This window comes from Mchenga conophoros, linkage group LG3 (genome assembly GCF_057382185.1).
Source record: "Mchenga conophoros isolate Kocher_MC1m ecotype Shallow Benthic linkage group LG3, M_conophoros_male_GT1.1, whole genome shotgun sequence".
NCBI classification, from domain to species: Eukaryota; Metazoa; Chordata; class Actinopteri; order Cichliformes; family Cichlidae; genus Mchenga; species Mchenga conophoros.
The window spans coordinates 36,002,879-36,130,715 of record NC_140528.1 but is presented as its reverse complement, the minus strand read 5'-3'; the positions used below and the strand labels follow the sequence as shown (position 1 = coordinate 36,130,715).

Genomic DNA, 127,837 nt, shown 5'->3' with positions numbered 1-127,837 from the left:
ATTTAATTAACAACTTTTAAATACATTCTTCTTTCATAGTATAATCTTCACGTGCTTCATCCGAAGCACACTTTCTGTGTACTCACTACCTAATTTATAGCCAAAGTATTCACTCACTGTCTCTGTACTGTCTCGCTAGCGTAGCTTAGCTCGTAGCCGACTCATTAGCACCATGGCTACTTCACCTGTTCCTCCTGCACTTTCTTGCTCATTGTGTCAGATGTTTAGTTACTCCTCTGCCTCCTTTAGCAGTAATGATATCTGTAACAAATGTAGCATATTTGCAGCGCTGGAGGCCAGGATTACTGAATTGGAGACTCGGCTTCGCACCCTTCATTCACCCATAGCTAGCCAGGCCCCTGTAGCTGGTGCAGCCGAAGATAGCGTAGGCCCCGCTAGCTGTTCCCCGGCAGATCCCAAGCAGCTGGGACAAGAGGGCGGCTGGGTCACGGTGAGGAGGAAGCATAGTCCTAAACAGAAGCCCTAGGTACACCACCAACCCGTTCATGTGTCTAACCGTTTTTCCCCACTTGGCGACACACCCGCCGGGGATCAAACTCTGGTAATTGGCGATTCTGTTCTCAGACATGTGAAGCTAGAGACACCGGCAACCACAGTCAATTGTCTTCCAGGGGCCAGAGCAGGCGACATTGAAGGAAATTTAAAACTGCTGGCTAAGGGTAAACGTAAATTCAGTAAAATCATAATTCACGTCGGCAGTAATGACACCCGGTTACGCCAATCGGAGGTCACTAAAATCAATATTGAATCGGTGTGTAACTTTGCTAAAACAATGTCGGACTCTGTAGTTTTCTCTGGTCCCCTCCCCAATCAGACCAGGAGTGACATGTTTAGCCGCATGTTCTCCTTAAATTTCTGGCTGTCTGAGTGGTGTCCCAGAAACGATGTGGGCTTCATAGATAATTGACAAACCTTCTGGAGGAAACCTGGTCTTGTTAGGAGAGACGGCATCCATCCCACTTTGGATGGAGCAGCTCTCATTTCTAGAAATATGGACAAATTTATTAAACCCCCCAAAATATGACTATCCAGAGTTGGGACCAGGAAGCAGAGTTGCAGTCTTACACGCCTATCTGCAGCTTCTCTCCTCCTGCTACCTCCCCAAAAACCCATCTCCATAGAGACTGTGTCAGCTTCCAAAAAGACAAAAAACAAACTAAAAACCAGCAACAAACAACTTAAACATAAACAATCACAAAGAAAGAACAATACAGTATCCACATCTGAACCAAAGAGTAAAACAGTGAAATGTGGATTATTAAATATTAGGTCTCTCTCCTCCAAGTCTCTGTTAGTACATGACTTAATAATTGATCAACAAATCGATTTACTCTGCCTTACAGAAACCTGGTTGCAGCAGGATGATTATGTTAGTTTAAATGAATCAACACCCCCGAGTCATTCTAACTACCAGAAATCTCGAAGCACAGGCCGAGGGGTCGGTGTGGCAGCAATTTTTCACAGCAGCCTATTAATTAATGAAAGACCAGGACAGACTTTTAATTCATTTGAAAGCCTGATGCTTAACATTGTCCACCCCAGCTGTAAAACTCAGAAACCAGTCTTACTTGTTATCATCTATCGTCCACCTGGGCCTTACACAGAGTTTCTGTCTGATTTCTCAGACTTTATATCTAATTTAATTCTGAGCTCAGATAAAATAATTATTGTGGGTGATTTTAACATCCATGTAGATGCTAAAAATGACAGCCTCAACATGGCATTTAATCTGTTATTAGACTCAATTGGTTTCTCTCAAAATGTAAAAGAACCCACCCACCACTTTAATCACACTCTAGATCTTGTTTTAACATATGGCATAGAAACTGAACATTTAACAGTGTTTCCTGAAAACCCTCTCCTGTCTGATCATTTCCTGATAACATTTACATTTACAATAATTGATTACACAGCGGTGAAGAGTAGACTTTATCAAAGTAGATGTCTTTCTGAAAGTGCTGTAACTAAGTTTAAGAATATAATCCACCCACTGTTATCATCTCCAATGCCCTGTACCAACACAGAGCAGAGCAGCTATCTGAACGCTACCCCAACAGAGGTCGATTATCTTGTTAATAATTTCACCTCCTCACTACGTACGACTCTGGATACTGTAGCTCCCGTGAAAACTAAGGCCTCAAATCAGAAGTACCTGACTCCGTGGTATAATTCTGAAACACGTACCCTAAAGCAGATGACTCGTAATCTGGAGAGGAAATGGCGTGTCACAAATCTAGAGGATCATCATTTAGCCTGGAGAAATAGTTTGCTGCTTTATAAGAAAGCCCTCCGCAAAGCCAGAACATCTTACTATTCATCACTGATTGAAGAAAATAAGAACAACCCCAGGTTTCTCTTCAGCACTGTAGCCAGGCTGACAAAAAGTCAGAGCTCTTTTGAGCCAACCATCCCTTTAACGTTAACTAGTAATGACTTCATGAACTTCTTCACAAATAAAATTTTTATCATTAGAGAAAAAATTACCAATAATCATCCCACAGATGTAATATTATCTACAGCTACTCTTAGTACCATTGATGTTAAGTTAGACTCTTTTTCTCCAATTGATCTTTCTGAGTTAACTTCAATAATTACTTCCTCCAAACCATCAACGTGTCTTTTAGACCCCATTCCTACAAAACTGCTCAAAGAAGTCCTGCCATTAATTAATTCTTCGATCTTAAATATGACCAACCTATCTCTAATAATCGGCTATGTACCACAGGCCTTCAAGCTGGCTGTAGTTAAACCTTTACTCAAAAAGCATCTCTAGACCCAGCAGTCTTAGCTAATTATAGGCCAATCTCCAACCTTCCTTTCATATCAAAAATCCTTGAAAGAGTAGTTGTCAAACAGCTAACAGATCATCTGGAGAGGAATGGTTTATTTGAAGAGTTTCAGTCAGGTTTCAGAGCTCATCACAGCACAGAAACAGCTTTAGTGAAGGTTACAAATGATCTTCTTATGGCCTCTGACAGTGGACTCATCTCTGTGCTTGTCCTGCTAGACCTTAGCGCAGCATTCGATACTGTTGACCATAATATCCTATTAGAGCGATTAGAACATGCTGTAGGTATTACAGGTACTGCGCTGCAGTGGTTTGTATCATATCTATCTAATAGACTCCAATTTGTGCATGTAAATGGAGAGTCCTCTTCACACACTGAGGTTAATTATGGAGTTCCACAGGGTTCAGTGCTAGGACCAATTCTGTTTACATTATACATGCTTCCCTTAGGCAGTATCATTAGAAGACATAGCATACATTTTCACTGCTATGCTGATGACACCCAGCTCTATCTGTCCATAAAGCCAGATAACACACACCAATTAGTTAAACTGCAGGAATGTCTTAAAGACATAAAGACCTGGATGGCCGCTAACTTTCTGCTTCTTAATTCAGATGAAACTGAGGTTATTGTACTCGGCCCTGAAAATCTTAGAAATATGGTATCTAACCAGATTCTTATTCTGGATGGCATTACCTTGGCCTCCAGTAACGCTGTGAGGAACCTTGGAGTCATTTTTGACCGGGACATGTCCTTCAACGCTCATATTAAACAAATATGTAAGACTGCTTTCTTCCATTTGCGCAACATCTCTAAAATTAGAAATATCCTGTCTCAGAGTGATGCTGAAAAACTAGTTCATGCATTTATTACTTCCAGGCTGGACTACTGTAATTCATTATTATCAGGATGTCCAAAAAACTCGCTGAAAAGCCTTCAGCTAATCCAAAATGCTCCAGCAAGAATCCTGAGAGGGACGAGAAAGAGAGAGCATATTTCTCCTGTTTTGGCTTCCCTTCATTGGCTTCCTGTTAAATCCAGAATTGAATTCAAAATCCTGCTCCTCACATACAAGGTCTTAAATAATCAGGCCCCATCTTATCTTAATGACCTTGTAGTACCATATCACCCTATTAGAGCACTTCGCTCTCGCTCTGCAGGCCTACTTGTTGTTCCTAGAGTATTTAAAAGTAGAATGGGAGGCAGAGCCTTCAGTTTTCAGGCCCCTCTTCTGTGGAACCAGCTTCCAGTTTGGATTCGGGAGACAGACACTATCTCTACTTTTAAGATTAGGCTTAAAACTTTCCTTTTTGCTAAAGCATATAGTTAGGGCTGGACCAGGTGACCCTGAATCCTCCCTTAGTTATGCTGCAATAGATGTAGGCTGCCGGGGGATTCCCATGATGCATTGAGTTTTTCCTTTCCAGTCACCTTTCTCACTCACTATGTATTAATAGACCTCTCTGCATTGAATCATATCTGTTATTAACCTCTGTCTCTCTTCCACAGCATGTCTTTATCCTGTCTTCCTTCTCTCACCCCAACCGGTCGCAGCAGATGGCCGCCCCTCCCTGAGCCTGGTTCTGCCGGAGGTTTCTTCCTGTTAAAAGGGAGTTTTTCCTTCCCACTGTCGCCAAAGTGCTTGCTCATAGGGGGTCATATGATTGTTGGGTTTTTCTCTGTAACTATGAAGCACCTTGAGGCGACTTTTGTTGTGATTTGGCGCTATATAAATAAAATTGAATTGAATTGAATTGAATTGACATGTTGTCATGCACTTCACAAAAGAAGTTTGTTCTGACGTATTCAGAGTTGTGTATCTAGGTACAGGATTCACTCGCACATCAAAACAGGAAACTCAGTGTTTTAGAGTCTCCACTCAACACACAACAAACTCCAACACACCTCATTCACTCGTGCTAGAATTCAATCACCTTTCATTAATCTAAGAACGATCAATAATTTGTATATCAGTTATTAACCCACTAAGATGACAGGACAACAGAAATGCATGTTCAAAATGTTATCACAAAAATAGAATTTCCCTCATACAGTAAATTACTTGTGCTGCATCAATCAAGCAGCAAGCATCTCCCAATTTACTATATCAACAACTAAATTTATTGTCTGATCACTGGTTGGTCAAACCAGAATCTTTTTTCCCACAAAAGTTAAACTGTTGTCCTGCAACCTAGAGAGTCACTTTTTTGAATTGGATAAATTCAGTATTTGATAACAAGTGTCTGCTAAATTGACACTATTTTATCACTGATGAGAGATAACAAGCTAATTTTCATTGCATATGTGTTTGTGTTATTAGGCAGGTTTAATGCATGTCTGTGGAGCTGCATCTCCAGCAGGGTATGTTCTTAAAGCTGCCTTTCCTACACACTTCTCTGCTATTATTTGATCATTTTGTAACTGATGTGCTATGAGTCCACTGGTCTTTGCATCACACTAAATGATTTGGACAAGATGATAAACAGACTCACATGCTTAAGATGTTGTCTAATCTTCATGAGCTCTCTTGTGTTTGTGTTAGTAGGGTTAATGCATGTTCTGCTTGTGTGTATGATTTTGTATGTTTCTTTTTGCAGTGTTTCAGACTCCTTCTCAATTTTCCAACTTAAGCAGTCAGTTTTGTTTTTCCCAGGTTTGCTAACCCAATTTTTGATTTCTCAGATTAAATAACAGCATTCCTCTGTGTTTTCACTTACTCTCACTCTGTTGTCCTCTCACTCTGTTGTCCTCTCCCACTTCAACAGTCCAACAGCCAGCAGTTCTCCTTCAGCTTCGTCCTGTGTTCCACTGTCTCTTCTTGCCATTTTCTCCAGAGATGGCAAACGTCAAACTCCAACAGTCTCCTCAGTTCTCCTCAAAAGTTTTCTTCACATGTACAGTGAAGTTGCAGCTTGTTGGAAACACAGTGCCATTCATCCAATCAGGCAGGATGATGGGTTTGCTCTTCTTCTCTGATGCTGTTTGTCCACACTGCTGCTGCTTGCTGGGACTCTTTGCTCAGGACTTTGCTGCTGTCTCTTTATCTGCCATGTTATTGTTCTTTGGAGCTGCATTCCTTGTCTTCAGGGAGGAGTGAGAGCTCGCTTGTGAGGTTGAGAGACACATGGTGCTATAAATAAGTCAGCCAGAAACTTGGCCTGCATGTTTCCAATGATGTTAAACTATAACTTTCTTCCGATCGCTGCATGTGGAAAATTGATTCAGGTCTGCTTTGCACCTGAAAGTGACAAACTAAGACATTTTCATTATTATCATCACTGCTTAATCAACACACATCTCTCTCTGTTTTTTGAATTCTCCTTTCTTAAAAGCAGAAAATGAAATTGTAGTTGTTCTTGGCTGATCAACACAAAACCTTTTTCCTATGATTATTTTTCATCTACAATGTGTCACGGCTCAACGGCACGAGGGAACAGGGATGGACACAGGCGCAGAAACCAACCCAGAAGCGAGGTGACAGAAAACAAATGATTTATTTCCGCCCACAGGTAAACAAAGGTGAAACACAAAGCGACGCCACCACACTAGTGGCGCGTAGGATTCGTCGGTGATAATGAGGGCGACCTAGACACCTCTAGGAGACGGCTGAACAGCGGGGACAGCGGGGAGGTAGAAACAGGACTAGGTAGGGGCCGGGGGCACTGGAACAAGAGGAGATCACGATCAGAGGGATCCAGCAGACAACCAATAATCCTCCGCAGTTGAATTGAATTGCCTTACTTGGTTTCAGATGGAGGGGACAGGTGGAGCGGAAAACCCGGAAGCGGTCGAGGCGTGGGGAGGCAGGCAGGTGAGCGGTGGGCCGGCAGGCCACGTTGTGTAAGCAGCTGGCGGCCCAGGTCCAGGAGGACGGGAGCGAGGGGAACAAGATCTCCACTCCGGGTGCTATCGCTGAGGACAAGAAAAGACAGGTCAGTCATCACACGGCGTTAAGACAAGGTTTAGGATGCTCCACTGAACTAACATGGGAATAGCAGATACTCAGGCGATGAGTGGTTGAGAGCGCAGGTCTGATATACCGCTGGCACGATTGCTCACAGGTGGTCAGCCAGGGAGGGGCAACCGGACTCCGCCTAAAGGAGGAGGAGCCGCTGTCTGAGACCTGCAGGTGCCCAACCAGACCATGACACAATGTAAATTTTGTCTCCTTTTCACTCTTTTTTTTTTTTTTTTAAATAGCTGGTGACCTGCAGAATCACCGCTCTCACAATCAGATGCAATTACTTTTACACAGCGCACAAAAACACTGTGACGTCAGACACATTCACACTCACTTTTTCATCTGCATAAATAAATCAAATTCAAATTCAAAATTCAAATTTTATATGTCACGTACACAGTCATACACAGTACGATATGTAGTGAAATGCTTGGACAACTGCTCGTGACCTAAAGAAAACAAAAAAGGAAAAGGCTATGAATAAGATAGGAAATAAATATGAAAAATTAAAAAGGGTAAATTTAACTAGGAAGGAATAAAATATAAATTAAGGTTAAAAATGAAATAACTGTACAACACAAATTAGAATGAAGGGTAAATTTAACTGGGAGAATAAGATAAAATATATAAATCAAAGTAGCATATACACAATAACAGCAGCGTGATTTAAGTGATGAAGTGAAAACAATGTCCAGAATGTCCAGTGTGTGTAAGAACTGTATGTGTGGGTCAGTACTGTGTGGTGGTGTGATTGAGAGACCGTATCGCCTGCGGGAAGAAGCTCCTCCTCAGTCTCTCTGTGTTGGTCTTCAGGGAGCGGAATCGCTTTCCTGACCTCAACAGAGAGAACAGTCTGTTGTTGGGATGGCTGAGGTCCTTCACGATCTTCCTGGCCTTGGTCCAGCACCGCCTGCTGTAGATTGAGTGCAGGTCAGGGAGCTCGGAGCGGATGGTGCGCTCAGCTGACCGCACAACCCTCTGTAGAGCTCGTCTGTCCTGCATGGTGCTGTTCCTGAACCAGGTTAAGATGTTTCCCGTCAGGATGCTCTCTATGGTGCACGAGTAAAAGTTCCTGAGCACCTTGGAGGGCAGTTGGAAGTCTCTCAAGCGTCTGAGGTGGTAGAGATGCTGACGGGCCTTTTTCACCACGGTGTTGATGTGACAGGACCATGACAGGTCCTGCGTGATGTGAACTCTGAGGTATTTGAAGCTGTCCACTCTCTCCACTGGGCACTCGTTGATGACAGGGGTATGGTAGTTCCTCTCCTGCTTAGTGCTGAAGTCCACTATGAGCTCTTTTGTCTTACTGACGTTTAGAAGGAGGTTGTTCCTCTGGCACCAGTTTTCCAGATTCCTAATCTCCTTCAGGTAGGCCGTCTCGTTGTTATCAGAGATCAGGCCCACCACAACGGTGTCGTCAGCAAACTTGATGATGGTGGTGGAGCTGGTAGTGGCCACACAGTCATATGTGTACAAAGAGTACAGCAGGGGGCTCAGAACACACCCCTGGGGGGCTCCGGTGCTGAGAGTGGCGGAGGCTGAGACATGTCCGCCCATCCTTACTGCCTGTGGTCTGCCAGTTAGGAAGTTGGAGATCCACTGACACATAGATGAGCTGAGTCCCAGATGCTCCAGCTTGGTGGTGAGTGTGGAGGGAATTATGGTGTTAAATGCAGAGCTGTAGTCTATGAAGAGCATTTTAACATAATTCCCCCTTCTAGTGTCCAAGTGAGTGAGTGATGTGTGGAGTGGGTGATGTGTGGAGTGATGTCCTCTTAAAGCAGAAAGCTTCCTGCAGAACAGAAATGTCCTTCTATTGCAGACTTGTCCCCAAAATGCAGGAACATCCTAATAAGCAGAAATGTCCTTGTAATGCATAGATGTCCCCACAAAGCAGAAATATCCTCTTAATTCAGAAATGTCCTCACAAACTAGATACGTTCCCACGGAGCATATCTGGTCACACCTTCCCACACACAAAGATGTGATAGTAAAGGGTCTTCTCTTTGCCTCTCAGGTGACCTTATCGCTATGGCGTCCCAGCTGACCAATCAGAGGCTGGTGTGCATTGTAGAGGCGTGTCATCTGGGTGGAGCTACAACTGAACTCGTCCTAAGCAGAGCCTTTCAGCTGACCAACTGATGCCTGATGGGAGCTGTAGTATATGCACTTAAAAATTCTAGTATTTGTAAATATTGAGAGTTGTAGTTTTTTACACTAATTTTAACTATATTGTAACATCTTCAGTGACAAATTTGTACACTTTATTGCTGTTCTCTTTTTTTCATTGTTCTTATTTACAAAATGCTGATGGGACGCTGGGAGTTGTAGTACCACTTCATCAAAGTACTCAAAAAGTGCAGTAATATATCGAGGTATTCATAAAATGTGTATAGCAGGGTTCATAAGCTAAATAGAAGAAGGTAAGTAGTTAAAAGTGTTGTTGTTTAGGGTAAAATTAGGCTTAAAAGTCCCTTTTTAAGCCTAATTTTGCTTTTGTTTTGAATAATACACTAAGATTGTGTTGTTTCATGTTTGTACGGTTCGGTTTGGACCATTTTGTATTTACAGTGTAAAATTATTTCTCACTTCCCTTAAAATTCAGATTTATGACCTTATTTTATCCCCCATTTTCCTCTTGTGGACTGTGACATAATATTTAACATTTTTTAAACTTTAGAAATTAACTTATGTAAGTATAAGGAGAAAAGAGCTGATGTGGCGATTAATGCAATGTGGTTACTTTCTTTGCTTCTCACTGCTGCTGCTGTTTCATTGTTTGTGGTATTTTCTGCCTTTTTACTGTGAAATTTCTGTAAAGTATTCACTGTTACATTCAGTGTGTTTTCTGTGAAGGAGGCTTTGAAATAGAATTAACATTTGTGCTACAGTGTCAGGTCCACAGTGTTTCTGAAATCCTGTCTTTGTTTACCTGTTTTCTGTTCTTGCCACCAAAAAGCATTTAATAACTTTAAATTATATTTTATATTTTATTATATGCCAAACCGCTTTGTTAACATTGATAAACTTTTGTTTTCCTGGATTCACAGCTTGGTACATTGTATCTGTAGTATGAAAACATTGTTCTTCACTGAATGTTCTTTGGATTTCTACACATGTTAAGTTTTTATACTTCAACCAAATATATTTCATTTAACATCCCAATAAAATGTCTCCCATGTGAATGTTTCAGTGGCCGTATTGTCCGACTGATGTTTCTAACTCCCTAAAATGCTGTTTTCTCTCACTGACAGCAGTAATTTATCTCCCAGTGCTTTTTGTGTTTCTTCCACTACCAGTTTCTTGGCTCTTCAAACCCATCATGGATCATCTGAATATCTACTTCTTTAAATCACCTCACAGATGTGTAGTTTTATTTTATGGTTATTTGATTTATCTTTTTTGAGGATTGGGAGGTCTGCATCACTTTGAGTTCATAAAGTGCAGTTTCTATTCTGGTATTCCTCAACATGGCCTTGACCAACACCTTCTGTAAAATAATAATAATGAGATTAATAATTTAACAAAAACCATTAACACTAATAGTGACACAAATAAAAAACTCGTCTGGAAACAGAAATTAAACTGATTGGAAAAGACAAAACGACAATGACTGGTGACTTAAAGAGTTAGTTCAGTTGTGGCTGGTGCTGATGGAGGAGAGCTTGAACCTTGTTCAGAAGAAGAAATATAAGAAAAAGGAGGTAAAAAAGTTTTACCTTCATAAAGTTGTCAGTGTTTCGAAATACTTCAGCAGTATGTACCAACATGTAGTACACGCTTTAAGGAGCCTGATTACTTTCCTAAATAGCTTTGGCATTTGTAGGAACTCATCTTTGTTTAACAAATTCCTGGGCTTTTTTAAGGAACTCTCCAATTTTCCCTATAAGAACTTAGACTTATTTAATTAACTGTTGAACTTTTTAAGGACTTTGAGAACTTTTTAAACCACTAGAGAATTTCTGTAAGAACCTTTTGAATTTTTCTCAGTAACTTAATCTTGAAAACCTAAATTAACTCTGATTAACTTGAGAACTTCTTTAAATGTTGTCACATGTTCACCCCTGGATGTCAGTAGATTGCAGACAGCTGAGTTCCCAATTCAAGTTCATAATCCTAGCTATGATGATGGCTGTAGAACCAACATGTTTTAAGTCAGCCAAGACAGATCTAAGCCATTTAGACTGTAGCCCATAACCCCATACAGTGTACAAAAATGTGAACACTTAGCAAAAAATTAGGAAATGAAAAATAAACAAATTCTAATTTTATGCTTCCTTTCTTCCAATGTTTTTATCTCTTTTGATGATTTTAAATGCAAAGCACTTTGGTCAGCAGTTGTTGTTTTAAATACGCTATAATGAGGACATTTTTAAAAAATGGACACAATCCATGTTCAAATAAATATTTTACAGTATTTTACATTTTGAGTCATCTTAAAAACTGTTATTCCCTATAATGTTAACTGTGTACCTCAGCTGTCAATGCCTACTTTAGACTAAAGTTTTATGGCCTTCTTTGGACTTTGCTACATGTTTATGTTTTCATATGTTACAGCCCTGACTTCATGTCTGGAGAGAAGTCTTGAAGTGAGGATGGCATTTTTTGTTTTATTTCTTTAGTGTAGGAGACTCCTCCAACATTAAAACATAGGTATGGTAAATGGCCTGCATTTGTATAGCGCTTTACTCAGTCCCTAAGGACCCCAAAGCACTTTACACTACATTCAGTCATTCACACACAGGCAAGCTACATTGTAGCCACAGCCACCCTGGGGCGCACTGACAGAGGCGAGGCTGCCAGACACTGGCGCCACCGGGCCCTCTGACCACCACCAGTAGGCAAACAAGGTTAGTATCTTGCCCATGGATATTTGGCATGCAGCTAGGAGGCAGCCTGGGATTGAACCACCGACCTTCTGATTAGTGGCTGACCTGCTCTGCCACCTGAGCTACAGCCACTCGGGAATGGCAGATGCCGAGAGGTCCAGCGTTTACATTACCGACTATTTCGGTAAGTGACAGCCTGAGGTGTTCTTCAGTAAATTGGACTACCAGACAGGAGGACCTGAGGCCCCACCGCATTATTTTTGGTAAGTTAAATGTGTTTGTAAACTAATCCGTAATTTAGGTCCTTAGCTAGCTACCTAAGGACCTAGCTAGCTAAAATGAGCACTCGGCTGTCGGGGAAACTTGTTTTTTTAAAGTTCGTTTAGCTAACCCGTGCAGGTGAATGAATTTACCCTGACTAAAGAAATCAAGAGAAACGCACCGGGCTGCTCAGTGACTAACCACGGTTACTGTACTTTTATTATGAGTATTATACTGTAAGAGCAACAGGCTGGACTCTGCTTCTGCTCCTGTGCAGAGCTGATTATTAAATATGTGCAAACAGCAGCATGTTTTCTGTCGCTTTCCACATGTGGAAGGACATAAACGCCAACTTTTAAATTCCCCTCATTAATCAATAGCTACGGATTAAATAGCAAAGCCCGATACTTATGTACTGAAACCAACTACTCCCGCTTGTCAGCTTAAGTTAAAATGTTACATTTTTCCTCTGATTATTTTTTTAGCTTTTTTTTTTTTTTTTTTTACTGAGTTTGTTACAAATATTCAGGTTAAAAAACTGTCCAAATTATTTTTAATGAATTATGTTCACAAAGTCACATGTGCAGTATTCTGTACAGCTTGCATCCTTTAGGACAAATAATTTGAAACATTAATATTTCTTGTTCAATACTGAGCTGATAACACCTCTGTATGTTGTGACCAGGATGCAGCAGCAGACTGAACCTCGACTGAAACCTGCTCCATCATCTCATCTTTGCAGATGTCCATTTATAAAGCATCAACAACTCAAAGGTAAACATGATATTACAAAATGTGTTAGTAAGGCCTTTAAAACAAATAAAAAAAATAAAAAGCTGTTGGCAGAACTGTAGGACTGAACAACTTCAGATCCCGAGTGTGTGAGGACGGAGAAGGATCAGCTCTATTTCAGATTTGAGAGATAAACTTTATATTTCAGTTTGTGATGATTCTGTTCTGTTTGTGATTACAGGAGCCGTCCTCAGATTCAGACCTCAGCACCACCCAGTGACAGCAGACAGATCATCCTATATCTTCAATCTTTGTAGTAACTCCAAAATTAACTGAAGAAAACAGTACAAAGGTTAAAGTACCACATGTGCTGTCAGTGAAAGCTGCAGCTGTTTTATTGATAAATTTAAAGACAAAAAGTCAAAAGGATTAATCACCCCTGTAACTGTGTCACTATACATCAGCATTAACAGGACCTCAGTTTGGTGTTTCAGAAAACTGCTGATCTCAGACCTGCACAACTTCTGTTTTAAACACTGAATGTACTCAGCTACATGAAGAGCACATGATGTTTTCTCTGACACAATTAAATAAAACCTGATTAAAGTCAAAGGTTGTTACTTGTATTTGAACTAAAAACTTGTGATCTGGAATTCTTTCACTGTTTTTTGACAATAGTGTGTTATTTATCATAAAGTAATTCAGAGTCATTCATACCAGAGTAACCAGTGAGCACAACATATATTTAACTTTCTACAGGACTTAAAGCTATTACTATAGCTTATAGCTACAGCTATTACTTACCTGCACTACTGTATAGTTCTGTGTAAATAATCATTCTGTACATATGATAATTTTTAATCCTACAACTGTTTATAACTTGCATAGTTCACATTTCTGTATAACTGTATATCTCAGATTTCTGTATAGTTTTTCATATTTATATCCTGTTCATAGCCTGTACATAGTTTGTACTCACTACAGCCTGTACATACTTATAGTTATAGAATATTCTTAACATACTTCATACCATGTACATTGTAACATACCATAATAGACCCATTTCTGTAATATACTTAGATATCTATATTATTGCTAATATATATTGTAATATACCTATATCACTAAAGCACTTCTGGATGGATGCAAACTGCATTTCATTGCCCTGTACCTGTGCATGTGCAATGACAACAAAGTTGAATTCTATTCTATTCTATTATGTAAAAGTCCAGACCCTCTGAGGATTATCTGAGTACTTCTAACATTACACAAAGCAAAGGTCTCCATCAGTGTTCATGAAAATGCTGGGTTTATCCTTCTTGTGAGGGAGCTGCTGGTGAAGATCACGAGCCCTGCTTGATCCTGGCGACGAGTTTCAGTCTTCCTGGTGTTTCTGAAATGATGCCTCTCACTGTGGGTCAACAGAACTTCTGGCACAGGACAGCTGTAATGAAAGAAATTGAAGTTTTGAAAAACAAAAATCTTGGAAATGCCCTAAATGTGAGAAGCAGATTTTGTATTTACTTTTCTTTTGCCAATCAAGATAACAAAGTATAATTTTCACCATACAATTACTAACCTTGTCATCTCCTGCACTGTCTGTTTTGGGCTCTGGGCTCGTCCTTTCCAGCGCTCATGAGACTGCTTTGATGCACTGTGGTATGAGGTGCTAACCTGTTGACAGTGTTGGGAAGGTTAATTTTAAAATGTATTCCACCAAAGATTATAGAAGTAATGTATTCTGAATACTTTACAACTACATGAATGCACTATTGCTGTGTGATTTATTACTATTACTGAAGGCTACTCGCCATACCAATACCAACTAGATGTTAAAATCTTAATATAAATGAGTAACAGTAGGTGGACATTAGGTAAGGCTGCACTTTTTGCAGCGATCTCGTGTAGAAAACTATTCAGCGCGTATATAAAACAGGTCAGCGGCTCCGAACCGTAGTAAAGGGACCTCTGGCTGATACGTCCGGTTCGTGTTGGGCTCGTAGCTGAAAACTAGCTTTACTTTGTTGTCTGGGTCAAGTTTGCTAGCGAGAGACAGAGAGAGCCGTTGAAAGGCTGCTTATTGTTTCGGAGGAAAACACGAACACGGTGTACAGTCGAGTCTTAACAGCTTACTTACAGCTGGGCTCGTCAGGCACTCTTTTTGGCTTTAGTGGTTATTATTATATTTACATGCTTCCAGCTCCCGTTTCTGCTCCGTGACAGCTCGTACTTTTCCTTTTTCTCCCTCCCTCGCTCACAGACACATAACGGGTATGGCAGTCCATTCTCCCTGCAGCACGTACTACACTGCCCATGAGGCTACATTGTTTAGGGCGATGCCTGTAACACTCTGCTATTGCCTTCATATTAAATAATTTTTGTATAATAATTTTTAGAGGCTCTTATTGCGTGTTTTGTTTGGGTTTCCACCGGCGTGGAATTACCAAAAATAGAGAGACCATAGCCTAACATACAGTGGGGCAAAAAAGTATTTAGTCAGCCACCGATTGTGCAAGTTCCCCCACTTAAAATGATGACAGAGTTCAGTAATTTGCACCAGAGGTACACTTCAACTGTGAGAGACAGAATGTGAAAAAAAAATCCATGAATTCACATGGTAGGATTTGTAAAGAATTTATTCGTAAATCAGGGTGGAAAATAAGTATTTGGTCACCTCAAACATGGAAAATCTCTGGCTCTCACAGACCTGTAACGTCTTCTGTAAGACGCTTTTCTCTCCCCCACTCGTTACCTGTATGAATGGCACCTGTTTGAACTCATCATCTGTATAAAAGACACCTGTCCACAGCCTCAAACAGTCAGACTCCAAACTCCGCCATGGCCAAGACCAAAGAGCTTTCGAAGGACACCAGGAAAAGTATTGTAGACCTGCACCAGACTGGGAAGAGTGAATCTACAATAGGCAAGCAGCTTGGTGTGAAAAAATCAACTGTGGGAGCAATCATCAGAAAATGGAAGACATACAAGACCACTGATAATCTCCCACGATCTGGGGTTCCACGCAAGATCTCATCCCGTGGGGTCAAAATGATCATGAGAACGGTGAGCAAAGATCCCAGAACCACACGGGGGGACCTGGTGAATGACCTGCAGAGAGCTGGGACCAAAGTAACAAAGGTCACCATCAGTAACACACTACAACGGCAGGGAATCAAATCCCGCAGTGCCAGACGTGTTCCGCTGCTGAAGCCAGTGCATGTCCAGGCCCATCTGAAGTTTGCCATGTCATGTGGTCAGATGAAACCAAAGTAGAACTTTTTGGTATAAACTCAACTCGTCGTGTTTGGAGGACGAAGAATACTGAGTTGCATCCCAAGAACACCATACCTACTGTGAAGCATGGGGGTGGAAACATCATGCTATGGGGCTGTTTTTCTGCCAAGAGGACAGGACGACTGATCCGTGTTAAGGACAGAATGAATGGGGCCATGTATCGTGAGATTTTGAGCCAAAACCTCCTTCCATCAGTGAGAACTTTGAAGATGAAACGCGGCTGGGTCTTCCAACATGACAATGATCCAAAACACACCGCCCGGGCAACAAAGGAGTGGCTCCGTAAGAAGCATTTGAAAGTCCTGGAGTGGCCTAGCCAGTCTCCAGACCTCAACCCCATAGAAAATCTGTGGCGGGAGTTGAAAGTCCGTGTTGCTTGGCACAGCCCCAAAACATCACTGCTCTCGAGAAGATCTGCATGGAGGAATGGGCCAAAATACCAGCTACTGTGTGTGCAAACCTGGTAAAGACCTATAGTAAACGTTTGACCTCTGTTATTGCCAACAAAGGTTATGTTACAAAGTATTGAGTTGTATTTTTGTTATTGACCAAATACTTATTTTCCACCCTGATTTACGAATAAATTCTTTACAAATCCTACCATGTGAATTCATGGATTTTTTTTTCACATTCTGTCTCTCACAGTTGAAGTGTACCTCTGGTGCAAATTACTGACCTCTGTCATCATTTTAGGTGGGGGAACTTGCACAATCGGTGGCTGACTAAATACTTTTTTGCCCCACTGTATGAAACAGGAAAACACCGCCATGTAATCCATTTATTTCAACAAACTAACTGTATTCTCAATATCACCTATTGAACAGTAACTCTAACGGATACATTTACTCATATTTTGTATTTTAAATACGTAACGCCGGTGCATGTATTATGTTACTGCCAGTGTTGGGACTAACGCGTTATTAAGTAACGCGTTACAGTAACTACGTTATTATTGTGGTAACGAGCACGGTAACTAGTTATTATGCCAAAATCAGGAACGCGTTAGTCGTTACTGGGATTTAGATAGGGTCGTTACTCGTTACTTCGTGTGGTGGCTGTCGCGGAGCTTCCACAGATTCAATAACATTAGCAAGTGGTGGAAGCCAGCAGGTGGATGAAGGAAAAGGGAGGCAAGAGGAAAAGAGACCCGAGGCGGCCGCCGGTCCAAGTGTGAACTGAACTTCAGGTAAGAAGTTATAACCTGCAGTCTCTCTGGGTCAGATATGAACCAAGTTTAGTTGGAGTTTATTTTCGTTATGCTGACTTTTTCGTACTGCGTGCTAGCTAGCATGACGGAGTTTCTATACAGCTGGGTGGTGCTATGTTACTGATGTTGAACTTTATTTTGTTCATAAGTTATTAGAGTTGTCAACCGTCCCGTCTGGTATTCAGAGAAAATATTACGCGTTTCTTATTGAGGTGAAAAGGAACAGTTTGTCCCGTAATTCAGCTACAATGAAAAAGACACAAAGCTGGAGTTATTCTGTGTCTTTACGCTGCACAGCTGTCTCTTCTTCTTTCATTCTCCCCCCTCCCTCTCCTGTTTCTACTTCAATCATGAAAACTGATCAGTGATCAGCTGATCGGCTTTTCTCTCTTGTTTGTTTATCGCCCACTTTGCGCCAGAAAGAGGAAACCAGCGGATGTCGCGCTAAACAACAGCAGCACGTTTAAGCTTGATCACCTATTGTTAGAATTTATTTAATATTAATTTCTAGTATCAGCTGATGTTTGCTGGAGCCACAGCTGTAAACCTGCTGGTCATGATATGGTTTGGTTATGTGATGAGAGGGAAACATGAAGATGAAACCAGGAGATGTCCTTACTGAATCATCAGAGCTGAACAGGTGATGGAGAAACAGGTTTACCTTTTAGGTGACAGGAATGAGTTGAAGGGAAGTTATGAACTGTTTCTGAGAGACAAATAACACCAGGATCCTTTTCTAAGTAGCTGACAGCTGGTAACTGTGCAGGGGCGGGTCTAGCAAAGTTTTGCCAGGGGGCCAGGTAGGGCATTAACAGGGAAAGGGGGGCACAAGGAAATACTTTTCTTTCTTATTCTCATTTAAAATGTCTAGCTTGTAAAAAATAATTATCTGAATCTTACAACAAACGATTGATAGATTGATGCACATATACCATCAGAACAGTGTACATCACTGTCACAACAGCGTTTATTTTCATTCAAAGGCTTTATGATTTTTCCTATAATGGTGGGCCGGTCTCTAGTCAAAATGCCCGGGCCAATTTTCTGTCCCAGTCCAGCCATGTATGCAGCTCGTCTGCAGTCTGGTGTTGCCTACATCTTCCTATTCAGAAGGCAGAATTTCCGAGTTCTGAGTACAATCGTAAGCACCACGACTGCAGTTTTTGTGTTGGATGTAAAAGGCGCACATGACACTGTGACGTAGGCTAGAATCATGGCGGTGGTCAACGACGGTCCAGGCGTGGGATTTCTCTTGTGGAAATATGCACATTATCTTTTCCTTTCTATTGGCAGGTGGCACAGTGCACTTGTGGCAAGTAAGCAAGCTAGAAGACTGGCAAAGTTATGGAAGCAACACATTAACAAGAGAATTCTGAGTAAAACCAAAGTTACTTTCCCTAGTAACTAGTTACTTTGAAAGTAACGAGTAACTTGAAGTAACTGAGTTACTTTTGAGAGAAGTAACTAGTAATGTAACTAAGTTACTATTTTAAAGTAACTTACCCAACACTGGTTACTGCCCAACACTGCCTGTTGAGATCCTGAGATCCGCTCCTAGAACACCGGCCTCCAACTCCTGAAGAGACACGGGTGTCCCTAAATTTAGCAAATATTAGCTTCAGGCTAGCTTGCTACGACGAATAGGCTAATGCTAGCATTTTACCACAACTTCACCAGATGTAGCTAAAAAAACTAAACTAATGTCCAGTCCAGTGGGACAGCAAGGAAAGATGACAAAAAATGATTACTTACGTGCGGTTTGGAGGTTCAAGCTGAAATTGAAGCAGCCATTGAAAGACGGGAAGAGAGAAAGATGGCAGCTTGGTCAGCACTAGTGGCCTCTATAATGTATGCAAATACATGCGGGCCGGAAACCCCGCCCCCCCAGCGCGCCCCCGGACGCCAAAACAGTGCCAGCAGATTGAAACTGAAAAATGGTTTGAAACCGAAAAATGGATTGAAACCGAAAAATGGTTTGAAACCGAAAAAATGGTTTGAAACCGAAAAAAATGGATTGAAACTGAAAAATGGATTGAAACCGAAAAATGGTTTGAAACCGAAAAAAAATGGATTGAAACTGAAAAATGGATTGAAACCGAAAAAAAAGAAAGAATTGTAAGCGAAAACAAAAAAATTACAGTTTTAATTTTTTTTTTTCACTATCAATTTTTTTTTCGGTTTCAATACAAGATTTTTCAGTACATTTATTTCAGTTACAATATTTTTTTCGGTTTCAATATTTTTTTTGGTTTCGTTTCAAGGTGGCATCGTTCTGATTCCATAGAATCCTGGGAGCTTTTTTAATGCACTTCAAGTTCAAAACTTTTTTAAGGAACCTGATCATTTAATTAAGGAATTCTCAAAAGTGACTTGGCTTAAGCAACACTTGATCTGGATCATGGAGAGTTTTCCTTTGGGCTACTCTTTCAGGAATTCAAAGAACTATTTAAAGAACTTTTAATCTCTTGGTTTGTTCGGGATAATGAAGGAAGGTTTCAGAGAAATTGATGATGTGTTTTATTAGATTTTTGGACACCAGTGGAGTTCTGGAAAATTAGATACATCAAGATTTTGATACAACATACAAACTGCAAAGCACTAATGACCTTTCCCTCAGCACAGCAGAAAGAGATCATTCTGGTAGCTTGTAATCACACTATTCAATGGTGTCAGCTCACAGCTCACATCTGAGTTTAGTTCTTCATGGTGTGCCTCTGACAGATGAAGCGCATTTTGCTGGAGCAGTGCAGATCGTTAAGACGTCCATCAGAATGAAGATGAGCGCAGTCTTCATCCCCGGGACCAAGACCATGATGGGTCCAGGCGTCAGGCTGCCCAGGTTTCCACCTCCTACAAAAGAATGATACAAAGTGAGTCTTAAGGTGAGCTGCAACCACCATGACAGACAAGAGAAGCCAGCGTCAAAGCACGTGAAGTTGCAGCTCCTCTAATGTCCAATTGAGGCTCGTTCCAGCAGTCACTCAGTTCCCACAAATTTTCAAGGTAAAAAGTCCAACTTCACAGCCGCTATAAACATTTTTGCAGCTCATACAATGAACTATATGGGAAAATGCGCACAGAATTTCTCAAACAAAAACGCAATAATGCCAAATAACTATTTATAGTTATGTCTTGATGCATGCTCAATCATCCAGGTAAGGAAATCTCCAAAACTTGATTCTGTTCAACGTTTCTCCCACTGAAAACGCTACGTCCAGATGAACAGAATCAAGTTTTGGATATTTGTAGTTACAGTTATCCCCAAACACACATAAGCACGACCAGTATGATATAAATATAATAGTGGTGTACCCCTGAGATTATAATAATGTAGATGTGACATGAAGTGCTTGAGGACTGAGACTTCAGTTCAGCAACAAAATGAAGAGGCTGTTTTTTCCTGCCTGGAGGTCTGGACTATGAAGGTCCTGCAAAAAGACTTTCAGATGTCAGCAGCGAGTACAGCTGAGGAGGAAGTGGTAGTCCCGAAGATGCCGCTTAATGTTGATGTCTGATGATTTTCCATGATTATGGCTCTCTGGACACTTTTCCTTTTGTCCTTTGCGTACTATGTGTGACATACTCTTTGTACGTTTCTTTAATTAAAAAGAACATGTGAGGTCATGTGAACTCCTCATAAACATAAAGCAGGACACCCTCGCCACTTCATAACTTTTGATATTGGAAAAAAGGATGTCTTTGTTTTTCCTGAAGCTCATAATGATAGTGATGATGGGACTGAGTATAACGTCTATTAAATCTATTCATTCTACAATTAGTATTCTTTAAAAATCATTGTCCCACAATGACTCTGGGTTAACTGTAAATAGAAAATGTTGCAGATGGTTTCCTGATAATATTGACTCATGATATTTTACTCATGATTAATTACCTAATAGTGTTTAAAAATGAACAAGAATAAAGATTAGAAATATGCCCAATTAGAAAAAAAAACAAAAGAAACATCTTTTTTAACAAAAGGTTCATCATACTTGGACTGTGGTGCCTTTAGCAAAAAAAAAAAACCCCAAACAAATGTAACAGTGTTTATGTGGTATTATTCCACTTGCCACAAATGTCAGTGTAATGGGGAAACAGCGCCCCCCCTCTCGGCGTGGCTGGCTGCAGTAATCGCTGCCAGTCTGCCGTAGCCATACGAGAGGTGAGTTGTATTGTTCCGCACACGATATAGCTAAGTAGTACAGGCACATAAAACATGTTTGATTAGCTGATGGGCACCGAGTGTAATAAGTGCTTGGTGGACACATGTCTAACATCAGTTTTATGTACTCTTCATTTGTTTATTATTGTGTAAAACTGTATGCTAAAGCGGAATGCTAATGGGATGTTCTGCCGTAGTGTGCTGTGCGGAGTGGTGTGTGGCGAGCCTTTGCACTGATACAACACCGTTGTTTCCATTCAGGAAGTAAAGTGGCAACGATCGATCAGAGACTCCACCTGATTGGTAGTCTAAGAGACCGGCATGAGTAATGGGCAGAACAATTACATTCTCTTCCTAATTAGCACTACAAAAAACACAACCCCTCATTTTCTTGCATGTATACCATCAGTTGTTTTTTTTTTTTAAGTGTAACAGCTTACCTCCGGTTCATGATGTAGGGTGTCTGGTTGACCCACTCCCACTGCCCAGTCCTCTCATCAGTCAGACCCACCCAGTGGAAGGAGCCCACGCTACGCTGGGTCACAAAATCCTGGTAAAGGCAGACGGAGAGAAAACTCAAATTTTCAGTTTCAATCAAGGATCAATACAGGCTCCTCCCCTTTTCAGTCACATACATGAGCTATAGTTCGGCTTTTATTGATTAGCTCATCACAAAAGAGCTCCTGTTGAGGTGACAGTGTGTTTAAGATGCATCACAAAGTTGAGCGTCAGTGCAAACAGATGAGAGGGCCAGCCAACTCACCCACTCCTCGTCAGTGAGAAGAATGACCAAGTGAGATTCGTGTCCATTACACCAGTCTCTGGCATCGTGCCACGATAATGGCGTGGTACTGAATAAGTAGCAGTTGGTGCCGAAAGAATCCCAATTCAGAGGACAACAGCCGTGTGCTGTCGTGCCTGACAGACGGACAGACAGAGAGTGTCTGGTTTCCATGTTTTATAAGAGTCATTTCAAAAATACACTTTTAGATATTGGAGACCTTCTTTAACAGGGGACAGTCCTAGGAGATGTTAGACAGTCGCTGTGAGAACTAGTTTTAGAAAAACATATTTTTAGTCAAGAAATATGATGAGATTAACATCATCCTTTTCAAAAGAGATCAGTGGACGAAAGCACACAATCACATGGTTAAGAAAATTCTAAAATAAAATAAGGCCAAACAAATAATAACAAATAAATATAATAAACAAATGGAACAATTGGAGAGCTTAATACAAATCTTAAATTAGGAAATAACACGATTTAGTTAGTAATTTCCTCATAAGACCTCGCTCCCCCCAGAGAGACAAAACCTTTCTGCCTTAGCTTGTTACAGTTTATACAAAGAAACATGAATTTTGGTTTTTAGCTTCAAGAACCTGTTTAAACCTTCCAGTAATGCCTGCAGGTGTTTGAAGTTAGTCTGAGCTCATCAGATGCCTCAGACTCAGAGATAAATGACTTGGGGGCCAATGAACCAAGGCACATTTATACACAGGCTTCTTCTTTAGTAACGGTAAAGCTGTTCTATAAGCTTAAAACTGTGATGGCATCTTTAGTAAATGAAGTAGAGGGAACAGGATTAGACAGGAGCTGTGTACCGTTGTTGACCAAGCGTTCTAAAGAACATTTGAGTTCGGCGACCATCCTGCGGAGAGCGTCCAGGACTGAGAGCTGCCTCAGTGCCTCTGATACTGAGGAATTGCACACACAAAGCACAGGTATGTTAATAAAACTACTTGCTAGTGTCAATGTGGATAAAGTGTTGCTCTGCAGAGTTTCCACCTGATGCCAGCTGGTCCTTGTTGTTCTCCACTGCAAACTTCATTGACAAAACTTCTTTTGCTGTATCTGTGGTAGAAGGACGGGAAACTAAAGTGTGAAAAAGACGAAAAACCCAGCAGTTGGTATCACAGTATGAGTACATCTGAGCTACCTTTGGTGAGCTGCTGTGTGTCCCTCAGTGATTCAGTCAGATTAGAAACACTTTTCTCCGAGGACCACAACCGGTTCCATGTCGACGTGTCTGCAAACACACAGACATAAAAAAAAAAATTATAAAATAATAATTATTTTCTTCAAATCATTACCGAAAATAAATACTTAATCATTTTTTCATAGGATCTTTGTCTATATTCTCACCATTACATAAAAGTACTTACTGTTGTTGTTCACCTTATTTTGTGATCTCATTATTTACATCTGCTTAACTGTTTATGGCGCAGCACACATTATGCACCATTGCTTTCTTTATCTTTTGCCTCCACGGAGCCAGCCTTTTTGTAATCTTTTAAAAAGCTTGAACTATTGTTCTCCAGGCTTTCTGAAGTTTTTTTTAAAGGTCATTGTTTTGTTGATATGGCACGGTAACTGTATCTTCAATAACAAATGTTTTGTGGTCTTCTACACATCATACGGGTCAGCTGTTCCACACAGATTTCATGTTTATATAATGCAGTAGTTTATAATTACACAGCTGGATCTCTATTCTGACCTCAATGGGCTGACTGTAACCCAGTTTGGGAGCTCTCTCAGCAAAAGGCCCAGTAACTTAGCTGAGACCTTGGGATAACCAGCAGTGCTCCATTCACTGTTCTAAGTAAACACATAGGCACATGCATTAATATGAGTCTCCCTTGAGCAAGGTCATTGAATGCTTTAAAATCAGTTAGCAATATTTCAACTTCAGAATTTGGCAGTACGAGAAAAATGTTTTTATATTTGTTGGTGCCAGTTAAAATCTGTGCAGTGGTGTTCTGATCAACTGGACCTCCAGCTGAGTCATAAAGCACTTTACAATCAAGATGAACAACTGAAGTATGCATGACCTTATATAAATCATTATCAATAAAGAATAAATCAAGGAAATGTGAGTGAAACATTAGATTGCTATCTGTCTTCTGGATTAGCATAGCATCTTAGCCTAACAGACTCCTAATTTTGTATGGATTTAAACAGCAGAGGCGACAACAGTCAGAAGGAAACTGTCAAGTATCTGAGAACAAAGTTCCTGAGAGAAAGTTTCCGGTCATTAGGATGGAAAATGACGACTGTGTAGATAAAAACACACCTCTTTTGGTTGATAGAGGAAGACAGTAGACAGAAAAGAGTTTCAAGAAAGAAACAAGAACATGCTGGGTCAGTCACTGCCCACAAATTAATGTTTTACACCTTCAGAGCAACAACCTGAGCATCATTTCACTATATTGTGGCTGAAGTGAAGCCAGACACCTCTAAAGTCAATTTCTCCTAAAGTGGGCAGCTCACACTTGGAAAAATCCAAAAGGATAAACAGCACTGCAGGCCAGACAGGAAAATCTACACACTTGTGTTTTAGGTGTCTATTTTAATGAATAGTGACCCTATTGTGTCCTGAGTGTACTCACTGCTGGCTCCCAGAGCTATGATCAGAATGACGAGGAGAGTAGCCGTCAGAGCAGGAAAGAGCCATCGTCTGTACCTGGAGAACCTGGAGAAATCGACAGTACGAGGCTCTGCGGACACACAAATAGGACATGAGTTTTTCATTTTATAGACGCACAGACAAGTGGACACACAGACAGGTGGACACAGACAGGCACCTTTGTTCCAGAAATTGCTCATTTCTTCGTCCACATTGTCATGGTATTCAGTCGTCATGGCGATTCTGGTCTCTGGGTCTGTCTCTGTGTGAAATGGCGTGCGTCTGACTTCGTCTTCATCCAGTCCCCAATGAACAAACAGGCGAACTGTCCAAACACAGAGGCTCAGGTCATTGGCCACGAGCTGCACTTTGCACTGGAAAACACCACCTGTGTGTGTGTGTGTGTGTGTGTGTGTGTGTGTGTGTGTGTGTGTGTGTGTGTGTGTGTTAGCTGATTACTACACTGAGATGACCTACATCAACAACTACAAAGAACTAAACTTTCATGGAAAAAAGGACAAACATCTGAAAATACCTGAGTCTGGAGCTGCAAACAGACTAATAGGAAAAGTGACGGATGAACAGATAATCATTAAAATGTTTTTGAGTTGCAGTGGCAATAAAGGTAAAGAAGCAGCAGTGACAGACACAGATTTGTTTTCAATTATTTTAATGTGTGTCATAATGTCTGACTTCAACATGTCAGTCAGCGGTTAGAGATCTTACACTTTCCTCCCTGACACTGTTCAATCAACTGCTGCATCTGTTATCCACCATACTGGAAAAATATAAACAAATGAGGTGTGATTTACAAAATAACATGATCGCAAGGTTCAATGAATGTGATTTATGTTTTAGAGAAACAATATAAAAGATCAATAGGAGGATTCATTGGATGCCTGTATGGAACAAAGTACATCTGACATCTCTTCATGTTCACAGTGAAAGTGAATGCACAGCTACATGTCTACTAAAGAACATTTGGGATGTTTCATTATGTACATTATGTGGCTTTTGTCAACATGAGCCAGAGTCTGATCTTCATTTATTTGGGTTTTCAATGTATTAGGATTATTTTGAAGCTTAAAGCAAATAAACTGAATTCTGGCTACAACTCCAATGTTTCCCCTCTGACAATAATGTAGAACTTTATCATAGTCTGGAAATTTGAGGAAATGTTCTAAGACTGGACCTCTTAAATTTTAAAATTGATTTAAAAAAAAAAAAAAGAATAGGCTTTACAATGAGAGATGTAGAGATGGTCTGAAGTGTGTTTGTATAGGATACGTGGACTGTTTCTAAATATGCTATGTTGCATTTATTAATTCTGGAATATTTTGAAAGAACTCTACATGAAAGAGGAAGTCCACAGAGTGGAATTTCCTGATTGTATTAGAAGTTCTCATTGTTTTTCTACCCAGTGCTTTAATTGGAGAGGTTCCTTTTATTCTGCAGTGGGCGGAGTCAGGCCTGCAGGTGTGTTCAGACTCTCAGGTTGTCTTTCTGACAGATGAAGCGTTCTTTGATGGAGCAGTGCCGGTCGTTCAGGCGTCCATCATTGTGAAGGTGAGCACAGTCTTCATTCCCAGGTCCTAGACCATGATGGGCCCAGTTGTCGGGCTGCCCAGGTTTCCACCGCCTTGAAAAACATGCACAAAGATGTTTATGTGTAATTCCTGTGGAGCACTGACTGATAATAATTCCTCTTTATGCTCTACTGGTCTACTGGTTACCGTTTCTGGACAAACGTTTTAGACTTTGATTTAGGATATGAAACCTCTTGGTTATATGTAGGCATTTAAAACTTTATATTAGGTTTAGGCAATAAAAACAAATTTTGAAAAAACCAAAGTCATTTTGTAACTAGTGCACGTTTGCTTTGGGACAAGAGCATACTGAAACAAACCTGGGCTCCGCTCATCCACCCACTCCCAATCCTCAAACACTTGTGCAATCGTGCAGTTAGGTACAGTTATCCCCAAACACACATAAAAGTATGACCAGTATAATGTAAATATAATCGTTAGTGGTGTACCCCTGAGATTATAATAATGTAGATGTGACATGAAGCGCCTGAGGTTTTCTGGGACTTCAGTTCAGTAACGAAATGAAGAGGATGTTTTTTCCTGCCTGGAGGTCTGGACTATGAAGGTCCTAATAATAATCGCTATGTACCACAGGCTGGCTGTAGTTAAACCTTTACTTAAAAAGCCATCCCTAGACCCAGCTGTCTTAGCTAATTATAGGCCAATCTCCAACCTTCCTCTACTCTTCCTTGAAAGAGTAGTTGTCAAACAGCTAACAGATCATCTGCTCATTTGAGGAGTTGCAGTCAGTCCTGCAGAAAGACTTTCAGATGTCCGCAGCGAGAACAGCTGACGAGGAAGGGTTAGTCCTGAAGATGCCGCTTAATGCTGATGTCTGATGATTTTCCATGATTATGGCTCTCTGGTCACTTTTCCTTTTGTCCTTTGCGTACTATTTGTGACATACTCTTTGTAGGTGCCTTTAAAAAGACCATGTGAGGTCCTCATAAACATAAATCAGGACATCCTCTCCACTTCATACTCTTTGATAGTTAGTGGAAAAAAGCACGTCTTTGTTTCCTTAAGCTAATATTGATTTTTTGAGCAGCCTCTGCAAACACTTGGTGATGATGGGAATGAATACTGCCAGTCTGTTCTATTTAGGCAGTGGTGAGTCTACGTAAAATGTCTATTAAATCTATTCATACTACAATTAGTATTCTTTAAAAATCATTGTCCCGCAATGAATATTGTCACAATCAGGGGTACCGGGAGACTACGTCCTCATTCCAGGTGACTGCTGTCAATCAGCTGTTGATGATGTCAGCCTGTAACCTCTGCTTCAGATCGCTCTCCTAAATGCTCGCTCCATAGCCAACAAATCATTTGCACTGAATGACTTTTTTAGCAGTATTAGTATGGACTTCCTGTTTCTCACAGAATCTTGGCAGCAGGAGAATGAATGTATCCACCTGAATGAGTTCTGTCTGGTCGGCTGTCGCTTCATTCGGACTCCGCGTTTGGACGTGGTGGTGGTCTGGTCACTGTTCACCGAGACAATTTCACTTGCAGGGCTATGGACTCTGAGTTTTTCCCTTCCTTTGAGTCACAACTCCTAAGGTTGGTACAACAGATATATTTAATTGTGTTTTAATTTACCGCCCTCCCGGCCCTGCTGGTGTTTTTATTCAAGATTTTACCGACTTTTTATCTTCCATTATTAAACTGGAGATGGTCTTAATGTTTGGGGATTAAACCTCCACGTGGATGATCTTAGCTGTAGCATGGCCTCTCACTTTCTATCCATTACAGACTCTTTTAATTTTATTCAGCATGTCTCTGGACCCACCCATGTTAAAGGCCACACCTTGGACCTTGTGTTTTCTCTTGGCTTAGACACAACTGTGTTAAGGACGTACAAGTGAGTGACCATTCCTGTGTTACTTTTAGTCTTAGCTTCCCTCTGTACACACCACCTTCTAATTTCATGTTCCATAAATCAGGATGTTGCTTTGGAGTTTTCTAAATTGTTGGACCCTCATGTGATCAGTGGCTGCACTGATGCTGATGTTGCTACACAGTGTTTTAAGAATCACTGCTTGGAGAGTTTAAATTCGATGGCACCTATGAAATCTGTCTTTGCTGCCTCAAAAAGAGCTCATCCATGGATAAATGATGATGTAATGAAGGTTGAAAGAATCTGTAGGAAAGTAGAACGCCTTTGGAAATCAACTAAACTCGAAGTTCACAGGCTCCACCTTAGGGAACTTTGGGTTTCCATATATGAAACCATAAAAACAGCCAGATCAGGAAAATTTTCTCATCTAATCAAGCAAGAGAAATTCCAAATACTGTTTGACTCCATAAACTCTATTGTTTCCCCCGTGGTCCACCAAGTACCTGTGACCTCTATATCTGAGAGTGATGACTTTTTGACACAGGGTAAGCCGTTAATGTAAATAGAAAATGTTGTTGATGCCGTCCTGATATTATTGATTCATGACATTTCATGTTTTTAGAAATTTATTTTATTTCTAAAACTGTTTATAAATGAACAAGAATAACTATTAGAACTATGCCCAATTTTTAAAAAACAAACAAAACAACAACAACAACATGAGCACTGATCAGAAGAAAGCAAAAAAGGTATACTGGGGACAAACCGAGCCAATTCCGCGATGCCTGGTCCTCAGGGAAAATGTATCAATATCTTTTTTGTGACATTTGTTTGGTGGTGCGCTGTGAGTTTTATAATGTGAAATCTGTGCCATGGCTCCAAAAGGTTAGAGAACACTGCCTTATGGAGCACTAAAAGTTCTCTTAGAACTTAGAACAAAAAACACAACGCCTCATTTTCTCGCATGTATACCATTAGCGTTTTTTTGGTTTATTTTTTTTAAGTGTAACAGCTTACCTCCGGTTCATGATGTAGGGTGTCTGGTTGACCCACTCCCACTGCCCAGTCCTCTCATCAGTCAGACCCACCCAGTGGAAGGAGCCCGCGCTACGCTGGATCACAAAATCCTGTTAAAGGCAGACGGAGAGAAAACTCAAATTTTCAGTTTCAATAAAAAAGGGGGAAAGGGGAGGAGCCTGTATTGATCCTTTGATCAATACAGGCTCCTCCCCTTTTCAGTCACATACATGAGTTATAGTTCGGCTTTTATTGATTAGCTCATCACAAAAGAGCTCCTGTTGAGGTGACAGTGTGTTTAAGATGCATCACAAAGTTGAGCGTCAGTGCAAACAGATGAGAGGGACAGCCAACTCACCCACTCCTCGTCAGTGAGAAGAATGACCAAGTGAGATTCGTGTCCATTACACCAGTCTCTGGCATCGTGCCACGATAATGGCGTGGTACTGAATAAGTAGCAGTTGGTGCCGAAAGAATCCCAATTCAGAGGACAACAGCCGTGTGCTGTTGTGCCTGACAGACGGACAGACAGACAGAGAGTGTCTGGTTTCCATGTTTTATAAGAGTCATTTCAAAAATACACTTTTAGATATTGGAGACCTTCTTTAACAGGGGACAGTCCTAGGAGATGTTAGACAGTCGCTGTGAGAACTAGTTTTAGAAAAACATATTTTTAGTCAAGAAATATGATGAGATTAACATCATCCTTTTCAAAAGAGATCAGTGGACGAAAGCACACAATCACATGGTTAAGAAAATTCTAAAATAAAATAAGGCCAAACAAATAATAACAAATAAATATAATAAACAAATGGAACAATTGGAGAGCTTAATACAAATCTTAAATTAGGAAATAACACGATTTAGTTACTAATTTCCTCATAAGACCTCGCTCCCCCCAGAGAGACAAAACCTTTCTGCCTTAGCTTGTTACAGTTTATACAAAGAAACATGAATTTTTCTTTTCTTTTTTAGCTTCAAGAACCTGTTTAAACCTTCCAGTAATGCCTGCAGGTGTCTGAAGTTAGTCTGAGCTCATCAGATGCCTCAGACTCAGAGATAAGATGCTTATGGGGGGGACTATTGTGAAGGAAGGAACAACTTTGCAAAACCTAGAAAGCAAAATGTACGTCTATGCCGATGACACTGCCATTCATACACAGGTTTCTTCTCTAGTAAAGGTGTTGCACAAGCTTGAAACTATGAGAACAACCTTGTTAAATGACACAGAGGGAACAGGATTAGACAGGAGCTGTGTACCGTTGTTGACCAAGCGTTCTAAGGAACATTTTAGTTCAGCGACCGTCCTGCGGAGAGCGTCCAGAGCTGAGAGCTGCCTCAGTGCCTCTGATACTGAGGAATTGCACACACAAAGCACAGGTATGCACAGTGTTAATAAAAGTACTTTTTGGTGTTTATGGATATGAAATGTTGCTTTGCAGAGTTTCCACCTGATGCCAGCTGGTCCTTGCTGTTCTCCAGAGCAAACTTCATTGACAAAACTTCTTTTGCTGTATCTATTGCAGAAAAACAGGAAATTACAGAGTGTTAAGTAGAAAGGACAGCAATTGAGTAACGCAGTATGAGTACATCTGAGCTACCTTTGGTGAGCTGCTGTGTGTCCCTCAGTGATTCAGTCAGATTAGAAACACTTTTCTCTGCAGACCACAACCGGTTCCATGTCGATGTGTCTGTAAACACACAGACATAAAATTTTTTTTTATAAATAAATGACTATTTTCCTCAAATCATTACCAACAAGAAGTACTTCATATTTTTTCTCCTGGATACTGGCATTTATATATGTATCTCTCTCTCTCTCTCTCTCTATATATATATATATATATATATATATATATATATATATATATATATATATATATATATATATATAGAGAGAGAGAGAGAGAGAAAACAGTAGGAGCTGTGTGAAACTAAAGGCAGTGGATCCCTCAGCAGCTGGATCACAAAGAGCACAGTCACAATAACTGTGCTCTTTTTTGCATTGAATACCTCTGCAGGTTTTGCATTGCAGAGGTATTCAAGTATAAAAACAATAATAAACACAATGTTCTGGTTCTATAATATTTTTATATCATTACTTTATTATGGATTAGGTGCAAGAGTTTAAATGTTGATAATTAAAAAATAGTTTAACTGAATAGCAGGTTGTGCCTTGTTCTCAGATGGACAGAAAGTGGACAGTGATAGATGAGATGAGGAGATGAAGGAGGAAGAGAGGCAAAGAGTGATTCACAAACAGAGTCTAATTTATTTCTCACAGTTTTGTTGCCTTATGGTTCTGAGCGCTGTCATCAATCTTTGCACTTTGCATTATCTCATAACACTTGTTTAATCAGCTACCATCTCTCCTATGGACTTTCTAATGTCTACAGTCTCAGATCAGGAGCAGCAGCAAACCCTCAACAGCAACACTGTACCCATCAGGTAAACATAGGCTACGCCTTGTCCCCACCTGATGACAGTGACATAGTATGATGTGATTCAATATTAGTTTGTTGATGAATGTGGGTTGTTGTTATTCATGCTGATTTTTTAACTTTGAGCATTCGCCCTTTTAAACATCTCTGCTCATCCCTGCAACAGTCAGGAGGAAAGTGTCAACTAGCTGAGAACAAAGTTCCTGAGAGAGAAAGTTTCCGGTCTTTTGGTTGATTAAGGTAGACAATACACAGAAAAGAGTTTCATGAAAGAAACAAGAAAATGCTGGTTTGGGGTCAGTCACTGCCCACAAACTAATGTATGTTTTACACCTTCAGAGCAACAACCTGAGCATCATTTCACTATATTGTGGCTGAAGTGAAGCCAGACACCTCTAAAGTCAATTTCTCCTAAAGTGGGCAGCTCACACTTGGAAAAATCCAAAAGGATAAACAGCACTGCAGGCCAGACAGGAAAATCTACACACTTGTGTTTTAGGTGTCTATTTTAATAAATAGTGACCTTAAGGCCCTATTGTGTCCTGAGTGTACTCACTGCTGGCTCCCAGAGCTATGATCAGAATCAGGAGGAGTGTAGCCGTCAGAGCAGGAAAGAGCCATCGTCTGTACCTGGAGAACCTGGAGAAATCGACAGTACGAGGCTCTGCGGACAAATAGGACATGAGTTTTTCATTTTACAGAATGCACAGACAGGTGGACGCACAGACAGGTGGACGCACAGACAGGTGGACGCACAGACAGGTGGACACACAGACAGACACCTTTGTTCCAGAAATTGCTCATTCCTTCGTCCACATTGCCATGGTATTCAGTTGTCATGGCGATTCTGGTCTCTGGGTCTGTCTCTGTGTGAAATGGTGTGCGTCTGACTTCGTCTTCATCCAGTCCCCAATGAACAAACAGGCGAACTGTCCAAACACAGAGGCTCAGGTCATTGGCCACGAGCTGCACTTTGCACTGGAAAACACCACCTGTGTGTGTGTGTTTGTGGGTCCTGCAGGAGCCATACAGGACCCAGTGCAGCAGGTAGAGAGAGCAGTGGAGAAGATCGTGGGTACTTCTCTTCCCTCCGTCCAGAACATCTGTAACGGCACAGTGGCCCGTGGAAATGGGATGGACTCAAGTGCAGATGCAAAACCAGAGGCTTGAAGTGCGGTGCACCAAAAGAATTTTTATTCACAACGCTTGTTAGCAACTGAAGACTATTATTTAGAAGAAACATAAACTATACGTCTGAGGAAGAGGAGACTAAGACTGTAGTTAAATTAAGACAAATTCACTGTGACGACTGGGTGCAGAGACTGGTCGGGGGAAACTATGGCTAGCCAGGGCACTGAAACAGAGGAGAGGACAATCAGTGGGACCCAAAAGAGAGTTGCGAGTTAATCCAAGAGTAATTTCCTTGAGCTGCCTTACGTGCTTGCAGGTGGAGATTGCTTGGAGGGGGAAGGCAGAGGTCCAGGTGAGTATGGAGTGCAAAGCCAGAAAGTCCTCTGCATTACAAGTGAAATGCATTACAAGTCTGAATACAAAAGTCCAAGTCCAGACATACAAAATTCTGAACCACCACCATTGCTATTTCACTGACCGTCCCACGCCTACTTTCGCACAAACTTGCCACAATCGCTATGATTGTGTTGGACACTGCTGTTTATATAATTGTTCAGTATTGTATTGTTTTGTATACTTTTATTTTATTTTATTTTATTTTCATCTTTATATTGTTTGAGTGTATACTGAGGGCCATGGGAGCATTGCAATTTTAAATTCCTGTGTATGATCTGTAGATATGGTCTTTGACAATAAAGCTGACTTTGACTTTTTGAAGAAGCGACGGCTCAACAGAAGCAACAAAAAGACAATGAAAAAGATTTCACAGATAATCATTCAAATATTTTCTGAGTGGCGGTGGCAATAAAGATAAAGAAGCAGTGACAGACACAGATTTGTTCTCATTTTTATTGTATGTCATGACTTCTCACTGCAACACATCTTAGAGACCCTGACACGTTTCAATCAATTGCACCTGTTACCCATCATACTAGAAAAATATAAACAAATGAGGTGTGATTTACAAAATATCATGATCGCAAGATTCAATGAATGTCATTTGTGTTTTAGAGAAACAATATAAAAGATCAATAGGAGGATTCATTGGATGCCTGTATGGAACAAAGTACATCTGACATCTCTTCATGTTCACAGTGAAAGTGAATGCACAGCTACATGTCTGCTAAAGAACATTTGGGATGTTTCATTATGTACATTATGTGGCTTCTGTCAACATGAGCAAGAGTCTGATCTTCATTTATTTGGGTTTTCAAGGTATTAGGATTATTTTGAAGCTTAAAGCAAATAAACTGAATTCTGGCTACAACTCCAATGTTTAGCGTTCCCCTCTGACAATAATGTGGAACTTTATCATAGTCTGGAAATTTGAGGAAATGTTCTAAGACTGGACCTCTTAAATTCTAAAAGTTGAATTTTGACAGTTGACAGGTGGTCTGAAGTATGTTTGTACTGGATAAGTGGAGCGTTTCTAAATAGGCTATGTTGTATTTATTAATTGTTTTTCTATCCAGTGCTTTAATTGGAGAGGTTCCTTATAATCTGAAGTGGGCGGAGTCAGGCCTGCAGGTGTGTTCAGACTCTCGGGTTGTCTTTCTGACAGATGAAGCGTTCTTTGATGGAGCAGTGCTGGTCGTTCAGGCGTCCATCATTGTGAAGGTGAGCACAGTCTTCATTCCCAGGCCCATGACCATGATGGGCCCAGTTGTCGGGCTGCCCAGGTTTCCACCGCCTTGAAACACACACACACACACACACACACACACACACACACACACACACACACACACACACAGGTAGGTAATATATATTAGGTAATATAACAAATCTTGATAAAAAGCAAAACATTTTGAAACTAGTGCATGTTTTGCTTTGAGACAAGAGTGGACTGAGACAGACCTGCGCTCCACAGTGTACAGTGTCTGATCCACCCACTCCCAACTCCCAGTTCTCCAGTCAGACAAACCGACCCAGAAATACTGAGGGATTGTTTGATTGATCACAAAGTCCTAAACAAAAAGAAAGAATGCTGTTGAAGAAAATCACTCAGGATGATTTATAGCTTGGTCAGCAGGTCTCATCCTCAGGGCAGCATGAGTGTGTGTAAAGCAAAGGGTGTATAGTAAATAAAGTTTGTAGTTCTTAACTTTTGCTTTGGGGCAACTGTTGAGTAGATTTTTAGTAAAGCAATAAAGAAACGTGTGATAGTATTTTACAAGAAGGTTAAATATGTGAGTCCCCTTCATCTTTTTCTGCTGAATATGCTTCTCTAATCAGAGGTGAACCATCTTCACCAACCTAAACAGAAGTCCGCATTTCTTTAACTCAGGCACTTAAAACTACCACGAACTGTCTTACCCACTGCTTGTCAGTGTGGAGAATGATCAAATGGGCTTGCTGTGTTTCACACCAGTCTCTGGACTCGTTCCAGGACTGAGACTCACTGCTGAAGAAGTAACAGCTGGACTCAAACCCAGTCCAACCCACAGGACAACAGTCTCCTGCATCTGAACCTGATTGATACAGACAGATACACAGATGTGGGCAGTGTGCAGATGTGCATTTTCCTGATATGGCCAAATATGAGTGAACGTACTGTTGTTGAGGATGAGTTTGATGGTACATTTGATGGCAGCAACACTCTTACTGAGAGAGTCGATGACCGACAACTTCTTCAGGGTCTTGGTCACTGAACACAAACACCAGTTAGTGACGTATGAAGTTATCACCAGCAGAAGAAAGTGCAGTAATACAGACAGACCTGAGGTCAGCTGATCCTTGTTGTTGCCAACAGCAAGCTTTAGCTGATGAAGGTCATTAGCCATTTCTGTAAACAAAAGCATTTAGCATGTTAGCACTTTAGCAGCATGGATACTGGAATGAAAATTGAAATTGCGACGTGTAAAACAATGCAAATTAACTGGAGCCACGAAAAAATTGAAGAAACAACTTCTATAACTTCATGTCCAAACACCAATCTACAGCTGACATACACCACTGCCATATTCTTTGTAATATGGTATGTTTTTATGTACCAAAAGGTGGTCCAGTAGAAGTGATTATAAATGTTTTATAACACAGTAAGTCAATATATTCATAATTTAACTAGGTGCGTTATTAAGAGCACATTAATCATATTGATAAATCCTCATTGATAAAAATAAATAAATAAATAAAATTAAAAGCCCCAGAGTGGTGAAAGTTCTTCTTTAAAATAATGACAAAAAGTAGCTTAAACTTATGATGGATGAATTGCACAACTTAGTCTTTTACATAATTTGAGGCGTCTGTCCCCTGAAAACTGTTGTCCAATTACTCACCACTGAATTTTGTTTTTTTCCTTTGTTTTCTTTTCCCTTTTTTCCACAGCAAATGAAGGAATACTAATGTGAAGTTTAACTAATAGGTGTGTTACCTTCAGTATGCCGCAGTGAGTCGCTCAGTAATTGGGTGGCGTCAGTCAGGCTGGAAACTCTCTGCTCCACAGATAATAGACGATTAGATGTGTCTGTGTCTGAACAAGCAGAAAGTAGAAAATACATTTTAAAACCCCCATTAAGTTTAACCTCACAGATCTGGTCTGTGAACCAGTTTGTGTAATTCTGGTTTAAGTTATATTCTTTGGTTTATTGTTTTTCATGTTTTTGGCTCTCCTTTGCTTTTAGGTGCTAGTTTCTAGTTGCCTTCCCCGTGTTCCACATTTAGTTACTTTGTCTCCGTGTTTCATGTTCCCTCTGTTCCGCTGGTCAGTCATGTCTCCATGGCTGTATCCCAATTCAGGGTCTGCAGCCTTAAAGGCCGCATTTCAAGGCCGATTACGTCACAGCGGCGCGCCGAAGGCTGTCCCAATTCGAAGGCTGCTCGAAATGCGACCCTGAAATGCGTCCTTCATTTCCCTGAATTTTAAGGCTGTGGCAGTGTAGACTTCGTGGCCCAACATATCCCAGAATGCATAGCGTGGCGGTGGGTGTGGATAATTTTGCCGAAAAAAAACGATGAGGTGTCATGATCTGCGGAGGCAGACCGCGCGGAAATGTGTGTGGTGGACCCAGGTGCGAACACAAGCGAAGATACAGGAGTGGATTAAACAAAAGCGAGCCTTTTATTATGACTGATGAAAAGGAACAAACCAGAGTGAGGGCAGCATAAGAGTATAACTCAACAGAAACCTAAACTGGATATAAACTATGGAAAGGCTATGGCTGGAGATAGGGGGTGGGAACACAGACGACGCGACACAGACTGTATGAAACACAGAGACTAAATACACATGAGGGATGATCAGGGGAAGTGGCCACACATGGGAACACAGCTGACACACATGAACCTAACGACAGGACAGGAGGAGTGAAACGGAATACACTGACAGTGAATACAGGCTTTCAAAGTAAAACAGGAAACATGCAGATTAGACATGACACATGACCCGGGGAGACGTAGTACAGGGGAGATGACATAACTGACAGCATGACCTTGACAATACAAGACACACAGACATAAACACACGAAGGGCAAGGGAGACTTAATATATACAACTGGCTGGACTACCTAGTGAACCTAAACAAACCATAAACGATAATCATCAAAAGTAGGTTAAACACAAAACACTGGGTCGCACGACCCAGGACCATGACATGAGGGGCGCCTGAAGAGTAAACTTTTAAAAGTACTGAATATTATGTCACTTATTTATGTGCAAATGTTTAATAACGAAGAACATTAAAACATTACTGTTGGCCACATGTCTGCAAAGTTATGTGACATTAGTGACGTTTGTACTAACTTGGTTTTAAAGCCTTTGCTTTAAAATATACACCGTTCAATAGCTGAGCTTAATCTTACAGAGAATGATCAAAGCTCATGTAGAAAGAAACAAACAAATGAACAAAAGATTTTCTCCTTCATTTCTGTCAAACAATGCTATATGAAACGTTTCTAGCTGTTAGTATCATGGTTGCTAGGCAACCTGGGCAGCGCAACGGAGGCTAGACCGTCCCATTTCACAAGCCTCGCACTTCCGGCCTTAGCGGTCTTTAAGTACGCGGCCCTTGAGGATCGTTGAGACTGCGTACTTTAAGGCTGCAGAACCTGAATTGGGATACAGCCCATGTCACAGTGTTAAGTTTGAGTCTTTGTGAAGGTCTCATGTTTCCTGTTTTACTTTGAAAATTTCAGTTCATTCAGTTTTGCTTCCTTCCCATCTCATTATCTCAGATTAGTCCCAGCTGTGTTTCCCTCCTGTTTCGTGTTCCCTCGTTGGTCCCTTGTGTATTTAAGCCCTGTGTTTCCCTCTGTCTGTTGTTGTGTGCTGCAACCACCCAAAGTGCTGCAAGTTTCTCTGGTTTATCTGGTTTCTATCATTCTTAGTTCAGTGCTCCTCATTTCCTAGTGTTACTAGTTTTATGTTTTCATGTGTTGTCAAATTTGCTCTGATCATACATACATACATACATGTTGTTACCTTGAATATGCTTCAGTGAGTCATTCAGTAATTGGATGACATCAATCAGGTTGAAAACTCTCTGCTCCACAAACGATAGACGATTTGACGTGTTTACGTCTGAACAAAAACAAACAAACAAATAAAAAAAAAAACATCGTGTTCAACCCTGCAAAGTCTGAACCGTGAAATAAAAACTGACGGAAAATGATTTTAAAAGTGGAATAGGTCTGTGAAGGTTCTCAGTCATCCAGGTCAGCGTAGTCAAAGGAGCTTGCATAGAAAAGCGTCTGGACTTCTTTAAGTTGCTTGAAGACGTTTCACCTCTCATCCGAGAAGCTTCTTCAGTTCTAAGGTCACCCTTTGGAACACAAACTTGGAGTAATCAGGACCCTACACCACCGGGCAGAACATGTTCCCTCTAAGCCTGAAGGAAAAAAGAAGGAACACACACATGTAAAGGAAGCACTCAAAACGTGCGGCTATCCTAAATGGGCGTTCTTAAAGTCAGCTAAGAGGCACAGAAAAGAAGACCAGACACCAGCGAGGGAGGATAAGAAGGACAGACGCAACAACATTGTCATCCCCTATGTAGCCGGTGTATCAGAGAAACTCAGGAGAGTTTTCTCCAAGCATGACATCCCGGTGCATTTCAGACCCAGCAACACACTCAGACAGAAACTGGTTCACCCGAAAGACAAAACGCCAAAACACAAACTTAACAATGTGGTGTATGCTGTACAGTGCAGCGAGGAATGCCCAGACCTCTACATTGGAGAGACCAAACAGCCACTTCACAAGCGCATGGCACAACACAGAAGAGCCACCTCCACAGGACAAGACTCAGCAGTCCATCTGCATCTTAAGGATAAAGGACACTCTTTCGAGGATGCCAATGTTCACATTTTGGACAGAGAGGACAGATGGTTTGAAAGAGGAGTGAAAGAAGTATCTATGTCCACTGTGAGCGACCATCTTTGAACAGAGGCGGGGGTTTACGACACCAACTCTCTGCCATTTATAATCCAGTTTTGAGATCCCTTCCCAGACGCCTTAACGCCCACTCACATCCTGGGCAATCTGACCTCAGGAAATCACATGATAAGGTGGGGCCAGGTTTCACAATGAACTCACCCGAAACTCTAGCTGATTGGGACCCACGCCCAGTTTCACACCTTGGCTCAGGCGATTAGAGGATCATCAGGGGGTCCTTTTGTCCCTCTGTGGGGGGTCACTCCCACTAGGTTTATATCTGGGACTCTCCACCATTTGACCTTAGAACTGAAGAAGCTTCTCGGATGAGAGGTGAAACGTCTTCAAGCAACTTAAAGAAGTCCAGACGCTTTTCTTTGCAAGCTCCTTTGACTAAAAGTGGAATACTTATTGAACATTCTGAAAAATCCATACCTCTGTATCAACATGATAGAGGGGCATGAAAGGGTTAAGACATTTACTACCATCAAATGATGTCTTTTGTATTTACTGCTATGAAGTGAACCCTGGGCCTCACAGCTCCGCAGAAAACTATTGCCAACATTTAACATAAAACAAATATTTGTGTGGGCTATGTGCTCAGAATCACTAGGGAGCCATCAGAGCAGGAGGGTAACCTACTTTTAATATTTTATCATAGCTAATAGGTGTGTTACCTTGAACCTGAGGCACTGAGGAATGCAGCGACTGGAAGACGTCCTTCTGGTTGGAAAGTCTCTGCTCCAAAGACCACAGGTGTTTTGACACCTTTATGTCTGAACAAGCAGACAACAAAAACACAAAGAAATTTAACAGAGTGCACATAACATAATATGTTAACATAACACATAACACACAACATAACATAACACAACATAACATGTACTCACCCAAAATGCTGGAAAATTTTGTTACTGAAAAACAATTTTAACATTAAGGGAAAAAAATCTCAAAGTACTAAAAAGGTAATGTTTTTTTTTTTAATTTTTGCTCTATCAAGAAAAGTTATAAATATAAATGTCAAGTAAAATCTAAATGCACAACAATAATATACAAAAAATAATAAATAAATAAAATAAAATAAAGTAAATGTGTTCAATATAACACAACACAATAAAGTGGAATGAAAATAAATGACAATATAACTGATAATTGCAGCCCTAAACTGCAAACGTGGAAAACAGTTTTAACCATCATCACTTATTGGCTGTCATGTTGGACCAAATTTTTCTTCAAGTCTTCCACAAGATAAAGTCTGAGAGTTAGCTTTAGCTAAGTATTACTGTGATTACATTTCTGTTAGCTTTATGTGCAGTCACAGTGGTCTGTTTTTTCATTTCTAGCAGCTGTAAACCAAACGTATAGTATATTATTGTGTTATTATTAGATTTGGAAAATAAGTCTGAATCTTGCAGGACTTTTCATGTTGTAACTATTTGCACCAGCATGCTGAAGTGCGCTTCAGAGGTCCGTGTTTTCTGTCATTAGGCATCAAAGCCACAAACCACATGATACATGACTGTTTGTGAAGCTCACAAAAGTTGGGCCTTACTAGTGACCCAAAAGCAGTAGTCCCCACATATGGCATTAACAAGAATACACATGCATACTTACTGCTAGCTCCCAGGATTATGATCACAGTCAACAGGATCACGGCTGTCACAGCAGGAAATAACCAGCGTCTGAACCTAGAGACAGCCAACCGGGGGGTGGGTGGAGTCTCTGACAGACAAATATAATTTCATAAATCAGAAGTCAAAACAAAGACATTACCAACTCAGACACAAGCAGTTACCACTGATCCAGAGCGTACTACCATCCTGGTCCTTCACATAATGGTATTGGTCCATTGTTGTCATCTGCTTGCTGTTTTTACTGGATAATAAAACCATGATAACACTGAGTGAGTAAGTAACCAACAACTTCCACATTCAGCTGCTTTTTATCAGCAACATGCTCAGTTTTAATTATGATAATATGAAAATATAATTTAAAAAAGGAAGAAAAAAAAGGAAAAAGGTGGTTAAAAAAACACGAGTCAGGGTTGAATCCACTTTGAGGGTGTGGAAGATAAAAGTCAGGATGACTTCATTAAATATGGTATGAAGTTATCTGTTGCATCAACTACATTACCATCTGTATTATATACATTTGTTATTAAGACTATGATACTGCTTCCAAGAAGAGTCAGCTATAGAACAAAACAGATTGAGCCTTTAGAACAGGGGTGGCCAACCAGTCAGAGACCAAGAGCCACTTTTTTTTTTACTGTGTTACCGCAAAGAGCCACATCATACGCATGGGCACACATGAACATCACCCATCCTTTCCTGCCTCTCTCTCTCTCTCGCTCTCTCTCTCTCTCTCTCTCTCACACACACACACACACACACACACACACACACACACACACACACACACACACACCAACATGATAATGACAGAAATGGACTCCTACAGTACTAAAACCACAGGCCAGTCATTTTCAACAATGAACATTGTGTGCACTGTCTCACACACACAAACTCTCAGTTCAACCTGTGGCCTTTTCAGTTGTAGATCATGGAACCAGGTCACGAAGCTTTCGTGCAAATTTTCAATATCTGGCTCTTTGCTTACTCAGGGCAGCGCTGGCGACTTGCCCGCTGGCTTTTAGCAGAGTGGGAAAATGCGTTAAATCTCCCTTTTGAATATGTGTCTTGAACAGCTTCGGTTTGTTGACAAACGCAAACACACTTTGCACCAGGTCAGGCAGCATTTTTAACTTATCCTGCAGGGTCAGGTTCAGTCTGTCCAAGTGACACAGCATGTCGACCAAAAAGGCCAGATCCATAATCCACTTGAGGTCCGAGAGCTCGGGATAGTCCTTGTCCTTCTTTTCCATAAACAGTTTCACGGCATCCAAAAGCTCAAAGAAGCGAGAGAGTACCTGGCCTTTTGACAGCCACCTCACAGTGCAGTGCAGCGGCAGGTCACCTGGAAGCCCTTGGTCCAGCTCAGCGATGAGATTCTTGAATTGCCTGTGGTTAAGTGCATATGTGCAGATATAATTGACGATTTCCATCACAGGCTTCATGACAATACAATGATTGAGACACGAGTTGCTCCATGTGGATGATGCAGTGGAAATTCCAAAAGTCAGGAATAGTTTGGTCAGCTTTGCACAGCCCCACAAGCCCGTTCACAGATCCCATCATGGCTGGTGCTCCATCCGTGGCTATTGCAGTTAATTTTGTTATGGGCAGATCTGCTTTTTCAAATGCAGCCATCATGGTTTCTTTCACATCTATGCCACGGGTTCTGTCTTTTAATGGCACAATATCCAGGAGTTCTTCTTTGATCACACAATCGTTTGACACAGACCGTGCAAATATTGCCAACTGAGGCTTGTCTTGTATATCACAACTCTCATCCAATGCGACACTAAAATACTCACATGCTTGAAGGTCAGAGTGCAACTGTGATTCAATAGCCGTGTTAATGTCCGATATTCTGTGTTCAACAGTGTGGCGGGACAGTTGGACGTCTGATACCATGCGTTTTAATTTGTCGTTTTCAGGAGACAAGATTTCAAAAACGTCACTGAGGCATATTTAACGAACTCCCCTTCATTGTGTGGCTTTTTAGCCCGTGCAATGTTCCAAGCCAGCTGATAGGATGCGAGCGTTATGGTCTCTGACCGCTTCGTAAATTTTTGGAAAAACTGTATCTGCTTTTCAAAGTGGCCAACTCGTGCTTGCGAAGTTCAGTCCCTTTTGGAAATTCCTGGTCGATGTTAGCATGGAGTGAGCTGAAGTGGGTTTTAATGTCTTGATGCATGCTCAATCATCCAGTTTAAGTTAATCTCCAAAGGTTGATTCTGTTCATCTGGACGTTTTCAGTGCATAAATGTTTCGTCACTCATCCAAGTGACTTCTGTCTCAGCTGACTGCAGGTTTCCCCAACCTTTCACCCAGTTTCTCTAGAAGATCTATCAGAAATACTGACCCAAATGAAACCCTCAGTGAGTCCAGTTGATGTCCTACCTACTTCATTGGAGATGCTTAGAGATGCTTGTCCATGTCCTCATCTCCTCTCATACTGTAACACAGTCTTTTCTTGTCTGTCTAAGGCAGGGGTGGGCAATCTCAGTCCACGAGGGCCGGTGTCCCTGCAGGTTTTAGATCTCACCTTGGGTCAACACACCTGAATCACATGATTAGTTCGTTACCAGGCCTCTAGAGAACTTCAGGACCTGTTGAGAAGCTGATTTAGCCATTTCAATCAGCTGTGTTGGTTCGAGGACACATCTAAAACCTGCAGGGACACCGGCCCTCGTGGACTGAGATTGCCCACCCCTGGTCTAAGGCTTGCACTGGCTTCCGGTTGAGTATAGATATCAGTTTAAAATCCTTACTCTTACATTCATGTCCCTACTTGGTGAGGCCCCCACTTATGTCACTGAGCTTCTCCAACCCTACTGTCCAAACCAAATCCTTAGATCCACTGATAGGGGTCTTCCAACCATTCCATGGACCCGTTTGAAAACCAAGAGGGATCGCGATTTTAAAACCTTGGCTCCAATATTGTGGAACAGTTTACCTCCCCTTTACCTACGCACCATCAACTCTGTAGCTTCTTTTAAAAAAAAACAGCTAAAAACACATCTGTTTAGACAGGCATTTAGGTAATATTCATGTGTAGTATACTGTTTTATTGGCTATGCTATTATACCCTCTTTATAGTGTTTTATTGTTTCGTTTGATATGCTTTTATTACCATGTGAAGCACTTTGAAATAACTTCCTGTTTTAAAAAGTGCTATGTAAATACATTTTACTTACTTTCTTATAGACGTTTGCATAATGACTAAAACCAGCACCACTGAAGGAACAATGGGCTGGGAGGTCAGTTGCTTAATCATAATTATGCAAATTGTCATGACCATTGATCAACAACCACTGATCAGTCACTTGGATGAGTGACAAAACGTTTCTCCCACTGAAAACGTTACATCCAGATGAACAGAATCAACTTCTGGAGAGAATTTAAATGTGTTTATTGCAGCCTTGCAAATTTTACAAATTTTATCTCATAATTATGTAGTTACGAAGAAACAAAATTGCATGGGAAAAGACAAAAAACTAAAAAGAATCAAATTCTAACACAATGTGTGTTAAAAATATTAATATTTTCTGTCCTTTACTTTAAGGATAGAAAATAGTCATACTGTGAGGGTAAAATTTGGACATTATAAGAAATAGAAGGGGTTTCTCACCTCTTTTTTCTGTAGATTGACCAGAGAAGAAGAATATGCCGTCTGTTTCCCCTGATGGTAAAATATATATGGTCTCCTCTGTCCCACCCATGAAATACAGAACTGAGTTTGAATGCCCAGTTATCTTTTTTTTAAGTGAATCTGGCTCCGTGCCACCAATAACATCAGCTCTCTGCTGCACATGCTATTTTTTCCTGTGAATCAACTTGTAAGACATTTTTGGGGGTTTTCCAGAAAGGGAATCTATTGTCAGTTTTACTTCCCTAAATCAACCAGAACACTAAAGTTCACACACACTGCTCTACCTTTCACACAAAAAAATTGCTCTCGTCAGTCACATCAAACACAGAGCTAATGCTGGCTTTCAGGAGCATCATTGAGCACAAAGTGTGAAGGGGTCGGCTACTTTTATCAGACATTTTTGACCAAATAAATCTGTATGGAGTCACAAAATCATATAGTGAGCTTTAAACTGAAGGTAACACGGCCCACAGTGTGAAATATAAGTAAACGAAAAAACAAGAGCTTGTTAACATCACTGTGAGATTTGTATCTCACAAACCAGCATCTGTATAGCTGTACACAATTACAGTTTTTTAGTATATTTATGATCATTTTAAGTGAATCTGGCTCCATGCTGTCATGAATATCAGCTCTCTGTTGCACATGCTGTTCATTCTGAATCAGCTCTGAATCAGCTATAAAATGAAGCAAAACCTGGGCAGGTTTTGCTTCCCTAAAAAAAACAGAACACTAAAGTTCACAAACACCCCTAAATCTTTCACACACAAAAAAATAACTAAAATAATTAAAATCTTTTACTGTATTTATGATCATTATGATGATTATAAACACTCTAACTTTGCATGTTCAATACAGTGATACCAGGTTTTGTTGCATTCATGAAATCATAAGACTAAAACTGACAATTGTAGAGCAGATTGTCTTTTTTTTTTTGCACTAATTCACATCGAAGGGTTATGAAAGTTTGTGTTTGGAGGCAGCCGTATCTGCTCATACACAGATTAATTTATAGTGTTGGTAGTCTTGATTAATGACGCTAACATGCTTGAGTAACTTTTTCTTTTGCAATGTAAGTTTAATCTGCAGAGAAAGGTTCGGTTTTTAAACTTAAAAAGTCACAAAAACCTTTAAGCTTTCCTTCAGATTTGGTTGCTTTTTTAAATACGCAGTTCTTATGTCCCTGCGACCATTAACGATGAAGCAGTCCATTGAAGCAGTTTCTTATTCAATGTCTACATATATAAAACAAAAATGTATTTTTTTCAAAAGTCAAACAAAAGTGTTGCTCATAGATAATCCATCTATGCTGGTAGGAAACTGTCAGCTGACTCAGCAGCCTGACAAATGCCTTCATCTCAGAGTGAACTCTGATTGTGCACTTTTTAAAAATCACCCTTTACAGGGAAAATCCTGTTCTATCAGGGCTAATAACTAATGTACAAAACATTGATAGTCACACTGATATGCACATTTCCCTTTCCCCGCTTTTTGGAGTTACAGTTGTGATAAACAAGAGGTAATTAAACATCTGGCATGACAGATGTGGTGAATTTGCAAACCTTTTCCCACCAAATAGCCTTGGAAAAGGTTGGGATCAAAAACGAAAGATTTAATAACAGGTTTTAATATTTTTGCTTCCCTGGGACATGCCCATGTTGAAGTACTGTTTGCTTTAAAATTTCAAAGACACGTTTTTATAAGGTGTTGTAGATAAATAAATGCTGAAACTGATCCATTTTAGCTTGTTGCTAGGTGTTTGCCAGGCAGTGTAATGGGGTCATTTTGTATCATATTTAACCCTTTCACACATAGTGGTCACTACAGTGGGCAGTTATTCAAAGGCTGTTTTCTTGTATTTGTGTCAGTGTTGATGGTCTACTTGCACATAAACTACTATATTGGACACTGACGTGTCACTGAATGTATAGTGTGTTTCATTGTAATTTTTGTTATTTAACCCTCACCCATGATTTTTTCTGAAGTATTTTTATTCATCTTTTCATCCCTAAAGATGAATAAAATGCCTAAGAAAAAAAGATCCTGATTGAGGTTTTCATAATTCATGCATGAAAGTGTTAATTCAACATTTTGTGGCTGTAACTTGTGGGTAGAACTATGAGATGATGCTTTTATGAAGTTTTATAAGTGCATGACTGCAAAACAGCAGTACAAAATTTCAGCCATTACTATGCTGTTGCTATGCAAAATGATGACACCAAAATATCTGATATAGATAGGAACTTCCATTTGCTGAGCTTGGTGTGCCTATTTTAAATTACTGGAAAAATAAACAACAACCTCAAAGCACTTTATATCATAAGGACACTACAATAATATAGAGAAAACCCCCAAAATCAGACGACCTCATTTGAGCAAGCACTTGGTGACAGTGGGAAGGAAAAACTCCCTTTTAGACACCTGCAGCTGTTAGGATTGGTTGTGTCATTGCATGGACTACATCAGATTTATCATATGCTCACTGTAAGTAGATATGTTTTGCCTTGTGAAACCAATAAATGAATAAAATATTATTGGGACAAGTGAACTAAAAGCTTCACTGTATCGGAGTCACTGAAAGTTTCAGTATAATTCAGGAGAGATGACCCAAACAGAGGAAGTACTCTGGGTGTAAAAGCAACTTTATTTCAATTGAAAATGTAAACTAAAAGTTGTCAGGAGACTCGGGTCATCCAACATAAAAAGCATGCAAGCTGAAAAAAATATTGACAAACAATTTTACAAAAACAAAGAAGGCAAGTTTTTTTTTCTTTAAGTAAACTAAAGTTTACGTGAGGAATCAGATGGTGGAGGGGACAGAGCACATGCAAGAGCAATCAAAGGTTGAGACAATGAGAGCAGGGCATATAATTGCAAAGAGCGAAACAAAAAGCAAAGTGCATCTAGAACAAGACGCATCAGAGAATAACGTTGAAAAAGGAAGTGACCAGAGACAAGAGGTCAAAGGCAATGGACAAAAAAAAGACTGAGTTAACCTAAGAACATCAGAAACCCAACAAAAGAAATCAACAAAATGAAATTAGAAGCCAAAACTCGAGAAATCCTAAAGAAAAAACATAGAATTTCTTGATGCAAGTCTGAATCATCCTCGCAAGGAAGATCTAGTAAATTGATTGTGTTCATCGTGATGTGTTTCTTCCACCGAAAACGCCGGGACATCACAGAGTGTTCTCTCACAGGTTGTGGAGTTCCACAGAGCTCAATTATTGATCACCCCTCCAGGTACTCCTGCTTCCACCCACAGTCCAAAGACATGCAGTTAGTGGGGTTATGTTAATCAGTGATCCTAAATTTCCCTTAAGTGTGAATATGAGTGTGAATTGTTGTCTGTCTCTTTGTATTAGGCCTGCGATGGACTGGTGACCTGTCCAGGGTGTACCCGGCCTCTCGCCCTGTGCTAGGCTCCAGCCACCCCACGACCCCGACAAGAACAAGTGGAAGAAAATGGATGGATGGAAGGATACTTTTTATTTAGGTTTACATTGTAGCATTGTTTGTACAACTGTAGTACAATTTTTATGTTTCAGTTGTCTGAGATGCACACAACTGATAACTTAACACTTCACCCAATCTGTTTATTGTTTCTGGCACCGAAAACCCAACATAGTGAGTCTATAATCAATGTGTGACATCACAGTGACTCTTGTGTACTATCTAAAACATGCACACAGTAAGCCTGTTCAGTTTGAATGGTGGTAGGTGAAGCTAAAGAGCACAAAGTGTTAGGCTTCGTGATCTGGGATAAACTGGACCTGGTGGTGTGATGTCCCTAATACTCACAGAAAGGTATTTTACTACAACAAAAACACAACCTGTAAATCATGGACTCCTTAGAGTCCCATTCATTCTGGCCAAGCTCAACAGCGCCCCACTATGAAATTTTCTTTGTAATCAACAGTAGTTGGAGAGCAGTTTGTGGGCGGAGCCAGGCAAACGAATGTGTTCAAATGTTCAGGCTGTGTTTCTGACAGATGAAGCGGAACCTGGCGGAGCAGTGGTGGTCATTCAGGCGTCCATCACTGTGAAGGTGAGCACAGTCTTCATCCCCTCCAAGACCGTGCCCAGTCCAGCTGTCAGGCTGCCCAGGTCCCCATCGCCTGAAAATGCACATTCATCAAGGGGAACACAGGTAAACAGGAGAAAATGTAACAGAAAGTTTTCAGATTTTTAATTGGACCTTGAGTTTTAAATTGCAGGTTAGAGAATATTTTATAAATGCAAGAAATAGTCATTTTCATCCTTGTGTCTCGAGTTAATTGATATTAAGTGGCCGTACACAGTTAATGCAGCATGACAGGAGAAAATAACAGAGAAGTTATATTTTTTGTTACTGAAACAGACCTGCGCTCAATCCTGTATGGTGTCTGGTTCACCCACTCCCACCTCCCAGTTCTGGAGTCAGACAAACCAATCCAGTACAATTGAGGGATTGTATTACGGGTCACAAAGTCCTGGATAAAGAAACAATGACGGCATTTGGAAAAAAACAAACAAACAAAAAATTATTGTTTGTGTGTGTGTGTCTCAATTTGTTGTGAGATGTGTTCCTGCTCTTTTGAATATTTGTCTCTGCTAAGACAGAGATAAATATTCAACAGGAGGCCTTTTCCCAGAATATGTTTGCAAATAAGAATTTGTATTTAATGACTAAGCTGTTTAAATAAAAATTACATTGACTCACTACTCCATCTTGTGGTACAATACAATATTGCACAATATTACAAAAAGTGTTTCATAGTAGATTATGTGACGGGTGTGGGCAGGTCTTACCCACTCCTTGTCGTTACGCAGAATGACCAGGTGGGCTTGTTGTGATTCACACCAGTCTCTGGACCCAGTCCAGGACTGAGAATCACTGCTGAAGAAGTAACAGTTGGACTCAAACACAGTCCAACCCACAGGACAACAACTACCTGTAGTTGAACCTGACAGAGAGAAACAGTTACCACGGATGTGAAATTCAGTCTGCAGATGTGTAAAATGGTAAAATATGGTAAACGCACTGTTGTTGATGATGTGTTCAAGGGAACATTTGATGGCTGCAATATTCTTGGTGAGTGTGTCGATGAGTGCCAGCTGCTTCATGGCCTCCGACACTGATCACACAGCACAAACAGAAGTTAAACATGATGTTTAGAGTTATCACCAGCAGTAAAATCTACAGCGGGGCAAACAGACCTGAGGTAAGCCGGTCCTTGTTGTTCTCAACAGTAAACTGTAGCTGCTGAACTTGTTTAGCTGTTTCTAGAAAGAAAAAGATTTAGCATGTTAGCATATTTGACACTGTGGCTAGTTCACTGATTAATTTAGAATATCTCAAAAATGCTTCAGATAAGATGTTGTTAAGGAACAGAAGGGCTATGGGAAAACCAAAGTGTCTTAATATGAAATGGAATAGGTGAAAGGCAGCTATTTAAAAGCACCTAGTACTGAGACAGCACTGGCTAACCGGGGCCTCAAGGGAACTGGTTGCTTTGGGGCGTTAGGCCTCGATGGGGTTTGCCTTAGCGAAGACCAATTGGCCTGCTGACCCTCAGAATTATAGACTTTTTTGTATCTGGAACATCACTACAGTCATAAGGAAGAAACCTGACCTTGTTAAGAAGGTGGAGTGACATTGGTAGTGATGTGGCCTGTGTGCCGAAGCTTCGAAGCATGTGTCGGGTAATCTCGGGGGAGTTTTGATTATTAATCTGATTTCTGTCTTTTAGTTTATTAAAAAGTGAAGCGCCACATCACATCATTATAATCACAGAGCCTGTTTCACTTGAATCGTCCACTTGATGGTGCAGTAGAGCAAATGAATCATCACAATACTTGGAACCATATTGGACCATCGACCTGTTGGATGGAAAGCTTCAGTTCATCACGAGGCTTCATCTCACCATCACTAGACCTTGGCCTCACTTCTTTCTAAAGGAAGGATTGTGGAATCACAATCCCAGAAAGTGAAAGTCACCTCTATGAACATTTAGCTCACAGAGGGTAATCCTTTTGAATGTGCGCACTTGTGCAGCAGTTGAGAACACCAAACCTTCTTGGTTAATTTTTGATCGAATCCTACAGTCCTTGTTGGGGACTACATAAATCGCCGTGGTGCCTTTAAAAGCTCATGTGGGTGACATAGTAGACACCTGTAGATTGCAAGCACTACCCAGTCTGATTTGAACCAGACTGGTATTTTGTTATTTCACTTCTGTACCAGGCATGGGTACAAACATCATGTTCAAGGTGGCTCATAAGTGCATATGGTGGTTGAGCGCCGTAGGCTAAGGGTCAGTAATTAACTTTGTTGTCATATATTCTGATCTTATGTCTTAGACTCTCAGAGAGAAAAGCAGCACTGTCAAGTGATCACTACGTTCTGGTGACTTGGATTAGATGAATGCTGCTGGTCAGACCGAGTTATCCCAAATGACTGGAAAGACCTGGAGTAGGTCTTGTCTTTAGGGAGCCATAAAATTCTGGATGTTGTGGGTTACACTGCAAATCCGCAAATCTGTTAACTTAGAAAGTCTGACTTATAAAGTCTTTACATATGAACTAACCACATTTAGTTTTCTAATACTATGTGTGACAAAGACATTGACTAACAGGCATTTTACCTTGAGCTTGATGCAGTGAGGTGTTAAATGACTGGATGATGTCACTCATGTTGGAAACTCTCTGATCCACAGACCACAGATATTTTGATGTCTTTGTATCTGAACACACAAAACGACAGCAAATAAAAATAATATTTAGCTAAGCTTGTGTTATAGTAACTAAAACAGTGAGCATAGCCTGTAATGGAATAAAAGTGACAGCCTTACAAAGCAGATCAGCATAATCACAAAAAGGTCAGTGGAGTAAAATTAGTCATAAAGAAATCTCTGTTTATGTGTCTGTTTTATACTCACTGGTAACTCCAAGCACTATGATCAGAATCAACAGGATCACAGCAGTCAGACCAGGAAATAACCAGCGTTTGAACCTGGACATCGGTGAGACGAAGTGCGGTGGAGAATCTGACAGACAGAGACAGACATAGTTACTGCTTCACAAGTAGATCTTAAAATCCTAAAATCAAATAAGTTGCTTACTCAAGCTCAAACAGATACCTTTGGTCCAGAGGGCAGTGTTGTCCCAATTATTCTCATAAGGTACGTCAGACATCGCGGCCACCTAGTCTGGTTAAATAAGAAATTTAAAGTCTTGCTGCTTGGAAGCAAAGTATAAAGAATCAGTTCTGCATTTTAATTTAACCTGTTATAGATTTGAATCTTTATGTTGAAAAGAATCAAACCACAGCAGTTTAAATGTAAACTCTAACTGCATTTATGTATATTTTCAATAAATATACAAAGCTGTGTTTAAAATTACTAAACTGATTCAAAAATCAAACCCAATTCACACTGTTACAAACAAATTAATAATGAAAGAGTTTCTCACCTTTGTTCTGCCTCTGAAGTAGCAGGGATTCTCAGACATAAAGATTGATATTTCCTCCTCTTCCTGCCCTTCATGCAACTAGCTGTGTGAAAACACTCACTCATCATTTTTACGGGTATGTCACAACATTTTGGGGGTCTTAGCTTCGTGTTTATCATCCTATTCGCTAGATTTTAAAGTGAATCAGCCCAAGTTTTACAGAAGTTGCTTTCAAAACTTCCTTTTTAATGAGAAACAGGCAGCCATTCCCTGCCAAAGCGCCACTTTTCAGTTGATACTTCCCCAAAATCAACCAAAACCTACAAAAACTGTATGCAATCTGTGTGACGATAATACCATCATAATATCTGACACTGACACGGCTTTATTCAGATGCTTTAAAAAAGTTTTGTTGCTATAAAGCAGGGGTGTAGATATAGAGACCAAAACTATTTTTTGTAATCAGGCTGTAACATTTTTTATTTCTGCTTTGAACTTGGACATTTGAATGTGAGAGTCTGTGGATAAGGATGTCCTCCTTTAATGTCCACTAGGTTCGTCCCCTAGGTTGGAGTGGACAGCATTTCTACTTCAGGACCACAGACTTAGATAAGTTTACAAAATTACCACATCATGGTTAACTGACTCGAAGCATGGTTAAAGGTTACAGTGAAAATACTGTTAAAATATTATTAGATCTTGATAATTATTTGGCACTGATGAAACACCTTACTGAGATGTTACATGGCCTAGTCCAGCCCTTGATGTGTGTTTTACCCACATGTGCACAATACAGCATGATGACCAAAAGGATTAAAGCAAACTAACAAGAAAAGCAAATGTGCAGCCACAGATGATTAGAAATAGCAAAAAAAAAATAAAAAAATGTCATGTTCTAGCATATGCTTGGTCACAAGGACCCCATTTAGAGTTAGGGGTAGGGTTTGGCTAACATTAACCTCTTTATACATAATTGTATTCATTCAAATCGTAGGTTTTTTGAATAAAAAGTTCCTCATTAGTATGTAGCTAAAACAAAACCCAACTCCATGACCAAGTGAAAGTCCAACATTCAAGAAGTCAGAGGTCAGCCCTCAGTGAGGTTGTCATTTAAGAGGGAGGCAGACAGCGGGGCTGAGCAGATCTCACTGGAGCGCAGTTCTCATTCAGCATCTTCATGTCCCGACAGTGCTGTTGTTGTTGTATTTCCAGATGTAGCGTTGGGCGTCAGAGTTGTAGTGCAGGTAATGTTGGAAGATCTCCTCAGATTCTCCTCTGAGCACACTGAGGGCATCAGGACGCTCATTAAAGAGCTCATGTGTTGCAATTACAGGTCTCTCTCACTATTGTTTTTCCACAGTCTCAGTTTTAGTCCATGTTCTATTCAGTCTTTAAAGTAAACACCTTGGGAAATTTTCTACAATTTTCTTCTACAGCTCCATATAGCCTCATTAACTCTGGACCTGCTGGAGAGCGCCCCCTGTAGAGCAGTAAGTCCAGAAAGTGGGATATCTTCATTATATTATAAGTTTTTGCGGTGTAATCTGAGAGCAGATGTGGGCAAAGCCAGGGAAGCAGGTGTGTTCAGGCATTCACGGTAGGTTTCTGACAGATGAACTGCATCTTGATGGAGCAGTGCACGTCGTTCAGGAGTCCATCATCATAAAGGTGAGCGCAGTCTTCATCTCCGTGCCCGGTCAGGTTGTCCGGCTGCCCGGGTTTCCACCGCCTGGAAAAACACACATACATTACTTGTGTTTGTGAGCAAATTCTATGCAGAAGTGAGCATAATTGTCCTATTCTCATCTCCAGGGTTACAGCAGCTTTTGTCAAAGCTGGCATGGCTCATTTCTGCACTAAAAGCTGTGCTAACACTGAGTAAAGCCACAGGGAAAATGCTGCTTCTGCTAACATGCTAATTTTGTTTCTACAGTGTCTGACAGGAGGGATTTGCAGCTGGAAACCGGATATAAAATTCCCGCCAACTCTGGATCACTTTCTTTTTCAGTCGAGTCAGTCTCTTTAAGGGCAATCTGTGGACATGTGTGCATGTTTTTGTAATTTCCGAAAAACCTATTTGAAAAAAAAAAATACTAATAAAAGGCATGATGTGTCTTTGAGTATGGCCCAAACATTTGGGGAATTAAAGTCAATAAAAAGCAGGATGAAACATGAAAAAAGGAAAAAAGGAAAGTAAGTAAATAAGTAAGGAAGACTTGCAGACTCACAGACTTGCAGTCACAAAGCACAGTACAGAAAAATAGTAAATGGAAAAAAATAAGTTAAAGAAAAATGGAAAATAATTTTTAAAAAGTTTGGAATGGCTGGTTTGGCTAGTATGATGCCAGTATGGCTTTATGATTTTCATCCTCTTTCATCTGGAATTGTTTGATTTTGATTCTTTCCATATCATTAATGCAAGACAGAAGAGAGGTCACATCTGTTTGTTTTGTTTTTTTTTAAGACCAGGGGCCCGTTCTTCGTACCTCGCTAAGTAGGTTAGCCGGATTAGATTGTTGACGATTTCGCGTGATCCTGGATCAGTCGGTTCCCCGAAGCTCATCCGGGACTTGCTGTCATAGCAACAGAGCCGTAAGCGTAAACCTGCTCGGGAGCAGGTTTACTTTATGTAAACAGGATTAGATCGCGGCCACGCAGGTATGTCCGCTTCATTTATACGAAAGCAACAGCGATATTTTTCCACTGTTTCACCATAAATAAATATTATCAATGTAACTAAAGATAATGCAGCACTTGATCCTTTTATTGATGTCACACAGATACATACAGGTCATTTCCTAAAAAAGGGAAATGTACTATTAACATTCTATTACATGTATGTGATTATTACAGATGTAATTCATATTTCAGAGTAGTAATTGTAAATTACTTCGTGTAATCAAGATGAGAGACCACGGCTATAAAAGCGAAGGTGGATTTGGGAAGCCTGTCGCAGCCATGTCCTGTCCGTATACGCGACCAACCCATTGCGGAAGGTGCAAGATTGATAAGGAGAGTCCTCAGAATTCAGCGTATATTGCGGAACAGACAGGATCCTTTAGCTCAGCGCGACAGTGTGCTCATAGAGAGATATCGATATTCCCGTGAGGGTATTATTTACTTAACCAACTTGTTGACGAGGGGGTGCAGGACCACCACCTGTCTTTTTTTCCTCTGCCCTTTTCTTGGTTGCTGTTATGAACAAACTAACAGAGTATTACAGGCCAGTATTACCTTGCCAAGAGACGCAAAGCAATCTAAGAGATAAATATTACCATTCTGTAGAATACTCCTGTATTCCACTTTTACTTGTTCCCATGTTCTTGTGGGTCCTGTTGTGGCTCTAATGTGAAAGGGGATATAATATAACATATTATAATATAATATAATGCCATATGATATTGGACAATATAGTGTCATATGATAGATCTACCCTACCGCCTACTGGTGTTGGCCAGAGGGGCCGATGGCGCGATATGGCAGCCTGGCTACAACCTTAGCTGCCTCCACCAGTGTGTGAATGTGGGAGTGAATGAATAGTGGTATCGTACAGCGCTTTGGGTGCCTTGGAAAGCGCTATATAAACCCAATCCATTATTATTATTATTATTAAATTACCTACGAGTTTGATTTGTCAGCAACTTTCTGCCAGCCCTCTCTCCTTGCTTTTGCAGCCTTTGCAGTGTTCTCTTGCGTTTTAATTAAACTCTGAAACTCCTGAAATCCCTCACTCATGAGTTCTTGCTCTGCTGCCGGAAAATACCGAGCACGCCCCTTGGACATTTTCGCCGACCAATCAGCGGGTTGCCGATCAATGTTTCTACTATCGATGCGTAGCCCCTTTTACGACACCCAGTGATGTCACATTACTGCGTCCAGCTGTAGTAATCGTCAACAGCAGGTGTGTTCGGGGAACCGGATTAGCGAGCTCACGGTTAGCGCGATGATTTGATCTTGGATGTGTCATTTGATCTTGGATGTAGTAAGCGACGTACGAAGAACGGGCCCCTGGGCTCCACTGTGTACGGCGTCTGGTTCACCCACTCCCAGCGCCCAGTCCTCCAGTCAGACAAACCAATCCAGTAAAAGTGAGGCATGCTCCTGCGGGTCACAAAGTCCTGGACAGAGAGAAGTATAAAGTAATTTTTTCTTATTTTCTTGTCTGCAAACTACTAAAAAAATAAAATAAAATGCAGGATATTCATAACTTGAAGGTCCTTTGTGTAAATTCCACTTTTACCTCTAGAGGGCAGCATTTAAGCAGTGGATTTGTTAACATTAGCCTTGGTACAACGTCCTCATGTGACTTTGACTTTTCTCAGCCTTCCATTTTAAATAAAAACTTACTTGCTTAGTTAAAGATGCTTTTGACTGTGTGCACATAAAGTTTTCAAATCTTTTCTTAAATCCAGAAAATGTCAGACAGTACATCTTAAACCTCAACTCTTTATCTATGAGTCATTTTGAAGCTCTTTTCTAAGTGTTTCTGTCCTACTTCAGGCCTGCTCACAAAAAAGATAAATAAAATGTTGTCTTTATGGGTGAAAGAGTTAAATTATGTTTTAAAAAGTGTGCCATGCCCATGACATTGTCCACTGACACCTCTGAGGCTCTGAAGTCTCTGCTGTCTGAATTGTTGAGATGCTGTTAACCAGACACATTTTTACAAACTAGGAAACGTTACCATTCAAATAAAGACTGGTACATGTTGAATTATGTGACAAGTGTGGCAGGTCTTACCCACTCCTTGTCGTTGCGCAGAATGACCAGGTGGGCTTGTTGTGTTTCACACCAGTCTCTGGACTCGTTCCAGGACCGAGAATCACCGCTGAAGAAGTAACAGCTGGACTCAAACACAGTCCAACCCACAGGACAACAACCACCTGACAGAGAGAAACAGGTACACAGGTGTGAGCGTCAGTCTGCAGATGTGTATTTTCCTAATATAAATATGGTATACGCACTGTTGTTGATGACGTGTTCGTGGGAACATTTGATGGCAGCGATGCTCTTGCTCAGAGAGTCGATGACCGACAGCTGTTTCGGCGCCTCTGACACTGAACACACAGCACAAACACAGGTTAAACATGATGTTTGGAGTCATCACCAGCAGTATAATCTACAGGGGGGCAGACAAACCCGAGTTAAGCTGGTCCTTGTTGTTCTCAACAGCATACTGGAGCTGCTGAACTTGTTTAGCCGTTTCTAGAAACAAGGAGACTTAGCATGTTAGCATGTTTGGCAACTGGAACACTTAAAACGATGAGGTTTGGTTTAGACTTTCACATTGTTAGTGTAAGTCTGCATAAACCCCTTATGAGATAAATATTTTAGTGTCAGGGACCTGGGTCTGATGACCCAGGTGTCCTCTGCAGTTTTGGACTTATATTACTTGTTATAAGTATATTTGATGTATGGTATGGCTGTCACTGGTTTCCCTGATTGCAGGTATGTGTGTGTGGGTGTGTATATGGGTGTGGGTGCATCTGGTAGGCTGGTTTACGGGCACCATTAGGCCTGGTGGGTGTGCCCTGCCAGGTGGCTGGCCACACCTGAGGAAGATGTTCACACAAACCTGCAGATGATCGAGCCTCTTCGAGGGAGCTACTTAGCAGTGTGGTGGAGCTCTCTCTGATGCTGGATCGTTTTGTGAGACTTCCTGTTAGTTTCCCAGCTGGAAGTCAGTGAGTGTGAATTTGTCGCAGTGTAGTGTATTTACGGCTCCTTCTGTTATTTTCTCAGGAGAATTGCGGGACGAGAGGGCAGCAAGCACAGGTTACACGAACACTAAGGAGCACATGCACAGAGCACTGACACTGGATGAAGACACGGCACGGGAGTCTGGGACACACGGGGATTTATTGGTGAATTGTGTTTTAATATAAATGTGTCATTTTTAATTTAAATATGTTTCAATATCTAGTGTTATCTAGTGTTACATTGTCCACCTGTACCAGATAGCTGTAACTGTCATGATAGGCTGTGTGGCAGGCAGGCCGGAGAAGTGGACCCAAGAGCAGGACTCAGAACCGGCAGGTTAAACCTAAAGCACAGCTTTGTTGCTCAGAAAAAACTCCACATGGATAAAACGTCCAAAAAACCAAAACAAAACTCTGAACATAGGAACTGAAACACTGGAACTGAGCAACTAAACAGAAGTAGAAGACAAACACACAGCATACTGAGGGTAGCAAACATTAACGACACGACAGAGGGCAAAGGCAAACACAGGGCTTAAATACACAGTGGAGTAATCAGGGAATAGGAAACAGGAGGGAGACACAGCTGGGAGAAATTAGGGCTAACGCGACAGGGGGAAGTAAAATGGACACTGACATAAGACATGGACCTTCAAAGTATAACAGAAAACAAATCACATCGAGACACAGACTTGACACAAAACCTAAAAATTAAACTCATAACCAGGACCAAACTGAAACCTAGAATAATAATAATAATCAAAACAGCACAACTAAAGAATCAGAACATAAATCATAACACAGAAGAAGAAGAATACCAAAACACAAGAAACTGAAAATGCTGGGTCAAAATGACCCAGAACTGGGACAATAACTAGTTATGCTGTGGATCTAAACACCTTTAAGTTTGACGTATAAAATCTATGTAAGCTAACCACATTCAGATTTTTAAGTGTAGCAGAGTAATGTGCTGAAACTGTGTCCTGTTTTTGTTTTGTTTTTTTGTTTTTTGAGTGTTCTCCAAAAAGACGTTAACTAACAGGTGTGCTACCTTGAGTGTGATGCAGTGAGGCGTTCAGTGATTGGACGATCTTACTGAGGTTGGAAACTCTCTGCTCCAAAGTCCCCAGACGATTTGACATCTTCCTGTCTGAAAAAAGAGATGGCCAAGGTCAACTGCACACATCCCCCAAAAAGAGGAAATTCTTCTAGTATAGCAAACTAAACACTCTATAATACAATAAAATAGTGTAATAAAGAAATTTGCTCAACAAAATAAGACAAAACAAAAAATTTTCAGTAAAGAAAAATCATTAAAAGAACAAAATGAAACAAAACTAGAGATGATAAAATAAAAAGCTGATTTTAAAAACTGGCTCTATTACATAATGAAGATTCAATATAACAAAAACTGTAAATCAAATGACTTTTATCTTTCTATTCATTTAATAATTTAATTTCAAGATGATGTCATGTAAATATCTACTGTGTGATTAGAGTTTAGTTATCATTTGTTTTTCTCTTTGTCATGTTGAAGGATCAAAAATTATTTTCAATTACAAGAAAATTCTGTAAACCATCTTTGCAGTCACAGTGATTTTGCTACTAACGTACTCTGCTCGTGCTGATTCTAATAATCATTTTGCACATACAAGAAAAAGTTTGTACGTTTTTATTTCACTAGAGACTATAAAGAATACATATGAAGTGGAAAGCTGAGATGGTTGAGAGTGTGCAGTGGAGGGATCATTGATATATTGGACATATAGGAAAAGAGAAAGACCTCGAAGGATGTTTATGGATGTAGAGGTGGGATTTAGCATGTGGATTTGGACCCCAAATGCAGACCTAGACATGAACGGCTCAAGATGGTGGCATGTATGCACATATGCAGTGGCACAGTGCTTCCAACTACTGTGCACCTTTTTGTGTTTTTCTACTATTAATATTTTATTCCTTTTTTTTTTTTTTTTTTTTTTGCCTGTCCCGTTTGGCTCTTTTGCCATCAGAATTATTGTCTAAAGGCAAAGAAAGATGCCCAATGGATTTACTTTACCAAACTGACCATCCCAGCCTTGCCATATTATATTTTATTCCAACACAGTTGATGTGGGACACCCAGAATTTAGTTGTACAATAAAAAGGACAAAAGACTACTCTATTCTATTTCTATTTTAAAAGGCAGACTGAAAACGCAGAGCTTACTTATAATATTGGTAGTGTGCAGTGATGGGTGTTACGGCCCGGCTCTGCTAGGCGGCAGCGGACGTAACATAAACGAGCCCAGAGACCAAGGAGTTAGATAGGAAGACAAACATAAGGTTTATTAACACAACTGAAATCCGTTAGTGAAACAACTCACTAGGCAGCAGAGAAACTTTAAACAAACACCACGATTAATAACACCAGTAGAGCACTGCTCTACTAAACGTCTCGCAGGAGGCAACACAAAACACAGGCAGAAGGCAAAAGGCAAAAGGGAGGGACTCTCTGTACAGTCTGTTCAAATCAACAAGTCCCTCGACGAATGAAGACTCCTCAGCCTTTTATACTATCCGTTAACTGCAGTCAGCTGTGTCACTTGTCATAACTGCAGACAGCTGTGTCACTTGTCATAACTGCAGACAGCTGTGTCACTTGTCATAACTGCAGACAGCTGTGTCACTTGTCATAACTGCAGACAGCTGTGTCACTTGTCCGTCGTACTCCAGGCTCCTGCGGCAGCCAATGGTGTGCGTAGTCTGACAGGCTCGGGTCCGCATGAAGTTGGGGCGGGCATATGTCCGGGCCAGCCAATCCCCCGTGAGTCCTGGAGCACTGTAGCTTCCATGGAGGAAGGCGGGGCCACCTGAGGCCAGCGGCCGTAACACCCCTCCCCTTAAAATACCAACTATGTTGGGCTGAAGCCAACGTTACAGAGCAAAAACAACAACAAAAGACAAAAGCAGTAAAACATGTTTACAAACGGGACAGACCGTCGGCTAAAACATTTTCAGTCCCCTTTTTGTGGTGGATACTTAAGTTGTATTCCTGCAACAACAGAGCCCAGCGCATAAGGCGCTGGTTGTGATTAAACATACGCACCAGGAACACAAGTGGGTTGTGGTCTGTGTACACGACAAGAGGCAACATGCTGGACCCCAGGTACACGTGAAAGTGCTGAAGAGCCAACAACAAAGCCAGGGTCTCCTTTTCAATGGTGGAGTAGTTTAACTGATTTTTATTGAACTTGCGGGAAAAGTAACAAACGGGGTGGTTCAAACCCAGCAAGTCTTCTTGCAACAGCACTGCCCCAGCCCCGACAGCACTGGCATCAACCTCGAGTTTGAATGGTCGCGTCAAATCAGGTGCAGCTAACACAGGAGAATGGCAGAGGAGGGCTTTTGCACTCTCAAAAGCATCCTGACACTCACTCGACCAGCTAAACTCAACCTTTGGGCTGAGCAGGTCAGTCAATGGCTTTACTACAGAGGAGAAATTCTTACAAAAGTTCCTGTAGTAGCCCACCATCCCTAGAAACCGACGTAACTCACGCCTGGTGGTAGGCGTGGGAAACTGTTTAATCACTTCCACTTTGGCATCTATGGGCCGGACCTGTCCACGTCCCACCTCCCTGCCTAAGTACGTCACAGTAGCTTTGGCAAACTCACACTTAGCTAAGTTGAGAGTTAGGGTAGCTTGTGCCAAACGGTGAAATACCTGTTGTAACGTTTCCAAATGATCTTGCCATGTTTCAGTGTAAACTACTAGATCATCTAGGTAGGCACTGCAGTTGGACAGACCACGGAGGACTTTATTTACTAGCCTCTGGAAGGTGGCAGGAGCGTTACACATGCCGAAAGCCATGACTGTGTACTGTAAAAAATCATCGGGTGTAACAAAGGCAGCGATGTTAGAGGCACGTTCAGTTAAAGGGACCTGCCAGTAACCCTTAAGAAGATCTAACTTGGAGACATACTGAGCAGTCCCAATACTGTCTACACAATCCTCAACCCTTGGGAGAGGATGTGAGTCAGCCACAGTCACAGAGTTCACCTTCCGGAAGTCTGTAATAAAACGGGGCGAGCCATCTGGCTTAGACTCCACTATACAAGGCGAGCTCCAGGGGCTTTGACTGGGCTTCGCTAAACCATGTTGCAGCAGATAGTCAGCCTCCTGTTTCATGAGCACGCGCTTATGGGGGCTGGCTCGATAAGGATGCTGCTTAATAGGTTTAGCGCCCTGGACATCAATGTCATGCTCCAGCACCGTAGTGGAAGTTGGCACATCCCCGAATAAACAGGTGTATTCCCTAATTAAGGCAATTATGTCCTCTTGCTGCTCTGAAATCAGATGCTCAAGCAAACCCGGCAATGCTTTTAGCATTTCAGAATTAGACAAACGGGGTCTAGAACAGGTGGGGTAACATAGTTTTAACCCATCACCCCCATCCGCCCCTCCTTCCTCCAGGTGGCTTGAGGCTACAATAGGAGCACAGAGCCCAGCAGGCTTTGGTGTTGACCGCGGATGGTACAGTTTCAACATGTTTACGTGACAGACACGTGTTTTGCGTCTGCGGTCGGGAGTGCAAATTACATAATCTGTCTCCCCTCTCTTTTCACAAACTTTAAATGGGCCACTATACCTAGTAGACAAGGCTGAGCCAGGGACAGGCAAGAGCACGAGAACCTGGTCACCCACCTGAAAGGTTCTTTTAACAGAAGCCTTATCATAATGGCGTTTCATCTTTCCCTGTGACGCGGCAAGGTGTTGCTTAGCCAGAGCGTTGGCTTGATTCAAACGCTCACGGAAGTGTTTTACATAACTGCTGACGTTTGTTTTGAAAACCCCTTGTGGGCTCAAAAACGCCTCTTTCAGAGCTTTGAGGGGTCCCCGTGGCCTATGGCCAAATACTAGCTCAGAGGGACTAAACCCAAGTGACTCCTGAACGGCGTCACGGGCAGCAAATAACACAAATGGAACACCCTCGTCCCAGCTTTTATCACTCTCCAGGCAGTATTTGCGTAGCATCGTCTTCAAGGTCTGGTGCCACCGCTCTAATGCACCTTGCGATTCAGGATGGTAAGCAGAGGACACAATATGCTTAACACCCAGAGTGCTAACTGCTTGTTTGAATACCTTAGACTGAAAGTTCGAGCCCTGGTCGGTTTGTACGACCTTAGGCAAGCCAAACACTGAAAAGAAGGTTGTCAACGCCTTAACGACAGATCTCGCTGTAATTTTATGTAACGGGACAGCCTCGGGGAAGCGGGTAGCGGCACACATTATCGTGAGTAGGTATTGCTTTCCTGATTTTGTTCTAGGTAGTGGACCCACACAGTCTACTATGACATGGTCAAACGGCTGATCCACTACAGGAATGGGACACAACGGAGCCGGGGGTATGACCTGATTGGGTTTACCTGCAATCTGACATACATGGCAACTGTTGCAAAATTTAGAAACATCACGCTTCATACCAGGCCAAAAGAAATGTTTTAATAGTAGCTGGTATGTTTTTGTGATGCCCAAGTGTCCTGACCACTGGCTTTCATGGGCAAGGGCCAGGATCTTCTGCCGGTACGCAGAGGGCACTACAATCTGCTTGACCTTACTCCAATCTGCACCTTCTGCACCTGGTGGAGACCACTGACGCATTAGAACATCATGTTCTATGAAATAGGCTTGTTGCTCCTTTTTGGCTTGCTCAGCACTTACCATACGTTTGAAACAGCTCTTTATTGTTTCATCAGCTAATTGAGCTGCTGACAGCTGATCTCTAGTCAAAGGCAGTACAGAGTCCTTAGGAAATGGATCAGGCTCCTCGGGCGTCACAGAGTCTGGAGGTGACAGAACATTGTTTCTGTTAGTGGGTACATCATTCTCCCCGGAAAACGAGGACATCAACACAGAATCAGAGAGGGCAATATCAGTATCTTTCCGAGCTTGTGCTCGAGTAATTGCACAGGCTGGATACAGCCCAGGGTGCATAGACACATCAGAAGTTTTCTGATTCAGGGGGTTGTCTAAAACCTCCAGACGAGGGAGCACTACCCCTCCTGCGATGTCGTTGCCCAACAGCATGGCCACACCCTCTATTGGCAAGGCCGGGCAAACAGCAACAGGGAAAAATCCTGTGGCAAGGCTAGATTTAATAAAAATTCTGTGAACTGGTCTAGGAGCGTAACCCATCTCTATCCCCCGCAGAACAGAATTAAAACCACATTCACTTTTAGCAGAAAATGGTAATACACTTGAGAGGATGACAGTTTGAGAACCTCCAGTGTCCCTTAAAATACGCACAGGTTTTAACTCGGATGGGTTGTCTGTTAGCGATACTAAGCCATCAAAAATGAATGGTTCGAAACAGGGGTCAGGCACCCTACCACCACACTCATGGTCCTCGTGACGGGCCTCAGCTTTTACAAAACCCACCCCTTTGGGTGGCTGAGCATGTGATGTTTTGCGTTTTAATGCTAAACAGTCAGCAATCACATGTCCGGTTTTATGACAGTAAAAACATTCACGGTGTTCCCTGGACCCAGACTCTTTAGCTGTGTGGCGCTGCTGCACAGGGCTAACCCGTGGCTTCTCACTGTCAGTAAATGAGGCTTTGTGAGTGAGTACAAACTCATCAGCAAGAACAGCAGCAGATGTTAGTGACGTCACTTTCTGTTCATTCAAATACAGCACAATACGCTCAGGAATGCATTTCTTAAAGTCCTCTAACAAAACTAGTTCGCGCAGAGCGTCATAGTCAGTCGCTTTTGACGCAACACACCACTTATCAAAGAGAACCCCCTTTTCTCTTGCAAACTCCACATAAGTCTGCGACAGCAATCTCTTTTGCTGGCGAAACCTCTGCCTATAGGCCTCTGGAACTAGCTCATAGGCCTTCAAGACAGCTGCTTTAACACAGGAGTAATCTAAACTGTCCTTTAAAGAAAGAGCAGCCACCACCTCTTGAGCTTTGCCGGACAGTTTGCACTGTAGCAAAAGAGGCCAAATCTCACTAGGCCACTGCAGCGCGCCAGCGATTCGTTCAAATGCTGCAAAGTATGTATCCACCTCAGTTTCTCTAAAAGTGGGCACTAAAGAAATGCACTTATCAATTTTAAAAGCAGGAGTGGACGTGGAGGTGGGACCGGAATGAACAGCAGAGACAGATGAGGCTTGAGACTGTGACTCCAGCTCAAGCTGTCGGAGCCTAACGGCCTTGTCCGCCTCTATTTCCAGCCTCCTTATTTCAAGCTGAACCCGCCGGTTCTGAGCCTTCTCCTCAGCCTCCATCTGGAGACGTGCCAGCCGCACCTTCAGCCGAGCTCCTTCTCTCCCTTCGGAACTCCCAGAAGAGAGTGGATCATAGCGAGGAAGCGTGCGCGGCGTTTTTCCCCGCTCATCCCCCTCACCATCCCCACTGGAACCATTTTGGCCCTCTTCAACTACGGCAGCTTGGCTTGGCACACCAGAGACCACAGGCAAAACAGGCGCTTGAAGCACACCAGCTCCCACCAACTTGTCCACCACTAAGGCTTTAATTTCACTCTTACGGAGAGTTTTTGAAACCTGCAGCTGAAAGTGATCCACAATTTGCAGCAAATCATTTTTGCGACAGCTACTAATAATCCCTAGAGACGGGGCAGCTATAAAGTGCTGCAAACAAAACGCAGCTGACATAGTGCTTAATCTTTAGCCAACTCAATCTCTCTTTTTTCTTTTTTTTTTTTTGTAACCCCCACTCCCAGGAACAAAGACCCCCTATGAGAGATCCCGGACGAGCCCCCACTTATGTTACGGCCCGGCTCTGCTAGGCGGCAGCGGACGTAACATAAACGAGCCCAGAGACCAAGGAGTTAGATAGGAAGACAAACATAAGGTTTATTAACACAACTGAAATCCGTTAGTGAAACAACTCACTAGGCAGCAGAGAAACTTTAAACAAACACCACGATTAATAACACCAGTAGAGCACTGCTCTACTAAACGTCTCGCAGGAGGCAACACAAAACACAGGCAGAAGGCAAAAGGCAAAAGGGAGGGACTCTCTGTACAGTCTGTTCAAATCAACAAGTCCCTCGACGAATGAAGACTCCTCAGCCTTTTATACTATCCGTTAACTGCAGTCAGCTGTGTCACTTGTCATAACTGCAGACAGCTGTGTCACTTGTCATAACTGCAGACAGCTGTGTCACTTGTCCGTCGTACTCCAGGCTCCTGCGGCAGCCAATGGTGTGCGTAGTCTGACAGGCTCGGGTCCGCATGAAGTTGGGGCGGGCATATGTCCGGGCCAGCCAATCCCCCGTGAGTCCTGGAGCACTGTAGCTTCCATGGAGGAAGGCGGGGCCACCTGAGGCCAGCGGCCGTAACATGGGAATAACGGCGTTACAAGTAACAGCGTTACTAATGGTGTTTTTTTTTCAGTAACGAGCAATCTAACTAATTACTATTTCTATCGTTACAACGGCATTAGAGTTACTAACAAGGAAACGCCGTTCGTTACTATTTTTCAACAAACAGACGGTTGAAGCTGTGCTCAGCTTACCGCATCTTATATCAGTCACACGGAAGTAGCTGTAAGTAATCTGGACGCTACAGCTTTAAGCAGCTGCGCGCTCCCGCGGACGGTAATCACGATCACTGTCTAGCACAACACCTAGAGCTAAGGGGGCAAAACAATCGCATGAGTGCTGCTGTTTGACTGAGGAAGAATAAAGTAGTCGTGGTAAGACAATCACATGACCACTTAAAGACAAAGCAACAAGGTGATAGATACCAGTTTGTAAATTGTGTTGATAGGCCTCGTAAAACCAGAGTCATTGTAGCACTCTCGTGTGATGCAACAAGTCAATAATCACACGTTTACTGTCTAAGGAAAGTGCTAGCAAGCACTCTCTGCTTATGAGCAAAAAATAAAATAAAAACAACAAAAAAACAGGAAGTTTTAGGAGTGACGGCGAGAGAGAGAGAGACAGCAGAAAGAGAGAGAGAGAGTTTTGAGATGTGAGAGATTTGTGATGTTTAGCGTGTTTGGAGTCTGTAGTTAATGTGTTGTCTTGTGTAGTTAGTGTGTGGTGTTGTGGATAGTTTTGTGTTTGTGTCAGAACAATGAGGCGACTGCTGTCTCCAGGTAGAAACAGGAGTGATACACCTGCTGCTGTCAGACCTGCAGGTATCAGGCTGTGATGTTCTCCTTTATAGTGGACAGAAATTGTGTTTTTGGAGTGGCACAAATAATTTGTGGCATCTTATTGAAGAACAGCTGATCTGTAAATAGTTTGAAATGGTTATTTTAAAAAATCAAGGTAAAAGGTAAATGGATGTAAATAACTTTGTTTGCAAACTTGTGCATAGGATTTTAAAATTGACAATTTATATTTGCATTTAAAGTTGTGAAATATGATCATTAAACATGTTTGTGGTTGTTACAGAAAAAAATATAACCTTTTCTACTCTGATATTATGTTTTTGTCTGATTTTAGACCAATTGTGTTAATACAGTATGTCAAAATGAAAACATAACTGTAAATTCAGACACGTGAGTTTGTGCTGAAAAGAATGACACCAAACAAGGCAAAGTAAATAGTTTTTAAAGGTAAAATGTGGAGGGAACATCAAAAGTAGTTAAAAATGGCCAATTATACCCTGGACCCCAGAGGGTTAAACGTTTTTTTAAAGTAACGCAATAGTTACTTTTCAAGTAATTAATTACTTTTAGAATCTTGTAACTCAGTTACTAACTTGAAGAAGTAACAGTGGTCACCACATTTAACCTAAACTAGAATGTGTGTGTGTGTGTGTGTGTGTGTGTGTGTGTGTGTGTGTGTACACGCACTTACTGGTACTTCCCATCACTATGATCAGAATCAGCAGGACCACGACGATCAGACCAGGAAACAGCCACCGTCTGAACCTGGATGCAGATGAGGGTGCTGGACTGTCTGCTTGACAGACGCTCAGTTATTACAGGTGCACGCTACAACCAAGACATTCCCAACTTAAATGAAACGGATACCTGTGAGAGAGAGCGTCGTCTGGTCCCAGTAATTCTCATAATATGATTCCTCCATTCTGCTCACCTCTTACTGTGGTTAAAATAGAGTCAGTCAAGTTACAGTACCTTTGGAGAGACGAACAAAAGTCTCAAAAACTACCCGGTGATGCCTCCCTTTATTACTTTCAAGTTAAACCGTAAAGTTATTTTAAACGTATTAAATATAAATTGGATCAAAGTCGTTTAAAGGAATACACCTGTAGCTGGATTTATGTAGATATTCAGTATATAAATACACCTATGCTAATCTCAACAAAATCAAGTTGTTCTTTCTACCAAACTCACTTAAATATCAACACTAATTCAAACTAATAATGGAGAAAGAATAAAGTGCTCCTCACCTCTGCTCTGCCTGTGAAGAATCAGCTGGAAAGCATCAGATAAAAGTTTACATCACCTCCTCCCTCCCACCCACCAAGTAAGAAACTATGTGCAAGTACCCGTTTTATTAAGCGCATCATAATTATTTTTGAGGATTTAGCTCCTGGTCTCACATCCTATTTTAGTATTTTCTGTAAAATGAGCCTCAGAATTTCCCTTTTGTTCAGAAACATTTTCTCCCAGGGAGGGAAGCATTCCTCAGTCTGAACTTCCCTAAAATCAACCACAGTGTTCACAAATTCAAACTATGTGTAAATGCAAGATCACAAACAAACACAGACATGTGGTCTTAAACTTTAACACAAGATAACCATAAACACAAAGCTCGATATAAAACAAGAGCTGCTCGGGACACAGTGTTCATCTAAACCTTAAATGGTTTAATTGAAACACCTTAAACTGTGGAAAACCATCTGGATCCGTTTTTCTATGACATTAATTCATAATCACATTAACATTCACCAGGTTTTAGGGGATGGTCTCAAGTACAATTTTAGTCACATGTTTGCATTAAACATAATGTTCCAACAGCAGCAAAAAGGCCACACTACCATTAATGGAAACTTTAAGTGTTAATACAATTTAAACAGGTGAATTTAGATTATAATTTAAATCTGAACAAAAGTAAAGGACCTATAACAGAGCCCTGTGGAACTCCATGACCTGTAAGAAAACACTCTGTGACACCCCATTCTGGGTTTTGTTACTCACAGTGTTCTCAGATGGTTATGCCATCCAGAGATACGCCAACTAGAGGCTAAAAAGCTTCAGGTCTGACTTTTACAGGCTTGTTGTACATCTATACATGTGTTTTACTGACGTTAACTTCCACTTTTTTAAGCCTTTAGTTGTAGTACGTTATATGTTATTAATATATATCTCATTCTACCTGAAATCTATTATTTGTAAAGGTTGTAAACATGTTAATTTCACCTGAAGACTTGAATATTTTAACACGGGAGTCTATGGGGCCTGACTCACTGGAGTGGACACTGAAGGAATTGCAAATGAATTAGGTTTAAACCAGGGGTGGCCAACATTTTCTCTTCATATTCATCTCGTTATATTTAAAGATGTTTAAAGATGTGAGGGGCTGAACTGATAGATGTAAAAGAAGATGTAAAATTAAGTTAAATGCAAGGAAACAACATATAGACAGATAGACCAAACAGAGTTTGGCTCTGGATCAGCCTCTTGATGCACAAAATTTGCCAACTGCTTAGCTCAGTTAGCCATCAGGGGCCTCAGCTAACCCTAACTGAGTCTCCAGTGACTTTGTGGGAGTCCATCTGTGCTAATGTGCAGCTCAGATTGGCCTTTAAAGAGAATTTAAGGTCTCTCTTTGGTGAAAACTTTCATCAAACGACAGTTAGAAAAGGCACCTGTTAGCACAGCTTTAATAAAATAACTGTTATGTTCTAGTCCACAGTTCAGGGTCAGAGGTCAGCCCTCGGTGAGGTCATCGTTGTAGTGGAGGAGGATGGCGGGGGTGAATGCGTCTCGGTCCAGACGCAGCTGTTCGAGCTCGAGGTCATTGTCTGGGACATTGTTCTCACTCAGCGTCTTGTTCATGTCCAGGACGGCGCCGTTGTATTTCCAGGTGTAGCTGCGGGCATGCGAGTTGTATCGCAGGTAGCGCTGCAGGATCTCGTTCAGAGTCTCCTCTGAGCACACCTGAGGGCATCAGGACACACACTGTGTTTGTAGCTAAACGTCTTTGTGACCGTTAACCACATCATGAAGGCGCAGTTACCCAAAGTGCATCTGGCTGAGGTGATGTGCTCACCTCCATCCGCTGCTCCTGTGACGTCAGCGTGTTGATGATTCGCATCCACCTGGTTTTAGCGGACAGCAGCCCCACCTCGTATCGGCTATCTCTCCACCACGGCTGTCCGATGTCGCTGTCCCAGTCGGAGCGCGGACCGTTGGGGGGGATGTGCAGGAAACGCCCCCTGGGGGTGTAGTACGCCACACAGCAGGTCAGAGGGTCCACGTACTTCAGGATCTGAGGACAGGTGGGAAATTAATTTACTATCTTTTTACATTGACAGCACAGGAGCATAAAACCACCAGATGCTGTTTCAGGTTTCAGGTCTGAGGCGGGCCACTGCCCACAGACTCCAGATCAGAGAACTGAAATATCCTCATGAAGTAAAAGCAAAACCTGCTGGAGAAAACAGTGAAGTGTGTTTACTTTAACTGTTCAAGTACAAAGCAACAGAAAATGTTGTCTGATTATCTTTAGCTGAACTGTGATAAGAATTTTTATTTCTCTATATTTTCTATACGAGAAAATTATGTGACCTGGAAACTGATTCTGACCACTCACACAAGCCTAGAGAGCAGTCTGCACTCCCATGGAAACCACAGGTCTCTAGGAAAAAGTGTTTTTTTTCCTGAAAGTTGCTCGAGGTTGGAAGGATTTGGGCTGACTGAGGCTCGAGGCCTGTGTGACTTGGGCTTAAACCTCAAGTGAAGCTTCCTGTAGAGAAGATTAAACAACAGTATCTCAATTTTCTCCAAATCAGAACTCAGTAACAGGCGAGTACATTCAGGTGAAAACACTCTTCAGCAGGATTAGGAATGCACGACTATTACTCAAGCTGCCCTTAATGACAGGTGTAGGAGATGACTGAGTGTGACTGTGGCTCAGGAGGATGTTTGATTCCAGCATGCTGTAATGCCCTTCAGCAAGACACTGATCCCCTGAACGGTCCCAGAAGCATCCATACAAGCAGTGCGAAAGTGCCTAAAGTTGAAAGATGAAGTAAAATCTAAGACATAAATGTAGCTTAAGTAGTAAAAATGAACTCTTGGGTCTGTGCTACAGTAGAAAAGCTCTGCACAGTCTAACACCAGTCCACGTAAGTTTGATCGGCACTCACGTCTTCAGTTTTGGGGTCAAACCAGCTGCTGATGTCCTTCCCTGCAAACTCCATGATGGGCAACAGCAGAACATCACCTGCAGACAGAAACACATGTTACCCTCATAAACACCATCTTTCTTAATACTCTCCACCTGAGAACTCCCACAGTGGTGTCTGATTTTAACCCACTTACATTTTAAGAAAGCTGTAGGAGGAAATACTACACAGATGTTTACTTATACTCTTTCAAATTAACATTACAAAGGCTTTCAAACAGCAACAAAACAAGCTGATCATAGAGTCTAAAGCATGAAGCCAGTGTTGATGGAACAAAAACTGCAGTTCCTCTAATGTCCACTTGAGGCTCCAGCAGCGAGTCAACTTTAAGGAAAGATTATTTTAAAGTGTCTTTGTTTTCAAAATAAAAGTGTCCAATTAGTAATTGGAAGGTAATGTTAGGTGAGGTAAGGTAATGAATGTTATGAAATCTCACATTTTCAAAATAAAACCTAGAGTTAGTTAAAAGAATTCATCATTTTCAAAATAAAAGTGTATTAGATAGGAGATGGTAACAGGATGCTATGAAATCTCTGATTTTCAAACTAAAATTCCACCTTTAGTTATAGGAATGCATCAAAATGCTTAAAAGTGTAATTTTTTCAGAGTAAAACTGTCCGATCAGTTATTAGAGGAAACAGGATGCCTTGAAATATTAAGATTAACTTCCACACAAAGTTAATTCATCCAAGCGGTTTAAATATTCTCTTTCAAACTATTTGGGTCATTTACCCACCTTCGGCTTTTTCATCTAATCTAATTTATGTATTTATACACATAATTTAAACAGTAGCTGATCTAGTTCATCTTTAGATGTTACAGTCAATCATTAGTTGTGTCTTTAAAATATTACAAGCAAAAACACTTTTTTTTTTAAATCGGTCTTTGACGCTTCAGTGCAGAAATGCCTGAAATGACCACCAGAGGGCAGCCTCTTGCAGTAAATGACTTGAGGTCCTCGTGTCATTTCATCCACGAGCTCCATCATAACAATAATAATAATAATAATAATAATAATAATAATAATAATAAGAAGAAGAAGAAGAAGAAGAAGAAAAAAAAACCCCAATATGCAGCAAGCACCATCTTTTGCATACAGTCTATGGATTAAATCAATGAACTGAGTGGGAAAACTGTGATCCACGTTTTCAGGGATTATTTTTTATTTATTTTTTCCCTTTGTTGTCATTTTGTGTCTTTGTACTCTGCGAGTCTTCATGTCGGACACACAAGTCTCACACACACAGTGCAACTCCTTCTGGTTGCTCGCTGTGTGGATTAGCAGCAGGAACAGACACTTCCGGAAACTCGTTTTCCTGTTGTGTAACTAAAGAGTCAAAAACAGGAATCACTCTCACTGACTCTGACTTCTCACAGAGGCACTTTGTGCTTTTCAGCCTGCCCTGTCTTCAACTGGTGACGCAGTAATCTACCTGCTGCGGCTCACCTTTGTACTGGCTCATCAGCGGGCTCAGGTCGTACACTTTGCCCAGAAACGACACCCACAGGTCCTCCGCCGTGTTGTGAGCCGCCACCTCCGAGGGAGTGAAGTACCTGGGCCGTCCCATCATCTGCAGGCGGGTAGCTGTGTCCAAGTCACGGAGAAACGCGGAAAAACAGCCCCGGTTCAGGTTTCGCCGTCTCCATGGAGCGCTGTTGACACGCTGCCATGGCAAGAGACGCCGAGGGCGGGGCTTCTGTTCATTGAAATACACGTGTTTATCTCGAGATCTAAAAATGACCTGAATCGATTTAATCAATAAAGATAGGGATGGTTTTATTTCCTAAACATTAATAAACTAATTAAAATTAATAAATTAACTGTATGTATTTGTTAGAATCATTACTCTCCGGACAGTAAAAATTTCAACTCTACCCACCTGTAAATATCACCATGTTGTCTCATCCCGCAGCAAATTAAAATAATGACCCAGGAAACATCAATTTGAAAATAATCAAATGTATCTGACTGATCAAATGATTATCAGAATGATTTGATCAATAATACTGTTTTTTTCCTTAAAGTGTCCTTAATACTCAGTAGTTGTTCATCCAGCATCTGCACCAGCCTCTATGCTTCTTTAACGTTTTTATTTTGAAGGATTCAGAATGGCTCTGTTTCCTCTTATTGTTTAGTGCAGTGTAGAGACCAAGCAGATCCATAAGAGTATTTACTCCTTTAATTAGACATTATAATCATTTGGTCCTTTACTTCAAGAAATTTTCTCTAACTGGACCTTTTTAAATGCTAGCTGAATACCACTCATGCCATTTTATTACAAATGAAGGACTAGTTCTGTGCTTTGTTGTTCTGTTTTTGCACATTTCTGTCCAGTTTGAATGTGTTTGATCAGGCGCTTCTTTCTTGGTCAGCACCCTTGGTGGTGTAAAACTCACTTGACTGTGGCCTAGCTTTTTTCCTCTCAACTAAGGCTCAAAGTTTGGGTTTTTTTCCAGGCCTTGGCAAACATGATTACACATCCAAATAACGTGTCAGAGCAGGTGAGCTTGGAATGTGGCTCCATTTCTCTCTCTCCAAGAGATTTTCCTAACTTCTTTAAATTTAAAATTTTCCTTCTGAGATCTTTACTGTCATCACTGAGTCCTTGGACTGTACGTAGTATTGGTCAGTCCAATGAGTGCTGACAATTTTTCACCATTCATTTTCAAGTCATTAAACATGTATTTTGTTCAATCATTCCACTCTGTAAAATGAATAAGTCAAAGAAATTATTAAAAGCTCAAAATTACCCATGAAGAGTGCATATGAACTTCTGTTTACAACTCTAGGTATGTTAAGATTAAGGCTACGTCCACGGGTATTTTTGAAAACGGACGTTTTAAAAAATAATCCCATCCACACGTGAATGCAGAAATGAAGGAAAATGCTGCTATGAACATGCCAAAGCAACAGGTGGCGATATATTCCTCGCCGTGTAGAAATGTTGGCCAATCAGAAGTCTAGAAGCCTCGGTGGGAAATAGTAAACAAAGCTGGGGAATAGAAGCAGAACCCAGTCGTATGTGTGGAGGGACAGTAACTGTGTGTATGTAAGCATTTAAACACTGCAGAGAGTAGAATTAACAGTATTGTAGAAATTCATTTCACCGAAACAATAACGTGATGTCAAAAAAGGCGCACACCTTTAACGCTGCATTTTCTCCGTTTTTCTCGTCCACACTTTATAGCAAAAACAGAGTTTTCGAAAATATCCACCCTGGCCGGAGTTTTTAGAAATCTCAGTTTTCAGTGACCAAAAACGCCGTTTACGTGTGGACGAAAGGTGCAAACGCATAGAAAAAGCTGCGTTTTCAAAAATACCCAGGTACGTGTGGACGTAGCCTAAGACTCAGTCTATGCTGCTCATTTTGTCGGGTCTTTACATAAGTACTTCAAGATGAATAGTGTTTTGAAGTGATAAATCCTTGAACCTTTCCAGTTACTATTTTATGTTTTTAACTTAAATTACATTATTTTCTGGGTTAGAATCTTTTTTTTTCCTATTTCATAATTTATTTGAACACCTGGCTTAAACACAGATTTGTACACAGGCTTTGTTTTTGAATGAGCCTCAAAATCTTAGATAAAATTTACAATCAGTGCTCTTTGATGACATCCTCTTCATCCAATCCGTCGACCTCAAGAGCTCGGATGATCACTGGTGGGTGGATTGTTCCCTGCAGTCAGCAAATCAGAAAAGAAACACAGATGCAGTCTATAAAATGTTAACAGTTGTAGTTATAGACAGATATCTGTCATCAGTTCATTGATTATTGATTGTTTAATAATTGATCAGTGAATGAGTCAGTGTTACCTGTGGCTCTCTGTCGATGTAAAGATGCAACAAGAAGAGTGGAGATTAAATATGGACAGAACACCAGCAGGTAGCGAAGCAGTGTGAAGTCAAAATGCAGGGGGCGTGAGGTAGAAGGTGAAGGTGCTGATGTGGGCGGGGCTGTAGTCGCAGGTCTACCTGCAGATAGAATCCCATCTATTCAGGTAAACTTGTGGCTGAAATAAGACATGAAATGAGTGTGAAGCTCCTCACCTGTGACAGTGATCCAGCTGGATGGAGACTCTCCATGACTGCTGATGTCACACTTGTAGAGGCCTTCATCAGACCTGGAAACATGCTGGATGGTCATGTGACCTGTAGGCTGCTTCCTGATGAGGGAGCCATCTTTATAGAAAGCAGCTGGGAGGTTGGAGGGAGTGGTCTTTGTTTTACAGAGCAGAGTGACGTCATCTCCCTCCATCACAGGGAGGACAGGACTCTGCAGGATCACTGATCCACCTCAACACAGAGACAAACTACAGCATTTCATCCATTTACACACAGCTTCATCAACACTAACTCCACACACTCAGCTTACCAGTGACTGTCAGGTTAACCATGTTACTGATGGGACCCTCTCTGGACTCACACCAGTAAACTCCACTGTCCCATGTGTACATGTAGCTTATCGTACAGGTAGATCCAGACCATCTTCCAAAGTTCTTTCCACATTGAATCATCACTTTATTGCTTATGTTTCTCCTCAGAGTCCATCCAGCAGAGCTGTCATCGTCCTGACAACTCAGAGATACAAAGTCTAATTCAAACAGCTGAGAGCTGCTGGGACTCACAGTCAGACGAGCTGTGAAAATAGGAGAGGCTAGACTCATTTTCATGGCTGCTTGTGCAGTCGGTCCACACATTGGCTCACATGATTACAGAGATTATCATGATCTTGAAATATAAAAATAAAATTATTTTTTAAATTATTTTTCATCATAATATTACAATTTAATCAAAATAACTCGCGGAAGTCACACTCGCGGAAGCCGGTATATATATATGTATATACCCGCCAAAATGCAATGCATTTATTGAGACTTTCAACCCCAAGTAGGTAAACTATGGAGAAATGTAAGATAAGAAAAATATCTGAAGAAGATTTAATGTTGTCTGGGCAGATTTGTTTGCATTTACTTCTGACGAGAGCGGCCTACCAGTATGCCTAATTTGTGGATTGTCGATCTTCGGATCCGCATACATAATTGAGCAGCTATTCCCAACCATGAACTATGATAAAAACAAAAACCACTCACGCCTCACAGACGACAGCTCACAGTCCTGCGTAAAGATGAAAGTGACTTCGTACAGCCCCAGTCTGCAGACGCTGGGCGCAGAGGTTCAGGAGCAGAAGTCCCATTGTAAACAAACCACGGCAGACCCGACGATGTTTGCTGTACACATGCAGCTGGCTTCAGCTTTCCGGCACACAGCCCGACACATAACACAACATCAGAGAGAGCACAGACTATAAGGCGGTGTGGCTCAGGCGCAACCACCTCTCCTGCAGCAGCACTGCAGGCCACGCCCGCCATACAGGTACCAGGTAACCAGGTAAAATAAATATTCATGCAGAGATTTTGCGAATATTTATTATTCATTTTTTTAGGAGCGTAGTGTTTTTTCCAATTATTTTTAAAATTCAGGTTAAGGCTCTACATGCTCCGAAAGCCCAAATGTGATATAAGGATCAGTTTTTGTTTGCTACATGGATAATTTAAGTTCAGCTTTTTAATTGATTTAAATTGATTTTTTTGTTATAAATTTTTTAAGAGTTTAAAATGTGTTCATTACATAAATAAAATTTCATTTACTTTGTAGCATTTCGTGGACTTCATAAACAACACACTATAGTGGTTTATACAAAGCATAAAGGTAAAAAACAATGTATGCAGTGTTCTCTTCATTTTAGATGTCAAAAAGTATTTGCGGCTCCCAGTGTTTTCTTTTCAGTGAAAACAGGGTCCAAATGGCTCTTTGGGTCTTAAAGGTTGCTGACCCCTATTTTAGCCCAACACAGAGGCATATCAGTGGCCTGCAGCTATTACCGCTGCTGTTGGGAGAGGCGCAGTCCGAGGTTCTGAGCCTGCCGGCAGCCCCACAGCAGAGCTTCGATGACATCGGCAGGGCCATTTTGGATAGATTGGGCCTCTCTGTCCAAAATCATCGGCAGAAGTTCTGGATCATCACATGCAGCCAAATGACGGCAGCAGAACAGCTGTTTGGGACGCTGACTCTGGGGAGGAGACACTTCTCTACCCTGACGGTTTGTACCAATTTGGCTCATTTCAGTTACCTTCCAGAGCCTCATGGACCGGGTGCTGTGGCTGCATGCTGCATATGCTGAGACCTACCTCGATGATGTGATCCTGCACAGTAACACCTCGGCAGACCATGTGCAGCGGGTGGCTGTGGTTCTGGAGTCCCTAAAGCAGGCAGGCAGACCTCAAGGCCAAACTAAAGAAGTGTGCAGTTGGATAGAGGGAGGTACGGTATCTGGGATTCCACTTGGAGGGAGGGCAGGTGTGTCTACAGATGGAGAAGTAAGCCGCCATTGCATCCCGCACACACCCCAAGACAAAAAAGGAAGTGAGGCAGTCCATGGAGCTGCCTGGGTACTATGATCAGTTCATGCCTGGGTTCGTGGGCCTGACCTAGATCTGGTCTCATGGATGGATCAGTGCCAGGCGGCATTTGTGCAGGTGAAAAATGCTCTCTATGGGGAGCCGCTGCTCCACACACTACGAGGTTGAGGTGAGTCTTACCTCCTCGACCACCTCTTGAAACTGAAGTGAAACACATCAAAACTTTGTTAAGTCATGGTCATGTGACCTGGGTGTGTTGAACCATGCTTCCGTGCAGTGTTTTGAAACATATGAGCTTAAGAAGCTCAACACAGTCTTGAAACAACTGTTTCAAGATTCCCATCCCTAAAGATTATGAGACACAAAGTGATGAGCAAAATCTGGTGTGGATTCTGGGGGAAAATTGACATTTTCTGGATTTAAGCCTGGAAGAGATTGGACCTTTAAACTTTCACTGTAAATAAAGTGTGGTCACTTGGATCCCTGCCTGTATGTCCTCCCTCTTTCTCAAATGTGTACCTTAAAGCAGATAACATAGGCTGGAGGAAAGCATGTATAATGTAAGCAGAATTGGTCTTAGCACAGAACCCTGTGGAACTCTATAATTAGCATGATGTGGAAGCATGGTGTGTGTGACTAGTGCATTTATACACTATTCTGAATTTAATCATCTCTGGATCTCTTCCATAGCATGCCTTTGTCATGTTTTGTTAAAACATCCTGCTATGTGTTCCAGCATAATTGGTCACTTCCCACTAGTTAATCCAGGGATTACTGTGATATGACTGAAATCTGTTTAATAAAAGAAAAAATACAATAACTAAATGTCTGATTGTTGTAATTGCTAACAAAGTGTGGCTACTGTCTCTTTCTCCAGATCTTTACTTTCATATCTTGAGTAAAGAGTTAAAGAGTTTAAGAGTACAAAGAGTTAAATACTGTCTTTAAAACAAATGAAAATTAAAACCAGGTCAGTTTGAAAGAAAATGGTTTTTAAAAGGTATTATAAAACCTCTGCCTCCTTTTTATACATCTATACTTGTGTTTTACTGACATGACCCCCCTATTGAATAGAATAGATTTAATTGTCAATGTTACAAGAACAACGAAACACAGCACAAATTTTGCCTCCGTGGGGTCAATAAAGTCTTATCTTATCTTATCTCATCTTATTCTTGGTCCCAGTTGATTAACACTGCAGTGTTAATCAACTGGGACCAGGAATAAGATGTTGGGCCCCTTGTTGTGACACTGTGGTGTAGATTGTAGTTTTATTAAATCCTGAGACACACAGAAAGAAACCAGTGATCTAGAGTTTAGAGCATCCCATACATCCACCCTCTAATAACGTATGCTTTTAGCTTACTAGATGGTAAATGTAGAATAAATGCTGGATTGCTGTATTTACAGAACAGCTATGTTTGCAGTCTCTTCACCCAGTTCTTTACTTTTATATTTTGAGTCAATTATTTGGGAGAAAGTGATTTTTTACAAAAGAGCTAAAGAAAAACGATTTTGAGAGTTTATTCATGCATGCTATGTATGTCAGGAAAAGAACTCGCAGTGTTAATATTTCATTAGGAAAATGTTAATTGTTTCTTAAATAAATTATGCAAATAAATACTAAATTATGAATACATTTTGGGTGTAATTATAATGATTAAACATCATTATAGATTTTATTGCAGACATGCGACTTTAAAGCTATATAAAACCTCTGCCGACGCACGCTCTCTCTCCGTTTTTCCATGTCCTCGCTATGTCTCTCCCTCTCCCTCCCTCTCCTGAAAGCCTCAGACGTGGCAAAGATTCACGTACTCCATTTTTCACGAACTTTCTGTGGTTTAGCCCACCGAAAAACGAAGAGAAAAAAAGTTCCCATATGTCTGCCTCTTATTGGCTGGTGGATTTCCGACTATCTGTGCTGATTGGATACCAGCTCTGTCCGTCAAAGCTGTATCGCGTCATTTCTGTTCTCATTGGCTGGATAGCTTTTTGCGGTTTCTGTTGACTTTCTTTTAAAAGTCGGAAAAGGTGACGAGTATCGCGAGAGTCGAGTGCCGACTGAGCGGTGAACGTGAAGAGAGAGGGCCGGGAAGAGAGGAGAAAGAGTGGACTAAAGCTACGGCCTACAGTCTAAACGGAGCCGTGTCCAAACATCCAATATGTCCTCCAGTTTTCTTCTCCGCCTGCTGTCTCTCGCCTTTTTCCAGGGCGCCGTGTGGGCCGAACAGCGGAAGCTTTCTCCAGGTAAGACCGCTGTGCGGGGTCCCCTGATCGGCCGGGCGGACCACCGTGACCCGCTGGAGCTGTGGAGCTCGGGGTGGGTTACGGAAAGGCTGCTCATCACGTCACAAACCTTTTCACTATTTTCAGAGTTTATTCCGTTATTCAGCCGCTGGGTGAGTTTAGGAAGGATGTTTATTAATTATTAAAACCGTTAGCGCCACAGGACCGTTAGCAAACTTTAACAGGGGGTTGTGTTCATGTCAGAGCAAAATGTAAATATCACAAAAAGTCTCAATAATGACCCCAAATACTCACCCGAGGGGCTCACGGTGGACCTGTTCCCTTTATAACCTCATTGACTGTTATTGTAATCCCTACAGGTTATTAATGATTCCCTAAACTCTGGAAAATCTTAATGCGCAACTTTGTTTCCTGGATCTTTATTTCCATTTTTCCACGTATAATCTACCACACAGCGTGGTTAACATGTATCAGTTTTAATCACAGAAACACAAAGGTACAAAGTGCTTCGCATATCGGATAAAATTCAAATATTAAAGAAAGTTAGACATCCCCACAAACAGACACATTCACGCAGGGATGCTTACATCCAGCAGTAAAGATTACAAATCACTGATCAACCCACTCAAACGAGGTTTTACAGCCTCAAATGAGAGCTGGGACTTTTAAAATAGTGTGATCATTTTGATTGCATATTTTATAATCGTATTAGAATAAAGAATTTTAGTTAACTGCATTTAAATGAGTAAAACATTTATTGTAAGTGGATTAAATTAGGTTTAAAAAGCCACTGTGGGAGCCCACAGCACGTTTTATGTAGCAGGATTAATGATTTCCATCATGAACCTCTCACTGGCAGGTCTGTGAAGCAGAATAAACGTTTTTCAAAAGAATAGCCGGTTTAAATCTGATCTGTGTTTGCCATCCTGTCTTTGGTGCGTCCCTGTGAGGTTTGTTTGCTCAGCTGTGGTTTGTATTCATGTTTATATTACTTATGTGAGGCGTTTTTAAAGGGAGCAGAGTGAGACTGACGCCGAGATGTCCTTCTTGTTGTAAACCTTTTTTTAAAAAGTTCACAGACACTCAGATAATAACAGAAAAAATAACTGAAAAAAATAGATTTTTAAATATTTGACTGAAATCTGAGGCCATTTTCACTCATTCATGGGATCCAGTTTAAAGACTTCTTTTGCTTTATCTCGAGATTAATTCATTGATCAAATCAATAATCAGTTTACAGGTTCTTCCTCCTTCAGGATCTTTGAGTTTTGGTCTTTTGATACATAAAAGTGAATTCTTTGCTTGCACTTTTATCCCAGTCCTGATGCTTATTCTTCAGAGGAACGCCAGGATTGTTATATTTTAGTAAAACACCTTTTTTGTGTATATAAAGAAGCTGTTAAATTGTTAATAATAGATAATCAGCTGGTTGGTGTTTTAGCTCATCTGAAGGCTTCAGATATCTGAGCTCACAAGAAGTGTCTCAGTTTTTCTCAGGTTCTGTGGCACATTTTAAACACAGCTCAGCTGAAGACGTATTTCCCTAAAACATCTCAGACAATCACAGACACAGTGAAGTTAACCCCGAGAGGCTGTACCTCTGTCACAAAGTGAGTTTGTGAACCAGTGAGAACATCTTACTTAAACTCGCCTTCTTCCTCTGGGAGGTTGTTGTATATCTGAGCACTTCCTCCATGTTGTGCTCAGCAGCTCTGAATCTTGTGACACTGAGCATGGCGAGTTTCTATTGGCTGAACGTAACAGAGTTTGTGTTTCATCAGTTTTTATTTATTTTTTACATTTCTGTGACAGACTTTTATAGGAGTCATTTACAGTGTTGACTCTTCAAATTTTATTTGTCACGTACACAGTCACACACAGTACGATATGCAGTGAAATGCTTAGACAACTGCTCGTGACCTAAAGGGTAAATTTAACTGGGAAAGAATAAGATCAAATATATAAATTAAAGTTAAAAAATAACTGTACAACAAAATACACAGTATAGAACTATATAAGAATGTATGAATAAATATAAATAAATATATACACAATAACAACAGCTGTACAAGTATTAGCTGGAAATGAGGAGTATAATGTCCAGTGTTGTGCAATCCACATTATGTCTTGTGCAGTGCAAATATGCTTAAAGTGATTTAAGTGATGAAGTGAAAACAATGTCCAGAATGTCCAGTGTGTGTGTAAGAACTATATGTGTGGGTCAGTACTGTGTGGTGGTGTGATTGAGAGACCGTATCGCCTGCGGGAAGAAGCTCCTCCTCAGTCTCTCTGTGTTGGTCTTCAGGGAGCAGAATCGCTTTCCTGACCTCAGCAGAGAGAACAGTCCGTTCTTCTTCATAACTCCTGCAGATCTCTGTGGCTCTTAGTTAACCACAGTTTGTGGGCTCCTGTTTGTCCACCTGCTTTTTAAGCACTGATCATAGATTGTGGATCAGATTAAGATGTGTCCATGGGCCCAAGATGTTAATTTGGGGATCTTTTCGAGGCTCTGTGTTGTCATGTCTTCTGACACGGTGCTCCCATCAGGCTGGAAAATGCTCCTGGCAGGTTGGAAGAAGGTGGTTTTTAGTGTGGTCGGTCCTTAAAAAGCAGAACAGGGATCAGCTCAGACATGGTCAGTAGTAGGGCTGCCACAAATGATTATTTTGATCGTCGACTAGTCACCGATTATTTTTTCTATTAGTCGACTAATCAGATCATCATCCATTGGAAGTAAAACGTACAGCTCATTGCACCAGCAGCATCTGCTCTTATATAACTATCATTAGCTTACAGCTTTAAGTGTTTAAGGTGCTAACTAAAAATAAAGACAAGATGATAGTTTATTCAATTTTAATGAAATTTGCAGATTGTTTGGGTGAAGTTTAATAAACTCCTTGCTATCTAAAATATAACAGGACACCGGAGTAAATTCTCAGCATCTCACACTTCTGATAATCAGCTGTCTGCTTGATGTTTATTCAGCTGTGTAAAAACTATAACTTTGATCTCAGCCAAACCGATTTACTCAGGAACAAATAAAATACTGAAAAAAGCCAAACAATAACATTTTTAAGTTATCTAAGTGACTTATATATATGTTTAACCCGAGTAGAGAATAAAAATGTCCAGATAGGTTTAACTTCAAACACCTGAACCCGGCAGGTAGTTCTGAACTAGGCCTGCATGCTTGCATGTGTGAGGCTCTGAACGGTTCTGCTTGTTAACACTAACACAGTGACATTATGCTAACATTATTTGGACAAACATTAAACGTTTATGCTGATATAAACTTCATGTATTTCCTTCATATGGGCTGTTCCTGTGAAACGTTCCCTCCTGACCCCTCACAATCAGCTGTAGTACCTTCATAGTATGAACTGCTTGTGTTTAAACTGTGCTGACAATGTGGAACTTATATAGCTAAGAGGGCTATGAAACGAGTAAAAAGTGCCACATTTGGGCCAATATTTCTTTGTACTTTGAGAGCCTGTAACCCTAAAAACACTCAGGTGGAAAAATTTTTGGGCTTCATTAGAAGAAGAAAATCCCCAGTACTCGATGTTTAAGTGTTCTACTTGTCTTAAAAAATATTTGACCAAAGCTGAGAAAGAATTCAAAATGTGTTTATGATGTGCGCGCTGTGCAAACTGATGTGAAAACGAAAGAAATGAGCCCACTCAGATCTGCTGCTTGGATCTGTAACATTCTCCAAGGCTCCACACCTCCGGCCTGGTCCCACAGATTCAAATCAAGGAACGGGAAAAGGAAGTCTTTACATTTTTTACATTTTTATCATGCATGTCAGGAACATATTTCCATGAGAGTCGGCAAACACACAAACATCTTTGTAAGAAGGAGCGAAATATGAATTCGGCTCATATTTGGTTATGGAAATGATTCAGTATAAACATGGAGGGAAGACCTGGGCAGAGGTCACTTTATGGATCGTTTGTCAGGATGTGTTTATAGTTTCAGAGCTGATGTATTCCGTAATCCTTCCTTTTAGTTTGAGACCCAGAGTCTGCCCTGCAGGCAGCTGCAGAGACTTTCATGGGTTGTTGACAATGCCTTTTGACACACCCCTAGGAATCTATTCAATTCAATTCAGATTTATTTATATAGCACAAAGGCATAACCACTTTACATTTTAGGGCAAAGACCCTGCAATAATACAGTGAAAACCTCAACAGTCAGACTGAGTGAGCACTTGGCAACAGTGGGAAGGAAAAACTCCCTTTTCAAAAATCTAGAAGTTCTGAAGAATAAAAACGATGGTTAAAAACAGGAGAATTTCCTTCCATATGCACTCGCTCAGCTCAGCTGAACTCAAACACAACTACTCATGAGTGCTGCTGGTGGGAAGGGGACGTCGTTATTTAATGACGTGTTGAAAAACCGTGACACCTGGCTGGAAACTTCACAGTAAACTTTCGAGACACTTTCAATCAAACGCTGCCAAAAAAGGAGCGGAGGAGGAGGAGGTGGTTTTCCCATGTTTGGTTTGATGGTATCTGAACCAGCTGTTTGCACAGAGAGTGGATGGGAGCGATTTCTCGGGATATTTAAGGAGCTTTGTTGCACAGCCGAGAGCTGTTTTCTCGGCCCTGCGCTGCAGTGAAAGTGTTATTGCTCTCGCACGTTAAAACACGTCAGACCCTCAGGAGCACAGCAGGGGCTTTGGTCACAGACCCTCTTCTCCTCCCCCATGCTACCCCTCCCCTCTTTGACTTTCCTCGGAATTTCAGAGGAATTCTGCTCCCAATTCCTAATAAAAAGCCTGCAGGGAAACTCTGGCAGCTGCTCGTGTCTGCAAACAGGACTGAGTGTTACCAGCATACAGCAGCACATCCTCCAAATATTTCAATATTTGCCAAAATGGATCGTTATATATTTACGAGTTGTAAAAAAAACAAAAAACAAGAGTTCTCTGTTGATTTGACAACGTCATGCTGATCACCTGATGTGTTTGCAGAAAATTTGCTGGTCATCACCGTGGCAACAGAGGAGACGGACGGCTTCCTGCGCTTCATGAGGACAGCCCAAGAGTTCAACTACACTGTGAAGGTAACACACAAGTTACATGCTGGGTAACTTTGTGTTAAAGAGTAACCTGTTACCTGGTGAGGTTAGTGTCATTAAAGAGTAATCCATTACATCCCTGGCTGAGGTGCTGCTGATGTCTGATGCACGGCTGCACAGCCGTCGCTTGCTGAAGTTTGACTCAGGTCTGAGATTAAATGTCGGATCGAAGCGGTGGGTCTGTACAAGGCTCCACACAGCTTCCCTCCATGATACTTGGAGTCAGCTGCTCCAAAGTTTGCACATTTCCAGCCTTATTTAGAGGTTTAGTGAGTTAGTTTGTCAGTGGAGGTGTTTTCATACCTGTGGTGTTTAAATCAAACCCTAGACTCGTTTCCTCTTTTGTCTGGTTCATTTCTGAACACCGTAATTACACCACATCATCCACACTGAAACCTTTTGAAGGAGGTGGTCTCAGGCCGGTTCCTAGCAAACTCCAGTGCATGCTTTACATTCTGGGTGCCATAGATTTGAGAATATCATTGAAATTAAAGTAAATTCTTGGTGTTCGGTTCCTTGTGTTCAGTCTAGATCTCATCACCTCCTTCTGGTGTTTACCTTTGTTGCTCCACTCTGATGAGTTTGCTTGGATTTGTTTCTGTGTGTTCAAACTGCATGTGTGGAAACGGCCTTAAAGCTAAAGTGCTTCAGTCACATCTTGACTGTTGGTAATATGCAGAGACTAAAGACTAATGTGTTGTTGTCCAAGTGGTCGGTACCTGAAACAGAATGAATGAGTGAATGAGCCGATTGTTCCTGTACAAAGTTCCTGAATGCAGGGAGGACCTGTCGGGCCACACAGTGCAGCTCTGACTGCAGTAAAACGTCTTTGTTTAAGGTGCAGGAACAACTCCAGCAGAGAAAAATAAAACTGTTTCTGTTTTTTTGTGCTGCAGATCCTTTAGAAACACTCTCAGTGATCACATGAGCAGATCAGCTGTCAGAGGATTTATTGGATACAAATGAGCAAATGAGTTTAATGATGTGATGGTGGTGTACAGGTCCTGGGTCTGGGTGAGGAGTGGAAGGGAGGCGACGTCGCTCGAACGGTGGGTGGAGGTCAGAAGGTGAGATGGTTGAAGAAGGAGGTGCAGAAGCACTCGGAGAAGACAGAGCTCGTCATCATGTTTGTGGACAGGTAGTGTGTGTGTGTGTGTGTGTGTGTGTGTGTGTGTGTGTGTCATATACTTATCGTTCCCATCAGCTCAGTCCTGATTTCTGTCTTTTCACAGCTCTACTCTTCCTGTTCTTTATCTTGTCAGTCTCAGTTTTCGCTGCTTTTGTTGTGTCTTTACTTTTTCTTTCTGACCTACTTTGACACACACGAGGACAAAGCTTTTCTCGCAAAAATGAAGGATATGAATTTTCGTATTGTTCGATTAGCAGATAAACAGTGAAATCAGAGCTCAGGCACCACCTGTGACCTGTGCAGGGATTTCACTGGTTCTGAGCTCCAGTGTTGTTACTGTTAACTAAAGCTAAAGTTCAGACAAGTCCAGAAATACAAACCCAGTCACGGAGGCCTGGGGAAGGATGGGTGACCACTGGTTGTTTGGGGAAAAATGTTTCGTGACAAGTTAGCAAATGATAAACCATGAAGATGGAAGAAGCACACGGTGCTGCACTAAAGCTTCCTTTTTTGGATCGCTTTAGTCTTTAATAGATTGCCACGGTCTTGAAGCTAAGGTTCGGTCGACCTTTTTCAAGTTTCACTGTCACATGGTGGTAAATTAGCGAGCGTTTGCAGACAGGTCATCATCTTTCATGGCAATCCTCTTGCAACCAAAGCAGTCACAGGTTTGTAGTCCAGCAACCTCCAGTGGCCACTCACTAACAGTTCAGGTCGTACAAATACATTTTTTCCTAGCAGCTGGTGGTTCCCAAACAGTCTGTGTAGGTAGGGTCCAAATTGTGGACCCAAAAATAACAAATAAATTAAAATACTATTTTGGTATTGGTCAGTCTGACAGGTGCTGTCAGCCAATCGAAAGAAAAGCGTCTGGACTTCTTTAAGTTGCTTGAAGACGTTTCACCTCTCATCCGAGAAGCTTCTTCAGTTCAAAGGTCAAATGGTGGAGAGTCCCAGATATAAACCTAGTGGGAGTTTCCCCCCCAAAGAGGGACAAAGGACCCCCTGATGATCCTCCACCTAATCACATGAGCCGACACGTGAAAACTTGTGTAGGCCCCAATCAGCCAGGGTTTTGGGTGAGCTCATTGTGAAACCTGGCCCACCCTATCATGTGATGTCCTGAGGTCAGATGGCCCAGAGTGAGTGGGCGTTAAGGCGTCTGGGCAGGGATCTCAAAACTGGATTATAGATGGCAGAGAGTTGGTGTCGTAAACCCCCGCCTCTGTTCAAAGATGGTCGCTCACAGTGGACATAAATGGCCTCTTTGGCTCCCACTGGGTTTAAATCTGGGACTCTACACCATTGAAACGTCTTCAAGCAACTTAAAGAAGTCCAGACGCTTTTCTTTCCAAGCTCCTTAGACTACGATGACCTGGATGACTGAGAACCTTCACAGACATACTGTCTCCCTCTTATTCTGCCAAGAGAAGCCAAGTGTAATCAATCATGATCTCTAACAGGAAGTATGTATGCTTTGGCCTTGCCCAGCTAAAATACACTATAGAACCTTCAGCACCACAAAAAATTTAACTGAGTGAATGCATATATTTGACCCTTACAGAGAAAAGGTTAGAGAAAATCCAAAGCACAGTAAATTCAAACTCAATTGAGTTTGTTTTGGTGATGTCTGATGTTTGCTGCGCAATTCTTCCACCCTGAAAAAGCCTGGGACAGTTAAATAAATCATGGAAAGTCCAGAATCGCCATGAATTCATGCCCTTGAAGACTGTATTTAAACCTCTGACCACAACTGTAAAACCCCCATTTCCTCCAGTATAACCCAGTTGTGGAACATCACAGAGACGAGGTGATCATCTGGTAGAGGGGAGACCACAGCAGGAGCAGGAGACCCCTCTGTGTCCTGTTTTAGGTTTTAATGAACACCTTAAACTCTGTACTGGAGCTGCTGTAGGCGGTCATTACTTCAGACTTTCTGGAAAGAGACGGATAAAGTTGGGAATGAGCCACACTCGACTGTGGAGGTCTGCAGCTCACGCTGAACTCTTACTGTAATTTCTTCCATTTATCGTCCTTTAAATGTTTTTCTTTCCTGTTTACATGTAAGCTGACGTGGCTCTCACTCTTTCTAGCCACTGCTCAGTGTTCAGTCCTCTGATTGTTTCTGTCATAAACATGCTCTCTGTCTGCTTATCCCACACATTCAAACTGTTGCAAACAGTAACAGGCCCCCCTCTTTCTCTTTCTCTCTCCATGCAGTTACGATGTGATCTTTGCATCGGGTCCTGAGGAGCTGCTGTCCAAGTTTTCCCGTATGGGTCACAAAGTTATTTTCTCAGCTGAGGGTTTCTGCTGGCCTGACCAGCGCCTGGCCTCCAAATACCCCGAGGTGCGTACTGGGAAACGCTACCTGAACTCAGGAGGTAAGGAGCTCACTGATATTCCTTTAAAATACTATAAAAAGTTTAAAGCAGTAAGTAACACACGACTTCTTGCTCTTCAGGGTTCATCGGCTATGCTCCAGAGATCAGTGCAATTGTCCAGCAGTGGAAGTACAAAGACAGCGATGACGACCAACTTTTCTACACCAGGATCTACCTGGACAAGACGCACAGGGTAAAAACAACTTCACAAACATTAAAAAAACAAAAGTAACCCACAGTTTTAAAGCCACTGTTAGAGCCACTAGAACAAGTCGCAGTCGCAACAGGAACATTTTCATGTAAATACTTTTTCTGTACCAATTGTAATGTAAGTTAAAGAACAAGACCATCTCACACTCTGTTCCCTCCAATGACAGGATAATGGCTGCAGTTCACTTTGCATTTCTTGTTACCATTAGTAACAAGTAACAGTCTGAGGTTGGCTCCTTTAATGTTACCTCAGGTCGAAAGTCTTTGACGTTGCAGACAAAACAAGTTAATCTGTACTGCTGGGTAAAAAACTAAATTGTTTCCAATGTTTTGAACATATTCTTAGAAAACTAGGCCAGCAGTGATTTCAGAGAAGAAGAGTTTTTGAATCTCAGATATTCGCCCAGCTTGTCATGTCTGAATTTATCTGTAAAAGTCTAAATCTTGACAAAGCTGCTCTGTTTATTATTGTCACATCAGACCAAGTTTAACATGACCCTGGATCATCGATCCCGGATCTTCCAAAACCTGAACGGAGCTGTTGGTAAGAAACACAGATATGTGAGAGCTCAGTTTACACGCGAACCAGCTGTTTCACATGTAGCAGTCTGTCTCCATCCAGCTGTTAGTCAAAGAGGCTACACTCCTATTAATGCAACTCTAAGCCTGTTGTAATGAGGGGGGAGATTAGCTACAGAGACCAAAACAACTTTTTGTATCAGGCTGTAAACATGTTTATTTCAGTCTGTGGGGAATGACTCGCTTTTACAAGCACACAGTTTAAATCTGAGTAAAAAGTAGAGGATCGATAATAGAGCCCTGTGAAGCTCCACGATTTGTAAGGAAACATTCATTCTGGTTTTTGTTACTCACTCTACTGGTTACTTCATCCTGAAAACCTCTGATTTGAATGTGAAATACTTCAATTCAGATATTAAAAGGTTTATTATACATGTGTATTCATGCCTTTCTGACATAAATCTGTCCCTCCAACTTTTTCAACGTGCTATTACTGTACTCAGGCTCTTATGAGGATATATCTTTGGTCTGACTGAATCAAGGTGTGTCGTGTTTGTTTCTACGGGAGCTTATGAGGACTGACTTCCCACTGGAGCCTCAAGTGGACATTTGAGGAACTGCTGTTTCTTATTGAGCAGAAACACTTACACTAAATCTCCTCTCTAGATGAGGTCGTCTTGAAATTCGAGAGGGCAAAGGTCAGAGCAAGGAATGTCGCCTACGACACGCTTCCTGTTGTTATCCATGGCAACGGACCCACCAAGGTAACACGACAATGTGATGGTAAAACCAGAGCACAGACAGATTTTGTGATCAGGAGTCAGGTGTGACGTGTTAAGCTGGGCTCACACTGCGATTTCTTTCAGTCGTGTTATTCAGCTTCTGCTCAAACTGCACGATTGACTCGCAGGGGTTAGAAGTTCGTAGGTCACGATGCAGGGTCTCACACTATACGGCCCGATGCTCTGATGCGACCTGAGTGCTCACACTGTGCGTCCATAAAATGAAGCTTATAACAGAAATTCTGTCGCTCGCCCTCTCTGTCTTTCACTCACACAGACACACCACCACCATCAACTTTGCTAAATTGCTAATGAAAAACATGATCAGGCAGCTGTGATTGAGCAGCAGTGTAGATCCAACTATTTTCACGGTTGTTGTGGTCGTGATAATTTTGTGAGGCCACATCGAAAAGGCTCGGATGAGCTTTCCAAAGTTCCACAAGTTGTGCCTCCATCGCTTGTGTCCAGATCACACGCTGCACTGCTGCTCCGTCATTTTCACCAAGCATTTCAAACAGGTTTGAAATCCTCCCGACCAAGCGATTGATGATCGGGAGCTGGTCGTGAGGTGTTAATCGCTTCTCGTTACCCCACGAATACACGATGCACGACACACGATGAAGGCCGATCCCCAAAACGGTCGCACGACTGAAATATTGGCTCAAAATTTGCCAAACATGGCACAGTGTAAGCCCAGCATTAGAGTAAACCACTGTGCTGCTGTTTAAAACTAATGAAGACTCTTTGATCTTTAAAGCCTCACACTTGAAACTGTTCCTGCCTGTCATTAAAAATCTGATTATCAAACACAACAAATATATTTAATAATTCTGCACATCTGCTTGTCTCTGCAGCTGCAGCTGAACTACCTCGGTAACTACGTCCCCACGGTGTGGACCTATGAAACCGGCTGCGGGATTTGCGACGACGACCTGCTCTTCTTCAATGAGGTGCCTGCACCACTCTCAGTGGAGGACATAATGAGGAGAAAAAGTTTTCCTGTCAGTGTTTGAACTCTACGTGTGTTTGTGTGTTCAGGACGAACAGATGCCTCTGGTCTACGTCGCTGTTTTCATCGAACATGCAACTCCCTTCATGGAGGAGTTCCTGGAGCGCCTGTCCACTCTGAACTACCCAAAAACGAGGATTCGCCTCTTCATCCACAACAACGTACGATGCACACTCGCACAGAGTTCCAGTTTCACTGCCTTCACTGGAACATCAGAGGGACGAAAAAGATTCACAATTAAAGAGTCAGAATTGTCTCACCGAGAGATTTTAGGCAACTTTGACACAAGGAAAAGGTTCCTGACTGTGGCTCAAGCAGAGAGTAGTTTGAGTAGCCTTCAACTGTGAAAAATGTTTTGCCTGTTCACTAAATTTAGAGCCAAAGTTCATTTTTGCAGCATACAGAACTTCCTTCCTGTGTCATGTGCTTTCTGACCTGTTGTGTCCCCGTACTGCAGGTCGTGTACCACGAGCGTCACATCCAGAAGTTCTGGGAGCGACACAGGTCTCTGTTCCCAGACGCCCGGGTAGTCGGACCAGAGGAGAACCTGAAGGAGGACGAAGCCAGAACCATGGCTGTGTGAGTGCACAACCTCTAAGGACATTATAAAAACTTTAAAACAGTAAAATATAAGAAGTCCTGGAAACAGGAGATATGACACCAAAACGAAATGTAGGTTTCAAAGATGTTATCAACACTGTCAGCAAAATTGGTCTCAAATATGTACAAATATTTAACTATTTGCATTTTTAGTACCAACCTTTAAAACCTTTATTTTATTTTTTTTACAATAAGGCAGAAATCAACAGTAGTTTTCCTTCTGTGGTTTTATTTGGATTTATGTACAGCTCATATAGTCTTCATCAACTGCATGTTACAGAACTTTGCCAACATATAAATGAAATAAAAGTGAGCAATTAATTCATCTGAAACAAAAGTTTAAATTTAGGAAAATCCAAAAGATACGATAAAACCTAAATCCCCAAATAAGCACCTGCAAGAGGCAGAGAATAAATTCTGAGGACAAATATACAGGTGGAAACAATCAGGGAATCGGGAGGAAGACAAAGACAGGAAATAAAAGGACAAAACACACGCAAAGATCAGGAAAATAAAGGTAGACATATTGACGAGACGGAGAAACATAAAAAACATGGAAAAACAACCAGGGATTGAGCACTGCTGTATAAAACCTTGAATCTCTTTCTTTCCTTAAAACCCAGCATTCGCAACCAGGACTTGGCAGGAACTTTAAAGCAGGACATTTAAAGACGGAAATGAGGCAGAACAAAACACTTAAATTGCTCTGTGAAGCATATTTATAAACCAGGAAGTTAAATCTGTTTAATGAGAGGAGCGTATTTAGAACAATTACATTAAAAAAAGGTCAGATTCCGTCTGTAGTAAGATAAAAAATACGTCTGACCATCACCTTTATGGAAACTCTCTAAATACGAAGGTAATGAACCTTCCTGGCTGTTTGTTTGTTTGACTGCAGCGAGGTGTGTAAGAAGGATCCAGAGTGCGACTACTACTTCAGCATCGACTCCGATGTGGCTTTGACGAACCCCGACATCTTGAGGATCCTGATGGAGGAGAACAAGTACGTAGAAGCTGTGTTTACACCGTCAGTAAAACCCTGAGCATATCCTGCACTGGATGAGACTCTCAAAAACTAAAAAGACTACAAAAAAATGTCACATATTTGTTGATAAGTTTTTAAAAACTGACAGCCAAATATTTAAATGCTTCAGGCCAACGAGGGTTTCGTTGTGGAGATTCAGCTTATGATCAGGACTTCTTCATGGTGACTGATCCAGGATTGATCATTTCAGATTTTCTTTTTCGTGACGTTTGGTTCATTTTTGCTGTTTTCCTCCTGGCCTATGATGGTATTTGTGTCCAGACTATCACTCCAAGGTCAAATTCAGCTTTCCTAAACAGCTCTGACACGAACCGAGAGCTCAGGCCACATTTTGCCTCAACGTTCATTGCAGGCTCTACCCCAAATCAAGATACTATCCCAAGCTCTAATACAGATCTCTTCCAGCTTAGACATTAACCCCCAAAGCTCAGTCCAGACTCTGCGCCAAGGTACCATCTAGACCCTAATAGCATAGAGGGTGTACGAGACGATGACCATTAGTGTAAACCCAAGGTTCAGTTCAAGCTGTCTGGAGTTTAATGGATGCCTGAATGTTAACAGCAACACTGATTATTCTACTGGAGCCACATAACTTTGACTATTTTGAGCTCACTGTTTGATTTTAAAAACGGCTAATGGCTTCAGACTAAAGGAACCTGCGTCACTCTTCTATTTTAATTCTCTCAGACTACTTTCTGTTACTTCTTTCCAGATATTAGGCGCTATGTGTAAACACCTCAGTACTCAGGCTTTATGTTAGATTCTGTTGGTTTTTATTTTAATGCAGTTCTCTGAAATCCTTTGCTGTTCTTGCAGGTCTGTCATAGCACCCATGCTGTCCAAACACGGAAAGCTGTGGAGTAACTTCTGGGGCGCTCTAAGCCCTGAAGGATACTACTCCAGATCTGAGGATTACATTGAGATCGTCCAGGGCAAGAGGGTGTAAGTAACACACACAAAAACTGGTTAATGCTGCCTATTGTGGCCCAGTACACTGTCACAAAAGAGATAATTTCAAGTTTAAATAAAGGTTAAATGAATGAAACAGAAGCACAAAACCCACCTATAGCTGTTTATCCATTTCTAAATTTTAAGGTAATAAAAAAATGGGTCAAACTGATTCAGTGATTTTATTTTAGATTGTGCTATCGCTTTGTCTTAAATTTTCCATTATTTAGTGAATAGATATGTCATAATGAAAATAATAATAATGATGTATGTGTTGCAGTTGGTGTGTTCAGATTTTAATTCTAAAAAATATGAGAGACTCTACATATGCTTTTAGTTTTTTCATTGAACGGATGAGCCCTCATTTGAAAGCGAGTGATTTCTAGTAGTGAAGAGGTGACTGTTTAACATCTGGTTAAACCCAAACCAACCCCAACCTTAGATGGGTTTCCCATTAAAGAAAAAAAGTGATTCTTCTCCTACTTTCAGCTGATCTCTTGCTCTTAAGTGCCACGGTTGTGTTTCCAGTTGTTGAGATTTTGCTTTGGCTATTATTTTGGGGTAACTGGTGTTTCAGTTTCTTTGATCCCTGTGCCAGATTCTATAGCATAGAAAACCAAATGTGGGATTCAAACAGGCAAAAATGGCAAAAAAAGCATTTGGCAGATTAGAAAAAGTCCAGAAAGTCAGCAAGTCCAACTACAGATGAGTCCATAAGACTTAAGAACCAGCACCAAACTCTGAGACGCGACATCCTGTCTGTAAAACAACCTTCTGCCTGTGTTTGTGCAGAGGTCTGTGGAATGTGCCGTACATCACTCAGGTCTACCTGATCAAAGGCAGCGTGCTGCGGACTAAACTGTCCCAGGTGAGCCTGTATATGGATGAAGGGGGCATGGACGCTGACATGGTGTTCTGCAGGAGCATCCGAGACCAGGTAACACAAACGTTCTCTGCTTTTAACTGTAAGCACAGTCAGAGTGAATTACAAAAAAGCTCTTTTGTAAGCAGCAATGCTGTTGTTTCATTGAACTTTATACAAACAAAACTTAATATGTCCACAGGGAGTCTTCATGTATGTGTCCAACCGTGACGAATTTGGCCGTTTGGTGGCCTCGTCCAATTACAACACGTCCAGGCTCCACCCAGACATGTGGCAGATCTTCGACAACCCTGTGGTCAGGAAAATGTACATGAACACTCAAATTAGATGATGTGGGTAAAGCTAAAACAACTCGGACTGTCTGTCTGTATTTGCAGGACTGGAAGGAGAAGTATGTCCACGAAAACTACTCCAAGATCTTTGAAGATGAGAAGACTTATGTAGAGCAGGTAATAAAGTCAGGAAGGGGAATCAGGAACCAGAGGCAAAAAAACCCCACCTCCCATGTAGAGTGTTTTCAGATTATTATTAATGATTGTTACAGAATCATCGTGGGTTTAACAATCTCTCTGTATTTCAGCCCTGTCCAGATGTTTACTGGTTTCCAGCTTTCTCAGACAAAATGTGTGACCATATGGTAGAAACCATGGAAGACTGTGGCGAGTGGTCTGGTGGAACGCACAAGGTAAACACTTATTCTAACTGTCACACAAGGGCAGAAGTAAGTACTAAGCTTTAACAGTTTTGTGTTTTCTGTGTTTCTAGGATGAGCGTCTGGCTGGCGGTTATGAAAATGTCCCAACTGTGGATATCCACATGAACCAGATCAGCTTTGAGAAGGAGTGGCTCAAGTTCCTCAAAGATTATATTTCCCCCGTCACTGAGAAACTCTATCCTGGCTACTACCCCAGGGTACGGTAAAAGCCTAACCCCAGTCTCACGTTCAGACTCCCTACCCCACCAAGGAGTTCAATCCACAACCTCCCTCACGGGAGAGCCCAGAGCTTACTCCAAAGTATAGTTTACACTCTAACCTAAGGGTTCAATTCAAGACTTTGTGCCAAGGTATTGCTCAGGAGATCCTAATCCCACAGTACAGTTTAGACCCTCTGAGTCCACACTTTAGCCTAAAGTGTAGTTTAGATCCAAATCTTGGTTTTCAGTGTAGAGTCTTTGCCAAAGTACCATCAATACCCTAACTCCCACCTAAATATACAGACCAAACCCTAGGTTTAGACTCGATACCAAGGTACTGTCAAGACCCTTACGCTAAGATACAGACCAGACGTTAACCAGAGGGTCGGGTCCAGACTCAACATTAAGGTTAGAGTCACCCCATGGGTTGAGGTACAGTCCACACAATAACCATAGTGTTCAAGTTCCAGATACGTTTATCATTCAGAGCCTTCCTCTAAGGTAGGGTGCACACCCTGAACACAAGGTGCAGTCCATCAGAATAACTCCTTACCGTCCTCAGAGGTTCTCTCAAGACCTTACCCAAAGTTCAGCCCAGAAATATCTCATGATCTCAGACCGATGCTTACCTCGAAATTAATCCCAGATATTGAGCCACTACAAAGGTTTTGACAGTGCAGGCATTACAGAAAAAAAACTCAGTATCTGCCCCAGGGTACAGTCAGGGTACACTGTGCTCTACTGCACTCTCTAGTGCACTCTAAGATAATACAAATTCACAATGCTAAGGAGCTATACATTAATCATGTTTTTCTTTAGAAAGTTTCCGAGTCAGATTTTTATCTGATGTTGGGAACATTGTTGTGTTTGTGCCGTCTTTTGTTAATCCTCTTAAAAATGATCTGGTACTGTCTACATGCAGGCTCAAGCCATTATGAACTTTGTGGTGCGTTACCGTCCAGATGAGCAACCGTTATTGCGGCCACATCATGACTCCTCCACCTTCACTATCAACATCGCCCTGAACAGGAAGGACATTGACTACGAGGTAACGCAGCCTGCTGATCTAAAGAAGCCAAAGAACATGCTATCCTGAATAATTTCCCTAAAGCTCTGCCTTTCTTAACACAACATGTTTACTTGTGTCAGGGTGGAGGTTGCAGGTTCCTGCGGTACGACTGTAAGGTGGAGTCTCCTAGGAAGGGCTGGTCCTTCATGCACCCAGGTCGACTGACACACTACCACGAAGGCCTGCGCGTCACCAAAGGGACCAGATACATCATGGTGTCCTTTGTCGACCCCTAAACGTACAGAGCGTGTGCATAAAAGGCTGCTGGTGTGTCTGTGTGAGCATGAGAAGATTAGCCAACCTCATCATCATATTCGTAATGGAGGAAAAGACGTGATGACCTTGAATGCATCATGTTATTATTTCACTGTGTCCTTATTTCAGGTGTACATAAGATTTGACTTATCATCGTTGACATTTCAGAGTTTTCTGTTTTTTACCTTGTTTTTATTCCTGACACTAGTGAAGCAAATAAAAACGGGAGATTTGTGGTCTTGAAGGCATCGCTGTCGGACATTTCAAAATAAGAGTCTCATGCTTAAAATCAGTTGTCACCGTGCTGCCTTACGTTTAAACGTTAACTAAATCTATGCAAGCAAAACACTCCAAGTTGTGTTTCAACAATCAGCTGTTACACTCCAAACTCTGAAAGATTAATGCCACCTGTTGTGCCAAGTAGAGGGTGTTACCCGTATTAGTGATGTGCTCGAGGGTAAATCCACCTCAAAGACAAGTCGGCTGGATTTGAGCATCAATATTCTAGACGTGCAAATCCTCAATATCAGTTAATATGATACAGAGAAGAAAGATGGGTATAAAGATGCTTTAAAGAAAACCGTGTGAATGATGTGCCAAGAAGTCTATATGTTTGGTAAAAGTCTGTAAAAACAAGATTTAAGCAAGTGGAGCTCCACTTTGAGGAGTTTTTAGACTCTTACTTTGTAAACTCTAAAGGCCTTTTATGTATTTGTTTTATTCTTTGTTGTTTATTCTTGTTTTTAAAATTTACATGTCCTCCTTAGGTTTCCATGGGGCAGTCATCATTAGGGTGTGAAGCGCTGCCTCCTCTTGCAGGATTATGTCTTTATTTAAAAAATGCTGTGATGGTTTTTAGTCTGAGGTGCAGTGTTTCCACCCAGCCTCTGGTTTTCTTCTATACGTGCCTGTTTATCAAAAGTCTCTGGCTTTGTAAAAACTGCATTAAATTATTTGTTGATGACTGACTGAATAAAGTTTTGAGATTTTAATAAAAAAAAAAGACCTGTCACATCAGTTTAAGTAGTCCTTTTTTGGGGCTATCAAACTGTCAAGAAAACGACTATGATTTTTACTCAAGAATATTCTTAAAGTAAAAAGATAAATACTAATTTACTTTTGCGAGTTTGTGCTGGTGGCACTAACTGGCAGTACTTGTCTTATTGTAGTACCAGTATTTCCCCCACTCAGTGCACTGTTACTGCACCATCCTATGTTACAAATTGGTATTACAGAAAAGTATGACCTGGCCTGTCTCTGGAGTCAAAATAAAAAATTTAAATACAGGTGTAGCCAAGGTGATGTTACCTACAGCTTTGAAGCCTTGATTTTAGTGCTTTTGCCACCACTATATTAATTATTTTCTAATTGCATCACACAGAGACATTCTGTTGAGTAGCATCCAAAAAAAAGAAAAACTATTTCACTCACAAACTTGGAGAATAAATTTCTTGGACACTGTCAATTGATTGCATAGGAGCCGTATTATTGGTTAGAAAATTGCACTAAAAGTGGATGCAGTGAAGTCTAACAGACAGCTAACCTTAAAATCCTAACCCCTGAAAGCGTACCTTCACTCAGTGCTGATTGGTGGATCTCTGGTCCACGGAAGCAGCAAAAGAAATCGTTGAAATGGACATTTTAATTGAAGACAGCATTTTGATTCAAAGGATTGCACACAGTACATTTACCCCAGTATTTTAAACCCTGACGTCTAATATGAATAATACAACTTTTAAAGATCACATACAGGGAGTGCAGAATTATTAGGCAAAAGAGTATTTTGTCCACATCATCCTCTTCATGCATGTTGTCTTACTCCAAGCTGTATAGGCTCGAAAGCCTACTACCAATTAAGCATATTAGGTGATGTGCATCTCTGTAATGAGAAGGGGTGTGGTCTAATGACATCAACACCCTATATCAGGTGTGCATAATTATTAGGCAACTTCCTTTCCTTTGGCAAAATGGGTCAAAAGAAGGACTTGACAGGCTCAGAAAAGTCAAAAATAGTGAGATATCTTGCAGAGGGATGCAGCAGTCTCAAAATTGCAAAGCTTCTGAAGCGTGATCATCGAACAATCAAGCGTTTCATTCAAAATAGTCAACAGGGTCGCAAGAAGCGTGTGGAAAAACCAAGGCGCAAAATAACTGCCCATGAACTGAGAAAAGTCAAGCGTGCAGCTGCCAAGATGCCACTTGCCACCAGTTTGGCCATATTTCAGAGCTGCAACATCACTGGAGTGCCCAAAAGCACAAGGTGTGCAATACTCAGAGACATGGCCAAGGTAAGAAAGGCTGAAAGACGACCACCACTGAACAAGACACACAAGCTGAAACGTCAAGACTGGGCCAAGAAATATCTCAAGACTGGTTTTTCTAAGGTTTTATGGACTGATGAAATGAGAGTGAGTCTTGATGGGCCAGATGGATGGGCCCGTGGCTGGATTGGTAAAGGGCAGAGAGCTCCAGTCCGACTCAGACGCCAGCAAGGTGGAGGTGGAGTACTGGTTTGGGCTGGTATCATCAAAGATGAGCTTGTGGGGCCTTTTCGGGTTGAGGATGGAGTCAAGCTCAACTCCCAGTCCTACTGCCAGTTTCTGGAAGACACCTTCTTCAAGCAGTGGTACAGGAAGAAGTCTGCATCCTTCAAGAAAAACATGATTTTCATGCAGGACAATGCTCCATCACACGCGTCCAAGTACTCCACATGGCTGGCAAGAAAGGGCATAAAAGAAGAAAAACTAATGACATGGCCTCCTTGTTCACCTGATCTGAACCCCATTGAGAACCTGTGGTCCATCATCAAATGTGAGATTTACAAGGAGGGAAAACAGTACACCTCTCTGAACAGTGTCTGGGAGGCTGTGGTTGCTGCTGCACGCAATGTTGATGGTGAACAGATCAGAACACTGACAGAATCCATGGATGGCAGGCTTTTGAGTGTCCTTGCAAAGAAAGGTGGCTATATTGGTCGCTGATTTGTTTTTGTTTTGTTTTTGAATGTCAGAAATGTATATTTGTGAATGTGGAGATGTTATATTGGTTTCACTGGTAAAAATAAATAATTGAAATGGGTATATATTTGTTTTTTGTTAAGTTGCCTAATAATTATGCACAGTAATAGTCACCTGCACACACAGATATCCCCCTAAAATAGCTAAAACTAAAAACAAACTAAAAACTACTTCCACAAACATTCAGCTTTGATATTAATGAGTTTTTTGGGTTCATTTAGAACATGGTTGTTGTTCAATAATAAAATTATTCCTCAAAAATACAACTTGCCTAATAATTCTGCACTCCCTGTATATGTGACAGCAAGTGGAATCCTAATCTACCAATCAGTATTGGGAAAAAACTGTGGTCAAGAGAGAAAAAGTTCAAGAACTGCTCTTTAGACGCTCCCGGCTGAGCTATATCCACAGCAATAGCTACGCAAGTACCCTAATTATTCAATTCAACATTTACCTCTTGGATATCAGCTTTCACTCCTTATACCTTTGAGCTTTAGTATTCAGAACTCTGAAGTGGTGAGACAAGATACCCTAGCAACAACAAAGTCATGGCTTGAAGTCCACACTCCAGCCTGCATGACCAGACATTTGGTTAAATTAATTATTTTTTTCTTTCTCTAAAAATGAACTGAACATTTTTAATTGATGAACAAATATAAATCTGCAGAGCCTTGTTCTGTACTTTATTTCAGGGTCTTCTACATGGTTCAGGAGCTGGTGATGAGTTTTTACACTTTCAGCATTCATAACATTTAGCTTGTGACACTGTATTTACATAATTAATACGGAGAATTAGAGTTCATAGTCTGGTTGACACGTTGCTCATAAAGTCAGCGAGAAACCCTCGGATTGGCCGGTTTGGTGGGTGTAGTGGAGTCAGACGCCTGAAAAGAAAAATTAAAGAATTTAATTCAGATCATTTAATTCCTTTAAATGTATCCTTTCCTAACTTTGTCTCAGAAAACCGACACATCCCTGGTTGCTTTAGGAAGTCACTCTTTGGATGGCCCCAGTGCTGAACCATATCTGCAGGTTTACAAGTAGCACATGCCGCCATCCAGACGACACCTTTCTTACTCCAGCAAGACGATGCTAAATCAAATTCTAGTAATGAGTAAAGCTGTTAAACTGGCCTGTCTGTAGTCCAGAACCGTCAGCCACTAGAAGCATCTCAAACTCTATGAAATCAAAGTAGGACTATATGGAGCAACTGAAATACATCAGTGGAAAGATTTGCCTTTCAAAGGATTACAGGTGATCAGACATTTTTTAAACATAAACAAAATTTCTCAGTGTCATCGTTTCACACATTGTTTATGAATGTTATAAAATAAATGGATAAAATAAATAAAGGCTTTAAAATGTTTCTGAATCTTTACATCATGGCTGCTGTGTTGTAAGGTTTTAATAAAGTTAGTTTGTAGTCTTAATGAAAAGAAGGAAAGCTGGAGTTTCTGCTCACCTGTCTTGATGCTCTTCCTCGCCCTGAGAAAACGGTGGTCATTCCCTTTTGCGCGGGGACGTGTCGGAGGGAGCGGTTTTTGGATTCCTTCAGTTCAGAAAGGAGCTCGGGGCTGGACAGTGACAGACGAGCTGAACAAAGACAATAATTTTAGTTTTCATATGGGTCCAACCAAATCTCTAAAACACAAAATGCCACACCCAAGAGTGGAGCCTGTTTGTTTTACATCAGCACAATAAACCAGTAACAGCTCGTCAAAGTCTCTCAGAGATATGTTTTCTATTAATGGGTCCTCTCCACCAGGGCGAGCTAGTCACTTCACATAGGTTAGGACAGTACTTCCAGCCGGCTCACCTTGTCTGTCCTTGAAGCCAGGGGACGGCGAGGTGGATGAAGAACTGGAGGGGGAGGAGGAAGGAGTGAGGCTGAAGGGGGAGGCCACAGGGGAGGTGGTGGAGGAAACCCCGCTGGATTCACTGTCGTCGCTGTGAGGCTTAAATTTGTTCCGACACTCTGGAAAGACAAAGATAAGAAGACATTTGTGGCTGTTTGTGCTTGAGATTTGGGGGTTTTCAATTCTTCTGTGGTAACCCAGGACCACCCGGGCCCCTCAGGGCCCTGTTTCAGGTTCTGTTAAGTTATCCATCAACACAAAATTGAGCCTTAGAAAAAGGTTACCTCTTAGAAACTCTGCTTGCAGCTCAGGACTTCTGAGAGACAGAGTAAAAGGAGGAGGAGGGGGAGAGGATGAAGAGGAGTTCAGCTGGGTTTGTTTCCCAGCTCTGATCGAGGTAGATGTTGATGCCGGTGATGATGATGATGATGATGATGATGGAGGAGGTGGTGCTGAAGAATTCATGATGAACACCTGCAGTGAGACAAGCTTTAGTGAAGTTTTAATATATACATTTACTTATAAACAACATTTCACAGTTTTTCAATTTAACTAAATTTTGTTTATATAACATCACCTCAAGGTGCTTTATATTTTAGGGTAAAGACCCCAACAATAGCACAGTGGCACACTGAGAAAAAAACTCCCTTTTAACAGGAAGAAACCTCTGATAGAACCTGGCTTTTCTCAAATCTTTGACAAGAAACGACGGCCTGGATACCAATCCACAATGTTCAGGTGAGGATGAGTCCAGGTGAGATTGTTTCTTGGGTTTTGAATTAAAAACATTTAGCACAGTGATGTGGGAAGCACACCTGCAGGGCTCGATGAAAGTTTCATTTTGCCTGTCAGATCAGTGATACTCAACAGGGTTTTGAAAACAATCCAGATTTAAAGAACAAGAAAAATCAGTAACAGAGTGAGCAGATGAAGGCACAGCATTTTTGCCAACATTTTATTTTACTTTATTTACCAAATAAATACAATTTATTTTTTAATAATAAAAGTAAGAAATGTTAGAGAATACCTGTTAAAGAACACGTGTAAGTATGAAAAAGCAGGAGATACCTGTCTGCTTATTTTTATTAAAAGGACATTAAGATTTCTTTTACTGAACAATATAATACTGATAAAATATGCAGACTCCCTTTTCTCATTCCTTCACATGATGCACTTTTCATTCGGTGGTTTGGACCTTCTAACTGCAGACGAGCTTCATTTATCCAAAAGAAATGACTCTTTGAATGCCTGTCTTTTCATTAAAATCTCTAACAAACATTTCTGCATCCAATACTGACTCTAACTTAACATTAAACAAATCCGATAAAGTTCAGTGGCATGCTGGATGATAATATGCTGACTGAATAACTGTTTAGGAAGGGTAAGCTCTGTATTAAAAGACAGACACAGACAAAAGTTGTGAAAACTCCATGACTTGGTTAATTACAATATAGCACAGATAATGTTTAGAGCTAGAAATAATCTATTACCAATCAATATTCAAGAGAGATGGAGGCTACAATCTGAATGGGAATAAGGTTTTTAAAAGATTTTTAAATAAGATTTGTGTGTCTGTGTGTAGGGCTCAATTGTGGAATGGGTTAGGGGCTAATAGGGGGATAATGTTGACGCGCCCGCTGTTCAAAACATAAGTCAAAGTTCCAGATTAAAAACTTCTTTATTTGTTATCAAATCCTTAAAATCTGTAGAAAAACAGTGATCAAAATAAACATTCTAAGCTTGCAAAAGCAAAAGTCAACTTCCCCCATCACCCACTCATTCACAAAAATTCCCTCGGGCTGTGAACAGGTGATATAGCAATCACTATTACTATTACCGACACCACATGACCCAAAGCTACGCCTATCCACAACAAGTTGTTTTCGATATAGATATGTCCAAAAAACACAGACTAACAAATAACGCAGTTCTTAAAGATGACGGCGAGTCCACCACCAACAAAGGAGCACTATTTTGGACAGAGCTCAGTCAGATGATTAAATTCCAAATTGTGCTGCCAAGTCTTTGTTACGAAGTCCAAATTCTCTTGACTGAAGACATCACTGAGAAGAATGAAATTAATAGAGCGAGCACTGGGGAGGGCTATCCTGATGGCAAACGTGTGTCAGCAATCTCACAAACCGAATCGACAGGTGCCCGTGCAGATGTCATACCATCATAATCCACAGATTACACAGGTTAAGGGTTGATGACCTGACAGAGCCTCCCACAGACCACCAGGACACAGAAAAACCACACAGATTTCTGAGTCTGACTACACCTTGCCTCCAAAGTTGTCTCAACTACTGTATGTTTCTTTGGACTGGGATTATCTCAGTCCCCAACCAGCAACAGATACAGGGGTTCAGCTTGGAGCATTCACCATGCACTTAGATCAGGTCAGTGGGCTGCAGCACTCCACAAAAACTCTTGAAGAATGGCTTGATGTGCAAAGACTTCTATGTGAGAGTCAAAGCTGCCTGATTTTAGTGCCACAGACTTTTTAGAAACCAATGAGAGACACTCTTCTTCTTCTTCTTCTTCTGGTTGCTCCCTTTAGGGATCATCATGGCGGATCTGCCTACCTCACTAACAGCCTTCCTTTACTACATCCATAAACCTCCTCTGAGGTCTTCCTCTTTTCCTTCTGCCGCTTTTGTCCAATATATCCACTCTCTATTCTGTCTTGTTTCTAATGACTTTTATTTCTCTCATCTCCAGGGCATACCTCCACCTACTACCTACCACTCCTGACTTCCTCATCTGTAGTGCTCCTTCTCAGCATGAAGCTATACTGCTGCTCAATAGTCACCTCTCTTCTTAAAATAACGGCTCTTTCCTACACTGCATGCTCCTATCCATGCTCTAAATCCTTCCCTACTCAGCTCAATCCTCCAATGGGTCCATAAGTTACAAACTGAACACCATGTTGTATTTGATAAGACCTGGAAGTGGAGACTGAGACCATAAACTCATTAGGAAAGTATTAACTGAGGTGAGAGATAAGTTGTGTAATAGGCTCATTTTCTCATAGACTTCCATACAATCGGACCCCAGATGTCGCCCCCATAGGGCATCAAGAAGATTGCAGGTTGAATGCACTTCAACAGTGGCTACATCAAAGACCTGCTGTTGGAGAATGTCGTTTTTAATTGATTACCTGAACAACAATATTTCTGCTGTGCAGTTAATTGTACTAGCAGACCATTCAAGAAGTCTGTGAATGAAATTCTTGGATTCTACTTGGACTCAGAACTAATGACCAGGTGTCTGTCTGTGTCTGTGTAATGCTCCTCACGCTATGGATGCAGTCCAGAAATCAGTCTTCTATATACAATCAATTATTTTCGTTCTAAAACAAAGTAAATCAAATACTTTAAAATACTGCAGTGGGAAATGTAAGATCAAACGAGCGGCTCTGGATACTTCCTGGAGCGACTGCCATTAAGTCATCAGGAGGTTCAAACAGCTGAGTAACCACAGGTAGAAGCGATCACACTGACCATGAAAACTTTCCCCCCAACTTTGATAAACCATAATATTCTCATACAGAAGTGTGTTAGTGTTTTCACCTCATATATAAACACTGGCCCTGCTATGATGTCACAGGTGAGGCCTTCAGTCACATGACTGACCTCTGAGCTGGACCTGCAAGCTCAGATTGAACATAGGATCAGTGACACAGGCATTAAATGTGGTCCCCCTCACCCCCAGCTGTGAATCTGTTCTTCCAGTTCTCCCAGTTTGTACTCACTGGCTGGTGTGAAGTTCCTCGGCTGGTCGCAGCGTTGTTGGTGGTGTGGCGACTGAGCGACAGTTTCCTGCATGCAGGGCAAAGTCTGCTCTGCTCCCTCCCTCCCTACACACACGTGCGCACACACACTGACACCTACACACACACGCAAGCCCGTTCAGCTATCTTAGTGAGGACATTGACATAATGCTTTTCCTAGCCCCTTACCCTAACCCTAACCATTAAAAATGAAATCCTAACCCTAACCCTTACCATCAAGTGATCTTTTGCTTTTAGCTGTACCAAGGTCGAGGCTGGTTCATAGAGGTGATCGAGCATTTGCAGTCGTAGCACCTAAGCTGTGGAATAATTTACCCCTACACATCAGACAGGCTCATACTGTCAATCTTTTTAAATCTCATCTTAAAACGCATTTTTATTTACTGGCTTTTAATACGGCATGAGAGTTGTTTGTTAATTCATATTTGGTGTTTGCTTTTAATACTCTAAGTTGTTTTATTATGTATGTTGTATTCTTGTACAGCACTTTGGTCAACGCTCCTGTTGTAATTATTGTGCTATATAAATAATTAAACTATTAAACTACCATAAAGCTAACCATAACCTAATTGTAATCCTGACACTAAAACCACATTTTGAGCCTCAAACAGGCCTTCAAATTTGTGAGGACCGGTGTGTGTGACTGTTGGCTCTCACAAGACAGCTAGACAGGAACAGACACACACACACACACACACACACACACACACACACACACAGACTGTAATAACAGAGAGAGAGAGAGTGTGTGTGTGAGGAAAACTTTGAAAGCACGCACACGCAAAAGTCCATATTAATTATTGACGTGCTTTTATGACAACGTTACCATGGAGTCCAGGTAGGAAAATAAGCCAGCTGGACTTTTACCCTCCTAACACACACCGAAGACAGAGTGACTAATGTTCAGACTTTACATTTAAATACTCTCTCTCTTTTTGTGTTACAGCAAATGTGTGTGTGTGTGTGTGTGTGTGTGTGTGTGTGTGTGACAGAGAGAGAAGGTGATTAGGTCTTAATGTGGTCCTGATTCCACCTGTTACGGTGGCCCTGAGAGGCCAAACGGACTGCAACTTCAGAAAACACTTGCAAAAAGAAAAATGCTGCAAAAACAAAAACACCTGCAAAAGAAAAACACCTGCAAAAAGAAAAACACCTGCAAAAGAAAAACACCTGCAAAAAGAAAAACACCTGCAAAAGAAAAACACCTGCAAAAAGAAAAACCCCTGCAAAAGAAAAATGCTGCAAAAACAAAAACACCTGCAAAAGAAAAACACCTGCAAAAACAAAAATGCTGCAAAAACAAAAACACCTGCAAAAGAAAAACACCTGCAAAAAGAAAAATGCTGCAAAAACAAAAACACCTGCAAAAGAAAAACACCTGCAAAAACAAAAACCCCTGCAAAAGAAAAACACCTGCAAAAACAAAAACACCTGCAAAAGAAAAACACCTGCAAAAAGAAAAACACCTGCAAAAAGAAAATTGCTGCAAAAACAAAAACACTTGCAAAAGAAAAACACCTGCAAAAACAAAAACACCTGCAAAAGAAAAACACCTGTAAAAAGAAAAACACTTGCAAAAAGAAAAATGCTGCAAAAACAAAAACACCTGCAAAAGAAAAACACCTGCAAAAAGAAAAATGCTGCAAAAACAAAAACATCTGCAAAAGAAAAACACCTGCAAAAACAAAAACCCCTGCAAAAGAAAAACCCCTGCAAAAACAAAAACCCCTGCAAAAGAAAAACACCTGCAAAAAGAAAAACACTTGCAAAAACAAAAACACCTGCAAAAAGAAAAATGCTGCAAAAACAAAAACACCTGCAAAAGAAAAACACCTGCAAAAAGAAAATTGCTGCAAAAACAAAAACACCTGCCAAAGAAAAACACCTGCAAAAACAAAAACACTTGCAAAAACAAAAAAGTGTCCAGAGTGAGGACAGACTGAGGGACACACTGCCACTGGCATGCACAGATAGAGACAAGGTGGTGCTGAAGCACTTGCCCTTTTGCCCTCAGTCCAAAAAAGTGCCCTTTTGAAAGACGTGATTATTATTATTTTTTTAAAGCTGCACGATTTAAAAAGGTGTGAAAATAATGGCTTGATTTGTGCCCCTTCTTCAAAGACACCCGAACCCTGTCGCTTTTTCACTGTCACCGTGTCACGTGAACACGCTTGCAGTTCATTTGTTGTGAGGCGTGTAGCAGCGGCATGACATAGGACTACTTGGAGTAGGCATAGTAGGCTAACTATAGCGACTGGGAACCACGGCGGACAACACGGCAGCTCTTTCCCTTCCCAACCAGTCAGGTAACCCATGAATCGAGTGAAATTATTCTGTTTGCCCTCTAAGACCAACCTGCAATTGTTTTGTTGTGAAGTAGCCTGTCAGAAACTGCACATGACAAACTTTGCCAGCTTGCCCCCTCCATCCATCCATATGTATAAACAAAAAAACGACACATTTAAAATGTAACCTAAACCATTTAGGCAACCCCACTCTCCATCAATTCCGACCTTTTTGCATACACTACTGAAAATATCACGTTATGCTATAGGCTACATGCCGTTAGGCAGAGGGCTCTTTTGAGCCCATTTTTCGTTACAAATTTTAGGATGATCTCACGGAAATCTGTGAATAAATACAAAGTTTTCAAACTGAAATCAGTGACGGGAAGACATGTTACACCCCGGCCTAGGCAACCGGGGTGCAACGTAGAAAAATAAAGATAAGGAAGATAAAACCGCGAAGGCTCTCCACCTAAATCCCAAAACGAAAATATCCCATGACGAAAGTATTAACAAACCCATTCACAACTATTTACAACAGACTATTTATTTACAACAAAACACCAAACTATTTACACCACGGGGGAGATCGCGACGATGACACACTGAAACACAAGGTTTAAATACATAGAGGGAGCAATCAGGAAATGGACCACAGGAGGGAAACACAGCTGGGGCAAATTAGAACTGACGAGACAGGGAAAATGTAAACTGAACACACTAAGATAACAGACTTTCAAAGTAAAGCAGGAAATACATAAGTCATGCAAAAACAAAACACCGAAACGTAACATTTCCCCCTACCCAAAAATCAAACATGTAACCCCAAGTGAAAAGTTTGATTCAAACAAACGAAGGCTGAAGACGAAGGCAGACGAAGCTGATGGAGGCTGGAGCGGTCCCACTGACCCTCCAGCAGACGACGAAGGCTGGAGCGGTCCCTCGGACCCTCCAGCGAAGGCGGATGAAGGCTGGAGCGGTCCCACGGACCCTCCAGCGACGACAAAGGCTGGGGCGGTCCCACGGACCCTCCCCCCAGCGAAGGCGGATGAAGGCAGACGAAGCTGATGGAGGCTGGAGCGGTCCCACGGACCCTCCAGCAGACGACGAAGGCTGGTGCGGTCCCCCGGACCCTCCAGCAGAGGCGGATGAAGGCTGGAGCGGTCCCTCGGACGCTCCAGCGAAGGCGGATGAGCAGCTCACTAGCTGCACACATGGACACGCAGCCCACCAGCTGCACACACGGACACGCAGCCCACCAGCTGCACACACGGACACGCAGCCCACCAGCTGCACACACGGACACGCAGCCCACCAGCTGCAGAAGACTGGAGCGGTCCCTCGGATCCTCCAGCGAAGGCGGATGAAGGCTGGAGCGGTCCCTCGGATCCTCCAGCGAAGACAGAAGGCCGAAGCTGTCCCTCCTTCGGACCCTCCAGCGATCCTGGACGAGCCCCCATATGTTACACCCCGGCCTAGGCAACCGGGGTGCAACGTAGAAAAATAAAGATAAGGAAGATAAAACCGCGAAGGCTCTCCACCTAAATCCCAAAACGAAAATATCCCATGACGAAAGTATTAACAAACCCATTCACAACTATTTACAACAGACTATTTATTTACAACAAAACACCAAACTATTTACAACACAGGGGAGATCGCGACGATGACACACTGAAACACAAGGTTTAAATACATAGAGGGAGCAATCAGGAAATGGACCACAGGAGGGAAACACAGCTGGGGCAAATTAGAACTGACGAGACAGGGAAAATGTAAACTGAACACACTAAGATAACAGACTTTCAAAGTAAAGCAGGAAATACATAAGTCATGCAAAAACAAAACACCGAAACGTAACAGACATCACACTTTTTAGAGATGGAACTGCAGAAAAACCTAAAACCTTGACATGATTATGAATAATGGAATTATGGACGTTTCTCCGTTTTTGTGGATTAGACTTTCCATAACTAACGTCAACTACTGTCCTACTTTGGTAAGATTGAAATTAATGTCTTTGACTGTCTTTAGTAGGTGTCTCCTGTGAGAAAGTTAGAACACCGTCCAACTGTCTAAAGATGCAGTCTTTAGCCTAACTGGTTGTTACTGACTCAGCGATGCTCGCAGACATTTACGCACTGTGTTGTGACCTGATTGTGATAGAACAGTGACGTTGTTATTGGTAGTTTGAAGGGTACGGTGTTGGGGGTGGTGCATGTTAAAAGTTTTGAGAAGCACTGGTTAGACATGTTAATTTTTTTTGGTGTAACATATTGGCAACATTAACACATTAATTTGCTAAAGGAAAAATAGGCAGTTCCCGATTGCCTGTGAAAACGACCATTCTGCCCTGTTCTTGTAATGACCACAGTCAGTCTTATTCGTTCTCATACATTTTGGTCTATTTATTTACTAATTTCAGCAAGCATAATGCCTAGGAAAGAGATGCTGAGAAAGGAGAAAGAAAGGGATCTACAACAGGCAGCCCAGGGAAGCAGTTCTCTGCTCTCCTGGATGAAAGCAAAGGAAAATGAAGATGAAAGGTAAGAGTCAAGGGCAGAGTCAGGTTCTATTTTAATGTTTTAATGTAACCTGCTCCTTGCAGTTAATTCTATTGAAAAATCTTAAAAGCTGTTCACACTTAGTTTTTAATGAACTTAATCAGCAGGCATTGAGCTAACTATTATTTTGTACCTACGAAAGTTATTTCTATGTTACAAGACTTGCAGTATGGGTTATTATTAAAACTATCTGTTTAAGCTTATTATTATGATAAATAATAATACTATTATTATTATTATTGTTCCATTGTAGTCAGTCACAGCAGGGAAGCAGCTCTATGCCATCTACCAGCATAGCAGAAGAGGGAGATATAGAAACAGATGAAGCCGCGACCAATGCAGCAACAGGTTCAGTTAGGCCTACAGACACTGATGTAGTGCTCTCTGAAGACCACAATGAGGAAGAACAGATCGATCACATAATGTCAAAGTTAGCAGCTTTACAATACCCAACAGATCCAACACACATCCATACATTTAAAATAAAGCGCAATGATAGATACGTTTCAATGTGCTGCCATTTTGATGCTCCTTGATGACATCAGTGACAGTGACCCACCTAACCTGGCCCAAGGTGATGCTCAGATGTACAGAAATGCCATTAATTTTATGTTCATTCTCTGCATGGAAATCACCACACCAGTATTCGAAGTCACTGCTTTGGCATCAGATTCTCTGCAGGAAGAAGGGTTGGACCATTCCACTGCCTACAAGGTAATTGATGGTGTGCTTCACACATTGCAAACCATGAGGTCTGAGGAGAAATTTGGAGAGATATTTAGATGTGCATCAAAGAAGGCAGAGAGTTTCAACATTCCAGTACCTACCGTGGTGCCTGGTCAGGAGAGAAAGCGGAAAGTTCCAGTGCGTTTCCAACACAGCACCACAGTGTCTCAAGTAGGTGCTCAGGTTGAGTCAGTGGAGGCATATTTCAGGAGTGGTGTATATTTCACCTTTCTGGACATCATGACTGGGGAACTGAACAGGAGGTTCAAAGGGGACAATACTGGAAGCCCAACGGCCAGAATCATTCAGTCCTTCCAGCCCTTAACTGTGCATGCTAACTGGGTAGGCCCACCAAACCCAGAAGCCATTGAAGCTGTCCACATCCTCTGTGAATTCTATGGAGAAGATGAGGACCAGCTCAAAACAGAATTAAAGGTCTTCCACTCCAGCTTTAGTTCAAAAGACCTCAGAGAAATATTTCTGATACTGAGGGAAAACAATGGCCAGCTGATCTTTCCTGCCTTTGTCAAAATGATTCAGATCTACGCAACACTACCAGTGACAACTGCGACAGTTGAAAGATCCTTTTCAAAGCTAAAAATAATCAAAAATAAACTAAGAAGTTTGTGTGGAGAAGAAAGGTTGTCTGATCTCCTCTTGTTGGCCATTGAGAAAGATGTGGAGATCAATTACAACGAGGTCATCAACATCTACAAAGACATGGCACCAAGAAGGATGCTTCTTTAGAGCAGTACACTCCATTTAATGGACACTTGAGAATATGTATGTATATAGTTTAGAGTTGGATACAGATTTTATCTTTTTGTGGTGTGATTTTTGATTTTTAGAGAATGTTTTGAAATAAAAGTCAAATTGCATTTAACCTGTGCGATTTTTTTATTATAAAAAGAAAAGGTTTTCCACATATGCAAAAAGTGCCCTTTTTCCCCTCTGGAGCACTTGCCCCCCAAAATGTCTGTGCACGCCACTGCACACTGCTGCACATCATCTGTGAGGCTTTGCACCCCTGATGATCCACCAGGATAAACTCAACAGTGTGTGAGGAAGAGGAGGAGGAAGAGCCATCAGCAGCTGACAGATGGAGAGAATAGACAGACTGTTCCCTGTTTGTGAAGGACTGCTAGGAAAGTTTATTAACATAACTGTCTGTCCTGAATCAGTCTTATTAGGTAATGTTCAAATAATGTGATCATCCCAGTGTTTTCAGTGTGGGAGAAAGTACTCAGGGCCTTCAAGTTACACACTATGAAAGGCAGCAACAAGTTTAATCTTCAGAAACCTAAAGTATGTATCAGCAGCAGAATGGAGCTAAAAATAAATGTTTGTTTCAGTTCTATGAAGCTTTGAGTATTTTGGATCAGTAGCACTGCTGTGTTTGTTGCATCATATTGCTGTAATTGTTTATATGCTTTATATATTCTGAGGTAAGTTGATCTATAGTGTTACATCATATTCTATAATGATGTTATGTGTTTGTAGACTTTCTGCCCAGTTTGACCCATTTAGCAGAAGTCAGCCTGTTTAAGGCTCTGATTTCTATTCTGTATGACTTAAAGCAGTTATGACATGGTGTGATTTTCTCACCCAATAAAGGAATATTTTATATATCAGTCTACTCCTCATTCTATCAGACACAGTTATCACAGCTCGTACATTTGCTTTTTACACATATATGTAAGCATTGAGACAAATTTAGTAATACCAACATACTGAAGGAACAACATTTGTCTCTTATATATAATACATCTATATATGCACTGTCAAAGATACTTGTCTTTGAGTGAAGATTAAGGTGATAGGAAATATAAATAACTGCAACTTGAATCTTTGACCCAGAGTTCAAGCTCACTGCTGTAATATATCCTGTAATATCTATCTATCTATCTATCTATCTATCTATCTATCTATCTATCTATCTATCTATCTATCTATCTATCTATCTATCTATCTATCTATCTATCCATCCATCCATCCATCCATCCATCCATCGGTCCCTCATCCTATTCGTGTAGTCCCTTCCGCCAGGGTTAGTCAAAGTCAAAGTCAAAGTCAACTTTATTTGTCGATTCTTCCACATGTACAGGACATACGGAGAATAGAAATTGCGTTACTCTTCAATCCCTAGATAAATAGCAAATGAACATTTAAATATATTTAAATATAAAAGTGATTTAAAAAATGCAAGTAAAATAATTAAAAAGTAAAAATTTAAATAAATACAATTTTACATATAACAAGAAAGCTATACAATATACAATATAATGGGTAAGTGACATTGAGTGTAAACCAGGCAGAGTAGTGCAAATAGGCAAATAGTGCAAATGGAGATTTAGTAGTGTACGGTAAGAGAAAGTGTAACAACAAAGTCTTATGAGGTAATGGCAGTCCAATGCTCCACAAAGTGACTGGTAACTGGTGCAGGCCAGTGAGTGAGTCAGAGAGTGTGTGTGTTTGTGTGTGTGTGACAGAGTTCAGTGAGACCGTGGAGGAGAGAGGGGAGAGGGGGCAGAATCGGGAGGGAGTTAAGCTTCCTGACAGCCTGATGGATGAAGCTGTCCTTCAGCCTGCTGGTCCTGGCCTGGAGACTCCGCAGTCTCCTCCCCGACGGCAGCAGCTTGAAGAAGCTTTGCATTGGGTGTGTGGGATCAGCCGCTATGCAAAGGGCTTTTTTAGTGAGACGGGTGCTGTAAATGTCCTGGAGGGAGGGGAGAGAGACACCAATGATCCTCTCTGCAGCTCTCACTATGCGTTGGAGGGTTCTATGACAGGACGCATTGCAGGCTCCAAACCACACAGTGATGCAGCTCGACAGGATGCTCTCGATGGTGCCTCTGTAGAAAGTGTACATGATTAGAGGATCATCAGGGGGTCCTTTTGTCCCTCTGTGGGGGGTTACTCCCACTAGGTTTATATCTGGGACTCTCCACCATTTGACCTTAGAACTGAAGAAGCTTCTCAGATGAGAGGTGAAACGTCTTCAAGTAACTTAAAGAGCGGGGTGGCTGTAGCTCAGGTGGCAGAGCAGGTCAGCCACTAATCAGAAGGTCGGTGGTTCGATCCCAGGCTGCCTCCTGGCTGCCAAATATCCTTGGGCAAGATACTAACCCCATGTTTGCCTACTGGTGGTGGTCAGAGGGCCCGGTGGCGCCTGTGTCCGGCAGCCTCACCTCTGTCAGTGCGCCCCAGGGCAGCTGTGGCTACAATGTAGCTTGCTATCGCCAGTGTGTGAATGTGTGTGTGAATGACTGAATGTAGTGTAAAGCGCTTTGGGGTCCTATGGACTAGAAAAGCGCTATACAAATGCAGGCCATTTACCATTTACCATTCTTTGCAAGCTCCTTTGACTACGATGACCTGGATGACTGAGAACCTTCACAGACATTTTCTCTCAAAGTTTAAAAGTATGTTCGCAAGGGGCACCGGAGGGCCACCGTTTGCTGAACTTAAAACAAGGAAGACGGTGTATGGCGGACTTCTCTGTGGAGTTTTGGACACTGGCTAAGGAGACTGGATGGGGGCAGCCTGCGCTGATAAGTACCTTACTAAACAATGTTTGTGATGAACTCAAGGGCGAACTATTAATGAGGGAGCTGCCCAAGACTCTGTCGGAAGTAATCACCTTATGTGTTAAGGTAGATGAACATTTGAGGGCGTGTCACCGCGCCAGCAACTACGGTTCCCAGAGGACCGTGGGGCGAGCGGAGACGGCTTCCAGAGGAAGTAGCGATCGGGAAGTGGACCGCGGCGACGAGCATGAGCAACCTATGCAGATCGGACGCTCCCAAATTTCCCCAGAGGAGAGAGCACGCAGATGGAGGTCTGGTGAGTGATTTTACTGCAGCCACAAGGGCCATCTCGCCAAGGTCATTCCTGCACGGCCAAAAGACCTCCCCCGCCGGTAGAAAGGAGGATACGGGTGGGCGAGGTCTCCTTTTCACATTCTCCTCCACGCTTCATGCTAGCCGCTAAAGTGACTGTCCACTCTGCCTCTCACTCCCTTCAGGCGCTGATTGACTCTGGGGTGGAGCAGAGCTTCATGGATGCTTCCCTGGCTCTTAAACTTAAGATTTACACACAAGCATTGCCCCACTCGTTGCAGGTCACCGCTTTAAATGGTCAGCGTCTCCCCAACATAACCCACGTTACAGAACCCGTGTCCCTAACTCTGTCTGGGAATCACACTGACCTGTTGCAGTTTTATGTCTTTGAAGCTCCTCTCACGCCCGTAGTGCTAGGATTTCCATGGTTACGCCAGCATAACCCTGTACTCGACTGGAAGATGGAGAGGGTTCTGGGGTGGGGGGAGGAGTGTCACATGACCTGTTTAAAAGCAGCTACTCCAGTAAAAGCATCTAACCCACTACCACACAAGCCCCCTGAACTTTCAGCCATCCCGTCAGAGTATCATGATCTCAAGCAAGTATTTTGTAAGGACCGAGCCCGTTCTCTTCCTCCTCACTGCCCGTACGACTGCAGTATTGATTTGCTCCCAGGTGCACCTCTTCCCACTAGTAGCTTATACAGTCTCTCTCAACCTGAACGTGAATGCATGGAGAAGTATATTAATGAATCCTTGGCTGATGGACTGATTCGCCCCTCTTCATCCCCTGTGGCTGCCGGGTTCTTTTTCGTCACTAAGAAGGATAAAAGCCTTCGGCCATGTATTGATTTCCAGGGCCTCAATAACATTACCATTAAGAATAAATAACCTCTGCCACTCTTATCCTCCGCCTTTGAACTCCTGCAGGGGGGGACCATTTTCACTAAGCTCGATCTGCGGAATGCCTACCACTTAGTCAGGATGAGAGAGGGAGACGAGTGGAAAACGGCCTTCAATACGCACTTGGGCCATTTTGAATACTTGGTCATGCCGTTTGGACTGACTAATGCTCCAGCTGTGTTTCAGGGTCTAGTCAACGATGTTCTCCGAGATTTCATCAATCGTTTTGTGTTTGTGTACCTTGATGACATCCTCATCTTCTCCCACTCTCTCTCTCTGATCATGTACAAGTCCTGCAACGTCTCCTGGAGAATCACCTCTTTGTTAAAGGGGAGAAGTGCGAGTTTCATGTGAGTACTGTGTCATTTTTGGGCTACATCATCGAACAGGGCGATTTAAGAACCGATCCAGCTAAGGTACAAGCAGTCTTGGACTGGCCCACTCCACCTAACCGTAAGCAGCTTCAACGGTTCCTCGGTTTTGCAAACTTTTATCGGAGGTTCATTCGTGATTACAGCAAGATTGCCTTACCACTAACCCGTTTAACTTAACCTAAGGTACCTTTCTGCTGGGATGATCATGTTCAGGAGGCTTTCTCCCGGCTAAAGAAACGCTTCGCGTCAGCGCCCATCCTCCGGCAACCGAATCTCAAGCGGCAGTTTATCGTGGAAGTGGACGCCTCGGATGTAGGGGTCGGAGCCGTTCTCTCCCAGCAACTAGAGGGTAAGCTCCACCCTTGTGCTTACTTCTCCCGTCGTCTCTCTCCTGCAGAGCAGAACTACGACATCGGGGACAGGGAGCTGTTGGCAATCAAACTCGCCCTGGAGGAGTGGCGCCACTGGCTAGAGGGCGCAACAGAACCCTTTGTGGTATGGACTGACCACAAGAACCTCGAATACATCCGGTCGGCTAAACGACTAAATGCCCGACAAGCCAGGTGGGCTCTGTTCTTTACCAGATTCTGCTTCACCATCACCTACAGGCCCGGCTCTCGGAACGTGAAACCAGATGCCCTTTCCCGCCTATTCACTACTGCAGAGGACCCCAACCGTGAGGCTCCCATTCTCCCTCCCACATGCATTATCGGAGCCCTGTTGTGGGAGATCGAGTCCGCCATACAGGAGGCCCAGCGGGCAGAACCGGATCCGGGGACTGGTCCCCCAGGATTGCTCTTTGTTCCCACGTCCGTTCGCTCACGAGTGCTATAATGGGCCCACGGCGGAAAACTCACCTGTCATCCGGGCATTCATTGCACTGTCACCTTCATCAAGCGGTTCGCCTGGTGGCCTACACTAGCCAAAGACGTCCAAGAATTCATCGCCGCCTGTCCAACCTGTGCCCAGAATAAACCTGTCAACCAGCCCGCTGCTGGCCTACTTCATCCCTTACCTACGCCAAGCCGCCCCTGGTCCCACATTGCGGTTGACTTTGTCACTGGTCTTCCGCCGTCATCAGGTAACACAGTCATTCTCACCATTGTCGACCGTTTTTCTAAAGCTGCCCACTTTGTTGCTCTCCCCAAGCTCCCCACCGCCCTGGAGACCCCCCTCTTCTGTCAACTCATGTGTTTCGCCTCCACGGGATCCCCGCTGAAGTGGTCTCGGACCGAGGCCCACAGTTCACGTCACGTGTTTGGAGGGAGTTCTGCACCTCCTTAGGGGCCCAGGTCAGTCTCTCGTCAGGTTTTCATCCACAGACCAACGGTCAAGCGGAACGGGCCAACCAAGAATTCAAAGCAGCTCTCCGTTGCTTGACGTCCACTAATCAGACCACCTGGAGCGAGCAACTGACGTGGGTGGAGTACGCTCACAATAGCCTTACCTCGTCGGCCACAGGCGTCGCATGATAAAGTGGGGCCAGGTTTCACAATGGGCTCACCCCAAACCCTGGCTGATTGGGACACACACCCGCTTTCACACCTTGGCTCAGGCGATTAGAGGATCATCAGGGGGTCCTTTGTCCCTCTTTGGGGGGAAACTCCCACTAGGATCTGGGACTAAATCTGGGACTCTCCACCATTTGACCTTAGAACTGAAGAAACTTCTCAAGCAACTTAAAGAAGTCCAGACGCCTTTCTTTGCAAGCTCCTTTGACTACGATGACCTGGATGACTGAGAACATTCGCAGACATAATTTTGAAGCTATCTACATATTTAATTAATTTGAACAATAAACATTAATGCCTGAGTGTAGGGTAGACACTCTGCAACGTTAACATCAGCTAACTTTCAAATCAACAAAACACACTTTCCATAAAGAGGCCATTGTGATTTCTGTGTACTTACAAGCAGACAGTGTTGAATTTTTAACCTTTTGATAGAGAAGGAAAAGGCGTTAATCAAATAGCCAGCAATAAGAAAAATCTGGGGGATAAAAATGGACCATTTCTAGTTTGAATCAGGTGAACAAATGGACCTTACAAGGACAAGAACAATGAGTGTTTACTTTTTGAAGTTGGAAAAAGGACCATTCATAATCAACAGCAGGCACAGCAGTGGTGCACATTGCCACACACCTTTAGAAACGTTACCATTAATATTAAACAAAAGTTTAATGTGACCAGTCATATTGCATCTGGTTAACAGAGGAGTCACCTAAATATTACACTATTAACCCAGTGCTTTTCTCTCATGATGTTGAGAGTGGGCAGTAGTGAGTGAACACAGTAGTGTTCAGTACACATGCTTCTTTGGATTTAAAGAAGAAATCTATTCAAGTGTCCATGGAGCACTGTGAAAGTGACATTCCAACAAAAGCATTTTAAGGATGTTCATTGTCATAGATGTGGTGTCTCAGTGAAAACGCTAAAAAGTTACTGACACATAAAGAAGGCCTACACAACAATGAAGCACAATCGGAGTGCCCATGTCGTGAAGTAGGTTGCAAGTCTCACTTGAGAAATTACAGTGCTTTTAAGTGTCTTGTTTATCATCATCATGAGCCACAACAATCACAAATGTTTGAAGTTACTCTTTATAGTCACATAAAAAGGACAAGAACACTGTTGTCCCTATTATTAACTTTAAGGTGATCCCTCAGTGTTCTCTCTCTATTATCCTTTGGTGTAATTTGTTCTGTAAACTTGTTAGTCAATTGTCTGCTCTGTTATGCATTTAGCCTTTATTATTTTGTTTCATTGTCTTGAATAGTTTCAGCTGTGCCCTTTTCTGCAGTTGTGTCCACTTCCACTAACTATCTAGCATTTATAATCTATTTCCTTTGTTCTTTCTCAGATACTTTGGTTAAGTTCCCTCATGTGCTCCTTGTTCTCTGAAGAATTTTGGATTTGCTTTTTACTTTTCCGTCAATGGATTTCCAGATACTATCTAACTGAAAGTTAGATTACAGTTTAACCTGCTGGTAACCTGGATAATATACAATTTTATTAAATTAAATACAAGTAAATATATCACAGTTTAAAAACCGAGTAATAACAGAACTTTTTGACAATTTTAGACCCCATTGAATTGTATCACAATGGTGTTTGACCATATTATCAAGGAATTCCATTGTTCTTACATGTGAATAGATTTTATTTAATATAAAAACTTAAATTTTAACTACAACATTTTTTGTAAAAACACAACAGATGGCAAATTTACATTATTTTTCCAGTCCTTTTTAAACAGTGATGGAAAAAATGGTATTTGTCTAGCAATAAGTTTTAAGAAGTTCAGACACAGGAAATAAGCACTACTTATCATGTAGACATTAATGTGTGACAGACAGTTATACCAGGCTGGTTGTGTTGATTAAGAAAGACTAAAAACACTTTTTAAAATATCTGTTATGTGAATATGCCAACATTTCCTGTTTAAACTTGTTTTATCTAAAGTTTTATAACTACAGCAACAAATCATCTCCATTTACACATCAAATAGAAACATGAATCACTTGTAATGATTAGAAACTTGATAGAATTTCAAATCTAGTTTGGGGAGTCATTCAGTGAGAAACAGTGAAATGATTTTCCATGTGAAAAGGTGGACAGCAGAAACAGAAAGAAACAGTGAGAACTAAAAGAGAAACAAAGAGCTTTGGAACAACGAGGCAGCAGGAGGACAGCTGCAGTTTAACAGCTTCAACTCACTGACAGGAAACAACATTAGAAACATCATCATCCTCAACTCATCTGCTGCACTGACACTGACACCTTCAACGGACACACCTTCAGTTTATCATAAGTGTTAATGAATGGAAACATCCTGTGAGTGAAAGTGTGTGTGAAGGTGTGTATGTGTGTGTTAGTATCAGGATCAGAGAACGACAGCTTTCCTCTGTTCCAGTCCAGATTCACTCTGATCCTGTGGAGCTTCTTCTGAACTGGGAGAACACTAGATCCAGCTGATGGTGAACATAATGAGTATTGACTTTCATGAAACCCTATTCCCCATAATCCAGACTGTATGTGTCCCTTTCTCTGGACAGACTCTGGTGACACACCCACTACCCATAATGTACTGTATCCAACCTCGACATCCCAGCTGTGAGTCCCTGAGTTAAAGCCCTCAGAGCTCAGGACAGAGTTGTATAAATCAAACCTCTCTGGATTATCAGGAAGCTGCTGCCTCTCTCCTCCTCCTCTCATACTGGTCAGATCTTCAGACAGGATGAGGTTTGGATGAGCAGTGTTTGGGTCCAGAATGAGAGAAGTGTAGGAGACCATGTCCTTCATGTTGTTCCAGATGTTGAAGGTCAGGTTGCCCAGGTGTTTGGCCTGGTCTATCAGAGCTCCTGAGGGCAGCTGTGGATCATCCAGCAGGGGGCAGCGCTGGACTCTTTCCACTGCAGCCTTGTAGTTGTGCAGGAATGAGACGTCTTCAGCTCTCAGCTCCTCCTCTGTGGCTCTGACTGTGTCTGAAAGAGCTGCTATCTCTCTGCTCAGAGCCTCCATCTTCTCCTTCATCATCCCACTCTTCTGCTCCTCTTCCTCCCTCAGTGCAGCCAGCCTGGCCTCCTCTTCCTCTGCTAGAAACTGCTGAAGCTTCTTAAACTGCTCCTTAATCTGCCTCTCTGTGTGTCGGGCCTGGACCTTAATGTGTTCTGCTGTTTGATCAAACTTCACTTGAACTTCTTCACAAACCTTTAACTTCTCCTTTAAGGGCTCCAGAGTTTCCTGAAGTTCCTTCTTGTGTTGTTGTGCAGCTTCATCGATGGGTCTGAATCTGTGATTGGTGTGATTTTGTGAGATGCAACAGACGACACACGCTGGCTGCTGATGGTCCAGACAGAAGAGTTTGAGTTTCTCAGAGTGCAGACTGCAGAGAGCCTCTGAAGCTCTCTGATCTCTCTCCTGTAAGAACGACTCACACAGATTCTTTAAAGCCAGGTTTGAAGGTGGATCATACTCTGATATTTCCTTACAAACTGGACACTCGTGTATTATTCTCTCTCTCCACCATCTCTTCAGACAGTCTTTACAGAAGCTGTGGCTACATGACAGAATAACAGGATCTCTGAAGACCTCCTGACAGACCGGACAGCAGAGATCCTTCTGTGATCTGGAAGCCATTGAGTCTGTGAGTGAAGCTGAAAACAGCAGACAGGAAGTACAGTCAGTCCTGGCTCCCCTCCCTCCTCTACCACCTTCACTGAAACATCCTTTGAGTCGTGTTTTTGCTCAAACTCACATTCAGTGTGTGGAGCGTCAGCAGCTTGAAGCAGCAGTGTTGGAGTTTTCCACTTTTCTCTCCTGTAGCTGGACTCACTCAGAGGAAGCTGCTAGTTTGGTCTGAGCTCAGTCTGATCGTCTGTGCGTCTCTCTTTACCGATGAAAAAGAACAGCTTGTTTCCTGGTTAGTTTCAAATGAGTCAGGATGAGGAGGGGAGGTTAATTCACTTTCCTTTCTCAAATACTCTCGCTTTACAGAGAAACGAAGGTGTGTTTCATTCCAAAGTTCAGCCGTTTACCTGCCGGCAGCTGTAAAACAGGTCACAGCATGAAGCTCAGAAAAGAAAGTGTGATTCAGTCGTGGAGGTGTTTGTGAGGTTTCATTTTGAAAGTGCTTGAGGGTCTTCAAGTTTAAAAAACAATCGAGTTTGTTCTTTCTTTTCCACATACCTCAGGAGTGTAATGCAGGAACATATACACAGGGAATTTTGTGTGTTTATTGGTAAAAACAACAGTTTTCAGCTCATTAGTAATAAATCTTGTGAACTTGTTTCTCAGTAAGGTTGCACTGTTTATAGTGTCTATACTAGGGTGCTGGAAAACAAAGTATGTCCATATTGAAATAATTCCACCCTTTGTCAATACTTTCAAGGAAAGAAGACTAATTATACCAAAAAAATTTTCAGTTTATTACTGTATTTTAAAGTCAAGATGAGTGATATTTCTCTTTACATATTAATCACACATTACTGATTCAGGTTGTGCTACATTATAGCACATTAACAGAGTCTGTTTGTTTCAGAGAGAGGATGAATTCAGTGAGTAAACTCTGACCTGGATAGAAAAAGATTTACAAATGATTCATGTAAAGGTACTGTTTTGAATTTTCAGAACAAAGCTCAAGAGAAGAAAGACATTAAAGACAAAAGAAGATGCTTTAGATGTTCAGATGTCATTATGAATCCTGAAGTATGAGAATGTTCAAGCATCTACAAAGGGGAAGAGATTCAATGCGTTCAGTCAACTTAATAAAAATTGAAACTTTTTATTTAATGAACAGAAAGAATACCTTTTCAGTAAGTATATAAGATCAAAATAATCAGAGCATTGGAAAGTGAAGTGTCTTTTTTTGCATGTAATGAACACTTTAATTAAATCATTGCGAAACTGATAAATTATTAAATAAATGTAAAGATTCTCACAAAGCGAACAGTTCCTGCTGGCTCCTTCTGTCTGTTTTCTGTTTATGATGATAATTCCTCTTGAAAAGGAAGAGGAACTAGTATAGTCTGAATTTTCATTAAGCCTTAAAAAGTGCTTTAACATATGTGAAAAACTGAGAGAATTGTTAGGAATAGCTTTTTGACTTTACTATAATCCCTCCACCACTGATCCCACTGATAGTTTGGTCATGTTGTCTGACATGATCAAAGGAGCAAAATTTAAATTTCATGTTAAAAACTTTTAACACCCTGGACTCGCTTGTTGCGGAGTCGTGGTTGATATTAGCCTGAAGTACCTAATAAGAAACAGTACCACCCCACACAAGGTTACAGCATTGTTACATTTCCCGTTGACCTTGAGGTTGACATCACTGGCATTAAACCTTGTCCAAGGTTTTTAGTAGAACGATCTATGGTATCGCATTGCCTTATCTGAAGTTATCGCATTCACTAACTTATGTGTCCAAATTGCACACCCATCCCCCTCTGCTTTGAAGCAAGACCTGGCATGACAGTGTATTTATGTCCCAATTGTTTAGCTGAGCATAAAATACAAGTATGCACACTACAGCCTGTGCATACTTATAGTTGTAGCATATTCATAACATACCTTCATATTGTGTACATTATAACATATCCATAATAGACCCATATTTTGTACCCTTATACCTTTAATAGACCAATTTTTGTAATATATCTATATTATTGCCCAAGCACTTTCTAATTTCCTCTCAAACTCGTGAGTGAGGGAGGGGGCTGAGTAGGCTAGGCCGGATGGCTCCTGGCCTAAGTCGGGCAATGGGAGTATGTGGTGGGAGTGTGTTTGTGGCTATCTTCACTTTTTTATTATTACTATTGTAAATATATAAATTCCTGCACTCTCTGTAAGGCATTACCCATGACCTTTAGTGCTTTTTTGTTTTAACTGTGTCGTTTATTTGTTATGTATTGTAGACTGCTATTCTTAGTCTTGATCGTTCTGCTGTAACACAAAAATTTCCCTTGTGGGATCGAATTACCATGGAAAAAATAACTATGTACTTCATTTTTCAAACTGCATTTTACCTTATTTTTTGTTGAATAAATAATGACACAGTATAATATGTTGTGTTCTTTTGTTTTGTTTTTTATTATGTCCTGATATATAAAACTTTAAAACTGAAAGAGTATCTTTTTAGACATCATGTTTAGGCACTGGGTAAATCTAACTTTTGGGGGGTTTTTTTGTTTTTGTTTTCTAGCTGCAGAGAGGTTCATCATCATCGTCATCATCATCATCATCATCATTCTAATCCACAGTAAAAAATCTGATGGCTAACACGGGGGGTTCTCAAGCAGAACTGATGACAATGCAGGGTTTAAGATCTAGTTTCTTGAACATAATGTCCATGTGAGACTGGTCCCTTTCAGAGACTCATTACTGTTGATCAGCCACTCAAGTGGTCACTTTATTTTTCATGTTTGTTCATGTCACCATGGATTATTCTTCAGATTTATATGGTGTTTGACACAAAAAACAGAAGATTTCAACACAGTTTTATATGCAATTTGGAGATGTAATTGGACAAGTTAAATGTGTTTTTCACAATGTTTAAATGAGCACTAAAATCTTCTAGTCAGATGTTCTTAGTTCATCCAAGGTCTCGGCTGAAGTTCAGAGGTGATCATGCCTTTGCAACTGCAGCACCTAGACTCTGGAATAACCTTCCTGTTGATATTCGTACTTCCGAGTCTATTCAGTTTTTTAAATCATGTCTTAAAACTCCCCTTTCTACTTTGGCTTTTGAATCAAATAAATTTATATTCGTCACCTGTGCTGTTTGTTGGTCTGTTTGTTTACTAATGTTTTGAATGTAACTTTTTATTCTCTGTTTAGCTGATTGTGAAGCACTTTGATCAACACTGTTGTTTTCAAAATGTGCTATAGAAATAAATTTTGATTTGAAATGCGAAAAGTTTTTTCCCCTCAGCCATAAAAGGCTAATGGGGTATTGGGAAATGGGGAAACCTAAGTTTGTGAATGTGCTGACCTGATAATTTTCTATTAATTATGAAGATTAAAGTATTTTTAAAGGGCTACCAGACTATAAGGCACACTGTGGATGAATGGGTCTGTATTTATACATAAGGCGCACTGGATTATAAGGCGCATTAAGCGAAACAAAAGAGTCAGATACAATAAGTCAAACTTTACTCATTCTTCTTGCTTCTTCTACCATTGCTTCATTAATGACTAACTTCCTATTGTTCTCCTGACTGAAGTTTGGTCCGTTTACAGCATCCTGCCATGCGATTGCATTTGTCCCTAACCATCGGAAAACCTCCCATTAACTTTTATCAAGTGGAAAAAAGTTAGCATTCATCCTCCAGCTTCACTGTGTTATGGCTGTGTAGCTAGCAATCACGTAGCACATCATTATATATCAGCTAGCCCAACTTCAGTAACCCTACAAACATCAATGCTATTTAGTTTTCTGTATTTATTTATGTTGGAAGTGATAGCAAAGCCGTACGTTTTAATTTTTTTCAGAAATCTCTCAGTCAAAACATGGTATATCATGTGTAGGTGTAAGCTATGGCCGGGAAATGATTTTTCAGGCAACTCATTCAAAGCCCATGGGCAGACACATGGTGATGCGAAAAAACTCTGGAGCGGATAATGGCCCGATTCTATTGGCCTGGCATCTGGACGTGCGCCGCCGATGCTCGTTGCGTCTGGAGTGTCAGCTGGTTAGCCAGCCGGCCATCCTGAAGGCGCCTTTGCACCTGTTACCCCTCATTGAGGTCCTGTTTGACCGTATCGGTATGGACCTCATTGGGCCATTTCACTGGAGTGCACGCGGGTATCGCTTCGTATTAGTCCTGGTGGATTATGCAACACGATACCCGGAAGCAATGCCACTGAGCATCATTTCCGCGAGAAGTGTGGCACAGGCACTGTTTCAGGTTGTCTCCCGGGTTGGTATTCCGAAAGAAATACTGATCGACCAGGGCACATCGTTCATGTCTCGCACACTGAGGGAACTGTACGGGTATTAAAGCTGTTCGGACCAGCATCTACCACTCTCAGACCGACGGGTTGGTGGAGCGGCTGAATAAAACCCTGAAGTCCATGATCTGTAAGTTCATTCACGAGGATGAACGCAATTGGGATCGCTGGTTAGACCCTCTGTTGTTCGCAGTGCGGGAGGTGCCCCAGGCCTCCACGGGATTTTCTCCCTTTGAACTGTTGTACGGCAGAAAGCTGCGGGGGGTGCTCGACCTGATTAAGGAAAACTGGGAGGAGGGTCCAAGCCCTGCGAAAAGTGAAGTTCAGTACGTGCTGGACCTGAGAGCAAAGCTACACACACTCTCACAGGAGAATTTGCTCCAGGCCCAGTAGCGGCAGCAACACCTGTACAACAGAACTCAGGCAATTTTCACCGGGAGATAAAGTGCTTGCGTTACTTCCTTATTCCAGCTCTAAATTACTCCCCAAGTGGCAAGAGCCCTTTGTGGTCACACAACGAGTGGGGGACGTTGATTATGAGGTAGTACGATGGGACAGGGACGGAGCCACGCAGATTTACCACCTCAACCTCTTCAAAGCCTGGAGGGAGGCGGAGACTGCTTCTCTGGAGAGCCTGGTAAGGGAGAGAGCTGAGTTGAGGCCGGAAGTGCCAAAATCTAACATCCCCACTTCCCTCCATTGTAGTGACCATCTTTCACAGGCCCAGAGGGCGGATGTTGCTGCATTGCAACAGCGCTTTGACGACGTGTTCTCCCCCTTACTCAGCCGTACTTCTCTCATAGAGCACCATTTTGAGATGCAGCCTGGCGTGACGGTGCGTTCACGGCCCTACAGGCTGCCGGAACATAAAAGACAAATTGTGCTCCGGGAACTGAAGGAAATGCTGAGGTTGGGAGTAACAGAAGAGTCACACAGTGCTTGGTGTAGCCCCATTGTTCTTGTGGTGAAGAAAGATGGGTCTATACGGTTCTGTGTTGATTATCACAGGGTGAATTAGGTGTCACATTTCGATGCTTATCCCATGCCCCAGGTCAACAAGCTCCTGGACCGGTTGGGTACCGCTCGCTTTTTCACAACACTGGATTAACCAAGGGCTACTGGCAGATTCCCTTGTCAGCAGAGTCCAAGGAAAAGACAGCCTTCTCCACCCCGTACGGTTTATACCAATTCGTTACGCTTCCATTCGGCTTGTTCGGGGCCCCTGCCACCTTTCAGCGCCTCATGGACCGGGTGGTGCGGCCCCACGCTGCCTATGCTGCTGCCTATCTAGATGATGTCATCATCTACAGTGACACGTGGGCGGAGCATGTGTGGCGTGGGGCTGCGGTATTGGAGTCTCTGAGGCAGGCTCACGGCCAACCTGAAGAAGTGTGCGGTTGGGCGGAGGGAGGTACAGTATTTGGGGTACCACTTCGGGGGCAGGCAGGTGCAGCCTCAAGTGGAGAAGACGGCGGTGATTGCATCATGCCCGCGCCCCAAGACAAAAAAGGAGGTGAGTCAGTTTCTGGGGCTGGCCGGCGGTTCGTACCAGGGTTCGCGGACCTGACCAGCCATTTAACTGATCTCACCCACAAGGGTGCCCTGGATCTGGTCCAGTTGTGCCAGGCGGCGTTTGTGCAGGTGAAATGGGCTCTCTGTGGAGAGCTGCTGCTGTTCACGCCTAACTTCTCCCTCCCTTTTTGTCTGCAGACTGACGCATCAAACAGAGGGCTGGGGGCCGTTTTGTCCCAGCAGGTAGGGGGAGCTGACCGGCCGGTCGTCTACATCAGCCGGAAGCTAGCGCAAGTCAAGGTATATTACCATGGAGAAGGAGTGCCTGGCGATCCGGTGGGCGGTCGACTCCCTTCGCTACTACCTCCTGGGATGCCCACTCACCCCCTGCTCAGACCATGTCCCGCTGCAGTGGCTCCACCATATAAAGGATGTCAATGCCCGGATCACTTGGTGGTATCTGACTCTGCAGCCCTTTAAGTACAACGTGATCCATAGGCCGGGCACGCAGATGGTCGTGGTCAATTTCCTCTCCCGCTCGAGCGGGGGGGGGCAATAAGGTTTGGCCAGATGGCCGCGGCCCCAGTCGGGCGGTGGGGATGTGTGGCGTTGGTGTGGTCTCTGGCCGGCTGCAGATGAGGGGTGATGCAATGAGCTCCCAAGGCGGCGCAGGGGTGGGGTTGAACAGGTGTGCTGGGATGTGAGTGTGATGATGTCTCTTTATATGTTCACAGTGACAGTCGGAGGGAGAGAGCAGACGTGACAGCAGAGCGGGAGTGTCTGTGTCCCAGTATAACGAAAACCACATTATAATCACAGTTGAAAATAAAGTAGTGCTGTCAGTACGTTCGTGTCCTGCCTATGATTAACGGGTCCAATGTTACAGACACATTTATTTCATTTTTCAAATCTCCGTTTTCAAAAATACCCATGTACGTGTGGACGTAGCCTTGGTGTTGTTGAATGTTTCCCCGGTCATGTCTCTGTTTGTCTCTCTCACCCCTTGCCCTCCCTCCTCCCTTGCTCTCTCACCCTCTCTCATCATGCTCTTTCGTCCTGCTCTCTTGCCCTCTCTGACATCCCTCGCTCTCTATGTTCCCCGGGTTATGTCAGATCCTTTCTCAGTTTGTGTGTTCCTGTATTTCCTTTATCCCTTTAATAGTCTCTTGCCTGGTGTGCATCATATTCAGTTTTTATGTCCCCTGTCTTGTTTGTGAGATTGTGTCCAGCTGTGCT

General features: G+C 41.9%; 10 protein-coding genes and 2 long non-coding RNA genes across 17 annotated transcripts; 2 read left to right on the top strand and 10 right to left on the bottom strand.

Moving 5' to 3' along the window:
• Positions 1-6,363: 6,363 nt before the first annotated feature.
• LOC146578417 (uncharacterized) lies at positions 6,364-8,027 on the bottom strand. The gene is made up of 3 exons (XR_014890148.1): positions 6,796-8,027; positions 6,552-6,722; positions 6,364-6,472 (listed from the first exon to the last, which is right to left on the bottom strand). It is a non-coding gene; the product is annotated as an uncharacterized LOC146578417 (long non-coding RNA).
• A 4,317-nt stretch (positions 8,028-12,344) lies between these two features.
• LOC146578416 (uncharacterized) lies at positions 12,345-13,205 on the top strand. Its single transcript, XR_014890149.1, has 2 exons — positions 12,345-12,635; positions 12,835-13,205. It is a non-coding gene; the product is annotated as an uncharacterized LOC146578416 (long non-coding RNA).
• A 6,392-nt stretch (positions 13,206-19,597) lies between these two features.
• LOC146578415 (C-type lectin domain family 10 member A-like) lies at positions 19,598-24,997 on the bottom strand. Its single transcript, XM_085259314.1, has 8 exons — positions 24,839-24,997; positions 24,644-24,751; positions 23,194-23,283; positions 23,043-23,108; positions 22,859-22,951; positions 22,020-22,174; positions 21,697-21,806; positions 19,598-19,944 (listed from the first exon to the last, which is right to left on the bottom strand). The coding sequence occupies exons 1-8, from the start codon at positions 24,894-24,896 to the stop codon at positions 19,788-19,790; spliced, it is 837 nt and encodes a 278-aa protein (XP_085115440.1). The 5' UTR covers positions 24,897-24,997; the 3' UTR covers positions 19,598-19,787.
• A 316-nt stretch (positions 24,998-25,313) lies between these two features.
• LOC146578414 (asialoglycoprotein receptor 1-like) lies at positions 25,314-32,446 on the bottom strand. Its single transcript, XM_085259326.1, has 8 exons — positions 32,324-32,446; positions 32,098-32,205; positions 30,702-30,791; positions 30,552-30,617; positions 30,361-30,453; positions 29,459-29,613; positions 29,101-29,210; positions 25,314-26,299 (listed from the first exon to the last, which is right to left on the bottom strand). Exons 1-8 carry the CDS (start codon positions 32,379-32,381, stop codon positions 26,143-26,145), a joined length of 837 nt encoding a protein of 278 aa, XP_085115452.1. The 5' UTR covers positions 32,382-32,446; the 3' UTR covers positions 25,314-26,142.
• Positions 32,447-33,531: 1,085 nt separating this feature from the next.
• Positions 33,532-44,438, bottom strand: LOC146578413 (C-type lectin domain family 10 member A-like). 2 transcript variants are annotated; one of them, XM_085259239.1, is made up of 11 exons: positions 44,299-44,438; positions 40,838-40,917; positions 40,657-40,764; positions 39,720-39,818; positions 38,092-38,190; positions 36,046-36,144; positions 35,392-35,457; positions 35,227-35,319; positions 34,989-35,143; positions 34,530-34,639; positions 33,532-34,362 (listed from the first exon to the last, which is right to left on the bottom strand). In XM_085259239.1, exons 2-11 carry the CDS (start codon positions 40,899-40,901, stop codon positions 34,206-34,208), a joined length of 1,050 nt encoding a protein of 349 aa, XP_085115365.1. In that variant the 5' UTR covers positions 40,902-40,917; positions 44,299-44,438; the 3' UTR covers positions 33,532-34,205. The 2 variants fall into 2 exon arrangements, with proteins under 2 accessions (XP_085115365.1, XP_085115356.1); XM_085259230.1 differs by having other exon boundaries at positions 35,227-35,457.
• A 2,512-nt stretch (positions 44,439-46,950) lies between these two features.
• Positions 46,951-51,883, bottom strand: LOC146578412 (C-type lectin domain family 10 member A-like). Of its 2 annotated transcripts, none has more exons than XM_085259303.1 (9): positions 51,772-51,883; positions 51,441-51,509; positions 51,240-51,347; positions 50,946-51,044; positions 49,519-49,584; positions 49,344-49,436; positions 49,111-49,265; positions 48,682-48,791; positions 46,951-48,437 (listed from the first exon to the last, which is right to left on the bottom strand). In XM_085259303.1, exons 2-9 carry the CDS (start codon positions 51,493-51,495, stop codon positions 48,284-48,286), a joined length of 840 nt encoding a protein of 279 aa, XP_085115429.1. In that variant the 5' UTR covers positions 51,496-51,509; positions 51,772-51,883; the 3' UTR covers positions 46,951-48,283. The 2 variants fall into 2 exon arrangements, with proteins under 2 accessions (XP_085115429.1, XP_085115419.1); XM_085259293.1 differs by having other exon boundaries at positions 51,441-51,504; positions 51,772-51,843.
• A 152-nt stretch (positions 51,884-52,035) lies between these two features.
• LOC146578411 (asialoglycoprotein receptor 1-like) lies at positions 52,036-67,806 on the bottom strand. The gene is made up of 8 exons (XM_085259351.1): positions 67,441-67,806; positions 67,265-67,366; positions 58,501-58,599; positions 56,890-56,955; positions 56,715-56,807; positions 56,491-56,633; positions 55,763-55,868; positions 52,036-53,483 (listed from the first exon to the last, which is right to left on the bottom strand). Exons 1-8 carry the CDS (start codon positions 67,493-67,495, stop codon positions 53,335-53,337), a joined length of 813 nt encoding a protein of 270 aa, XP_085115477.1. The 5' UTR covers positions 67,496-67,806; the 3' UTR covers positions 52,036-53,334.
• Positions 67,807-69,240: 1,434 nt separating this feature from the next.
• cyb5d1 (cytochrome b5 domain containing 1) lies at positions 69,241-72,463 on the bottom strand. The gene is made up of 4 exons (XM_085259439.1): positions 72,232-72,463; positions 70,746-70,822; positions 69,647-69,865; positions 69,241-69,534 (listed from the first exon to the last, which is right to left on the bottom strand). Exons 1-4 carry the CDS (start codon positions 72,353-72,355, stop codon positions 69,304-69,306), a joined length of 651 nt encoding a protein of 216 aa, XP_085115565.1. The 5' UTR covers positions 72,356-72,463; the 3' UTR covers positions 69,241-69,303.
• Positions 72,464-74,423: 1,960 nt separating this feature from the next.
• LOC146578409 (cell adhesion molecule CEACAM20-like) lies at positions 74,424-75,299 on the bottom strand. Its single transcript, XM_085267813.1, has 4 exons — positions 75,158-75,299; positions 74,833-75,078; positions 74,599-74,757; positions 74,424-74,461 (listed from the first exon to the last, which is right to left on the bottom strand). Exons 1-4 carry the CDS (start codon positions 75,297-75,299, stop codon positions 74,424-74,426), a joined length of 585 nt encoding a protein of 194 aa, XP_085123939.1.
• Positions 75,300-79,191: 3,892 nt separating this feature from the next.
• Positions 79,192-97,296, top strand: plod3 (procollagen-lysine, 2-oxoglutarate 5-dioxygenase 3). The gene is made up of 19 exons (XM_085258965.1): positions 79,192-79,454; positions 84,430-84,521; positions 85,538-85,674; positions 87,886-88,049; positions 88,130-88,242; positions 88,740-88,803; positions 89,445-89,542; positions 90,415-90,510; positions 90,599-90,730; positions 91,027-91,148; positions 92,068-92,172; positions 93,031-93,156; positions 93,955-94,099; positions 94,227-94,340; positions 94,423-94,494; positions 94,626-94,730; positions 94,811-94,957; positions 95,883-96,008; positions 96,110-97,296. Exons 1-19 carry the CDS (start codon positions 79,370-79,372, stop codon positions 96,263-96,265), a joined length of 2,199 nt encoding a protein of 732 aa, XP_085115091.1. The 5' UTR covers positions 79,192-79,369; the 3' UTR covers positions 96,266-97,296.
• A 1,449-nt stretch (positions 97,297-98,745) lies between these two features.
• On the bottom strand, positions 98,746-104,997 carry LOC146578407 (uncharacterized). Of its 4 annotated transcripts, XR_014890147.1 has the most exons (7): positions 104,912-104,971; positions 104,730-104,805; positions 101,442-101,631; positions 101,118-101,276; positions 100,764-100,894; positions 100,068-100,185; positions 98,746-100,033 (listed from the first exon to the last, which is right to left on the bottom strand). XR_014890147.1 is itself a non-coding variant. In XM_085259479.1 (6 exons), the coding sequence occupies exons 3-6, from the start codon at positions 101,620-101,622 to the stop codon at positions 100,132-100,134; spliced, it is 525 nt and encodes a 174-aa protein (XP_085115605.1). In that variant the 5' UTR covers positions 101,623-101,631; positions 104,730-104,805; positions 104,912-104,971; the 3' UTR covers positions 98,751-100,131. The 4 variants fall into 4 exon arrangements, 3 of the variants coding, with proteins under 3 accessions (XP_085115622.1, XP_085115605.1, XP_085115614.1); XM_085259479.1 differs by having other exon boundaries at positions 98,751-100,185; XM_085259496.1 differs by lacking the exon at positions 104,730-104,805 and having other exon boundaries at positions 98,750-100,185; positions 104,866-104,957.
• Positions 104,998-118,831: 13,834 nt separating this feature from the next.
• LOC146578406 (zinc-binding protein A33-like) lies at positions 118,832-120,778 on the bottom strand. The gene has a single exon (XM_085259131.1). The coding sequence runs from the start codon at positions 120,776-120,778 to the stop codon at positions 119,390-119,392; it is 1,389 nt and encodes a 462-aa protein (XP_085115257.1). The 3' UTR covers positions 118,832-119,389.
• Between the last annotated feature and the right edge of the window lie 7,059 nt (positions 120,779-127,837).

Coding starts and splice junctions, on each gene's coding strand:
- LOC146578414 (XM_085259326.1), bottom strand. CDS start 32,381: ATGACAACTGAATACCATGGCAATGTGGACGAAGGAATGAGCAATTTC. Junction 30,454..30,551: donor CAAGGACCAGCTGGCATCAG/GTGGAAACTCTG, acceptor GCAATTCCTCAG/TATCAGAGGCACTGAGGCAG. Junction 29,211..29,458: donor TTCTCACTGACGAGGAGTGG/GTGAGTTGGCTG, acceptor TGCCTTTAACAG/GATTTTGTGATCCAGCGTAG.
- LOC146578407 (XM_085259488.1), bottom strand. CDS start 101,622: ATGAATTCTTCAGCACCACCTCCTCCATCATCATCATCATCATCATCA. Junction 100,895..101,117: donor TGGCTTCAAGGACAGACAAG/GTGAGCCGGCTG, acceptor GTCTTTGTTCAG/CTCGTCTGTCACTGTCCAGC. Junction 100,186..100,763: donor GAGGAAGAGCATCAAGACAG/GTGAGCAGAAAC, acceptor TTTTCTTTTCAG/GCGTCTGACTCCACTACACC.
- LOC146578411 (XM_085259351.1), bottom strand. CDS start 67,495: ATGGAGGAATCATATTATGAGAATTACTGGGACCAGACGACGCTCTCT. Junction 56,634..56,714: donor CGAACACGTCATCAACAACA/GTGCGTATACCA, acceptor TCTCTCTGTCAG/GTGGTTGTTGTCCTGTGGGT. Junction 53,484..55,762: donor GACGCCGTACACAGTGGAGC/CCAGGGGCCCGT, acceptor ATGTGTGTTTTT/CCAGGCGGTGGAAACCCGGG.
- LOC146578412 (XM_085259293.1), bottom strand. CDS start 51,810: ATGTCTGAGAATCCCTGCTACTTCAGAGGCAGAACAAAG. Junction 49,266..49,343: donor TGAACACATCATCAACAACA/GTGCGTTTACCA, acceptor TCTCTCTGTCAG/GTTCAACTACAGGTAGTTGT. Junction 48,438..48,681: donor CCATACAGGATTGAGCGCAG/GTCTGTTTCAGT, acceptor GTGCATTTTCAG/GCGATGGGGACCTGGGCAGC.
- LOC146578415 (XM_085259314.1), bottom strand. CDS start 24,896: ATGACGACTGAATACCATGACAATGTGGACGAAGAAATGAGCAATTTC. Junction 24,752..24,838: donor GAGCAATTTCTGGAACAAAG/GTGCCTGTCTGT, acceptor GTGTGTCCGCAG/AGCCTCGTACTGTCGATTTC. Junction 23,284..24,643: donor CATAGCTCTGGGAGCCAGCA/GTGAGTACACTC, acceptor GTGTGTTTGCAG/ACACGTCGACATGGAACCGG.
- LOC146578409 (XM_085267813.1), bottom strand. CDS start 75,299: ATGATTCAATGTGGAAAGAACTTTGGAAGATGGTCTGGATCTACCTGT. Junction 75,079..75,157: donor GGTTAACCTGACAGTCACTG/GTAAGCTGAGTG, acceptor CTCTGTGTTGAG/GTGGATCAGTGATCCTGCAG. Junction 74,758..74,832: donor CAGCTGGATCACTGTCACAG/GTGAGGAGCTTC, acceptor TTCTATCTGCAG/GTAGACCTGCGACTACAGCC.
- LOC146578413 (XM_085259230.1), bottom strand. CDS start 40,901: ATGACAACAATGGACCAATACCATTATGTGAAGGACCAGGATGGTAGT. Junction 34,640..34,988: donor TCCACACTGACAAGCAGTGG/GTAAGACAGTTC, acceptor CTTTTTGTTTAG/GACTTTGTGATCAATCAAAC. Junction 34,363..34,529: donor CTGTACACTGTGGAGCGCAG/GTCTGTCTCAGT, acceptor GTGTGTTTCAAG/GCGGTGGAAACCTGGGCAGC.
- cyb5d1 (XM_085259439.1), bottom strand. CDS start 72,355: ATGATGGGACGGCCCAGGTACTTCACTCCCTCGGAGGTGGCGGCTCAC. Junction 70,823..72,231: donor GCTGATGAGCCAGTACAAAG/GTGAGCCGCAGC, acceptor TTCTGTCTGCAG/GTGATGTTCTGCTGTTGCCC. Junction 69,535..69,646: donor CACAGGAGCAGCGGATGGAG/GTGAGCACATCA, acceptor TGATGCCCTCAG/GTGTGCTCAGAGGAGACTCT.
- LOC146578406 (XM_085259131.1), bottom strand. CDS start 120,778: ATGGCTTCCAGATCACAGAAGGATCTCTGCTGTCCGGTCTGTCAGGAG.
- plod3 (XM_085258965.1), top strand. CDS start 79,370: ATGTCCTCCAGTTTTCTTCTCCGCCTGCTGTCTCTCGCCTTTTTCCAG. Junction 85,675..87,885: donor GTCATCATGTTTGTGGACAG/GTAGTGTGTGTG, acceptor CTCTCCATGCAG/TTACGATGTGATCTTTGCAT. Junction 92,173..93,030: donor ATCCTGATGGAGGAGAACAA/GTACGTAGAAGC, acceptor CTGTTCTTGCAG/GTCTGTCATAGCACCCATGC.